The 143,788-nt window shown below is 41.8% G+C and overlaps 7 protein-coding genes across 13 annotated transcripts in view; 4 read left to right on the forward strand and 3 right to left on the reverse strand.

Moving 5' to 3' along the window:
• Positions 1 to 24,469: 24,469 nt before the first annotated feature.
• dmxl2 (Dmx-like 2) lies at positions 24,470 to 64,682 on the forward strand. 6 transcript variants are annotated; one of them, XM_070836248.1, is made up of 54 exons: positions 24,470 to 24,843; positions 31,179 to 31,304; positions 31,573 to 31,644; positions 31,764 to 31,842; positions 32,051 to 32,195; positions 33,119 to 33,185; positions 33,285 to 33,457; positions 34,825 to 35,005; positions 35,132 to 35,312; positions 35,841 to 36,059; positions 36,154 to 36,425; positions 37,515 to 37,784; positions 37,943 to 38,172; positions 38,304 to 38,509; positions 39,136 to 39,257; positions 40,187 to 40,276; positions 40,416 to 40,524; positions 40,637 to 40,756; positions 40,869 to 41,096; positions 41,480 to 41,766; positions 42,309 to 42,481; positions 42,578 to 43,229; positions 43,984 to 44,313; positions 44,399 to 44,518; positions 45,086 to 45,221; positions 46,114 to 46,224; positions 46,419 to 46,588; positions 46,909 to 47,006; positions 47,092 to 47,257; positions 47,743 to 48,007; positions 48,127 to 48,329; positions 48,480 to 48,872; positions 49,538 to 49,720; positions 49,845 to 50,141; positions 50,257 to 50,448; positions 50,582 to 50,658; positions 50,892 to 51,022; positions 51,567 to 51,812; positions 53,968 to 54,158; positions 54,311 to 54,444; positions 54,523 to 54,608; positions 54,777 to 54,978; positions 55,641 to 55,758; positions 57,397 to 57,462; positions 58,101 to 58,187; positions 58,380 to 58,501; positions 59,503 to 59,641; positions 60,862 to 60,922; positions 61,087 to 61,214; positions 61,300 to 61,377; positions 61,505 to 61,596; positions 61,697 to 61,749; positions 61,855 to 62,072; positions 62,735 to 64,682. In XM_070836248.1, exons 1-54 carry the CDS (start codon positions 24,757 to 24,759, stop codon positions 62,942 to 62,944), a joined length of 9,192 nt encoding a protein of 3,063 aa, XP_070692349.1. In that variant the 5' UTR covers positions 24,470 to 24,756; the 3' UTR covers positions 62,945 to 64,682. The 6 variants fall into 6 exon arrangements, with proteins under 6 accessions (XP_070692349.1, XP_070692351.1, XP_070692350.1 ...); XM_070836250.1 differs by having other exon boundaries at positions 42,315 to 42,481; XM_070836249.1 differs by having other exon boundaries at positions 38,307 to 38,509.
• Positions 64,645 to 69,171, reverse strand: gldn (gliomedin). Its single transcript, XM_070836256.1, has 10 exons — positions 68,443 to 69,171; positions 68,121 to 68,172; positions 68,017 to 68,034; positions 67,779 to 67,877; positions 67,173 to 67,265; positions 66,930 to 67,046; positions 66,394 to 66,477; positions 66,171 to 66,296; positions 65,851 to 66,001; positions 64,645 to 65,771 (listed from the first exon to the last, which is right to left on the reverse strand). Exons 1-10 carry the CDS (start codon positions 68,983 to 68,985, stop codon positions 65,306 to 65,308), a joined length of 1,749 nt encoding a protein of 582 aa, XP_070692357.1. The 5' UTR covers positions 68,986 to 69,171; the 3' UTR covers positions 64,645 to 65,305.
• Positions 69,172 to 72,411: 3,240 nt separating this feature from the next.
• Positions 72,412 to 75,220, forward strand: cyp19a1a (cytochrome P450, family 19, subfamily A, polypeptide 1a). The gene is made up of 9 exons (XM_070836257.1): positions 72,412 to 72,607; positions 72,714 to 72,864; positions 72,958 to 73,112; positions 73,235 to 73,399; positions 73,483 to 73,597; positions 73,717 to 73,828; positions 74,032 to 74,194; positions 74,382 to 74,623; positions 74,963 to 75,220. Exons 1-9 carry the CDS (start codon positions 72,412 to 72,414, stop codon positions 75,218 to 75,220), a joined length of 1,557 nt encoding a protein of 518 aa, XP_070692358.1.
• Positions 75,221 to 82,686: 7,466 nt separating this feature from the next.
• On the forward strand, positions 82,687 to 102,236 carry tnfaip8l3 (tumor necrosis factor, alpha-induced protein 8-like 3). Its single transcript, XM_070836259.1, has 2 exons — positions 82,687 to 83,012; positions 101,100 to 102,236. The coding sequence occupies exons 1-2, from the start codon at positions 82,967 to 82,969 to the stop codon at positions 101,660 to 101,662; spliced, it is 609 nt and encodes a 202-aa protein (XP_070692360.1). The 5' UTR covers positions 82,687 to 82,966; the 3' UTR covers positions 101,663 to 102,236.
• A 7,636-nt stretch (positions 102,237 to 109,872) lies between these two features.
• Positions 109,873 to 121,774, forward strand: scg3 (secretogranin III). Of its 2 annotated transcripts, none has more exons than XM_070830295.1 (12): positions 109,873 to 110,001; positions 110,808 to 110,860; positions 111,025 to 111,067; positions 111,252 to 111,479; positions 112,728 to 112,870; positions 113,187 to 113,345; positions 113,436 to 113,670; positions 114,031 to 114,147; positions 116,657 to 116,740; positions 117,305 to 117,415; positions 118,526 to 118,615; positions 120,917 to 121,774. In XM_070830295.1, exons 1-12 carry the CDS (start codon positions 109,899 to 109,901, stop codon positions 121,033 to 121,035), a joined length of 1,485 nt encoding a protein of 494 aa, XP_070686396.1. In that variant the 5' UTR covers positions 109,873 to 109,898; the 3' UTR covers positions 121,036 to 121,774. The 2 variants fall into 2 exon arrangements, with proteins under 2 accessions (XP_070686396.1, XP_070686404.1); XM_070830303.1 differs by having other exon boundaries at positions 111,252 to 111,467.
• Positions 121,775 to 121,905: 131 nt separating this feature from the next.
• On the reverse strand, positions 121,906 to 128,310 carry lysmd2 (LysM, putative peptidoglycan-binding, domain containing 2). Its single transcript, XM_070830904.1, has 3 exons — positions 127,868 to 128,310; positions 125,528 to 125,874; positions 121,906 to 122,675 (listed from the first exon to the last, which is right to left on the reverse strand). Exons 1-3 carry the CDS (start codon positions 128,117 to 128,119, stop codon positions 122,624 to 122,626), a joined length of 651 nt encoding a protein of 216 aa, XP_070687005.1. The 5' UTR covers positions 128,120 to 128,310; the 3' UTR covers positions 121,906 to 122,623.
• Positions 128,311 to 135,369: 7,059 nt separating this feature from the next.
• The window catches only part of tmod2 (tropomodulin 2), a 17,507-nt gene continuing 9,088 nt past the window's right edge, over positions 135,370 to 143,788 (reverse strand). Inside the window, exons 4-10 of the mRNA XM_070832220.1 lie at positions 140,848 to 140,970; positions 140,055 to 140,129; positions 139,837 to 139,967; positions 138,994 to 139,101; positions 138,713 to 138,856; positions 138,111 to 138,255; positions 135,370 to 137,542 (exon numbers count right to left, since the gene is read on the reverse strand). Of these exons, the coding sequence (XP_070688321.1) occupies positions 137,511 to 137,542; positions 138,111 to 138,255; positions 138,713 to 138,856; positions 138,994 to 139,101; positions 139,837 to 139,967; positions 140,055 to 140,129; positions 140,848 to 140,970 (758 nt within the window). The 3' untranslated portion in view covers positions 135,370 to 137,510. The remainder of the gene's footprint in view (positions 137,543 to 138,110; positions 138,256 to 138,712; positions 138,857 to 138,993; positions 139,102 to 139,836; positions 139,968 to 140,054; positions 140,130 to 140,847; positions 140,971 to 143,788) is intronic.

Raw genomic sequence — 143,788 nt, forward strand, 5'->3', positions numbered from 1 at the left:
TGTGCAACAAGGTTAACGGGAGAGAGAAGGTCAAACACAGTCTGCACATTCCCACATATTTCTGACAAGAGCAGCCAAAAAATGAAATCAACTGTATGTGTGTACTATGGGCCTTTGGGAAGAAAAGGGGGACCACTGACAGAGTTTCAATTTCCATGTTACACCTCTGCAGAGCACCACAATATCGTGTCCCTATTCACTGAAGGTGATTAAACAATTAGATGTAGTTTAGATTAAGTAGTTAATGTTAAATAAATTGCCTTTGAACTGTATTGCTTAATGACAGTATTCTTATTAGTGCTTCTATTCTTCAGTGCTGCAATTCACATTGTGCCAGTGCCTAAAGCTAGACCTTGATGACCATCAGGGTGTGATGGCTCCCCTCTCAGGAGCACGTTGTTAAGGAAAGCTGTCAAAATAAAATTTTAATTCACTCTCTAAGGGCGCCATTGATCGTTTCCATGTCATAACAGGTACACTAGTAAAATTATAGGTCAGCACCATTTTATTTTTCTCTCAGTGTCTCTGCAGCTCCCTCTTTCCACAGTGAGTCATGATGGTGTTTCCTAATGAAGTTTGGCTGTTTGGAAACCTCCCATTTACACTGCAAATTATAGTGAGCTAAAATTAAACCTCTGCCTTGTCAGCCCCATTTTCAAAACATTCAGGCTGATAAATAATTGAGTTTGCTGCTTACGCCATGGCATCTGTTATTTATGATATAAACCCAAGGCTTTATTAGTGTTCTACTGACCACATGTGTACACTTTGCCTGCACCCTCATTGCCATGTAATCATGCTTTACAATGTAAACATGCGAACAAAACACTTGTGTGTGCATTTAAGTGGGACAGACGGAGAAAAATGTAGAAACCTCTCATACTATGTTTGTATGCTCAAAAAGGGGCTGATCTCAGTAGTTTGTATGGTTATACAGTATGTGAATATTTCAGCTGGATGACTCCTATTTTCCAGATGGGCAGCTGTGTAGAGACAGAAGCAAAGAATGAAAGAGTGTAATTTGCAACTTTCCCTCATACCTCCTCGCACAGTGCATATGGATGGAAAACACCTTTTAGCTGTTTGGCTATGCACTTGGCCTGTCAGCACACAGCTGGGAGTAAATCTCAGCAGAGCAGAGAATGATCTGGGCAACAGAGAGAAGAGCCAGTAACGGTTACTGTCGAAGATAACAGGGAATAAAACCGTCGAACAAAACAGAGAAGCCAAACTGTGCCACAGTTTCAAAACAAGTTTCTCTCTCATTACTTGCTATTAAAAGGGATTTATCAAAGATAGTAAAACTCTTGTTGCTGTGAATGCTACAGCTTTTTCGGGTGTAGCTGTGATGAAATAAGTGAAATCTGGCAAAAACTGCAACCATACTGTGATATTTTACATTTAAATATTTTGAAGTAAGTTTGCTAAGTGCAAATACAAGATAAAATAACTTGCAATACTTATCTTTTCCAAAGTGCATCCACCACGTCATGAAAAATAAAATGAGGTCCTGTAGATATTTCATTCTGTATTCCCTCTGTCTAATTTTAGTTTTGCTGATTAAATAATTCTTTCTGCTCTCTGTAAAACTCCTCACACACTCCTTTAGCTCTCCAACTTCTGATTACATCAGATTTTATACTTCTGCAGTGTCGTGCCATTTTTATTAGTGAGGAGGGAAAGGGGTCAGGGGGCAATAGAAAATGTGTTGCAGGAACTAATTGGAGTGCGTGTGCGTGTGTGTGCATGTTGGGAGCCTTCACAGTCAGAAGGTTAGTAAGGAAAATAATTGAGGTGATGAGAGAGGTGAAGGCAGGCTTGGTTTTATTCTGTGTTTTGTCACTAGGCAGATGGTAAATGGTAATCAATGATGTGACCGTTGACCTGGAGAGATTAAAGCACAGTGACCTTTTCCAGTTTATGATTTAATCTACTGGATAACTGGGTGAATTAGACCTAATGTTTTTGAAATGTGTGCAAGTGGAAAGTTAACTTTTTGAAATAAATATCACATCCTTTTACATTTCAATAAACTTCCAGATTTTAAAGCCAAACTAAAAACAATGAACTCTACACATTCATTAACACAGGCTAAGCATTTTAGAGTGAAATTATTTATCAGATCCAATGTCTACTGTGACACCCAATACCATGCTGTAATGGAAATGACAAACTACCACGACTGCTAATAATAATAATAATAATAGTAATAATAAAGAAAATGTTGTTATCCATTTAATTGGCACTCTAATGCCATCTCACATGGAGAGTTAATTTTCCAGTCTATTAATGCTGCCGTAAGATAAGCTTCTAACTATAATAGCAATGGCTGTGGTAAATGAATAGATTACACAAGTAGAGCAAATTATAACCTTAGGAAATTGCTGTATTAAAATGTCTGGACAACATCTGCCAATTCTATTAATGGTTTCCAAACTATTTCACCTCTGCTCTCGACATGCCTCTCTTTACATAGCGTTTTCCATCTAGGTTTGGTTCCCGGTGTTTGACTAAAAGGGTGGAATTGGGGCCTTGTGACCCTGGCCTGCTCTGTTTCTGCAGCTAAGACATCAACTGCCACAGAAATGAAGTTTCCTAACCCATCTAAGAATAGCCCGCAGTCATCATTTATCCAGCAGGCTGCACATCACATCTAAACCCTGGTGTATTTAACCATGTCTAATGCACAAAGTTGTAAATTCTCTACAAGCCACTCTACTCTGGTCCCAGCAGTAGTCTTTACATAGCCAGATGGTTTAGATTACGGAGAAAAACAGAGTAAAACACTTTTGGCCACATTTGGCTGATACTCCTTACTTCCAAGGTGAGTGTGTAAAACACTCATGTACATTTGTATGTAGGTTGTTGTGATGGTCGCGTTCAGATAGGAGACAAAGAGGAACAAGAGCACAGAAAAAAAAGATAGAGAAGAATAAGTAAGGAATTTGATCTCAGAGTGACCCATTCCATTCGGGTTGATGACTCCAACTTCTGTTTGTTATGAGTCCTTCGGTAGCTCTTAAATCCAGTGGGGGATGTACACTGTCTCCCAAAGGCAGTGCACACAAAGACAGAGGGTGGTAATTGGAGTAACCGCAGCCATGGATTTGTGTCTCCTTTCATTACCAGTTATTTTTCCTCCATTTTTTTTCTCAGCCACCCTCACATGATCATGATATGGACAGTGCCAGTTGGGTGGATCAGCGGCTGCTGGCTCTACTGTGTCAGGGTAGGGCCCATACTTCTTGAGGGGGAGACCCTCAGCTGGGCTTTGAACCTCTATCTTGGTCCATCAGTTGAACAGTGCCCTAGCTTCAGCTGGCCATAGAGATCCTCCTTTGGGATGCAGCCCTGTGGAATCCTGATGAGCTGGCCAAGCTATCTGAGTCAGTAATAAAAGATGGCGGAATCCATGCTCCTGCTGCTGGTGTGATTTAGAAACCTCGAAATGTGATACACAATCCTGTCAGGTCACTTTCAAGATGTGCTGGAGGCATTTTATGTGAAAGATGAATCTTCAATCCTTAATTGTTGAATCGATGGGTCTCTCTGAATTAAAGAGCATGGTCTTGACCTGCTCTATACGAAAAGTGTCTTGAGATAATGGTTATGAATTGGTGCAATACAAGTAAAAATTGATTGATTGATTGATTGTGTTTGAGTTGGCTGCGGTCTCCCATCCATACAGAAGTGTGGACTGCCTGATAAACTGCAATGTTTGTATTGAGATGCAAACTGTTCACTCTCCGAGACATCCAAAGTCGTGGAGGAATACAAGACCTGTTGGATTCTGTTCTGGATGTATTGATCGATGTTGCAATCACCAGAGAGGAAACTACCAAGGCATTTGAAGTGCGGTACAGGAGCAAGAGGATATTCTGAGATATGGAAGTTGAGAAGCTCTGTTGGGGGATCAGACAACCATTAGCAGAGAACTTTTGGGGATGTTAACTGGCAGCCTCATTCGACTGTATGCCCTCACAGCAGATGTAGCACAGCAGGTGGCTTGCAGTCCTGCTGGAGTGCATACCACGAGAGTATGGTTGTAAGTGTAATGTAGTTCGAGTATGCGCAGACATCTGAGCTTTTTGGTAGCTTGGAACCTTCTGATGAGCATCATATCCAAATGGAGATCAACGGTCACCACACTCTCTGCATCTATGTCCTTGAGCAGGAGAGTTGTCAAGCAAAGGGGAAACAAAACAGCTCAACTGAGGCTGACATGTTGATGCCCATTCATAATATGGATTAGACAGTGCTTTCTTTCAGTCGCAATGGCAATTAGCTACAGGTGGTGACAACAGATTGTGTCTATCAGTGCATAAAACAGGAAATATGCTGCAATTTAGTCAAGAATAGCAGTTTTTATTTTTCTTCTTTGATGTTTGCATCATTATAGGACCTATATTTCAAAGATTATCCAAGTCTGTGTCCGAGTGAATGAAGAAGGGAAAAAGTCTAAAGCGGTCAAAACTCCAGAAACACTACTATACAAAAAAAATAATTAATTGAGCAACCCCTTTTGGCTTATGGCCTTCAATGTCATTGATGGAGGGCACAAGCTGAAACACAGAGTTCTTCTCTGTGATTGGCAAACTATGCCATACAATCTTGCCAGTCTCTAATGCTTTATGAGCATGTAATTACTGAGGCCCTTCAAGGACATCCATCCAGGAGAGGAAACGCACATTAAAGCAAATGTGGTCAAAATGCTGTGAATACTAAAATACATACAACACAAGAGTGAAATACCGAACTACTTTAGACAAGGGAAAAGCATATTATGAACAATACAATCCATGTCACTTACATAAGAAACTGTCTTGGGAACAGAAAACATGATAATTAACCTCAAATGAATGCTTGGCTAATGAGGCAAGAGGGATGAACGTGCTGTCGTGACTTTTCTACCAACTGCAGAGTGTAGCCCTTGTGGTCATTGTGGTCATGCGAGTTTGCCTCACCACTCATCAGTAGCTGTGTCCTAAATAAATAAATAAAAATCCTTTTAAGTATATTTTCAAAAGAATTCATAAAACCTGGGGGCCTAATGTGCTTAAACTTTAAACAGAAAACTTCATGTATAATTTACAAGTTGTGTGTGGGTGTAAATAAAGCGAAAAACATTTGATATGGGGCATTGCAGCATACAAAATGTATTGATGATTTTGATTACTTTTGACAAATGCAAACATATGAAACAGCTTGAACAATGCAAATGAGTTGACATTTGCATAAACTGCTGCCTTTTTTTGCCAAAAGGCCAAGGAGCCCAAGTAGTATTTGGTCATGGGGATAAACGGGTCATACTTAAAAGAACATAAACTGCCAAATATTGTGTGGTAGAAAAACAGAAAACTCAGGTCACACTCAGGTCTTTTGAAAGGAACAAAGAAAAAGAAGCATTTTGAAAGTGGCATGACAAGGCTGTCATGTTACACTATCCCATTTAGCCATTCAGTCGTCAAATCCAAACTGTCCTGTCTTACATCACAACGTACCCACACAGTTCTTCTGTTGTAATCACAGCTTTAACAATGAATTCTTTTCCCTTCTCTCACCCACAGACACTAAATCAAAGACAATGTCATGGCAGGAAACAATACAGAAAGCAGCCATACCACCAAATTTGTTATGTCTTAAAAAGAAGTGTGAAGGGAAGCTCTGTGGTGGAAACCCTCATTAGAGGCCTGAGGATGTTGAGCCAGTGGTTTAGAGGCACCTCTTTGACCCTTATCTCATCTTTGCCGTCTCTTCAACACACAGAACAGAAATTTGCTTCTCTCACCTGGAGCTTTCAACCTTGATGTGCCAAACAGATTCACTCCCCTTTATTTGGAAAAGAGCTACTAGCAGTGCTTTACGATGCAAATTTCACCATATCCTTTAATGTGGAACCTTGCTAACATGCCTGTCATGTCATGCTTTCCAGCGGGGTGGCTTTAAATGCTGCACTCTCAAAGCCATGGTCAGGATCAACGGTGTTAATATTCCATGAGTGGAGAAACTCCGAGTCAAGCTGGGTGCTCCCACAGCAACCCATCCTCACTCAGGTGGACTCATGATAGAGAATTATTTAGATGTGAATAGAAAGGACTGTCACTGAGCGTGTAAGAGAGGGAGGAGAAACGGAGATAGTACCTCTGCTCTTTCTTCTCATTTTGTTGCCAAGCTGTGGTCAGATATTGCGTCACATCTTTTATCTGTAGCGCAATCAGTTTATGCAAAGCTCAGCGAGTGTCAAATTAACAACATTTAGCTTTTGGCCTGTCGTTTGCAAACTCGTGTGTTGCACAATTGAGTTTATTCCCAGTGACTTAAAGTAGCCTGCTTTATCGACAATCAGCTTGCTTTTTTTTAAATTATTATTCATGATGAGAGAAACGTCTTGTGTTGGTGGATGGTGGCAATTTTGTTAAAGCACTGTTCATCAGAATGAAACATAACGTGATGATAATGCTTGCAAGAACACACTGATGTCCTCTGACGTCCTCTACGTTCTCCCATCTCACCCAGAACACAAATATATCTCCTTATCACACACAATTAGTGCACAATCCCAGCATAAGCACAGGAATATAAACTCTCACACACACACACACACAAACAGGCTCGCATACGCAAACACACAGATACACACACACCAAACACTGTTCCAACATCAAATCAATAAGCCCATCTGATGGTGATTAACAGCACAAAGAAAGCACATCTTTTCTGCCTGGTTGGCTATTTTTGTTCTGGATATGTTTCTTTCTAGTCCACACTGATTTTCATGAAAAGTCATTTCTGCATGCCAAATGTTGTTAGGATCACAGATGTATGAGTATCATATTAAGGATGTCACCTCAGGAGAAATGTGAGCTGTCCAGCATATTGAATTGAGAATTTGTTTTCAGCTTTCAAGTCTCATCTGTTTTACGGTTTACAGAGATGTATTTGAATATGATTCAGAGCGATTTGCATTTTAGATGCCTTTCCATGCTGACAGATAATCTTTTTTTCCCACCACAGAAATCTCTGTTAACCTATGCTGTAACATCACAATGTTATTTCTTTATTTATTTTAATATCAAAGTCAGTTCACAAGTATGCACAGAATGTGGAAAATGCATTGCGTGTATGACATGACTAATGAAAGTAAACACAAAATCTGTGTGTGAAGCCGATGGATGCTGGCAATATTCAATTTGGAGTCATATTTGAGTTATTAATGTCATTTTGTAACATCTAGTGAGATTTGGACCCTTATTTTGGCTTCCATCTCCTTCTTATGGTATCCAGATATACTCCTTGCCCATCTCTGAAGGTCTAACTATTGTAAATTTTATGAATAGTCAAAAAGTTAAATCTTAAGTTTTAAGCTGGCACCGAAGTCACAATGTTTCTGACGATTTCTTGAGTGAGATACATAACTCTGTGGCCATTATACCTAAAACCAGCCTCACAATATATGGAATGTAAAGGAAACACAATCCACACTGCAACTGTGGTAAGTTCAGGGTATTTTGCACTCACTTTGTAGAATGCAACATGATGAGATGGGAAACAAATCTCTAATATCCCATCATTTTTGGCTTCAATAGTTTGGCTTCTCGAGCCATTCTGAGAGACAACACAAGAGAATGGTTAAAGAATGTTTTTCATATCTACACTGAACCAAATGGTTCTTTGCAATCTGAAGAAGTTAACAGTATTGCAGCCGAACTCAATGAACATTTTGAGTTCTTTGGAGTTCTGTGCAGCATTTAGCCAGCAATGAAAACAGTACTTGAATACTTTATTCAAGTAAAAGTACTGTTACTTTAAATAAATGTACTTGTTCACTCAGATAAAAGAATTGGCCTGTTATACTATACTACATTTTTAAAAGGGGTAGGACAAGTATGATGATGATGATGATGATGTTAAAAGGACAGAACTATTCATTTTAAGAACACAATTAGGCTCCACAATAAAGTGCATTATGTCAACATATACACCATCCCCGCCTATGAACACTCAGTCTATGGGCGTGAACAGCACCACAGAGCTCATATTCCCAAAGCAACAATAAATTCCCTGCATGTACAGCCTGTGCATGCAAATGACTAAAGATATACTACTCAGTGTAGTCTTACTATCATTAATTAAATTGAAAAACCTCAGACAATTTAACAAAAATGATTTGAAGCAGCTATGGAGACTGTGCACAAAGGAATATTAAGCCACATAATTTACATAATCTGTCACTGAAACAGCAGGATGAAGGCAGCCAACACCAGAGATGCACAGACAATGTTAACTGACAGCAGCAGCAGCAGCAGCAACAACACACACACACACACACACACACACACACACACACACACACACACACACACACACACAGTAAGACAGCCTGCAGCATTGCTTTTGCACACCAGGTAGCAGGCGCGAACACACATGCCATGCTGTAGTAGTTGATTTTGTCATCTGGACACAGAGTTAACGTGACATCCATCAAGGAGTTTGTTGTACTCACCTGTCTGAACGTCTCGTTTGCGAAGTCTTCCCTCAATCTGCTCTTGATTCATCTCATGTGCTTGTTTATCCTCGAAGTGAATACAACCAGTCCACTCCGCTCCCTCTGCGCTCGTCAAAGTTTTCCACAACTTTTTGTCACCGTGACACTGTGGCACGGACAGAAACAGCTGTAAGGCCCCTAACTAAGTTAGAGGATCCTCGGTGCACCTGCAGGTCTTCTGCATTAACACTGTCGCTTTCGTAGACCCAGCATCCACCTGTTGGTCACCCAACACCGTGATTTCTGTCACTTGACGTGCATCAGTGATTAATTAAGCGAGATGCAACGTTTTTTCTCACCTGTGGTGGGTTTAATGCATATCTTAGCTATAACCTATAATGACTTGAGCCTTCATTTTTTAAAATTATTATTTTATTCGTATTACTTTTTCCTAATATTTAAAATTTTATTCCATTGTTGTGCAGCCCAGTTTTCCACTGCTATTCAAAAAAAATTTATAAATAAGATACACACACTTTATCTTTATTGTTGTGCTTTGTGGGCTTCTCACAGACTGAGTAGTTGTATATTTGCGGCTGGAGTGGTAAAAATCCAGTATAACCAAGGTTTTTTTTTTTTTAAGGAGTATACCAGGATGGTGCCATAATGCTAATTAACATAGATTTAGATGGGAGCCAGAAACACAATACCCTCAAGTTGTTTATTGTCAGATTCTGCATTTAAGGCTGAGGACAGGATTTCACCCATAGTCTTACCAACCTTGAAGCGTAGCTTTACACCAAGCTGAAAAGCAATGTTTCACTGCTCACTTAGGGCAAACCCAGCATCGGTGATGAGTGTGTTTAAGCGTGGTCAGAAGTGTGCTCTTCTGTAATGGGAGATTTTAAGAGGATGTTAAGTTACTGTTTTAGCACACCAAACAAAGTCTCTATGTGAAGTCGCTGTTACTAACTTTGCATTTTGTGTCACGCAGTCAAAGTGCTTTCTTGTTAATAGTAAAAGCCCTAAAAGTCATTCTAAAATACTGAAGAAAAAGCCAAATCATTCACTTTGAAGATGTCAGAAGAAAGACACCATCAGGATACATTTTAAGGATCTGTTTATTTCTCACGTTAATACTAGAGATGGCTTAAACTTCTCTTATTTGTGGTTGAGAGTGGTGTATTAATTATTGTGATTTTGTTATGATTATGTCCCCAGCTGTCTATAACCTTAACCTAAACATACTAATCTCATGCCTAAATCCAACCAGTTCTGGTTCAAAATGGCCAATCACAGTCCACTTAATGGGTGTGTAAGTAGTTACTTGGTCAGCCATACTGCTAGCCATAAACCAGTGATATAGCAGGGCTGTGTTTGTCTGATTTGGCCTGAAAATGTATGAAATTAATGACGCTTTAGGTCTCATGGTGCAAAATGAGAAACTACTCTGCAGTACAGCCAAACTCTCACCCGTGCTAAAGATGCTGCCTCGCTATTTCTGTTAAGGTTTTCCCTCAAAGTATAATTTAAATCTATGATTACTTCTTTGGTCGAACTCAATTATTCCACTCAGAAAGAGATATAGAAATCCTCTGCAAAAGTTTTTCAATAAAAGTTTTACAATGAAAGATGAGTCCAATAAAAGCAATAACACTAGCACATCCTCATTAAAAAGTGCTTTGTCATATTTCAACTCCAAAGGCAACGTTGGACCAGAGGACTTTTATTAACCCATTAGCATGCTAATTACACCAGACGAATAACAGCACATGGAGAGATGGGTGTTCAACCCCACCAGGTCGTTTTAGTTGCAAGGAACGTGTTTCGAATAGTTGAGACATATTTTCATGGCCCATTTCTCATTTAGACAAATTGTGGGAAACATGTCCTGCTCGCTGCTGAAAAATGATATTGTCAGCGTAATGAGGGAGCTGCATTAAGCAATCCTGGCTTTGCTGTTTGCAAACAGGCATCATTCATGATCAATATCCTCAACTATGAAAGCTGATCCTCCAAGCTTTTCTCAGAAGCTCAATTGATTTTTATTTTGTCTTTTGTCTGAGGTTTACGAGTATAGTTGAGTGCCATACACTCTCCTTAAAATGTTTCTTTGTGTTTATAGCTCCAGCTTTGAAATACATACTTGGCTGTTTTGTTTGATTTGATCCGCAATAACCTCAAATAGCTAAAGGCTGTTTTTTCCCCTGTTGCATATTAGAAAGGTTTTGAATATATTGCTTCTTGAGAGGTTCTTATGAGGAGGCAAACAAGCAGAGGAAAGAGCAATAAGGATGGTGTAGGGAAGAAGCTGGTCCTGCTCACACCATCATCCAGGTGATGGGTTATCCTATAAAACGAAATGAAAGACATGACTTTTGATCATGTCCAGGAACGCACAAGGCCATATAGAATTGTATGTGTGTGTGTGTGTGTGTGTGTGTGTGTCTGTGTGTGTTCATATAAGCTAGAGACAGCAAGACAAAGAGTGGGAGTTTAATGGAGTGTCCCAGGGCGAGGCTCCGTTGTTCCCCCTCATCAAGCACGCTGGCAGTGCTTTAGCCCCATAATGGCTACCGTGTGCCCTGAGCTACTACACGCTCCACAGTTTCCTCTTACTCATTGCTCATTCTTATAGGCCAGGTGCAACCACATTCCATACTGGGGATAGGAGGTTGAGAGGATGCACTGCATTAAGAGATGGGGGGCAAGTGGTGCCGTGATCGGGAAGAAGAGAGATGCAGGGTCCAAAAGGGAAGGAAGGAGGAGGAGGGAGAGATGGAGGAAGGGTGATTAGTGAGGGTGAAGGGCTATGGGGGTGGGGGGGTGGAGGGGGGGGTTATGAGGTGATTATGGAAGGAAACACATATCAGCACAGTCTAATCACATAAACAAATGACTCCCAGTCTCTGAGAGGGCGATGTCTGCTCTTATTAACATGCCCATCTGGAAGTCACACACATCGTCAAACACATATGCAGAAACTCCAGCTCTTTCATGTGCGCACACATACACTCAAGAACGTCTCTGACAGCAGCCATTTAGGGGAGAGGAGTGATGTTTGGCCAAGTGGAGAATAGTCTGGGGCAGCTGAATCCCTCCCTCATATATCACTGGCAGAAATCATTACAGACAATCATAACAGTGTCATTCAATGCACACAAGGAGGACTTGAAAACAAAGCTGAAGGGGCTGCCGACCGCTTCTCTCACACTGTTTGTCTGCCTCTGTACGTTTCTGTTTGTGGTCGCTGTTAATCTCTCCATATTTGGTTGATTTACAAAACTATTTTCCTATGAGTTCAAGAGGAAATCACACAAAGATTAAATGCTTAAAACACTGAATTCTGTTATTATCTCTATTGATGACATAAATGGTTTTAGAGAACTCTCAGGTATAAGAATTATTAGGCAACTCTAAAATGGCACTTCCACTTAGGTTCAGCTGAGCTTTTTTTCTTGGTCTTTACTGCCCCCTAGTGATCATAAAGAGACACCTTCTGATTACAATGATTGTAGTAGGAAAGGTTAACCCAGAATTAGATATTGTTGATATGAATGGCCATTTAAAACAGTCACACAAAGACAATGTCATCCTGTGTTATTTAGGAATATGGAGTACTTCCCTCAAGTTTTTTTTCTACCCAAAACATTCATTTTAAAATGAAAAATAAGTTAGGCAAAATGCATAGCTGGCATAATACAAAGATCTGTAGAGAAGGGAAGAACCGTTTCTTAACATTTAAATGTGACATATCTGAGTCAGCTGAACGGCAGGATCTGCGACAGTCTGCTTGCTGAGTGCCCTCATTTCATATCACCCACCGTCAGGGGAAATTATCTGACTAAGCCTGGTGTTTTCAGCTTATCAGTCCCACCAATCCCAAAGTGTCATGCAAAATGAATAAGGTGATAATGAAGGATGACTGACACAGAAGTTTTGTTTTTTTTAACTAGAGTTGACAGTGACGTTTAACACTGTTAACCTTTAGCCCACTTTCCTTTCTTTATCTTACTGATTAGCTGTAAAAATGTATTGTTTTACTGCAGGAAAATCAAATTTTCTTTGCTTTATAAAGTACAGTCCAACAAATTACCCTCCAAAAATACTCTCATTGACACACAAGTCCATCTCTTTCAACATATTCATTTGCATATGCATTTACGCATACCAGTAAATGTAGATGAGACTGCGTACATTTTTGATAGCATCTCTTTTTTGTTTTGCTCTCGTCAGCCGGTTATGGCTGCGTGCGTCTACATGAAGACATGCCTTCTTCAGACTAAGCATTAAAATGTTGGAAAAGATGTTTGCTGATATGGATTTTTTTGGAATTGTCCACCGGCAAGAAAGGCGTTCGTAGCTTGTAACTCTACAGTGACGATTTAGAACTGAATTAATTAGAAAATGACTTTAGATTGAGTCTCATCTCACTACAGCTTTCTCTTCTCCCTGTCAACGCCTAATGGATCTTGTTTGAACAGGTACAGAATAGTCTTTGCCATTTCTCCACCTCATAGACCTTTATTTGGTCCTCTCTCTCCACAGGTTCCATTGTCTCCTCAGCTCAGATAAGAAGTCTATTATGAGCTTCCTTTAAAATGTACAAGGGCTGCGGTATGACCATCATCAAACTCAAGGTCTTTTTTAAAGTGCTATGGCTTAACACACTCTCTTTCTCTCTGTTACGCTCACACATACACCTATCAGTCTGAGAGTGATGTGATCTTTTAGTTGCTTCACTCTTTAGAAACATCTTATCAGCCCTGATGGTTCAGATTAATGATCAGCCAGAGTACAAAGACACCACAGACAGAAACATTTACAACAGTCCTCTTTTAAATCAGGCACAATTCAAAATCACCATTTACTTTTGCAGTCCTTTTCTCATATATCTAATCTCCATTAGACAAAAGCACACTTTCAAACCTTAATACAATTTCTAACTCTAAAGTAGTTTCTGTTAAATACTGTTGCTCAAACAATGCCGACTATTGTATAACAATGAAGCAGGTATTAAATTGATTAAATATGTGCCATATTCTTTTCTACTGAGGTTGGATGTTTGGCAGTTAGTGCTAGTTATCACTCAGCCAATTCTGACAAAAACAATAACTCTGAAATTTCTTCTTCTTTATAGAAATATTACAAGTGTAACTGTAAGTAAGTGTATTTGGTACTTTTCTTGATCCTGCATACTAAGCCAATGAGCAAACACTCTTCTGTGTGGTGCTGCTCTCCCACTCTTACTATCTTGTCTTTTCTTTTTTTATTAGCCACATTGGTCCGATTGGTCATGATATAATCCTGATAATCTCACTGTATGTTGTTGAGCCAACAGAGCCGTATGTAAGCTGGGGGGAGGGAGGGGCTGAACTGCCCAGCAGCAGCAGTGGCACCGTGTGGTACAATAATTTCCTCTTGCTCTATAGGCCACTACATTCCTGGAGTTCACCCGTCTGGCCTTTGCCAGACACACGAGTGAATGAAAACTACATATGTGCATGCAGGAAAATACACACAAGCAGATGTACGCAGACTCACACATACAGTCAGCTCACTTATCTACACACACGGACAGTTCTGCACTTTATGCACACCTTAGGCACTTTTCAGCAAGAGTAAATTTCCCAAGCAAGCACACATGCAAGTACTGACATATTTCAGCCTCTACTCTACTACACCTGGTATGAATTATTGCCAGGATCCCAGGACCAAGGTAAGGAAATAACTCCTTTGTGTAGTTTATTCATACATCATAACAACGCAGAGTAGGCCTTGACCAGCTACGCCTGTGTTCTATTTACATGTTCAGATTAGTGCTGGGAAGGTCCCTTAGGTGAGCTGTCACTAGTCAACAGTGCCCTCTCCTGTCAAATATGTCTTATTACACTATCACTAAACCGTTTTCAGTTCAAGTTAGAGCAACAAGACAAAACTTCTTCAATAAATGTCACCTAAATTTACCCCACATACCATTTCATTAAAGGTGGAATGTCAGATAAATGTAATATTTATGGTGGCAGTCAAAAACAGACTGTAAAATGCATGGGCTCTCATTACAAAAACTCATTGCTGATAGAGCACCTGACACCTTCAAGGATGGTGGAATGATGATTTAGCAAACCAGGGTGACTCCTAATCACCACACCCAAACCTCTGTGCCATAAATAAGAAGTCTACCCTGATTAAACAAAAATCCTTACTAAAACGCCAAGGTAGTCTGACTTTTTAATTCTAGATCCAGAGCCCTGACATAGAATTCCAGTCCAAATAGTTTAATTAAATGTGATTTACTCTTACATGAAATAAGGAAATGGCAGCAAAACATAATTTCATGGAACAGATTTGAGGAATGTTTGAAATGCAAGGTCAGTTCAGGAAACATGCAAAATCATCAGCTATACATTCAATAAACTACAGATGGCAAAATGTCCTTATCACTTGTTGGCAACAGTGTAGCCTGAGACATTAGACTGGTTTGGTCTACAGGGGTTAACAGAGATGATGCTGTTTTGTTGAAATCACATGAACCTCTCTCAGAAAAAGTCACATTTGTTGCTAAAGAACAGTTTAACAGATCATTTTATGTTTCTTTTATTAGATAGTTATTAAGGGAGAGTGATGGGAAATATCAAGAGAATACTTGGATATTGCATCTGATAAGTAGCTTACATCTCATGGACATCACAAGGTGCCTCATGTCAAACATTTTTATTGACTCTCAGAATAAAACCAAGGTCGGCTTTACAGTATACATGGTAAAGAAGGAAGTAGTTCAAAGTGAAGCAGATGATCACACTGTTGTCCTCTGGTGGTTGAAAGGTTCAAAGTACTGTGAGTCAGTCAAACCAAAAGAGATCTGCTGTGTTCAAATACAGTAGTCAGAATCTGTTATTTATCACAATAAGGTTATTTGCTCACATTTGCTGGAGGATGTTTTCATGAACTTCAGTGCACACAGAGAAATGTGTACGCATAGTGCTAGTTCAAATGCAGCAGCTCCTGTGTCAGAGTGCATGCTGACAGGTAGTCAATCTTTTCTACAGAGGCTTGAGACTGACTCAAGCCTTTGACCGTGCTGTGCACACTGTGCAACATGACCTAGCACCTACTGAAGGTTTTACCCAAACTATGATATTGAGACAGTAATATGACTTGTATTCTTCATTAGAGATGTGATATGAGAGAGATGTGAGCTGGGATAACATAGTAAGAAACTGCTGAAGCCCTGTGATGCATATATGAATAACAAATATGTGAACCTCTTTCTATGCAAATGTTTGACATCGTAGAGAAATACATTTCCATGTACGTTTTCCTATTTGTGTGCACCAGTGAATACCAAAGTCAAGTCATGTGAGGTGCTTGCATGTATATATAAAACTAGTGCATAACATAAACAAAATGATCGTACTGCGGTCACACTCTCTACATGCCCTCTCTTCTCCCTTTCAGGAGCTCATCACTGTGTATCACAATGATTCACTAACCTGTTGCAACTCAGCTTGGATTATAAGATTTGGAAGGGTAGGATAGGATAGGATAGGATAGGATAGCACTTTATTAATCCCTTGGGAGGGTTCCCTCAGGAAATTGAGGTTCCAGCAGCAGCACAGCACCGACAGTACAGTAAAAAGAACACAGTTACAATAAATATCCAATAATAATTAATATATTAATATATACACAAGGGTAGTGTTTTGCACAAGATGAATTTCACACACCGGGGAAAAAAACTATTGCACCTGTCTAGCACCTCCCCTCACCCCTCACCCTCCCACCGAGGGCAGAGTTGTACAGATTAATGGCTCGGGGGACAAAGGAGTCTTTCAGTCTATTGCTTCTGGGGAGGAGCAGTCTGTTAATGATCAGGCTTCTCTGTGCGCTGATGACAGTGTGCAGAGGGTGACTGACATCATCCATGATGGTCAGTAGTTTGTCCAACGATCTCCTCTCTGCAACTGTCACCAGAGAGTCCAGCTTCATGCCGACCACAGAGCCAGCTCGCCTGATCAGTTTATCCAGCCTGTTGGTGTCCTTCTTTGATGCCCTGCCACCCCAGCACACCACAGCATAAAAGAGAACACTGGCAACCACAGTCTGGTAGAACATCCACAGGAGTTCCCTGCAGATGTTAAATGATCTCAGCCTCCTCAGAAAGTACAACTTACTCTGGCCCCTCTTGGTGGTCTGTGTTGCATGACCAGTCCAGCTTGTTGTCCAGCCACACCCCGAGGTACTTATAGTTGCCTACAATGTCGACCTCGTCGCCCGTGATTGACACTGGACATGGACGTGGTCTGGACTTCCCAAAGTCTATGACTAGCTCTTTAGTCTTTGAGGTGTTGAGCTGTAGGTGGTTTTTGTCACTCCAGGCAACAAAGTCTTTTACCAGACTCCTATACTCATCCTCTCTTTCATCCCTAATACACCCCATGATGGCTGTGTCATCGGCAAACTTCTGGATGTGACACAGTTCCAAGCTGTAGCAGAAGTCTGAGGTGTATAGGGTGAAGAGAAGGGGGGCCAGCACCGTCCCCTGAGGTGCTCCCGTGCTGCTGACCACAGTGTCAGATGTGATGCCCTTCATCCTGACGTACTGCGGCCTATCAGTAAGGTAGTCCGAGATCCAGGACACCAGGCAGGGGTCCACGTGCATCCCCAACAGTTTGTCCTGTAGCATAAGGGGCTGGATGGTATTGAATGCACTAGAGAAGTCCAGAAAAAGGATCCTCACTGAGCCACTTTCCTTATCCAGGAGGGAGTGGGTGCGATGTAGGAGATAGAGGATGGTATCATCTACACCAACAGCTGCCTGGTAGGCAAACTGTAGGGGATCCTGGGCATGCTGCACTTGGGGCCTGAGGAGGTTAAGGATGAGTCGCTCCAGTGTCTTCATCAGCTGTGATGTGAGTGCCACCGGTCTATAGTCGTTTTTTGGAACTGGAACGATACAGGATGTTTTCCATAAGGAGGGTACTTTCCCTAGCTGAAGGCTAAGGTTGAAGACCTGCTGGAGTGGCTCACCCAGTTCAGCAGCACAGATCTTAAGCAGCCAGGGGGACACCTTGTCTGGGCCTGCTGCTTTCCTGGGGCGAAGCTTCCTCAGTTCTCCCCTTACCTGGTCTGAAGTTATACAGGGAAGAGGCTGTGGGGAGGGGAGAGAGGAGAAGAAGAGGGGAGAGGAGGATAGGATGACAGGGATGACAGCATTGTTGTTGGGGGAGGGGTGCATTGAGGGTCTGTATGTGTGTGTGTGTGTGTGTGTGTGTGTGTGTGTATGTGTGTATGTGCATGTCTGTGTGTGTCTGTGTGTGTGAGTGTTTGTGTGCCAAGCCCTTGATCTTCTCTTCACACTTTAGAGCCACCTCAGAAATCTGCTCACACCCACCATCTGGTCCTCAATCATATACTGTACTCTGCATCGCAGAACTCATACTTGTGTCAGACAAATTATACACTAGAGTATATCACTCATTATGCACAGGTACTTGGAAAAATGACGCATGCACACACACACTGTGAACACAGGCACCTGCCAAAAATAGAACAGCAAGAGGTGCAAATATGAATGAGACAGAGAAACACAATGAAGCTCAATAATGTGGGGATGAAAAAAAAGGTAATTCTATTACATCACAAAAGGGCCAGTGGAAACTTTGCGACACAAATGTTCTCACATGTGCAGAAACCCCCCCACACACACAATTAAATTTCATTATTGAGCACAGGGACAGACCTGAATATGATTCTAAACCCCTGAACAAAAAAGGAAATAATTCGCATGTGTACACATCAGCAGTGGCGGTGAATAATCCCTGAAACAAACACAGGTGTGAGAGATTCATCAGTTAGCCCAAGGCTGGTCGGACAGGAAGGCACGAGAGACAGATGGATGAGTTAAACCACAGTAAGTGAAGCTGACCTTCCTCAGAGCAGGAAGAGGAGGGAAAAGCGACATTAGTGTCGAGAGAGAGAGAGAAGGAAAAAGAGAAGCGGTGTCAAAGACAGAGACGACGCTCTGGAATAGCTGTCATCAATCTTCAGTATCTCTGCAGACAGAAATCTCAGAGAGTCTGAGCAGGATTGCAGTGTGTGCGGGACAGAGATGGAGGAGGAGCAGGAGAGGGAAAGCAAGAACAGATGAGACTTACTGTAAAATAGTGAAGCAAGTGTACCAAAAATCAAATGCTACTGTAATCTGAAGGGGAAAAAAATAACTGGGGCCAAAGAGATGTGGAGCAGTGATTACACTCAACCACTGCAAGAAAATACATACTGATAAAAGAACAAATGAACCTGTTATGAGAATCACAGATTGTGAGCAGTATTTTTACCTCTGGGAAAGAAAAGATATTGGTGTCCATCCATCCAGAGGCCCTGGTTGCCATATAGTGAGAGCAGTAAGCAGTAAGTAAGCAACACTTCTGAGATAATTTACAGGTTTTCTGTGTGTTTTACTCTATAAACCTCAGCCGCATAACCCAGTTCAATTAGCACCATAGACAAACCTAAAATATTTTTGTTAATGATGCTATTTGTGTCCTCTGCTTTGTGAAATTTGTATTTCTACCTTCTCAAAAATAGAACCTTGATGTTTTTTTTGCATTTCTCTTTTATTTGACAGTGTGGAGATCAACAGGAAACATGGGGAGAGAGAGAGGGTTATGACATGCAACAGCGATTATTTGTAATTTGCAACGACAGAGGAGTGGAAACAACAATAGCGAACATGTTGGCCTCTTTTAGTCCTAGAAAGCAGTCACAGGATGCTTTGGATCTAGCTGAAGAGATGGGACATTCTTGCTCTGTAATATGTTCTCGACCCAGCGGTGCTTTAAATGTGGAAAATAAGCGAGTTTAAACCCAGTTCTGCCCTCAGTGGGTAAGCAATGAAGGGTGGCAAGTGCCTGAGTAATGTGTGTCATATAACATGCTTCTAGTTCTAACAGCAGCATTCAGTAGAAGGAGAAAATGCAAAGGCAGCTAAATGGTATAAATATGACATTGTAGTCTAGTAAAGTAGAAAAAAAAGAATATAAATTGGCAATTTTCAGCTATAACAACAAAATTTGATGTCTTTTTATTGGTTTCTAAACCATTTGAAATTCAGGAAAGAGATTCTCCTCATCATGGGGGGCTTGGGTTGTTTGTCACAGTGCATATTACAGCCAAACTAGTGGACGCCGTGTAATCATGTTGATATCAAACAATTGGCGTGATGTAGTCACTCATTTCTATCTGGCCACTCAGTGTAGGATACACAAAACATTGAGGTGAGGAGACGTTTTGTATTTTTTATGGGTCAGAGTACTTTTTCGTGTTACTGCTGTTTTATGTATTAAACGTTTGTAGGCAATTAGGCGTATCATAATCAAACATTTCTCAAAAAGAGGGAGGTAATAGCTTTTGTCTACAGGGTGGGCCTTGACCTTTGTCTCTTTTTGTCTACTTTCCACTTGCTACCTAAAGACATGGTCCATAGGTCAGGTGACCTGTGACACCTATTAGATGTTATATTCATAGTGAGCTTGTTATGAAACTATGGCTTTAATAAGGGCGAGAATTTTTTTCAACACTATAAATCCCTTCATTTTACTTAACATTACAGAAAATAATTCAAACAAATAATCATGATTCATATCTGAGGTTTGAGCAATTTGACAAATACAATGAGCATTGTAGAAATGGTGATTCTGTTCATTTTAAAATCAATTTGGTGTCTTTAGCTTAAAGAACTTAAAATGTTCTAATGTTTTTTTTTAATATCAACCTACTGCAGGATTCCTGAGTAAGGTTTGGGGACCAACGTCCGTTACTCATGTGACTCAACATGTTCACACCTAAGTGTGCTGTTACTGACCTATTGCAGTGACGCTGCTGCTTTCATATTCTTTACACCCACGCAAAAAGCTAACAGGGTTAAAAAATGACCAGAAAGGATTCTGCCTCATCAGGAGTAGACCTTGCCCCAGACCACAGCTTTCAGTCTGCATAACACACACTTCTGTACAAAGTGGTTAAATGCCATCACAGGCTTTACACGTCTGACATTACAGTTTAAGGGCAATATCTGCTGTTTTACTGATGCTGTTGTGAAATGTTTTACTTCTCTGCACTCTTATTCAAGCATGAAGAACTTTGTTCATTCAACAGTTTGGCTGAAAAAGATGACAAGAAAGAATTTTGTTATTCGACTGCTTATGGTGTGGAAAACTAGTCAGTTCACCCCTGTGCTTTCTTTTCCTTGTTCCTTTGCCATCATTATAAAATTTGAATAACTTATTAGTAATTGGGAAAGTCCAGATAATAGATCTATATTAAGACATGCCACTCTGTTAGTGACAGCTGCTTCCAGGCCTATGCTTCACATGTTTTGTTGGTGCCTTTTTGTGCATTTATATCATGGATTGTGCCTTTATTCAATAATTTTATTTATTTACGCAGTCAGTTCATCTGTCAAGGTTGTCATCTTTTGTATCACTCGTCACAGTTCAACACAATCAGCTTAGTGAAATGTTAGTGGGAGGAAGACAGAGCTAGAGACAGAGACTGCATGCAGCATGATATGAGGCTGGAGGCATGTACTACACATCTGTTCATGAATAGGGTAGATGGATGAACACTTGAGTGGCCTGTTTAAAGCCTGCTTCCAAATCCCTCCCTTGTTCTGTCTCACTTACGGCCCTTGATGGCTCCTCGCAAGTGGAAGAATGAGAGTCGTGGCCAATCATACAAAAGTCTTGTTTGATGTAATGCAGCATTGCTTTCCCATTAGCATGGCACATTTCGTTTCCGTTCTCAGCAGATCATAAGGACATAATAGAACAAATACAATAATAGAAATAGAACAACTAGTGGAATCATAGTCTGAAATGTGTAAAAGATAAAGTGTAGTCATGCATGCATTTTGCTTGTGCATCACATTGCCATACGGTCATGCTTGTGGTTCTTGAGCTTTGATTTCTGATTGTGTTCTTGTTATTCTAACTCATAGCAGCCACCAGTGTTTTTGTAAAGGCTAAGAGTTAATTGTGTGAGACAGTAACAGCACTCAAAGCTATGCTGAATATTCTCTTCCTCCCTACTCTAACATTTCAGAGCAACAAAACTATAGACATCCTGTATTGCTTTCCTTCCCATTAGCATTATTTGCAAACATCACATAATTTCTAACAGAACTCAGTTCAAAACTACCACATTCTTACAAAACCAGTAAATTATTATTTTGGTTATTCTCTGCTCATCTGCTGATTAAGGTCTGTTTTGAAACAATGATAAAGCAAAATGCACATGCCAGTAATCACAAATTGTCAAAAACACAGCATGATTGGTGCTTCTTGTAGTTGGAAAATCAGACAAAAAGGTTCTCTGAAAAAAATCAAGATTTGTTTTTAATCAGTCTTACTGACATTTACCGCAAAAGCACAAGACACCATTGTGCTCAGGCTGTACAGATATGCTGCTTTGCCAGAACACTAAGACTTTCACACTGTAAATATTTAATACGTAATACTTCATGACAGTTACATTTAAACAGTATGCAATGATTTAATTATTTAAGATTTTGATGAAGCTCCATAACATTTTTGTCCCGAGGAGCAGAATGTCTTCCACCTCAAGGCCAAGACCGGAGCTCCCTCCAGCTAGCAGCCATCCATGAAATGAGAAAATCTATAATGCATTTAATTCTCTTCTCTGTAGATCAAGCCTCTGTCTCCCAACAGCATTGCATCAGCCTTCTGCTATATCCGTACATACAGTAGCTATTACTCACAGTGGCCATCATCGCTGTCTCTCTCACATTAACTGTACACATGCTTGGATTTCCTGATTTTCCTGCTCTCAATGCATCCTTCTCTTCACAGGTTAGCTATCTTTATGTATGTCTTTGTTGGCTCTGTCCTCTCTGCAGTGATCAGAGCACCCTTGATCAATTGCGCAATATCTCTGGTGCTTAAGAGATGAATCTCCTGTTTCTTAATATTCTAAATTGGCTGCCCTCATCATGTCAAGAGTAATCCCTGTGGACATGCACACATGAATAAATCGCTGCAAATCTGCATGAACCTGCCCATCTATTTTAGCATAGGTTGATGAAATGGGGTGAGGTGCAGAAACCGGCTTAAAAACATTTGCAATATATTTGTCAAATTGTTTTTTTTTTTGCAGTCAGAGAGAGGTGCTTCAAGGTAAAGCCACACGCCCTCACAGCAGTCTGCCCTTTAAAATCATCCAAAGGAGCTGAAAGAGGCAGATTTTCCAGCAAGATTTCACTGACTTTCATTTTCTGGATGGTTATCAGGGTTACATAATGCTACATTGTCATCCAGGGATTTTGCTGCTGATTTATAATGGCTTCCAAAGGGGTGGTTGTACAGTATAAACATTACACTCCCTGGTCTTCAAGGTATTCTCTGATTGTAATTACTAAAACATTATCTTGAGCCAGCTGAAGCCTGTCCATGTATAATATATTAATTTCCCCCCTTCAGTCAGGACTGATGATACTTTCCTACACTGGACCTATTACTAACCAGCAATTGTTTCCAGTCTATGTTTACAGAACAGCTGTAAAATCTGACACTTGCTGTTCAAAAAATGATAGTCACCAAATGCTAAATGGGCACATTACAGCATTACATGTGCTACAGGATGTAACATGTGTAACACTGTGCCCCGCCATTGTTGTTGACACTGTTTATGTGTATGTGTCACATTGTCTTTGGGCTCCTGCCTTGTTCTTGTCCTGTGTGTCATGGTGGCTGGCAGGCAGACCCTGCCTGATGATGTCAGTGTGGCTTAAATAGCCAGGCCAATTCTACGACGGCTGGTTGTGTTTCACTATCATAGATCCCTGTCAGTCTTCTCATCATGTATGTGGAGACAATGAAGGAGAGAGTGTGTCAAAGGATATGTAAAAGGGGGTGCAAAAAGGGAAGGGGATAAACAGTATAATTCTGATTTGCTCCATTAAATCTCATCAGTGAGATGAATGAGAGCAGATAAGGAGATGAGGGACAGAGGCAGCTGCAGCGAACCTCAGCTGAGTCCAGCTCACTCGCTCTCTGTTCTCTGTAAAATGTCAAACAGCGGTGGACAACATTGTCACAGCATTTCATATCTTATGCTGTAGCTGTGCCAGCAGCTGTTGCCTATTACATTAGGGCTGCTTCTGAGGATTATTTTCACAATTGATTCATCTGCAGTTTACTTTCTTGATTTGTAAATCATTTGGTCAACAGAACACCATAAATAAGCAAAATATGTGTCACCTTCAAATTAATCGTCAATCTTCAATTCATCTCAAATATATTCAAGATAAGGGAAAAGCAGATAATTCTTGTTGATAAATGGAATTTTGCCTGATAAAATAAATAACTGATTATTTGATTATCAAGAGGTAGTGGACAATTTTCTGCCAATGACTAATTAGCTAATCAAGTCACTGTTTCTGCTCTACATACCTTGAAACCCACTGATGATGATGTAATAATTTCAAATATTTGTAAAAACAGATCTTTTGGCCTATATGTAATTTTTTTTTTTTATCCCTACAATTTTTTTTAATTTGCTAACCTATTTTCAGTCCCTGATAAAACTACTAGTGGGTTTTGGTTTCAGCCCAGACCTACATTTATGATCAATGAACTCAAATCGCTGACTGAGGGGTGCTACAGCTCTACAAACTGGCGCGCCGTAAACATAGAAAAGCATTTCTAGAGAAGCTCTACAGCCCCCCAGAAAGAAACACGTTTAATCCTGACAAGAAGTTTCTTTAAGTCACTTTAAAGAATTGATGCCACAACATAAAACAGCTGTCATTTCTATTCAGGAATGAACCCAGTGAGGCATTAAGTGAAATCTATGAGTTCGCATGTCCCAGTCTAGATATTTGCTATCTATGGCCATTCAGTCGTGCCTTGACAACGTCGTGAACGCGCATGTCAGGTTCGCTGCAGAGATCGAGCCGCCTCGGCTCTCACGATTAATCGCAGGGATGGTGGTGTTGACAGCGAGAGGAGACGGACGGCCAGTTTTACGTGTTTAAATAGATGACAGGGCCGGGTGAGAGCACATTTCCACGGCTCCAACACCACTTCCCCACCGCAGGCCGACCGTGTGCGGAGGAAGGCGATACTGCCAGGCCGAGGACGGTGTTAACGCTACTGATGGAATTCCCAGTCGTTGCTAGATGGAGAAACCGAAAGGGTGGACTCGTTATTAATAATTAAAAAAACCCTATCTGCTGCTAAAATATAAGGAAAATGCATCTGCATCAGGTGCTGACGGGAGCTGTAAACCCTGGAGATTGCTGCTATTCGGTGGGAAGCGTGAATGACATTCCGTTCACGGTGAGGTTTTATTTTGGTATTTGTTTGCTCAGGATGACACCCAGTGGGGCTAACGACTGGCTAGCTAGCTGGATAGTTAGCTAGCTAGCATTACATTGGCTGTGAACGGGCTGGGGAGCGAGCTAAAGCGCTGGCTAGCCGGGTTGTGTGCTAGCTAACGCTAGCCAAACTGCCGCACCGAGAGATTCACAAACAGTGAGCCGAGACTACTCGGGGCATCCTTATCACAAACCCCTCTACGATTTACCCTGACAGTCACTCAGACATTTACAAGGTAACATCCTCAAGTAGATGCCCACCAGTGGTGTCTGAAGCTGTTCTTTTGGGTTTTATTACACACCGCTAGCCACTCAAATGACCTTTAGCTGCATCTCGTAACGTTAGAATTACTGCAAGGGAATCCCTTTGCGCAGCCATAACATTATTGGCAAATATTTGCAAGGGGGACATGCTACGACTACATTTTGCAGCGCACAGCACAGGTGACCACGCACGGGGGCTCTATAGAAATTGCGCACCGCTACAGGGTGATAAAGATGTGTTTAGTCTGGTTGCAGAACTAGCTAAGCTCGCTACCATTTGGCGTTAAATCCTCCTCACGGATCATTAGCCCGCTGTCATCCTAGCATCAGCTGCGCCAGTCATGACGTAGAGAGCCATATATGGATACATGAGCTAGAGGGCTGAATGGAAGCGCTGTACTGGCGAAAATAACAAAAACGTGGTGCCATCTGTGCACTCCTTAAGTTCAGTGAAATAGAAGACACTCACATTTATAACACGGATGAGCTTTTCAGCTCATATGGGGAGGCTTGACATCAGGCATTTAGACTGAACAAACATTATACCATCATACAAATCCTGTGTTTGTTATTTATCGACCTCTCTGGGCTCAACATATTCTTTGTCTGTTTGAGGTCTGGCAACTTCCCAACATTTTTCTTTTGCGCCTCATGTCGACAGGACTGAGATGTCCAGTCCTTTTAGTGCAGGGAGACATGGGAAGAACCTGTGAGATCACAGCCTCTTTTTGTGATGATGGACAGGAAAGCGTGCACAATGGATCTCAACAAATGCTGTGACTCTTTCACTTAAAATGAATGGCTTGACGTTTAGGTGAACTAGTAAATCCAACTAGAAATATGCTATTTGACATAACATTCTAAAAATCAGAAGGAATAGATTGATCCAAGATGGAAGTAATATTACATTGCAGATGACTACAGAGCCATGTCAATCGCCAGGACCAGATTCATGTAGTCCTTATGAGCATAATTCATATCAAATGGGACGAGTTTAGCTAAATTGTGCCAGTGCCGGCTCACAGTAAATTCTTGAGCAGCTATGTTGCGTGCTATCATTCCTTCATGCTGACAACACTGTGAGCCTGTCTAATGCCTGCCAAATCTGGGCTTGGTCTGTTCCTGCTGCCTATTAGTGAAGTGGTGCTTTGTTGTTGTTTTATTTTTATGTATTTTTTGGAAACACAGACACTCTCTCTTCCCTCCGCTCTGTTTCTGTTAGACCTTTAAGATATAGTGCGCTACTTTATTGTCCTGTCGGAGTTGTGCCCTGTTCCCCGTACACTGACCCCAGATCAAGGCTGTTTGAATGTAAGCAGGCAGGCATTGTATCCGGGGTCATATCTGCTCAACAGCGTAGGGCAGAGCCGGTTCTGCGGGCCAAAGCCTTGCTTGTTGCCACGGGGCCCCAGTTTCTGTGCCCGGTGTTTTCTCTCTGTGTCTGAGAGGGTATTTGAAGAACACTAGACATCATGTCCAATGCAGTTAAACTCACACTGACCCCTAGGGCTCCTAGGCCAGACCCTGACACAAACACACACACAGACACACACGCACACAAATATATCTAACCTACAGTCTGCAGTCATGAGAGCACTAGTTCAAATGAGCAAGCATGAGGCTAGACTGTCATTGGATGCGGAATCATTCCATCTCCATGCTATTTGTTTCTGTGCTCCTGCACAATAATATATAAAGACATATATTTACATGGAGTTTAAATGATGGACAGTGAAACACAGGTGCCCAGTCGTTGCCAGTCCAGTCGGCCAATGGATGGCACATGGTTTTGTGTTGAGAATTCACTGTGAGAAGAGCAAGAACTATGAGTAGGGATGTAAAGGAGCCAGATGGCAAGAAGTAAGAGAGATCTGTTCATTATTTATGCAAAATAACGAGGTGCTCTGTTTCACAACTAAAGCATAATGTTGGGTGAGTTATTTTTTAGTAATACAGTAATTGCCATTACGTTAATTACTATTTAAAATTTTTGATTTAGATAGTTCAAGTCTGTTGTCAGTTGAATGACAAATATAAAAGAACAACTGTTCTTCAGGCATTTAGCGTGATCACATTGTGAAAATTAAATACCGAAGACTAGATGGTGGTGTCCTCTTCAGAGGCTGTAAAAATCATTGCTAGAAAGACTATTTTTGCGTGTATTACTGCTTTCTGAGCTGTGGTTGTAAACGTACAGGCAACCAGCCTAGTGGGTTTAATAAGCAGAGCTGCAGATGTTAGATCCACTAAAAATAGAATGCATGTGTAAACTACAAAGCTCAGAGAGAGGGCACGTGCTCCCACCATGGCTGCACATTCCTCTAAATTGTGCTATTTTAGCAACAGAAAATATGTATTATGCATCTGGAACTTGATCTACATCAGAATACAGACACCCTCACATAATATAAGACAGTGAAGCTGATTAACTGAAAGTAGACATGATTTTCTGAGATTACTTAAATCCTGTCTGGGAATTTTCAACTTTCTGTGTGTTGTGCAAGTGTGGAATTTTTTTTTTTGGAAGTTTTTCAGACTCATGAGCCATCAACCCTAAAAATTTAAAAACTTTACACTTATTGGTTGCATGCTACCAAATTTTGTTAGACTACTACAAGTAGATATTTCATGTGATTTCTAAATTTGACTGCACTTACACATTGCATTCAATGAGTTTTTGCAGTGCATTTCAAATGGACTGTGCACACAAGATTTTGCATCAAATCAGAAATAACCTTTGCCAGTTTCATCTATTATGTATCGAAGTTTAAAACCACCTATAACAAACCAAGGAATAAGGCAAAAAAAAGTAGCATCTGTGTCTTAAAGTTCAAGAATTATAAGGCAAAAAGTAACATACTTTTAACATATGTCGATCTACTGTACACCCAAGTATCTGGTTGTTTGTCTATGTAGTAAGCAGGATATAAAAAAACAAATGAAAATAAAACTGACAGAACATTCATGCTTTTGAATATGTACAGATGAGGTTTTAGACTCCAGCTCAAAACCAGCTAGCTTGCTTAAACATGAAAATAATACACGAGGCAGCAGCTGGGCTGTGGAACATGCTCACATGATTGGGTTTGGCATGAGGAAAGAGAAAGAGTGGCATTAGATGGAAAGGCAGAAGTAATCTCTCACTCTCTTCCTCTTATCTACTTTCAATATCACAACACGCAACTGCATTCGTTCTTTTCCTCTAAAATACATTCACCCTGAAAAGTAGCCAAGTCCCTGATTCCTGGTTTTTGCCATCATTCAAGCAGCATTAAAGATGCTCTGAACTAGCAAGATATAAATTGATTTCTGAAGCTCTCATCAATAATATAAATATGCCACGTCAATAGACCAGAAATAGAGTGAGGTTTTTTTAAGCATGATACAGGGGTTTTCCAGAGTTGGGCTGAAAAAGAACCAGCCCAGATTAAGATTCAGTAAGAGATGTTTTTGATATATGGGACAGAACACACATCAGTACAAATCCTTTTTCTCACACATCGAATGTCTGGCTAACTTGAAAATGCAAATCGAGAGATGTGTAAACCAGCCAAGCAAAAGGTCACATGACTCCCATAGACAGTAGGTGAATAAATGTAGTTCATCTTCTACTAAACAATACAGTTACATTGCAATTGTTTCTGTGCTCACATTGAACCAGACTGCTTTGTCAGGGTTAACTTGTTACAGAGGTAATATTCATCCAAAGGCGGCAACACGCGAGGTGTAAGCAGCTTACATGACTGACAGGGAGCAAACCCTGCTGCTTCAGGGTGGCACTCATTAATTCAGCAGATTTATAAGCTACAGATACTTGGGCGCTTAGTAGATCCACGTACACTCATAGACGGAGTCAGCGCTGTCTGCTGCTGACTCAAATAAATATCTTGACAGCTGGCTAAACAATCAAACCCTGACACCACCTGTGTAGTCACCAGCAATGCAAAAATCAGGAAATATTATAAAGAATACAGTCCATCTGATTTTTATCATATAGTGACAAAGCTCAGGCAGACCTTGATGTCTTGATTTCATTTATTTGTATGGCAGCTTTTGACTGAAATACATTCTTAGTTGACTAATAGTCATAAGATTTTTAATCTCTTAGTTGACTTACTTTAAAAATCTGTCAGACCATCAATATTATTGCCCCTCAGTAGATGAATGCAGTCATGCAGACAGGCCTCTTGAAATAATGCTTATTAAACACCAAAGTGTCTCATTTATCAACATAATTGCGGTACTAGAGATGGAAGATGTGCAGATTTAGTAATGACTGTTGAATATCTCATTCCTGACTATAAAAAAAAAAAAAGGCCCACAAAACAAACAAAAAATCAAGTGATCTATAAACTTAGTGGTTGGAGACAGAAAGGACACTTTTAGTCCTGTTTGTTTATGCTACTGAAGCTTCCACCTGTACGTGTTATGTTGTGTCAGTGTTTACAATAATGCCATGTATCAGTTTAATGCTGCCACTAATGAGTCATCCTGCTTTGTATTGCCGTCCCATAGTACTTATTTGGCTTGTATGTGTGTTTGAGCGTTTGGATTTGTGGATGGTGATGGGCACTCCAGCCCAAACTAAAAGAGCAAAGCAATATAATGATAACAGGTCATCCTGTCTGAGGCACATACACTCACGCTTACCAGCCTGGCTCAAGGTCCCACCAAGTCCAGTTTCCTACACACATTCTTTTATATGTATGTGTATATATGTGTGTGTGTGTGTGTGTGTGAGAATGAGAGCGAGAGGTGCAGAGCAGTCCTAGACAGTGCGTGACGGTGACCGCTTTTAATTCCAGCTGTAATGTGCAGGAGCAAATGCCGCAGTAACAGTAAAGCAGAGACTGCGCCTCTTCTTCTTTTACTACCTGTCTCTCGTATGTCACGTGTAAAGTACAATCTTATGACAAGTCTTCACCATAACTTCATCCCTGGCTGTCAGTTTATATAATGCTCTCTGTAATGCCGTCCTGTTGTGTGACCCAGTGGTTCCCAGCCTCTCCTCCTGTTCTCCTGAATAATGAAAGACACAAGCCGTCATCCTGACTGTACTGTTGCTTTGAGGCCAGCTAGCTTGTCTCGCAGGTGCTGCTGCCATTGCTGCCATTCTACACACAGCTCCTAACCGCCAGCAACCACCGCTGTATCAGTTTACCTTACTGCCCATACTCCAAATCCTGGCACAGGTCCGCCCATTAAATGTGGGCACTTAGCATGTGCTGTGTACATGTACTTATTACACAAAGGTGTTTTGTTTTTTTTTATCATGCGGTCGATCTGTGAAACAGCATCTTATGTTCATTTTACTGTCATGTGGTTCCTGTTCTCATTTCACCACCACAACCTGCCCGTCCTGTGGTGGTTTAAGGTAAATTGCTGAAGATGAAAAGATTAGTCCATTAATTGAATAGTCAAACAGAAAATTAATTGGCAACTATTTTGAAAATTGACGCACTAGATCATTTACTTTTCAAGCAGAAATGCCCAAAATAAATTCTGTTTCCAGATCTTTAAATGTGATTTGCTTAATTGATAAGCTTTGGGTTTTAAATTGTTGATCAAACCAACATGACATTTGGAGATGCCACCTTGAGGTCTGGGAAATTGAGATAGACATTTTATAGACCATACAAATAATTGATTAATTAAGAAAATAATCATCAGATTAATCAATGATGAGAATAGTCAGTAGTCGCTGCTCTAGTAACTGCTACGCCTTGCTAATCCTGCTGTGATATCTCAACTTGCTAATGCAATATTCATATTAGTGCCATTGATAGTCTGCTTTTCATCATTAATATGACATTGTATTACAGTCAGAAACATGAGACAGAGCTTAAAAGCAGTAAACTACGTGAAATAGTAAGTTTATTAATGAAAGTAACTTAGTGTTTTCCATACATTCTTTAAAGCATTAATGCATTTTGCAGTGATATTTTCCATTTTAATTTTCAATGGATTGGTGTCATTTATTTATTGTGGCTCGATCTGATTTGCTTCCTCTTAATGTGCCCATTTGTTTTTCAGGCCTATGGCTCAGGCTGTGATGTGGTGATCTTGGCGAGTGACTTTGAGTGTGTGCAGATTATCCCGGGAGCTCAGAATGGAAACATACAGGTGGGCTGTGTGGAGTGCTCCCACCAGCTTGGCAGGGTAAGTGTCGCCTTCACACTCAGACACACTCCCACACGCAGTTTTCGTATTTGCTTGCAGCCAGAAGACATTATCAGTTATGCTGAGCACATAGAAGTACATTTAGCCCTGTGTTTGCTGCTATCTTGTACTGCCCATGCTTTCTTCTCTTTGCTGTCCTGCTCTTCTGCACCGCTCCCCTCCTACCCCTCTCCTGTGGGAATGGCTGTGCAGAAGCACTGATGGGCTGAGTAATGTTGTGATGATGAACACAGGTCTTTATTTTTAGATCGCTGCATCCTACGGAAACACAGTCTGCATCTTTGAACCTCTTTCTACCAACCCAAACAAACGCCACAAGGTGAGCATGTAATGTCAGTAGTTTTCGACACAGAGGTTTAAATCAGTATCTAGTGAGTTAAATCACCCTTGTGTGCCAATAACATTGCATGGTGTGTGTCGCTCTCCTACCACTAACAGCAGCTTAACTATCAGTGGCAAAAGACAGGACAGTTCTTCCTCGATGCCATCACCTACAACCTGGCCTGGGACCCACAAGGTACCCCCATGCTTTCTGTGTTTAACTGATTCACTGACTGTCTGACTAAATTAATCCACACTATGGACAGACTCCTCTTACAGCCCCCTGCAGTTTGTCTGGAACAACATGTGTGTTATGTAAGAGTCCCAGTGTGCATGTGTCTTTGTGCGCTGTAGTAGTCAACGTGGGACGAGAGGTGTGTTACACAGTGCCTTTGTGTCCTCAGGGAACCGTATCCTAGCAGCAACTGAGCGGCTCCAGCTGTGGGCTCCTCCACTGACAGATGCCCTGATAGAGGAGGAGGATGGGCAGATGTCTGATGACAAGCCTCACCCTGTCCTCAATGACTGGAACTGTGTCTGGCAGTGCAAGTACGATTTTGCTTTTGTACATACTGTAAGAGCATTTGACATGATTGACGTGGAAATAATCCTGCTGCTTCAAGGTTACGCACATAATATTCTATGATTGTATGGTATAGAGGCAAACACCATCATATAGAGAAACAGTTGCTTTTAGTGCTGTCTATTGGTAAAGCAATTTCAAAAATATCATGACAGCTTGCTTTGCGAGTGTCAAGCAGACCTCTGTGTCTTCATTTTCTTTATGTCCTCCTCTCTCAGCTCTTGTTCCATTGTTTTATAAATGTTTATTTAGGAGCAAAGAGTAGTCTTTAGCAAATTTTGTCACTAAATTAATTACTTTGCTCATCGTTAGAAATACCAAAGTTTAGTTTCAGTTTTTTGATTGAAACTGAGAGGGGATTTTTTTTTTATTCAGAGCTTTGAGGAAACAGTCGAAGAATATTACATGCGTCAATTTTGGGGTGGGTTTCCGCATTGAAAGTAAAACAGTAGCAAAATATTTCTGTCTTTGTCAGCTGACCTGTTAATCCCTGCCTTGTGCATACAACATATTAACTTGAAGTGGTCCTCTTGATGGTTGTGGAATGGCATCATTTTTACTAATAAAATCTTATAGGCAGTTACTGATTATCCAAACTCATCTGCAAACAGCATCACATGAAAGGTCTGTATGCACTCTTGTAAGCCGCTCTTGAGTTTGTGGCCCGTGCTTTAAGCTGTGTAAACAGAAATGGACATATGATACCACATTAGTAATTATCATGTGATGACACATATGCATGCTCAGAAAATCTACCAGAACAGGGAAGTGCAAGCTCTGAACAATGAGAGCTGACAAGCAAACCACACCTTGTCTTTTTCCCCTGGAGAGTTTGCCACAGAGAAGTGAATATAGCTGATATTATTGTTTATGCTTGTGTCGCCCTCAGGACTGCTGCATCTGTTCACATTGCCAAGTGGTCTCCTGATGGGGAGTACTTTGCAACAGTTGGGAAGGTATATCATTGCAAAATAGTAAATTGATGAAAATGTTTGTATTTATAAGCTCAGTGGAGATGATATCATGTGTGTTCACGCGTGTCTTTGCATACGCAGGATGACTGTTTACTTAAGGTGTGGTATCCCACCACGGGCTGGCGTTCTGCAGTGGTGGTCCAGGACCTCTTCGACAAAAAGTCCCCTCCTGTTCACTTCTCCTTTGTTTACCTGGCACATCCTCGCTCAGTCATGGGTGTGTCCTGGAGGAAGACCAGCAAGTACATGCCTAAGTAAGATTGCACACGGTCAGAGTGCCCAGTAACATTTATTTGGACTCATTCTAATCACGTGTTTGCTGTCTTCTTAAGTATGACATAATTCTTGGGCTCAAAAAAGAGACTTTGGCCTTTTAAGCTATGTGTTGAATAACAGAGGTAAATTTGAAGTGCTCAAAGTTGCAATTTGTACAGTATTCCTAGCATTCACACACTTACTGTAGTGCCGTACTTGTATGGCAAGCTTACAGTGTTTCCTGCTGATGCAACAGTGAAGCAGCTACATTTTTCTAGGACTGCAAGTTTTTATGTGATTCAGTTATGGTTCCTGCTCTCAGTAAACAGTCAGTACTCTGTACTCTGGAATGTGAGATCAAGTACACATCATTTGTGTATTAGCCTTATCACCGTACAATGACCCTCACTCTTTTATACATTTTCTCTGAACACCAGCCAATACTGATGTTGTTGACTTTAAAACAACTTCCCTTAGAACTCTAACACTCTACCAGGTGAGGCTGTCATTGAGTTCCTCTTGCTGACCATCACCACAAGTTATTTCTTCTCGGCTAGATTGCTGTAACTCATTCTATTCAGGGTTAAGTTTAAAAAAAAAACCATCTCATATCCTCAGCTAGTAAACAACACAGTTTGGCTTTTAACAAATATAATTAGACAAAATCATATTAGCCCTGTTTTAGCCTGTCGTCACTGAGTACCAGTCATTTTTAGTGTTGATTTTAAGATTTTACTCATCAACTTTCATGGTTCAGCTCTGAGATACTTGAGAGATGCTCGAGTATCTAAGGCTTGCAGAATGAGTGACATCTTTTTTAGTTACTTCTTAAAATGTGTCATTGCAAAAAAGCCTTTTATTAATGCTGCCACCACTCAGTTTTATTCCTAACAGGTCTTTTTTTTTCTTCTTGTTATCGTTGTTGTTCCAATCTTAACTAGTTTGTTGTAGGTGAAATTATCTTATCAGCAAGTTAATAATGTTGAATCTGGGGATGGGGTAGCCACTGAGAGGGAGTTCTATGTTTTGCGGTTTCACTGAGTGAATCAGTGAATTCATCAATTTGATGCAGTCTCTTCTCATATTTCACTTTTGCCTTTTTCTTCCTCGAGCAAAAGTTCATAGGCTGAGCAACGGAAGGTTTACAATGTCAGTTGCAATTCTCTATCAGACATATTCCCAATTTGTATTCAGAGCATCCAACAAGACCGTCTAACAGTTTGTCTGTTTTGTTTGTGGATCTATAATGTTTTATTGGTTTAATTAACCAGGTTAATTTCTCTCATGCAAAGAGATGTAAAATTCCATGCCATAATTCCATAATTACTCATTATGCAAGACAGTTACATTTCCCTGTTGTTTCTAGGGGTTCGGTGTGCAATGTGTTGCTGACATCCTGCGAGGATGGTGTGTGTAGGTTGTGGTCGGAGACCCTGCTGCCAGAAGACAGCCTGCTTGGAGGACAGATCTCTGAGAACACACACTCTTTCAGTTCCAGCCTGCCAGGCCTGGCAGGCAATAAGGACAAGATCCAGCATGCTTTGGAGGTACACTTACTTACTTAGTGAGATCTCACCAGAGATCATTTTTCATAGAAAATATAACATTTGAGATAAAGGCGCAACATAAACCTGTTTTATTCGTTGTTTTATTCCTGTGTTTCACTCTCTCAGTCAATCCACCACCTGAAGCATTTGCGCCGGGGGCGACGACGGTCCTCTGCTCTGGTGGCGCACAGTGAGCTGCTGCCCTCTCAGCTTGGCACACAGGATGCACACACTCATCGCCACATCGCTCATCATGCCAATGCCCTGTGTCACTTCCATATCTCAGCCAGTATTAACCCCAACACAGGTAGGGTGTTTTTGTCTAAACTGGCTCAGAAGCATTTCCGTGTCTTCATCATATCACAGAGCCATATAGAGTTACACTATTGACTATCTGAGCATGTTCTATAATGTTACGTGTTGAATGACTTGTCCTGTAATGTTGACATTCAAAAAACACAATATATTGATGTTGCAAAAGGTGTTGAACTCAGGGGCATCCGGTGGTGCCAGAGATGGTATATGTTGATGATTTTAAGATTCACTTGATCGTTTTTAGTCTTACAATGTAATTTTAATTTTGTTATAAAACATAATTAATTAATGAAATGGCTTAATCGCAAAGCGTAGTAGACGGCTATCCAAAACAGAATTTCTTTTGCATATGATGCACGTTGTGCGTGATAGAGCAGAAATGGCTTCTGTGAGTGGAAATAAATGAATCACATCAGTGAGCAATGAATTTAGTGCAGCTGTCTAAGCTTGAGTAATATTTTATTTACCCTTTTTGTCACTGCTATCATCCATATTTCCTACCTCCCTTTTCCTCTGTCAGATATCCCATCAGTGCTGGCTGAGTCTGCAGTGTTCAACCCAGATGATGGCAGTGGTGGTGGAGGCTTCATGGTTCACTGGCTCAACAATAAGGACCTCAGCTTCACTTCCTCCATGGACCTTTTTATGCTGCAGCTCCGTAAGTTCTCTGAACATCAGCTGGACCAGACAACTGAGGATCCCCTGGACCCCGAAGGATCCCCAATGAAATTTGACTTTGGTATGTCCCACAACTAGGCCAAAACACATTCCTTAAAACACATTAGCTTAAAGCACATCATGTTGTAAAAGCACACTGTTTTATGGATTTCTAGACTTGGACGAGATGTCTGACAAAGCCTCCTCAGAGCACGGTGAAGAGGGTGAGCCAGGGGAGCAGGGAAGCACCAAGGCGTCCTCCCCGGGGTCCAGCTCCAGCATGCCTTTGCCCTCCATGCTGCTGGAGAGGAAGATGGAGACTCTAACCACAGAGTGGAACAAGAGCCCCGACATGCTGTTCACCATCCACCCTGCTGATGGATCTTTTCTGGTTTGGCATGTGAAGTACTTGGATGAATTCAATCAGGGCATCTTCAGACAGGTTCAGGTAAGCAGAAAATCAAGAATTTCTGCTTTAAATTCAGTAATAAATTACTCGCTCACTTGCACACTCATACACACACAGTGTAGCTCAAGTTAAACTTTGTCTAAAATGTAAGGTGACTCAGCACTCCCCCAGCCTTATGCAAGACTCAATAATATTCATTTTTCCTCCGAAGGAAAGACACTGCACTCCTCTGTGCCTGTGGGCTATTACAATTTGGTCGTGTCATGGTTCATAATCCTATTTTCTACAAATGCTATGATCTTTCCTGAATATTTATTTCATATTTGGGAAGTTACTGTGTATTATTAACATTTAGCTTTAGAAATCATATCTTGTCCGATAGTTTTCATTTACTGTATTATAATAATCCAGTTCTCGTATTCAAGTAGGTATGTCCCAATCAGGTTTTGTTGGCCCTGATACTGAGTCTTATCCAATACTTTATTTATACTATTAAGTTAACTGGGAGAATGCAACTCCTGCAATTGATGTGACGTGATCAGCTAGAGAGCTTGAGGGTTATTGGGACTACAGAAACACTCAGTCCACTCTGGGTTGTAAGTGCTGTTATAGTTACAATTGTCGGCTAAGTACAGACACTGGCTGCAGAGAGCACTACAACCAGACAACAGACAAATTACATTTTTGCCTGTCATCTAGTTGTTCACATTAACATTAATTGGTATCAGCTCAAAATGCAATGCCACTGAATGTTGTGTTCATGTTGTGCAAGAAGAGAGAGACATCACAGATTTGTCGTTGCACATTCACACACTCTAATTTTCACTTGGATATGCAGTGTGATGTTTGCACAGTCGAGCCCAGCTGCCTTTAAGTATAGCAGTGCTGCAACACAAGCAGGCTGAAGAGGATAAAACACAGCAGAATATAGTTAAGAAAGGATCATAATTTGATCAGCTTTTATAGATAGATAGATAGAGCGTAAGCCAAATACAACTTTGTTGCTTCTTATGAACCAGAGAGCTGACGTCAAATTGGTATAAATTGCTAATTTGGTCTCTGAAAAGTTTTCATTTGTGTTCACTGTGTTCATAATGGTAATTATCTCCCTCTTAAATCTCCCACCAGGTGTCCTTCTCCTCCCGTATTCCGGTGGCATTTCCCACAGGTGATGCCAACTCACTGAGTAAAAACATCCTAATGTACGCCTGCACTTTGAATGAGGGTGAGAGTGTCGGAGCAGGGGAGCAGGGGAGGATGGTCCAACGTGTCTCCCACTCTGCATCCGCCTCAGCCAGCCTGGGTTCACCGGCCCTGGCCGCCCCCCCTAACCCTCGCCCTGGCATCAGTCCAGCTGTCATGATGGTCTCCAAGCATGTTGATGGATCGCTCAACCAGGTAAAATATTCACAAAGTTGAGAGCTTGGGATGCACAAAAATGGCCACTGCTGAACAATATGTCCCCAAAAAAGCCATAATTTCATGCCATTTCCAAATGAATGAATTGTACTCAGTTTTTACAGCCCTCACAAATTTTTTTTTCCCTCTGTCTGCAGTGGGCAGTGACATTTGCTGAGCGTTCTGCCTTTTCCAACGTATTGACCGTATCTCATAAGTTTCGGTACTGCGGCCACCGCTTCCATCTGAACGACCAATCCTGCCACACAGTGCTGCCACTACTGCTGACGTCCTCTCACCATAACGCTCTGCTGACCCCCCCCTCAGCCCCTGGCAGCCTGGAAGGGGAGCAGCCCCCTACCTTTCCCCTGCCAAAGGGACTTCCCAGGTAAAGAACAGGGAGAAGGCAGAGAAAGAGAATTGAGCAGTAAATAAGGAGATGAGAAGAAAGAATTGGCAAGGAGCCTGCTGTCCTCTGCATGAAACATGAGTTCTAATGACATGTTGCGTTTCTATTAGCAGGAAGCAGCTTCGTAATGCAGCTACAAGGACCTTCCATGACCCGAACGCCATCTACAGTGAACTGATCTTGTGGAGGGTGGACCACATTGGACCCCTGTCCTGCACCGGAGGGGTCTCTGAACTGGCCCGTATCAACTCTCTGCACACCTCTGCCTTCAGCAACGTTGCTTGGCTACCCACGCTTGTGCCCAGCTCTGTACTTGGTAAGCACACTGTGCACTTTTAATATGGATATAAACTGCAGTGAACAGTGCAGACAGATTCTTGTCCCTAAAGAATTATCAAGAACTTAACTGTAAAAATTGAAGTTTCACTGTTGAATCAATCAGCTTTTCCTCGTAGGATATTATGGTATTTGGTTGGTTTGGTTATCTGTGCTGAATGGATGCACAGTATGTAGGGGAAATCAGGCTACTACAGTGCATGCCTGCAATGCCATGCTGTAGTCAAGCTAGGCTAGATCATATTTGCGGTAAAAAGTTAATTATTTCCATATTAAATCTATTTTCAGGCCTCATTATTGCCCAACAGGATACAAACATATTTTCATGGCTGTGTCTTAAAAGCAACATTATGTCTTTTCCATTTCAGATCCAACCTAGATCTAGTTTCTTTTGAAATTGTCTAATTAACTAACTAATTAATATAGTCACATCGCTCAATTTATGAGTATCCTTCAACTTTGCATAAAAACTATAAAATATTTAGTATATTACTATATAATATATAGTATATTTTTTGGATCAACATTAACTGTAGATGAAATACTAATTCATACATTCTTTGGCATTGTAGGTCTTTCCTATGAGGTTTGTGTTTTGTCTCTCAGGAACTTACTGTAACAGTGCCAGCGCCTGCTTCGTGGCATCAGATGGTAAAAACCTGCGTCTCTATCAAGCCGTGGTGGATGCCAGAAAATTACTGGATGAGCTGTCAGATCCTGAAACCTCTGTGAGTGGACACACACACACGCACACACACACAGACACTCGTCACTGCACAAGGAAGAAATTATGTAATTACCTCCACCAAGGGGCTCATATTTTCAGTGCTGTTTGTCGGTTTTCAACAGGATTATGGAAAAGCCACAGACCTGATTATCATGAAACTTGGTGAAAGGTTGCAGTCTGGCTCAAGCGGGAACCCATTAAATTTTGGAGCAGATCTGGATCCAACTCATGAATAAACAATAGTATTGACGAAATTGCAAAACTGGTGTCCATGGCAAAGGAAATGATGTGTTGTGACTAAATATACAACAAAACATTGGCTTTGAAATAGTTTTGGAAATGAATGCTGATATACATAGTGGTTGTGCCAGCAGATTTGCACGTCATAGAAAACTGGACCATTGGCCTTGACGGAGGTCTGTGGTCTCAGAGCGCCATTGTAGTTGCTCACTGGGATGGGATAATCTCTGTTAGAGTGTTATGTGTCTGGGTCTTTGTGTCTCACACTGTGGGTCTAGAAACTTTTTGTCACAAAGAGTACAAAGTAGGTCCATGAGCCACTGTATCAGGGGCCAATGAGTGTACATGAGCCATGAAACATCACAAATCTGATATAACCACATTATTCACAGTTATTAAATTCTTGTTATGGACTAGAATTTCAGCATCCTTGAGCTTTTTAATAATTCCCTTTCAACGTTGCCTTTATTTATAAATCTTACCAAAATGCAAAACAACAATACGCCATCTACATCAGACATACAGATCTCTCATTCAATGGCAGTGTGGCTTTGTTCTCTTTGCTTCACAACAGGCACCGGCCTACATTATTTCGTTCCTGCAATGCAATATTTTGGCACTACATTGATGGTTTCAAATGCAGTTCACTAAATGGATAGTTTATCATTTTTCATGTGTGTCTCTGTTTAGAAACTGGTGGGCGAAGTGTTCAACATTGTAAGCCAGCAGTCCACTGCCAGACCTGGATGTATCATAGAGTTGGACGTCATTACAAACCAGGTTAGCAGCTGCTCTGTGTTTTTCACACCCACCTCAGGTCAGCGGTGAAAAGAAATCTATTGCTTAAAATCCTGAAACCTTACGATCAGTAGACATAGTAACCTCATTGATTCTATGTGCGATTTCCATTTTTACCCAGTGTGGCGCCAACACCCAGCTGCTGCATGTCTTCCAAGAGGATTTCATTCTAGGTTACAAGCCTCAGAAAGAGCAAGAAGCATACACACCGGCCTTTCCATCTGGTGAAGGTATAGCACTCTGTTAAATTAAAACTCTGTGCAGGTTTGTTCCTAATACTTTTTCAAATGTTTTAATTTTAATTGTCATTAAAAGAAGATAATCTGATTTTACTATACACAGATTACCAACCTGCCCCATTCTCTGAGAAGTTCTTCCTGGTCGTGATAGAAAAGGATCTCAACAGAAACTCTGTCCTGCAGATGTGGCATCTGCATCTCAAGTCTGTGCAGGCCTGTGTTGGTAAGTGTGGGGTGCACGCAGCTGAGCACTTCTTGGCATAATTGAGCATTTTTTGTGCATTGTTTGTATGTAAGCACATCAAGCTATGACATTCTTGCTTGTCTGTGTCCAGATGAGCCAAGCCCAGATTATAGCTTCCAGAGCCAGCTCATGGTTCCCAATCAAGGTATGAATGCGGATTCGTCTCCGGAAACCTCTCCTATCAGACCCCTGCCTCGGTCAGCCTCTACAGCCAACTTGCAATCAGCCAGCAAACTCATCCTCAGCTCCAAGCTGGTGTACAGCAAGAGGCTCGACTTACCCCACGGGGTGGAGGTTACCAGGGCCACGCCTTCTGCAGGTTAGGATACGAGAGTTGTCACAGATATGACTCACACCATCTTGCTGATTAAATTAAATTTAAAGAAATTAAAAGGAGTGTGTAAAACAAATTTTTATCCAAGGATGACTCTCAAATAGGTTTATATTTATTTTAGGGTATCCTGTCAATTAATTTAGAAATAAAATAAGAAATGCAAATTGTGCTTTCATTTCTTTGGTTTCCATCTTAAAGTCTGATCAGGCAGATTCCAAGAAATACCTGGAAAATCTGTTTGCTACGTGTTAAGTAGAAAGCAAGAAGTCAGGTTAAAAAAAACAAAACAGAAAAAAACATGTTTACATGCTTTGCAGAGACCTGTTTGAAATTTTCTCAGTCCTCACACTGCCTCCTCTTTCTGCCAGGTCACCTAAGCTCCTCCTCTATCTACCCTGTGTGCCTGGCTCCGTATCTGATCGTCACAACCTGCTCTGACTCTCGAGTGCGGTTCTGGCACTGTGCTGTGGAGTGTGATGACGGGTATAGCGAGGATGACCAGGACAATCGGGTGTACCGCTGGGAGCCCTGGGCCCTGATGAATGAGGAGGAAGACAACAACAGTGCTGTGTGCGTGTCAGGACGACCTGTAGCTGTGTCCTGCTCCTACATCGGCAGGCTGGCTGTGGCCTTTAAAAAGCCACGACAAGGACAGGTGGGAAATTAGAGTTTGTCTTTGCAATGATGTTTTCAGTGTGTTGCCCTAAACACCTATTGCAGTAAGGGAATCACCTCGAGATGGAAACTTGCAATAAAAATGTAAATACAGTGAACAGCAATAATTTGGCTGCAGAGCCTGCATCCTCCAAAAATAGATAACAATATATCTGCACATATTTATGTAAAGTGGAGAATGGTGAGGGGGGAATTAAATTAGAAAAGCAAATGCAAACAGTCAGTGTCCATTAGTGAAAAAGGAAGTGATAAGACCTGACTATCTAAGGATCTAATACCATGTGCTGTTGCTGCTCTATATTCGAAGTACATGGAACTAGAAGTCACTGAACTGTAACTGAGAAGAGGTCTATGAACAGCAGTTTGACCTATGAGTCAGGATTTTGAGTGATAGGATGGAGGTCTGTGCTGCACCGATAAGTTGTCTTGAATGGTTGACTAATTCCCAGTGGCTACAGTATCTTTGCACTTGATATATTCTAGGAAATCAGACATTTAAGAAAGCACCCATCTTGTCCCCAGCTGCAGGGCTCTGCAAAGGACTTCTCCATGCATGTGTCCATCTATGAGTGTGAGTCTACTGGAGGCTCGGAGTGGGTTTTAGAGCAAACTCTCCACCTGGATGACTTTACCAGACCCTCCTCAACCCTGGATCCACGAGTCAGTGTGGACTCCAACCTCTTTGTCTACAGCAGGTCAGGAGGGCATCGCATGTGTGTTTGTATCATATTGTGCCAGCCACTGTATGTTTACCAGTGTTGGGTGTCTCCTAATCATTTTCTCCATGCTAGGTCTGACCTGTATATGACCAGAGACCATAGCTCCCCCAACATTAAGCATTATGTCCACCTCGACTGGCTGTCAAAGGAGGATGGATCTCACATCCTCACTGTGGGAGTTGGATCCAACATTCTCATGTACGGCCGTATCTCTGGCATGGTCAACGAGCAAACTAGCAGCAAGGAGGGAGTGGCTGTCATCACCCTTCCTCTAGGGGGCAGTATCAAACAGGGCATCCGTTCACGCTGGATCCTGCTTCGGTCTGTGGACCTCCTGTCCTCTGTGGATGGCACACCGTCTCTACCTGTCTCCCTGTCCTGGGTGAGGGACGGCATCCTGGTGGTGGGCATGGACTGTGAAATGCACGTGTATGCCCAGTGGCATCAGGACAAGAAGCCAGGTGAGGGAGACGAGGGCAGCTTGTCATTGGCAGATATTGCCGGAGGTCAAACCGCAGGTTCCTCTTCGGTCTTTGAAGGGAGACCCAGGTCTAAGAGCGTTTTTGAAGGGAGTGCTGCAGTGGATGAGGCCCTTCGTGCCCCAGCAGGACTTCAGGAAGGAGGACTGTTTGAGGCAGCACACTCCCTGTCCCCCACACTACCCCAGTACCATCCCACCCAGCTGCTGGAACTCATGGACCTGGGCAAGGTTCGCCGTGCCAAGGTTAGTCTGTTTCTGCCTCATTCAGTGTCTGAGTATCCATGTCTGTACCTGATCCCATTCCCACACTAACACAATATCAACATGAAAAATAATGCAGGGCAAGTACTCTTGTTACATAGTAACAAGAACATCTCAGCTGAAAATACGCTGAGTCTCCAAAGCATTCTCAGGTGCTCCCAGCCATGCATTTTGCAAAGGAGCGCCCGGTGTTTCCAGCTGGGAAAAAAACGCTTTGCTGGACACGGTGTTCTGTTTGTCGATCTCTTCCGCTCCATTCAGTACCACGGACTTTGCCGCAGGCTTCAGGTGTCACTGCGTAACCTGGCCCCCCTCTTTCTCTCACTGTCTCTCTCCGTCTCTCTCTTTGTCTCTCTTTCTGTCTCTCTCTCTTAAATTAGATTTTTAAAGGCCATTCAAAATAAGCAAAAAGCGATTTGTGGAAGCATTTTATTTGAATGTTTCAACTCTTTTGGTTAGTGTGGAAAAAAACGTAGGTCAGTCTCACCAAAAAGAAAGATAAAACATAATTGGAAGATCAGTCGCGACTTGACAAATCAGAATAAACCATGAAAATGATTGGTCGGGGCACTCCTTGTTTAAATCTTTATAATCTAGAGTACTGTGAGGATCACCTTCTCTGGATTAGGGTAACCAGAAAGACAAATGGCCACAGGCAATGTCTAATCAATGAGCAGGAACATGTGGTGTTTATCTAATCCACATTGTTGGAACTCACTGCTGTTCTATTCATCAGGCCATCCTCGCTCACCTGGTGAAGTGTATTGCCGGGGAAGTTGCTGTGGTGAGGGATGTGGAGGCAGGTGAGGGCGGAGCCAGGAGACATCTGTCCCGGACCATCAGTGTGACTGGAAGCACAGCAAAAGACACCATTGTGGCTGGCCGTGATGGGGGCAGAGACTACACAGAGATCAACTCCATCCCTCCCTTGCCCCTCTATGCCCTCATGTTGGCTGACCTCGACACCTCATTCAAAGGAGCGGAAGAAACAGCTAAGGGAACTAAGGTAGCCGATGGCGAAGGAGCCCACAAGTCCACAGAGGACCAGTATTCTGACCTCTTCCAGGTAGGTAGCGTTCAGACAGCTCTGATTCTGCTGTGTAAGGTGTGGCCCAATGATACATTTAACTCCTTTCCTCCTGTTTCAACAGGTGCCAACAGTCACCACGGATGACTTTGTGAACTTTGCCACCGACAAACCAGAGAAGAAGTCTCGAGTTATTAACCTCTCTCAATATGGACCTACCTACTTTGGACCAGAGCATGCTCAGGTATTGCTGTACATAAAATTTGAATATTTGGAATAGGATAACTTTTTTTTTTATTGCAATGTTAATGTAGGCTGTTTGTGATACAACTCAAAAATAAATGTGTTCATCCCTCAGTTGTATTGGGTGTAAGTGGTTAAAAAAGAGTTAATAGCTTGGTAATAACATGCAATTATGTATGGTACTATAGTAATAACAGTACAATAATAACTGTCACATCTTGTTAACAATAATGACAATATTGTGGTAATCCTGCGGTTTCATTTCTGGCGGTAGAAATGAGAAGGAGACATAAATGTAATAACATGGTAATAATACACCAATCTGCACTGAATATTCCAATGTTATTCTCTCAATGAGGATGTTTGTTGCGCAGTTTTTGCAAATTCAAAGTTATAATACAGTAATTTTAAGGATGGGTAATAATTATATACAAAATTCACAGTGATGGTATATTCATTGTATATTCCGCCACCACATCAGTACAACATCATCGTTGCATAACGTCCAATCTGTTGTTCTGAGTCTCTTTTTGCTCTCCTCTGTCTCTGTCCTCCTTTGTGTGTCCAGGTATTGTCCAGTCATCTCATGCACTCGAGCCTTCCGGGGCTGACGAGACTAGAGCAGATGTTCTTGGTGGCCTTGGCTGATACTGTGGCAACCACCAGTGCTGAGGTCACCAGCTCCACTGATCAACAGTACACAGGTCAGTATATATGTTTATACGTGTGTTTAGGTTACAGTCATATTGATGATACAGTGATATGCATGGTAGATTATATAACAGAATAAATGCAGAATACACAAACATACTTATTATGTTTAAGTTACCTCTGGTGCTTGATTTGCCTCACAGCTCTCTGTGTTATACACTCTTCCAACCAGCAAAATGTTCTACTTGTCAGTATTTCATTTTGTGACCTAACAGAACATTATGGTTCGCTAACCTCTTCTTGCATCCTTTTTTCAGTTTCAAGTTCCTTCACAGACTGACCAGCTCCAGGGTTTTTACTCTGTGACTCACACCACCTTATTTTGTATTATGTACTTCGTATGTAGGGTACATGGTTCATACATAACTGCATACATTTTAATGTTGGCGTGTCGACCCACCCCATTGTCCAGTCCATTAAATAGTACCTTTAGTAAGAGATAATATTGTATTAAAGTTGACTAAAGGTTATGGACATAAAAGCTAAGCATAATTTTTCTTGATTGTGTGTTCCTTTATACAGTTAATCTCCAGCCATCAAATCTTATTAACATAAACAATAGTGCTTATACTGTTCCTCTTTAACTGTATATAAACAAACACTCTTTCTTCTGTTATCTTTTTCTTTTTGGTCTAATTTTCCATCATATTTATTTAGTCTTTTGAGAGGAAGATGTTAACAGGTTGTTCCAGGGCTAAGTAAGCACAGAGAGGGTAAGAAGGTTCAGGGACAAGAGAGACAGTCGCTGACAGGATCTCTTGAACTCAAGTGATACTGGAGTTTTGAAGGGCTTTGCTTGTTGGCTGCTATTTTAATGGAGCGGTTGGTGGAATAACAGTGTAAAAGCTCACAACAACCCTGGTGTGTGTGTGTGTGTGCGTGCAGGTGCTGAAGCTCTGGATGAGTGTGGACTGAGGTACCTGCTGGCCATGCGTCTTCATACCTGTCTGCTCACCTCTTTGCCCCCCCTCTACCGCATGCAGCTGCTACACCAGGGTAAAACACTCTACTCATTATACTACTGCTGCTGTGACACATATATAAAACATTCCTTTGTATGGCAATAAGACCCTCTTATTGTCATTTAGTGGTTAGGAGATGTGGATTTCTAGCGCATTCAATCTTGAGAATGAGCTTCAGACATCTTGTTGCTCTCTCCTTCACTCTCCCTCTGCCTATATCTGTTGCAGGCCTATCAACATGCCACTTTGCATGGGCCTTCCACTCAGAGGCTGAAGAAGAGCTGCTGAACATGATCCCAGCCATGCAGAGAGGTGACCCACAATGGTCTGAGCTCAGAGCTGTTGGAGTGGGCTGGTGGATACGTAACATTAACACACTGCGTAAAATGGTGGAGAAGGTACCAGGACAAATTCAAACTAATTAATACAAGTTTCACGAGATTCGGCCACTTATTTTAATAAGTAGCACCTTCTGATGCAAGTGCAATATAATTAGACCAGAAATAAATAAATAATGAATAAATATTTTAGACCAGCACTGTGTGTAAATTCATTGACAAAGAACAAGATTTCCTGACAATTTAATCCTTTAAAACAGTCTTTAGATTAATACCAGTGTTGTAAAATTTAGATTAATACAAACAGACACATTATCTTTCCTGATAATGTGTCAGAGAGGTGATTCCATTTCATAACTGTTATGTTTGTGTTTAATCAGATAGGTAAAGCTGCGTTCCAGAGACACAATGACCCTTTAGATGCTGCTCTGTTCTACTTGGCCATGAAGAAGAAAGCGGTCCTGTGGGGGCTCTTCAGGTTTGAATTGAGTTACTCCATAATTTAATTAAGTTTCTGACAAAGCCATAATGGGATACTGAGCTATGTGGTTTTCTCCTCTCAGGTCCCAGCATGATGAAAAGATGACTCAGTTCTTCAAGAATAACTTCAGCGAAGACCGCTGGCGAAAGGCAGCTCTGAAAAATGCTTTCTCCCTGCTGGGAAAGCAGCGCTTTGAACAGTCCGCTGCCTTTTTTCTACTGGCTGGATCACTCAAAGACGCAATAGAGGTGTAAACAACACACAGACTTTCACAGTCAACACCATACAACATACACAGACATACTTAAGCTTATTACTGTTGAGTCTGCTCCAATACTCCATTTCCCTCACAGTGGAAACTTGCCATAGCCTTGTTTTATTGAAATACAATATAGAGAAGAGTGTCTGGATGAGAGTTAAATCACTACATCACTAATAGTGCACATATCTGTTGCTAAGAAAGCTGGATAGTCTGCAGCCTTTGAATCACATGAGAGAAGCCTAAATTACACTGATAAGATGCCTGCATAGTTTTCCTTGGCCAGAGCTTTCCTACCACACAGTCAAAATATACAGATAGCCAACAAAGGAAATAGTAGCGTGATCACTTATTGCCTCAGCTCTAGCTATTGTTTGCAGTGGAAATTACTACCTCAAAATTTCTTAAGTGTCTTATATTTCTTGCTTAAACCAGTTTTAACCCACCCCTCCTCTGCTGCTCCATGTTGTGTAGGTGTTGTTGGAGAAGATGGAGGATCTCCAGTTAGCCATGATAGTAGCAAGGCTTTATGAGGCTGACTTTGAGAATTCATCCACTTGCCAAGGCCTCCTTCATGAGAAGGTCCTGGGCTGTAACAGGGACGGAAGTGGTTACCACTGTTCCAGACTGCACCCTGACCCATTCCTCCGCAGCATAGCCTACTGGATCATGAAAGATTATACCCGAGCCCTGGACACGCTGTTGGAGCGAATCCCCAAAGACGACGATGAGAACCCTGGTCAGTTGGTTGCAGACATTTCAGTCAGTATTTTACAGTAAGATCCACTATAGCCACATTTATCTGCACTGTGTGCCATGTCTAAAGTCTTTCTCTTTTTCCTCATCCTTCTGCGTTAGATGTGATGGTGAAGTCTTGCAACCCTGTGGTGTTTAGTTTCTATAACTACCTGAGAACACACCCTTTGATAATCCGTCGCCACTTTGCAAATCCAGAAGGCACAGCAACAACTGTTGGCCTCACTGCCGAGAAGAGCAGCGCAGATGAAATCAACCTCATAGAGCGCAAACTGTTCTTCACCACTGCCAATGCACACTTCAAGGTGGGCTCATCAGTAATATGACCACTCACTTCAATCCCATTCTTACAGCTGTTTTACTATCTGATAAAATGTTAATTATAAAAAGAAACATTCAAAGGCTGTTTTGCAAGTATTTAGACATAGCTTTAATCATAAATGAATATTCTGTAGGTTGGCTGCCCAGTTCTGGCTCTGGAAGTGCTCTCCAAGATTCCCAAGGTTACCAAGAAATCTGGCTCCTCACCTCTAAGCAAAGCTTCATCCAAGGCCAACTTAAACTCAAGCCAACCTCTGGAAAACGGCACACAGGGAGGTGTGGACTGGAGCTTCCCAGCAGCCCCTGCCCAAGCCTGGGGAGGAAATGATTCTGCAGGTGGGTTGGACTGGAGCCAGCCTGTGGTCAAGGTGGAAGATGACGGGCTGCAGCTGGATTGGGGAGATGACAAGGACGATGAAGAAGATGAGGATGATGATGGTCTGACCATGAAAAAACCAGAGGCTGAGACCAAAGCAGACGGTGGCTCAGAGATTGGCAGCTCAAAACTGCAGAGAGAGAACTCACAGGTAGGAATAATATATCTAGAATCCATAAGAAAATTTTCAAATACTGGAATGATTATAGGACAGGATGTTTTTACATACTCCAATCATCAAAGATTTCTCTATTTTAAATCTACCTTAACATATTGCACAGTTCAATTTCAATTTATAAACTCGAACCTCTCTCCTAAACCAGAACAGCAAACATGCAGACTCACACGCAGTCTTTTTGATGTCATGTGAAGAGAAATCCTGGCATGTAGGGGAATTGTCTGATGCACATCCAAAAGTTTTGAATTCAAATGAAACGGATGGATTTTACTTCTCAGACAAAAGTAGCTGAACTGGCATGACACCTGTCCAACATGTGTTAAAATGTGTCGGGAGATGAAACTTGTTGTTGTCATACATGTGGCAAATGAGGAGGTCTTCACCCTGTAATCCATCGCAGAGTATTTTTCTGAATGCCACTTAATGCAAGATAAAGCCTCACTATGTTAAAAAATAGGTACTTTTGATAAAGTCTGCACACAGAACGGGCTCACTTAAAGCCTGCAAGTGTGCTTGCGATCTTGAATGTGAATTTGGACAAACCTAATCACTCCAGACTTCACAAGAATGATCCCATAAGGTCAGCAGGTCTGCAAAGTACGGGCCTTGTCCTTTAACTCGCTCTCATATGTTTTCAGGGTGAGTCAGAGGTGGACGTGATAGCAGAGCAGCTGAAGTTCCGCGCCTGTCTGAAGATCCTGATGACTGAGCTGCGTACGCTGGCCACAGGCTTTGAGGTCGATGGTGGAAAGCTCCGCTTTCAGCTCTACAGTTGGCTTGAGAAGGAGATAGCAGCCATGCATACAATCTGCAACTACAAGGTATATTTGGATAATATTTGATGCAACTTTATATTCACATGTGCAGTACTAGGTATTGGCAAAAGTGCTTTTTTTTCTTCCTGGTTGGTCATGGTCTTTTACCATAAAGTTTGTTGACACAAAGGTGGAAGGAAAGGAGGAAGATTCAGAGGTGGAGCGTTGGAAAGAGCGCACAGGATCAGTGGACATATCAGACGATGCCTTGGAGCGTTCAGATGCTGGGGCTTATGAGCGCCATCAGATGGAGCGACGTCGCCTTCAGGCCAAGCAGCAGCACTCTGAGAGGCGCAAGGCGTGGCTGAGGAAGAACCAGGCTCTGCTCAGGGTGTTTCTGTCTTACTGTAGTCTTCATGGAGCCAAGGGCGGAGGAGTCACCTCTGTTCGTATGGAGCTTCTGTTCCTCCTGCAGGAGAGCCAGCAGGTGCACATACACACTCACACTCACACACATGTTTTATGTACTTCTACTGAATTCATGCGAAAATGAATCACTTCAGCAATAACAAATCTACATCTTCCTATTTCTCACCGTGTAGGAAACTACAGTCAAGCAGCTGCAGTCTCCTCTGCCTCTGCCTACTACACTGCCTCTGCTGTCAGCTTGCATTGCCCCCACCAAGACGGTCATCGCTAATCCAGTTCTCCACCTCAGCAACCACATTCACGACATCCTCCACACCATCACCTCCATGGAGGCCACACCGCATCCTGACAGCGTGGATGATCGGGTCTGAACTCAAATAAGAATCTTAACTTTGCACAGATCAAGTATACACAGTAGTCTGCAGCCTTTCTCATAGTCATCTGAGGTCATTTATTTTGATGTTGAATAAGTGAAACCTGTCTGTCTTTCAACCTCAGGTGAATGCTCTGCACACACTAGCAGCATCACTGTCCGCTTGCGTCTATCAAGCACTGTGTGACAGCCACAGCTACAGGTAACTGTGCCTCTGCAGTGCTGTGTCACAGGTCCAGCCTGCATAATATTTACATATTTATTTTATTTTATTCTATTACAAAAATGTTTTTTTGGTGTGTGTTGACTTCACTATTCAGTCTCCAAAGTGCATTCTCACTGCTATGTTTTTTTTCTCTAATACAACAGCACTGTGTCATGCACGTTTTATGTGGTTGTGACTCACATGTTCCCTTTCTTTTGTTGGCTTGGCAGCAGCCAGACAGAGGCCAACCAGTTTACAGGGATGGTGTATCAGGGCCTGTTGCTCAGTGAGAGGAAACGACTCCGCACAGAGAGTATTGAAGAACATATAACACCAAACTCTGCTCCCGCACAGTGGCCAGGTAACAATGATCCTGCTTTTCCAACCACTGTCATTTTGGGGCTTTAGATCGAGTTAGGCTATCTACTTGCAAGACGAAATAAGAAAGACAAGTTTGTTATCAGGGACTGGCTCCTTATTAACATCTTCATCACAATATTAAAAAGTTTTAGTGAAAGCAGAGTTAAATAAAGTCATGTTCTAGAATCTTCACAGAATGGATAGAAAGGAGGAATTGTGTATGTGTGTGCATCAAAGACATGAGTGAGAGAGAACATGAAAAGCAGACGGAGAGGAAGAGCAGAGCAAAGCAGGCAGTCTGTGTTTATGCAGAGAGGCAGATGGTGTTCTATAATAGGAGCTTCATGGCCTCTGGGAAGGAAACGGAAAGACTGAGAGTGATCACGCCATCATGCAAATGTTTCATAAATGTGTTCTGTACTGTGCAGACACAGTGTTTTGTTCTGGTGTGGAAGGTTTTTTTTTTTTTTTTTTTTTTTTGTAAATGACAAGTTCATCTATTACACACATAACATGTTGTGTGTATGTGTGTCCTCTCTCTGCAGGTGTGTCGTCCCTGATTTCTCTGTTGACGTCTGCCAGAGAGGAGGACCAGCCGAGGCTCAATGTGCTGCTGTGTGAAGCAGTCGTGGCTGTTTATCTTTCACTGCTCATCCATGGCCTGGGCACCAACAGCTGCAATGAACTCTTCCGTCTGGCGGCACATCCCCTCAACAACCGCGTGTGGGCCGCCGTCTTTGGCGGAGGGGCCAAAGTTATTATTAAGCCAAAGAGGCCTGAGGCCCCACCAGGTAGAATCATTGTTTAGTAGATAATTATTAATGTCTTTATTTTCTTCATCATCGTCATTTTTGTCTATAGTGTTTCACCCTGGTCTTCATAAACTGTCCCTGTCCCCATACTCTTTTCTTGCCGTTGTCCTCCTCTGCTCCATGTTGACTTTCTACATTCTGAAGTATCTCTGATCTGAGGCAGTTGCTTCCATCCCTCAGGACTGTCTACATAGCCGCTATAGACGTACACCTAGCCCTGTCCTGTTGATGCTCCTAAGATGCTACTGCTGCTGCTATGTAGTGTCTTGTGTGAGTGTGCCCTCTGCCCTGTGTCCCAGTGCAAGCTGATTTTGAGGCAGCCAGGCCAGAGGAGCCTCAAGAGACAGGAAGACCTGAGCAGAGCAGCCTCACCCCAAACCCCACTCCAATCCCCACTGAAACCCAGCGCCCCAAACGACCCCCTCCTCCCGTTTCAAGGGGAGAGGGGTTGGGCACTGTGGCACCAGCAACTAAGGCCAGCTGTGAGTAACTGGGCTGGTGGAGTGCAGTGCTGGTTTGCAGGATTGCAGTGCATGGTAACTGTTGAGGTTTGCATTGTTGCAGATGCTTGACTTACCCCTCTCTCTCTCTTGTGCAGCTACTACTGAATGCCCATTACAAACAACAAAGCTCACTAGTGCTATGAAGACATAGTCATCCCTGTTCAGTGTTATGATGATAAGCCAACAGCTGTTTGTGTGTGCGTGTGTGTGTGTGAGCGTGTGTTTACTGCATTGCATGTACATGTTGTAACGTCCCCTATGCTCATCTCATTGTGTCATTCCTGTTGTGCGACTGAAGCAACAGCTGGGCCTAGCAAGGAGTGTTCAGCGGCCAAGGCTGAGCAGCCCCCTGAGACTAAATCTGAATCTGAGACTAAACCAGGTACACCTCGAGAGGTTATTAGAGCAATGACATACTACTGTAGAGCTGGGACTGCATAAGTAGTTCTGTTTTGTCCAGTTTGTAGCATTAAATGTTTAAAAAGGTTGGGAATGGACTGTAGTTATTGTGCCGTATATCAGTAGTTTGTAGTAGAGGTAATAACTACATCATAGAGTTATAGTAGCTCTTGTGTGTCTGCATCAGATTTTTATATTTGTAGACATTTGTGCTGCATAAATCTAAGTCTGTTGACTGAATTTGACACTGTTCATCCATATTCATTAGGCCAAAGTAACCTGCGCTCGCACTGTATTTGTGGGGGAGGAAGATATGGGCTGGCATTTAGACTCTATATCACTCTAGAGATGGCTCTCAGCGAAGCCAAGAGCTTTTTGAAGAGCTGGTTAGGGGGATCTTAAATGCCAGCCGGTTGATAGGAATCACTTTGCCAAATGATAAAACCCTGCCCTTTCCAGCGCTGCTGCAAACTTACATGCATGTCACAAGCACACAGCCATACACAAATGTTTCACATCGACGCCTCCCTATCATGTTTTAACAAACACTCATTTTAAACAAAACAAACACGTTACAGTCACCAATCTCATTGTGTTTGCCTCCCTCAAGTGCTGTGGATACAAGAAAACGCTTAACACATGACTGCTCAACAAATCATTGTTTGATGTGTTTCCTGTGTGTATTTTGTGCCACATGCTACGTCAAAAACATGTACGGATTCAAATATGTGATGGTCTGTGTGGTATCTGTGTGTCTAACTGCACTGTCCACTCTGGTTTGTGTCTTGTCTTGTTTTGTCTGGTGCGATGCCAGAGATAGTCATCCAGGATAATGGTGCAGGTTTGTGCACAACCTAGTGTGTCTTGCCCTGTGCCTCCATCCTAAACGTTTGTACTTGTGCATTTGTGTTTTGTCTTTTCCAAGTTGGATTTCCTTTCGTGTGCTCTGATTAATCAAAGTCATAGAACTCAGAACCACATTTCTATCATATCTACATATTAAAGTTAGCATTCAAAGTTTATAGTTCAGTTTTTTTGTGGATGCTGTATTCTGCGTAGGGTGTGGATGCAGTTCACTTCTCCTGATCTATTTCGTGACCTTTTACCTGAGTCTCAGCTCATCCCCATCATCTGTACAGAACTGCAGCATACTGCAGCCTTCTGCAAATTGACTTTATCAGAGTTCATTGTGTTTGAAAGATACCATCTCTTCGTTCTTGTGCTCCCCCCAGCTGCTCCCCCTCAGCCCCCAGCAGAGGATGTGGACCGATACAGGCGTAGGTTCAACATGAGGATGCTTGTCCCTGGACGCCCTGTGAAGGAGACACCTGCCACCCCACCTCCTGTGCCCACGGAGAGACCTGCATACAGGGAGAAGTTCATTCCCCCAGAGCTGAGCATGTGGGACTACTTTGTGGCCAAAGTAAGGCAGTGAACTCTGCATATGTGGCATCGACTAATGAGATCTGTGATTCATAACCTTTGGGTTATTAAAAAGTTATTCCTATATCCCTCTCTCCATGTCTGTCTTTTTCATTTGCTTTTTCTCGTCCATCATTATTTCCTCCCTCTCAGCCCTTCCTGCCGCTGTCAGAAAGCAACGCTCTGTATGACTCAGACGAAAGCGGCGCAGAGGACGATGAAGACGATGATGATGCCTTCCTTTCTGACACGCAGATAACAGAGCACTCTGACCCCAACTCCTACAGGTAGGGCTCACCCTGTTTCGTTTTATCTGCCACATAATTTGCTTCAGATTTTGACCTCACTGCATGTGTGGTTTGTAGCTGGGCTCTGATCCGCCTGGTCATGGTGAAACTGGCTCATCACAACGTCAAAAACTTCCTCCCTCTCACTGGCCTTGACTTCACAGGTACACACTCACTTCATCAATGTTTCTATAAGTTCCCTAAATCTTATATACAGTCGTATTTATTCTTCATCAACATGGAAATATTTAAGTATAATTTGAGGATAATTTGGATACAGTACATATCTTTATCTGTGTTCATATTCATATGCATTTTTGCTCGTGTCGCAGACCTGCCAGTCACCTCCCCTCTCAGCAATGCTGTGCTGAAGACTTTAGAGAATTGGGAGCAGCTTCTGTTGGAGCGAATGAACAAGTTTGACGGCCCGCCTCCCAACTACATCAACACCTACCCCACTGACCTCAGCGCAGGAGGTGGCCCTGCCATACTCCGACACAAGGCCATGCTGGAGCCAGACAACACGCCCTTCAAGTAAATATCAAATTGTACATCGTATGCAAAAATATAGATCCAGTCCCATGCAACTTCTGAGTTTTATTTTACTCTTTAAATTCAGAATAGATTAGTCCAATTCTAGCATTAATATTTAATGACTGATGTTTTAGTTAAGTGACAGATAACAAATGTATGACCTAATACCACTGCAATACTAACACAAACCAACTTATACTCTGTAAGGACTTTAGTGTAGCTCAGGAGCTCACCAAGGCACAATTGATCAATTACAAAAAAGATCAATCATAGATGATGCACTCAAGAACAGGACCATTGAAATGAAATACATATGGAATTATGTGAATGATACATCTCCAGATCATATAAAACAAGCATGCACATTAAGTGGTTTCATTGCTTACAATTTTACCAACATACTATCGTAAGCACACTACAGAGCACAAAAGTCCTCATGGTTTAAGATGCTGAGATAATGGAGAGGAGGCGAAACCACAATATTAAAATCATTTTGGCCTAATTTCCCCTTTCCAGATCCACAACACAGAGCAAATTTTGTGCAAATTTCAGTCATCCATGCAGTCTGATTCGTATTCCATGGAAAATAAACATGAAATCCTATAGTGGATGCTTTCAAATATGACCAATTTATTTTTCCTTTTTTTTTTTTTCCCTTTCAGGACAAAGAACCATCAGTCCTTTCCAGCCCGACGTCTTTGGCATTTCCTGGTCAAACAGGAAGTCCTTCAGGAGACTTTGATTCGTTACATCTTTACTAAGAAAAGGAAGCAGAGCGAGGTCAGCAGCCCACATGCACACAAACATTTCTGCCTGTTTTTTATTCAGTTCAGTGTTCATCAGTTAAACCCACCGTTGTTTTATTTAACAAGTCATACTCACCAGCATTTTTTTCTGTTCACTTCCCCTGATACAATATTTATATTTGCCCAAATATAAGACTAAGTTCTCTTGGAAATTAAATTTTTAAAACTCTCACTTTTAAAAGTTTCCAAGATTGAGAAACTTTTTTTAAACGTCATCTTTAGAGAGCAGCAGAAGCTGCTCCCAATTCCCACCCAACACAAACCTCAACAGAAAGCCGCCCACCTCTGGGCCCGGTTCTGTTCGAGGTTTTTTCCCGTTAAAGGGGAGTTTTTCCTGCCACTGTTGCCTAATGCCTGATGCTTGTGGGGATTTTTGGATCCTTAATTTTGAATCCTTGGATCGTTGGGTGTCTCACTTACTTAAAGAGTTTGGTTTAGACCTGCTCTTTATGGAAAGCGTCTTGAGATAACATTTGTAATGAATTGGAGCTATAAAAATAAAGATTAATTGATTGATTGATAAAACAAAAATTACCCTTCTGACTGGTTGACTAATATAGTCACTAAAAAGAAAATTACTTAAAGTACCACATGACTCTGATAATGATGGTGATTAATGAGATATGTAAAACCAATCAAGCAAAGGAAAATCAAGTCAGAATGTCATGTTAGACTACAGCAGATGCCTTAAAAATAAATCTGCTTCTATGAACTTGAGGAAAAGTCTCCAAGTGTGTGACAGAGTAATGGTGTTATTTATTGAAATACCTAAACAAGAATGTATTTTTGCTTTTTTTTAATTTCATTTAAATGTAACAGGTGTTTTAAAGGGGGCACATTTTTAAGCCAGGGACATAAAAAATTTAATTCAGTGTAATTTTAATTTCAATGCAGTCCATCTACACATTATCCAAATAGTCTTTAGCACTGCAAGATATTTAAGTTTAAAGGATTATTTATTGAGGTCTTTATTAGAGGCCCTTTAAGCTTTAATTATTTTCCTCAATGAAAATATATATATATTCATTCATGTGCCTGTGGGGCATTTTCAAACCGAGCTCTTACCCATGTATCTGAATCATCACTCCATTTTAATACACGGTGAAGCTTTCACTGAGCATTTATCTCTGCTGTTGATATTTTTGTTATTGTCATTATCATTGCTTTGACTCCTGGGACATCTTTAATCAAGTACAGGACAGTTCACTGCCTTCCGTGATGTCTGGAACTGCTCATCATTATGTAATCACTTTCATGACAGACTGCTGCTCTATCTGCCAGTCCATAATTAGACAGAGGTCCCACATGCTTCGTTTCTTTTTGTTACAACATTAATTTCAGCTTTTGCTAACTGGATTGGCAAACAGATTATTTCAAGTTTAAGTGTAGCAGTCAGATTCATGGGTTATCTGCGACATGACTGTAGGTCCATGCTAGCCCCTTAGTGTGCTCAGACTTACTTACATTTTATCACCAAGTGCGTTTCAAAGATCCCTCAGCCTTTTACATTTGTTTTCATTCCATGTTTTGTTTTTTCTGTTTGTGCATGTGTTTCGTGTTCTGCCGTGTTGGTGTGTTCTGTGTCTATATTGCCTCTGTGTGTGTTGTGTAGTCTGTAGAGAACCATATGGACGGTTTAAGCCCAAACTGCATAGCTGGAGCTAGCAGTCCCTCTAAGGTAGTATCATTTACTGTACCAGCCAAGGCCCTGGCTCTGTCTGTTCGCCTGTCTGTCCGGGAGAGTCACTGCAAAGCCAAGCTTGAAGGAGCAAGTGCATTAAACTTTAATAGTGTGTATTGTGCAGCAATTTGCACACAGTTTAGGTTATGGTTAGAGGTAGCACCAAACTGGGTGAAGCTCTTGATGTCTCCTCCCCAGCTTGGCCTGATAGTGACTGCTCTGGCAATCTTTCTGGCATAAAATCTACTCAAGGCTCTCAGGCTGAGATCTAACGTCTAATCTTTCCCTCTCACTGGGACACCTATGACATCCATTCACATAACCTCACATCCGATCCCTTCCAATAACATGTCTCCCTGTGTTTCTCACTCCTTTCTTCTCTCTAGCTGGACTGATTCTGCTGGACCCAAAAGCAAAAAAAGCTCCCATTAAGAGAGCTGGCATATAAAGTAGACCTACTAACTTGCATGTTCACTATCAGGGCTGTGTGAGGCTTGCTAATCGTGCAGGGTGTTGTCACCAGGGGAATCCCAAATCAACAGGCAAAATTGTCAATATTTAGAGGGAAATTAAGCCCCCTACTGTAGCTTTAGTGCATCTTGGACCTTGATGTGTCTGTTTTTTTGCCTTTCCAGGTGGAGGCAGATCTGGGCTACCCAGGAGGCAAAGCTAAAATCATTCACAAGGAGTCTGATATAATCATGGCCTTTGCCATCAATAAGGTAAGTTGGAATCAGTAATATCCTAATTATTTCCAGGATGATTCTTGGAAAGAACTTTGAAATTTGGTATCAAGTAAAGGGGAATCATAAAAATCCTCTTCAGAAACCTTCATCTGAATTTACAAATGCACATCAGTTCCTGTCTAAGAAATTACAGGAAACTGTTGCTAAGTCCAGCTGCAATCTTTCCAGGCTAACTCCAACGAGATAGTGCTGGCCTCCACTCATGATGTCCAGGAGGTGGACGTGTCTAGCCTGGTGGCTGTCCAGCCCTACACCTGGATAGGGGATGACTTTGATAAGGAGTCCCGCAGGTGAGATTCAGAGAGAGTCATAACATATACACCTCTACATCAACACGTGTTAATGCAAGAAAATTCACATTAATTGTGCACTGAATAACTGATGAAATGCTTCCCAGCAGCAACATCAGACTTAGTAAGCACTTTCACTGGTAGCTAGGGCGCTCATCACTGCTGCATTTTAGTAGTCATCACCTACTCCCAGAAACTATTCGATTAATCACGGGAAGTATATCATCTATTAACTCAGAGAGGCTGCCATCATACTGGAGTCACCCCCCGTATGCCAGTCTGAGCTGGATATACTGTTTGACTCCAGAACCATGTGACCACTTTCCACAGGGATAGTGGGAGTCTTTCCTTCTCTAGATACCTTTTAAATTGTGTTTATTTAATGATTGTATATAAGAGACTCAGCATCTCAGATCAAAACAAATGTGCGCTGCTGCCATGGCACCACAGCTGGTCTCTCGTCAGTTCTGTACACATCATCATATCATTACACAGCGCACGACTGAGTTGACGAACAAGTGAGAGCTGCCACTCAGCTACACTCTCATTCAGGTTTTCCATCAGTGGCTGTGCACCATTATGTTCTGTGAAACCCCCACTGGTAACTAGTGTGTCAATTTTATCCAAAAACCTAAACTCACTAATGAATCATTATCATTAAACATGTCCAGGTCGCGGTTATTTAACTAATGACATCATAATGAAGAAATGTTAAATACTGCTGGGAAGTAAGGAAAAAAAATGTATATAATAATATGTAATTCTGGTCCATATTGTTCTGACTGGTTTTCCATCATACTTTCATTCTTTAACTGTTAAGATGGTAAAACGGGTATTAAATTGCATTCTATGTGGTGATGAAAAGTCTTAAATGTTCCCTTGGCGACCCTGCAGACACCCTGTAAGAAACTGGCCAACTGAGTCTTTGTGCATCATCCATCTTTTTAACATGTCTGCAAAATATTCTCAGTGTTGCCTCATGTTTGTGTTTTGTTTTACAGCTCTGACGACATAGACCACCGTTCATCTCACACCAACATTGCCCAGGCCAGCTCTGTCCCCTTTGCGCCACCACAGATGCCGGTGTCTGCGTCCATGCCATGGCTCGGCAGTGGGCAGACCAGCATGGGGGCCAGTGTGGTACGAGTCTATGCACTACAGACACAACCAAATCAGGCAGTAATGTATATGCAGTTCCTAGTAACAGCCAATAGGGGGAAACTAAGCTCTGTTTTGAAGCCTTCAGATGACAGACTATGTGATTTCTGTCTGTGGTCTTAATATTTCATAGCATTCTTTGCATAAGTAAAGTATTAGATTTCTTAACACCAAATATAAACATGAGACAAACCTCTGACTCAGAGTTAAAAAGGTGATTAACTACTTGGATTTAATTCTGCCGCTTGTGGCCCCAGCGCAGTTTCAGGAGAAGTTTGTGTTTTTAATTCTTATCAATGTCGAGTGAAACTGAGCCACTCCGACTAAACAGCTGGCCTGCTGAGTCTATGGAGGCTGATATAGAGAGGAGGTGTGTTTGCATGGAATAGATGTACTCATATAAACACCGATAGCAGCAGCTCTCACAGACGGCTACCCAAGGTACAGATTTGCGTCACCCTCAACACACAGCCAGGGTTCTCCATGTCCCAGCCATGTTGATAAATGCTGAGAGCGATACACGCAGCGAGACAGGACAGAAGGTTCACGGTTCGCGGATTACAGAAGGGATTTTCTTAAGTCTGCAGTGAGGTCTAGTTGATGGAGACCCCAGCAATCGGATTGATAATCAGTGGATCCTCATCTTCTGATGTGCAGCATTTCATGTCACACCAACAGTGAACACTGCAAACAGGAGTCCACAGAAGAGGAAGGATTCAATTCACCTCTTAAGACAACTTAGTTTTGTGTTAGTGGGCAACAACATAACAAATGAATGTCTATGAACAGTGCATAAATAGGGCTGTGATTGACGAGTCCTAACAGTCCTAACAAAGGTTTAACAGATGTCTTTGCTTGTGAAATGTTTGGCGGATGTAGTTGAAGAGTTTAACTTTGAGTTGAGGTGAAAGCTCCGAAGTTTAACTGAATGTAAAAGTGTAATGCAGTTTATGAATATTCAAATGTTTATGGTCGCATCCTGTAGTCTTGGTTTACACCAATGAGCAGTGATGAAGTGTTCAGTGATCAGAACAGAATAGTTTTTTATTTTATTGTGAAAACAAGACAAAACTTTTTTGATTGTCAATTTAATCGCATCATTAATATGTTTTTTTTTTTTCTCTTTTTCTAAAAACTGTAATTCATCTTCTGGACATCACAGTCTATGAGATAAATTAATTGTTTTTATTGATGTTTTACAGATTATGAAGAGGAATCTAAATAATGTGAAGAGAATGACATCCCATCCCATTTATCAGTATTGTAAGTACTGTACACCAAAGTCCCACCTTAGATCACCTTTCGGTTAATTTCTGCCCATCTCCCGTTCTTCCTTCCTCTGCTTTGTTTACTCTCTCTGTTCTCATCTGTCTTTGTTATTTCTGTGTGTGTGCGTGTGTGCGTGTGTGTGTGTGTGTGTGCATCAGATATGACAGGGGCTCAGGACGGTAGTGTGAGAATGTTTGAATGGAACAGACCTCAGCAGCTCATTTGCTTCAGACAAGCAGGCAACGCTAGAGTCACCCGGCTCTATTTCAACTCCCAGGGCAATAAGGTACACACACACACACACACAGAGCAAAGCCCAAGTTTTGTCTACTTGGTGTGATTGTTCTGATTGCCCTGTAATCTTCGTGTAGTGTGGAGTTGCTGACGGAGAGGGCTTCCTCAGTCTTTGGCAAGTCAACCAGACATCTTCCAACCCCAAACCCTACCTGGTGAGGTCACCTCGCACTTCCTTAATCACCATTCCAGCACACACATGCACGTCCGTAGACAAAAAAGACTAACTATGAATCATTAAAATGAATATGTACTGTTTTCTTATCCTGTCCCTGCTGACAGAGTTGGCAGTGTCACACTAAGACCTGCGGTGATTTTGCCTTCATCACATCCTCCAGCCTCATCGCCACAGCCGGACAGTCTAACGATAACAGGTCAGCATCTGCACTCAGGAACTCCACTGTGAAACCAACACTCATCTTTGTGCGTTGAAATCGACCGACCTATTTTGTTCTCTGCTTACTTTGTCCACAGAAATGTTTGCCTGTGGGATACTCTGATTTCACCTAGCAATACCATGGTCCATGGTAAGAAATCCCAAAAGCCTCAAACGATGCTATTCAAATGTTTTTTCCTCTTATATGACGTTATTTTGTGATCCAATTCCCATTTCCTCCCACCCACCCCTTCAGCGTTCCCCTGCCATGAGAACGGAGCCACTGTGCTGCAGTACGCTTCGAAACAGCAGCTGCTGATCACTGGAGGCAGAAAGGGCTTTGTGTGCGTGTTCGACATCCGCCAGAGGCAGCTGCTCCACACTTTCCAGGCACATGACTCAGCCATCAAGGCCCTTGCACTGGATGCTTACGAAGACTTCTTCGTCACCGGCTCCGCAGAGGGCAACATGAAGGTGACACATGCTCCATCACTCACTCACCGACCCGCCGAAAACGCATTCAGCCTCACATTTATACTTTGATTGTGTACCGAAGATGATTCTAGGAGTCTTATTCTAGGCGTTGACCTACGTAAAAAGTAAAATCTGGAAATCCTCCCTCACATCTAAATGTAATCCAGTAGTTATGTGCTCATTTCTTTAGAGTCACATTTGACTTAAACGTATGTAAGTGATTTATAATCCATGTAGAACTGAACTGACTATAACAGTACATATCACAGTCCTGCGTAGGGCGGCAAGTCTTAATTAGGGCTGAAACAAATGACTATTCTTATTCGCTAAATCTGCCACATATTTTCTTAATAAATCAGCTGGTAAGTAAAATGTAAGGAAATTATGGAAAAAAAAAACCCGTCAGAATTCCCCTAAGCCGAAGCTGATGTCCTAAAATTGCTTGTTTTGTCCAACCAATTTACATCAGTTTACTAAGTGGCTTGCCAACTTTTAGGAAGCATCACAACACTCAAATATAATGTGACACAAATTTTGTAATGAAGGACAGAGATAAGAAATAAGATAATAAATAATAAAGAACAGTAGGCTGGCTTGAAAAGGCAAGAAAAGAAGCTTAACACCTGTTCCATCCTCTCCCCCTCTGCTTTCTCCACGTCCAGGTGTGGAAGTTAGCCGGCCACGGGCTCATGCACTCTTTTAGCACCGAGCATGCCAAGCAGTCCATCTTCCGCAACATTGGCGCCGGCGTCATGCAGGTGGAGACGAGGCCCGGTAACCGCATCTTCACGTGTGGAGCAGACGGCACCCTGAAGATGAGGGTGCTCCCTGACCGCTACAATATCCCCAGCAGCTTGGTCGATGTCCTGTAACGCCTACTTCCACTTCTGAGGGTCCAAAGAGGAAAGAGACAGAAAGAAAAAACACAAAAAGCTTACGTAACACTCGCTAGGCATTAATAGTATAATTGATGGGGAAGAGTTGGTCAAAAGATCACCATGCTTTTGGCATCTTTCAGAGTGTGCTGTGTTCATGGGTTTACTGTTGATGTAAATCATATCCAGAATGAAAAACGGAGCTGCAAATATTTTTTTTTCCCAAAGGCTGAAAGCAAAGTTACAAGCAAAAGGTATCATACTTGATTTTAAAGCTAGATTTATTGTAATTTTATTGAAGAATCTCTACTCTTAGAGTGTGTCCATAGGGAAGCTATGCATGTCCTGTTCTCGTTACGCAGTGCAATCACAGGTCTATTGATAGTGCTCTGTAAAAGTGCTCAAGCAAAAATTTTAAAAGTGTGTAACTGTCGTCATTTTGTGCCCACAGCTGAAATCTCTTAGCATCTACTGTAACCAGCACTGTGGTTTGTTATTAAGTCAGTGGTTTCCAGTGTGAATCGAGTTGTTGGAATCTGCATTTTGTTTCGATGGTTTTGCCCCCCCCTGCCTTTTTGCCCGGCTTTTCTCAGCCCTTATGGAAGAATTGATGGTGCATTGCTCCTATAGTGACAGCCCACCCCCCCACCCCCACCCTCCCCTTTCTCCCTCGGCTGCCCATCACTCACTCTGGCCTCCACCGGTTTGGGCTTGACCCCGGCCCGGTTTGGTCCCCGAGTGTGTGTTCACTCTGCTGTGTCTGCCATCTGTACACCTGCCCGCCCGCCTGCCCTCAAATGCCTGTTTGTGTGGCAGACTCACTGCTAGAACATTCCTGTTTGGAAGATGGTGTGTTTTACTCCTGTGACTGTGATTTCAATGTTTCCATCTGTCTGGTCCAAAACCTGATCGCCCACCCACCCAGAGCAGAAACACAAAGGTTCACTTCTGGTTTTGCACAAGATATTCATGAATTTGCTTCTTTTTTTTTTTTTTAATTGACTTAATTTTATTATTTAAATTATTTATATGTTTGTGTTTGTTTGGTTGAGCATTCCTTTGTAAGACTATTTAACTTATTGCCTTTTATTTTAGGAATGTAAGGGGTTTTACTGTACCTGACTGGGAGATGTGCAACACAGTCTACTGTATGTAAGTGTGTGTTACCTCGCTAGTTGTTTTTACTGTTTCATCCATAAGAAATAGATATTTGCACTCAAATTCTGGAGACACTAAAATTTTATGTCAAATAAATAGGATATTGAAAAAGATACTGTCATATAAAAATGAATGTCTGGCTTTATTTGGCCTAGTAGTAAAACGTTTGAAATAGTTTTAATATATAAATGATATAAATATATATATATATATATATTATATATATATGAAATACCACAACAGCTTGTACAAACATGAAAGCATTTCTTTATTTTTTGGTTTGTATCATACCAGCTGGATTAGTTGTAACTTTTGTTAAGTGTATGTATGGTATTTATTAAAGAGATTTGTGTTTCTCTCCCTCTTTCTGCCCACTATGTGTACTGTATGTATCTTAAGTGTTTTACCAATGGTCCTACTGGTGTCTGGTGTGTATGTGTGTGTGCATGTAATAATGAAAAAGAAGCCAATATCATGGGTAGACGCTTACTAGGGCACTTGAACCTGCAGGTCTGTGAGAGAACAGGTCATGGTCAGAGTTTTACCTTTGTAAAGTGAATAAATTCTTTTTATTTCATCAGGGCGATTTGGAGATGTTTTTTTTTTTTTTTTTTTCTTTTCTGTCAAGAGGAATGAGCTTCCAGGGACCATGCTGCTTCATTACCAAAGCAAGTGGACTGTCTAGATGTACAGAATATCAGTAAGGACACAAAAAAAACACATACATTTGTATAAAAATACATAAAAAGATAATTGTCATGCAAATACACCAAATAATGTAACAACTTACAACACAGACAGCCACAAAAGTTGAGTTATAAGTTCAATTTGTATAAATTCTGAACTGCTTGATACAAAATGATAAAATGTTTCCACACCGTTAGTGATTCCTAAATCTCACATGTACATTGCAAATAGACATAAATACAGCAGTATTTATTTTTGACAATATCACAATAATTATTGACCAAAAACTGATTTCTTTACGTGAAACTGATTTTGAACAACGTTCATCTGACAGAAACGCTCTACAGGATGATAAAGTTGAAATTGTGACAGGTGCCTCTCTCTTTAAAAACCTAAATATGGCCTATTTCCAAAGAAGGAGTGAATAGTTGGTGGTCAGCAGGCATTTTGTTCTCACTATGTAACAGTCATGTCTGCATGCTGTCTGTCATGCTCAGATGTCGGGTGTGTTTTTCACTCGTCAGAGATGAAGTGGACCACGTAGAGCCTGACGTAGCCTTGGTCCCACACATACAGATGTCTGTCCTTTGGGCTGTAGGAGAGCATTGCGAGCACCCCACCCGGAGACCTCAGGTCAAAGGTCACATTGACTGGCTTTCCCTTCAGCAGGTCGAAAGCAAAGGTAACCCTGGTGTCCTTGGTGTCGGTGACATACAGGACGCCACAGGCGATGAAGGCGTTGCCGGCCTTAGTGCGAGGGTAGGAGGTATTGATGTAGGACGTGACGGAGAAGGTCTTCTCGTCCAGCTGTGCCACCATGATGCTCTCGTCTACGCTGGAGGCAAAGATCAGCCACAAGCCGTTCTCGTCCGCTGCCAGTTTGAAGTAGGTCTTAGAGTTGTGGAGCAGGTATGCCAGGTTGTGGTGCAAAGCATTGTCTATAGTGAGAGTGTGAAGCTTCTTGCTGTGAAAGTCAAATCTGCAAACAAACAAGCAGCAAGTTGGTAACAGAAGGGAAAGGAACAGATGGAAACAACAGCAACGCGTCTGACTCTTACCTGGCTATGCTGGAAGAAGCAGCGATATGATAATAGAAGGAGCCATTGTGAACAGTGTGGCCGCAGCCTTGGTAGAACTTTTTAACATCCACAACGTCGCTGCTGCTGTTCTGGAAGGAGGCGATGCTTTTATACTCCTTCACCAAACGGCCTGGGGGAGAACAAGCAAAATGTTCACTGTTAACTGCTAAAATATATGTATGTAGGTCTTTTTAGAAACCTCACAACGTGTAGTGCTTGGACACACAAAGGATTTATCAGGGTTTGAAATCAATATTTCTTTTATATCTATATTTTCTATCAGTCCTCTCCCAACCTACCAGAAAAGTGCTCTGCCACCCATACTCGCTCATCATTCAACCGAGCGGTGTCTTTCATCCACGTGCCAAACGTGCTCTCCATCTTTGTCACATTTCGGGGGTTGATCAGTGACTTAATCAGGCACTCTGAGGGGACAACAAGACAGCAAGCTTAGATGCTTACATCTCGCACACTTCACACAGCACATGTTGTACATGTAGACACATTTCTCTGAAAACACACCGTTCTTCATAGCAGGCTTCTCGTGTAGCCGCCCAGCTTCCTTTACAGAGGAGGTGGCATCATTTGGAACGGCGTGTAGCGGCCCTGTTAGGTACAGTTTAATGTCAGGTTATTTACAGTGTTCACACACGGTTGATACTTGATGAAACCATCTCTCCACCAGGTCCATGTAGTAGTTGTTGTGGAGTTTTCGATCATACCACATGATCTTCCTCAGTCGATGGCGTCGACCAGTTTTTATGGAATTGTACCCAGATGTTTTAATTTCATTTGAAAATCTAGCTTTCTGAGCACTTAAAGGGACTTATCATCCATGCCTGAAAGTAGTCAAAAATATGGAATTTTGAACGATTCCTTGACAACTGGGTGAACTCCATCTGGTGAGGAAGATCATGTGTTGAAACCGAAAGCTCCACAAGAGTTACCACATAGACGTTGTGGTGAGATCGTTTTTTGCCAACTACCAAGGTCAATAATGAGCTTTAAGTTTCAACTTCAGAGTACATGTTTGTTGAAGGTCAACAAAACCGTCTTACCCAGGGTCTGAGCAGCCTGAAGGTTGGCTCTGTGGTGCCTCGTTCTGGGAGGCCCCTGAGGGCCAGGAGGTCCAGGAGGCCCCATCAGCCCAGGAGGTCCTGGAGGACCAGGAGGACCTGTACAAACAAGAGAGGACATGTAAACCCCTATTTTTTCCCCATATCTTGCCATTTTTAAATAATTTTATTTGCATTCAACATGATTTTAATGTACAGTTGGTTTGAGTGTGAGGCTCTACGTACCCTCAATAATGACATCATTGGATGGTTGTCCCTTTTCTCCAGGCTCTCCTCGCTCTCCTTGTTCACCCCGATCTCCTTTGTCACCTGGCGGCCCTGTGGAGGACATTATGCAAAATAACTCCACGATTGCATTCATGAACTCAATGCACTTTGTCCTATTGTTAAAACCGTGAGTTATTCCATTGATTTGCCGCAGTGACTCATGCCATTCACTGTGGAAGAGAACAGAGTGAAGTGGGAGAATATTTCCGGTTCATTTAGCCGAAGCCCAAAACCACAGAGATGAATAATATTAGCTGAGAATGTGAGAGAAAGGCAGCTTTTCCAGCCTCTTCAGTCATTCATGAATTACAAGTAGAAAGTTGAATCCACTGAAGTCAGCTGTCATCATGGTCCATGGATGGATCAAAACTGAGAGTGCTGGTAGGAGTTTAAGTAACTGTGTGTTCTTCTTGGTATTTTGGTATTTTCAGCCTAAGGCTATACTCAACCTTTTGACTGCTACATTGTAACAGTGGTTCCTCACTAAAATGGCCAGCATTGCTAGCGGCATTAATAAAAATGGATGGAGAGTAAAAACAGAATAAAGCCTTACAATTTCCTTACCTTTTTTTCCTCTTTTCCCTTCAGCCCCAGGCAGGCCATTCAGTCCTGGGATGCCATCAGTCCCATTGTGGCCGGGCATGCCGTCTACACCAGGCAAACCTACAGTGACAAAAAAAAAATCTTCACCATGGGCTGAATGGAGAATATATTCAGCACAGTCATGGGTCACTAAACCACAAAGGAGGCACGCAGTGTGGCTAGATTTTAAATTTGGATCCAGAACGAAGGGTTCACTTACCAGGCGGTCCTGGGGGTCCTGCAACAGAAAGTTTGAGGATGTTTTAGAATATAAAGTGATATTTTGGACATGGCTGGGTAGTTTAATGTATGAGTGAGACATACCGGCTATGCAGACACCCTTGGTGCTGTTGCAAATGTCGATCAATAGTTTGATCTGCAGAGAAATGATTAGAATATTGTTGAAATATTGCAAAGCCCCTTCTCCGTCCGTCTCTACGTGATAATGCTTGAAAGGCCCATATTATTTGAGTCTGTGTCTCTAATATACAATTGAATTTTTAATTGGCTATTGCTCATTTTAACCAGTTGGTGATCAGGCATTAGTTGGCAATGAAAAAATTATGCCAAATACTATAGACTATGTGCAGTATTTGTTAATGCCTCCACTGCTTCTTTCTCTCCACCAGCAGGTTTCTCATCTCACCGGGACCATGGAGTAAGTCATCATCACCATCATGTCATCCTGCACATGAGCCTTGTGGTAACTCTGGCTGTGTCGGTGCTTGTGCTTCATCTCATGCCTCATCTTCTTCTCTGTTTCCTCTCCCACCTCCTGGCTGACCTCCTGCTGATGGACCTCCTGTCCGCCCTCCTGGTGAAGCTCCTGCTGCAGTTCCTTCTCCAGCTCTTCACTTCTCTTATTCCTGGAGTACTGGTATTGGTACTGGTATTGCGGCTGTTCCCCCGAACTCGCCCGCATCCCCGCCGCTCCTCGTGGCACCTCCTGGAGGAACTCCACCACTGAGCTCTGCTCTACCTCTGTAAGCCTTGACTCTGTCTGCTCCAGCCACGCGCGTTGCTGATTCTGCTGGACTAAGAGCACCAGAAGGCCCACAGAGTTCAGCAATGCCACGACACACGTTCCATACAGCACTATCCGCTGAGGGACAGTCATGCTGGGGGTCGGGATCCACATGGTTACCACTTCACTTCCTCTTTTCTGAGGGTCACTCACCTGCCTCAGCATTCACAGGGGAATACAAATTCCAGTAGAGCAGTGAATATAAAAGTCAAACAGGACGGAGAAAGTCCAAGCTAAAGCCAAACTAATCCAACAGGAAGGAAGCCCTTTGCTGAAATTGAAGGTCCTGTCCAGATTATTTTAAAGCTCCAAATAGAGTCCAGTCAGCTTCAGTGTCTGTGCTCCACTCGGGTGGTCTATCTGAAGGCAGACTGGTAAATACAGTGCTTGTTGTGCTGTTCGCCAAGTGGAGAAGGGGCTATGTATGTATGTGTGTGTGTCTGTGTGTGTGTGTGCGTGCGCACACGCATTATAAACCAGTAATGTAGGAGTGGGCATTACACAATCTTCTGGGCTTGTCTGGGAAGAAACCCCCGCCTGTTCAGTCACCTGATTTATATTCAGCACAACCCATTCTACTGAACTGCCGTGGGCAGACTCACACACACACACACACACACACACACACATAGACAGGGATACGCACATGTGTATGATTTTCGCATGAAAGCACTCACATACAGAAAAAATGCAAGAATGCGCTGCACCAGACACACTGACGGGACATTGATGTTTACATACGTGTACACATTATTATCATCATTACAACAGAACCAACAGAATCAGAAATTTCTCCCCCAGTGCTGGTCTTTGTCACATCCTCGCAGCTATCCTCCACCAACTGCATCGATGACCCATTTCTGTTGTTTTGATTTGGGCTAGAAAAGTGACATTTCACCATAAGAATGACAGTTCAGCAGGAAATAAAATCAGCTCCTAGGATCTGAAGCGCTCCTCACTGTGAGTGGAGACCGGGGAGTTAGCATTGCTTCTTTTGAAGTATTCATGTAGGCGGCCCATTTTCTGTGATTACCTGAGTAATTACTTGGGTAACAATTCAGTAAATCGGCCTGTGCTGGATTACTTGACCTACTGTACATCTGTTCATGCACTCGCAGCCATGCTATGTCCCATATAACACACACACACGTTACACATGTCATGCAACATTAATATAAAATGCAGGTTCTGACTGTGGCTGTAGTGTGTGGGCTCCTGCCTGAGGCTGTAGGTCACTGACAGCCAGTTGTTGGGCAGCTTGAGTTGCTCCAGCAGATGTGTAGCTGTGTACACATACGCACAGACTTAAGAGCACTGAGGTTGTTCCTTTGTTGTCTCTCATTCACTCTGCTCTGGATCCATTAACATGAACCATGTTGTGTAAATATGTCAACATGCCCACAAAATCCTCTCCACCTCTGGTCTCTCATTGACCTTCTCTGGTTCCGGTTCCTCCTTCCTGAGGTGCAGCTGCTAGGAAAGCAGCCTTATCTCTCTTCTCACCGCAGGGCTGAGAGGCCCATGTCCGTCTTTCAGCTCCAGACCGAGAACAGCTAGATGACCTGACACGTCTTCCTACGAACGTGATTCTCCAACCAACCTACTCTCTCTTTCCGAGATCCTTTTTTCCCCCTGTACACTGTTATCTAAGTTTGACAATTCAGCGAAGCCATCAAGAATAAAAGGACCAGGACCGATTAAATCATTAATTACATTAAATCACTAAAATGGCACAATAAAGAAAATCAATCAAGCCAGAATCAATCAATAAATCAATCAATCAATAAAGTGGCATTTGAAATTTGTAATAAACACCATTAGTTGATAAGACACAATGAGATGTTATTGAGGAAAGTCTCAGTAGGTTATGTAAGTAAAGTTTATTATGTAAGTGTGATGATGGAACAAAGAGTAAAGTGACACGTAACTCAGAGTGTTCTTTGAGAGGAGCGAGTTCATCGCCTGTCGTCATCTCATCTCTCTCCATCGCAAGTCAACTGTTTCTGTTTTACTCCGTTGAACTTGCCCCTATAAACTAAAAAGATATTAGCAGGGTAATAATGTAAAAGTGAGAGAAGTTGATAAATTCTGTTCAGACATCATGCATGTCCTGACATTTACCTACTTTTCTCCAGCTTTCGATTACTCTTCTATTTTCATTTCTGAACAACAACTCCCTATACATGTGGTGCGAACAAAGATGTGGTTGACCACAGCCCAGAGCCCAGACACAAGGTTACATTAACCTCTGTTTTCGGGAGAAACGAGGGGGGCCGTCTCTGCTTAATCACGCAGAACAATCTAGGTCTAAGCCATCATACAGGGCATCGCTATCAAGGCAGGGCCTCAGCACACAGTCGGCCATTTGATAAATGCACATTCTTGGACTCGAATGTGGGCGGTAAGTGAATTCACAGAGTCCTTTATACAGAATGAGCAAATGGAACGAAAGCAGAGACGAAACAAAACAGCATTGGCTTTGTCACAAATTGCAAAAGAAAATAAAACTATGAAAAATAAAATAGAAAGGAGACACAGTTCACAGAGTTCAATGCAAGTAACATGCAATAAGGGGTTGGCTAAAAAAAAAAAACATGGTTAATATAAGACTAGAAAAGATATGATATAAAGAAGAAACTAGTTCGGGAAACAAAATTACAATGAATACATTATACATACATTTTTTCATGCATAAAACAGTTTCAGTTCTAACAGTTTGGTCTAAAAGATGTAATACAACACATGTAGTGTTCATGTAGTGTATATTAATTTATGTATTCCTTAATTCTTCTTGGCCTGGAAATTTAATTTAAAAAAAAAGGTATCTGCCTGTAAAATTCCTATTATGTATCACATCCCTCAATCTCCCCCCAAAAACTCAGATGAAATAACTTCCTTGCCTCCATTAGCTACAGCGATGACTGAGTGAGACAAAAGAGCCGCTACAGAACTTACTTTGTGGTGATGCTTATCTCAGAACAGTCTGTGTATATGATTTTGTTGTTGCAGTTAATCTAATGATAATGCCTCACAGCTCTGCTTCTCCATCTGCTGGTGTGCTGGAGGAAGCTGGAAGAAATCCCAAATACTGTAAACTCAAAATAATCCCTCCAGATGATTATTCAAAGGCACTTTGAAGACATTGTATCGAGAGCCCTGAAGACAGCTGTGATAATAATAATAACAATAATAGCACAGATTCGCCCTTATTCTCACATGCCAGGTGCTCTCATGTAGGATTTCCAATCCAGATTCTTTTGATGTTCAAAGGAGGAGCAAAACTTGCTTCTTATCACCAAAATGTCAAATACAACCCGTGATAGAAGCTCGCTCCAACACTGGATTGCTCCACAGCATGTACCCGCTGAACTTAGTCCTGTACGCTCAAGGGCGCAGGCACGATTCCAGCCCTTCAAGGTTACAAGTGTATTGTTTACCATTTTCCTCCCCTGTTGTGGCTTTTGCATTACCCTGACCTGGCTTGTAACCAGCTCAGACCACATATAAAGAGGAAGCCCCGATCGCTGAGGCAGCTTTCATCACTTGGACTGGTCGCTGGGTTTGTGCAGGTTGTCTTATATCTGCCTTCTTATGGATCTCATCTCTGCTTGTGAACGCGCGATGACTCCCGTAGGTTTTGACACCATAGTGGAAGACCTGGTCTCCATGCCCCCGAACGCCACTGCAGTGGGATCACCGGGCATCTCCGTGGCAACCAGGACTCTGTTACTGCTGGTGTGTCTGCTGCTGGTCGCCTGGAGCCACACAGACAAGAAATCTGTCCCAGGTAGGTTCAACAGTCACACACACCATGTTACTATTTTAACCTCATCATTTAACCTGAATGCAGCATAAGCAGCTTGAAACACATTGATTGTTATTCACCACAACAGGTCCTTCTTTCTGTCTGGGTCTGGGGCCACTTCTGTCATATGTGAGATTCATCTGGACCGGTATAGGCACAGCGAGCAACTACTACAACAAGAAGTATGGAGACATTGTCAGAGTCTGGATTGACGGAGAGGAAACTCTCATACTCAGCAGGTTGGTTATCTCTTTTAATGATGATGAATGAAGTTACCAAATAATTAATCCAAGTGTAAATTGATAATCTGTTTTTTTTATTTTTACCATAAGGGCATCAGCGGTCCACCATGTAATGAAGAATGGAAATTATACTTCACGTTTTGGGAGCAAGGAGGGACTCAGCTGCATTGGCATGAATGAGAGAGGCATCATATTTAACAACAATGTGACTCTGTGGAAAAAGATACGCACCTATTTCACAAAAGGTAATATTTGTGAAATACAACCAGCCTTGCAGACTGGAAGAGATTGTTCCGGTTATTTAGTGATTGCAAATACAAGCATATTAGAGTATCCTGAGTGCCAAAAGTTTGCTTTTCTGTGCCAGCCCTGACAGGTCCAGGCTTACAGCAGACAGTGGAGGTTTGCGTCTCCTCCACACAGACTCACCTGGACGAGCTGCACAGTTTGGATCACGTGGACGTCCTCAGTTTGCTGCGCTGCACTGTGGTCGACATCTCCAATAAACTCTTCCTCGGTGTACCTGTGAATGGTAAGAAGGCATGCGTACATCTCTTACTTAATTCATGTTATCGTGCCAGTTGTAAATCGAGGAATCTTGTTGTATGCGTACAGAGAAAGAGCTGCTGCTGAAGATTCAGAAGTATTTTGACACATGGCAGAATGTGTTAATCAAACCTGACATTTACTTCAAGTTTGGAAAGATTCAACAGAGGCACAAGACAGCAGCGTGAGTCACTCCCACTATCATTCATATTATCCTGCTTCTTCATACATAAGCCCACCTTTAGGTTTTTTGTCTGTTTTTATAATCAGTCAATTTCATGTTCTATATCTGTTATGTTACAGCCAGGAGCTGCAAGATGCCATAGAGAGCCTTGTAGAACAGAAAAGGAGAGATATGGAACAGGCAGATAAACTGGACAACATCAACTTTACCGCAGAGCTCATATTCGCACAGGTCAGTCTGAGAATTGAATCGCTGCTCTTCTTGCAAATACTGAGATTTCTTCCATTTCAAAGAAAGTCTGTCACCCTTTCATTCTCCAAGCCCTGTCAGCACTTCCTACAACTCATATATCAGAAAACCACTAATGGTGAAGCCAGTCAGCTTACTCACATTTGTATATGTGTGTGTGTTTGTGTGTGTGTCTGTCCTTTTAGAACCATGGCGAACTGTCTGCGGAAAACGTGAGGCAGTGTGTGTTGGAAATGGTGATTGCAGCACCAGACACTCTGTCCGTCAGCCTCTTCTTCATGCTGCTGCTCCTCAAACAGAATCCAGATGTGGAGCTGCAGCTGCTGCAGGAGATAGACACTGTTGTAGGCAAGTATCTTACATTGATAAAATACAGTAGAAATAGGGTGCTGTCTACAAATGCTAGATTTAAATAGCTAGACATGCAGATATCACGTGATCTGCTGCACATCAAAGATGCATTTCAACAAATACAGGTGTTTCTATTATTTTGTCCACCCCATCATGAAATCACATCGCCATTATCTCGCTGTAGGTGAGAGACCGCTTCAGAACAGGGACCCTCAGAAGTTGCAGGTGCTAGAGAGCTTCATCAACGAATGCTTGCGCTTCCACCCTGTGGTGGACTTCATCATGCGACGCGCCCTGTCTGATGACATCATAGATGGCTACAGGGTACCAAAGGGCACAAATATCATTCTGAACACCGGCCACATGCACCGGACAGAGTTTTTCCTCAAACCCACTGAATTCAGTCTGGAAAACTTTGAAAAAAATGTAAGTACATTTTTTTTTTGTGTGCCAATTTTAGGTTCTATCTGCAACTTTGAGACTCAAAAGTATAAAATAAACTAACTTAAAACGACCCTCTTAAAGAGCCTGAAAGCCAATTTTCTCATTCAGCTTCTTACTGAGAGCGATGTGGTCCTATGTGACCAGACAGTGTTCGGACAAAGTTAGAATACTTGACATGAGAGATTTCTGCATTTCTTTTTTCATCCTTGCTTTTCCTACTAGTTTGAAGTGGGCGTGGCTTGGCTGAAAAAAAGTGATGTCACATGATAGTGATGTACCTCTGCCATCCGTCCTCTGACCCACCCCTCTGTCCTCCTCCAGGCTCCTCGCCGTTACTTCCAGCCGTTTGGCTCTGGCCCTCGCGCCTGCGTTGGCAAGCACATCGCCATGGTGATGATGAAATCCATCCTGGTTACGCTGCTCTCCAGGTACTCTGTTTGCCCCCATGAGGGGTTGACCCTGGACTGCCTCCCACAGACCAACAACCTCTCCCAGCAGCCTGTAGAGCATCAGCAGGAGGCCGATCATCTCAGCATGAGGTTCCTACCCAGACAGAGAGGCAGCTGGGAAACACTCTGAGACCTTCATTATTTTCTTCATTTATGCAGAATATATAAATGTACTATATGATCTCCATTTATATCTAATAACTGTACAAAGCTTTAACATTTCTATTGTATCAAAATATATAAAATGTATCAAATTAGTATTTCTAATTAAACTATTACACATTATGTGAAATGTAAGTTTGGACATGCTGATATTAAAGAAAATGTAAATTATCAAGCCAGCATTCTGTGTTGTTGTCTTCTTTTTGGGAGCTTTTTCTGAATGTGACCTCATAAATATAGATTGGAAAATATACGGAGCATTTTCCAAGGAAGAATCCCTCTCTACAGGCTCTACGAGTACATTGTTATTTTCAGAGCTGTTTAGATTGTCTACTCTTTTCTTGTTTCTCTTTTTTTGTTGTTGAGCATTTTGTGCACGAAAGGTATGACATCAATAAAATGTATTTTTACAATTAATTGTATAAAAAGAGTATTTATAAAATGAAGTACATTCAGAGTAAAAAGTCAAGAGATAAACAGAAGTCACAGATAAAGCAGAAGTAATAATATAATCATACTAGATCAGGAGAGATCACTAGATCACTCCCCTTTTCTTCTCTTTTTGTGTTTGCTAGTATTGGTCAGGAGAGGGCACTGCGACACATAACACAATGCTGTGTAACCTCAGCACAGCCAAATATAGCAAACAATCTGTTCATTATGTTCAATTGCTCTGCCTCTGGGCAAACGTGGCAATACATTTCACACACAGATGTTTCAATTTGCATCACTGCCTCCCTCTAAACACCAGGACCACTTGTAGGACTATGCTGAAAGAACACTGGAGCTGTACTAACACAGACGTGTTTGTCTGACTGTGTGTTTGAAAGATACGGAAAGAGAAACAGAGATGGAGGTATTGAGGAGGAAATAAAAAGTAAATACACATGCAGATTAGGTTTTCGGCGGTGCGGGGCAGTTCCTCCAGAGATGTCCACCGTCAGCTGTCCTCAGTGATGCAGGAAGAGAGAAGTCTCTAAAATAAGAGTCTTCATTTCAGTTTCACTGACACACAACCTCCTGGGAGCTGCTTGCACTGATTACAGAGATGAAGGAAGTATCTCACACACACACACACACACACACACACACACACACACAGTGCTTGGTAGGTCAATCAATATCTGCAACAGACCATTTCACCACCTCAGCAACAACTTTACCGACAGTAAGTATGAACTGTGTGTGCGTGCGTGAGTGTGTGTGTGTGTGTGTGTGCACACACTGTATTAAAGCCTCTACTGAGGCTCGGTCATATTTGTGCTTCTTCTCTGTAATATTCTAAATGTAAATTATCTTGTGTATGTGCATGTAAATAGCACTGTGCATTTTTTGTTTGTTTGTGTGTGTGTGTGTGTGTGTGTGTGTGTGTGTATCACAGGCTGTTCCTTGCAGGTGTCCTGGGATACAGGGAATGAATCACTGCATTCTCATTAACCTCAGTCTCATTCCCGTCCTTCATCAGGATGGAGATGATCTACGTACGCCGCATAGCTCTAATTGCGCTTTTGTTAAATGTATCTTGCAAATTTTCCAGGATAACAATAAACTTCACAATTATCTCCATCATCTCTGTAGAGCTAGTAGAGAATAAAGTCATTACATATGGATGTAAATGGAAGAATACCAGGAACTATCAGCTGAATATCCAATTAATATGCTGCTGTCCCTCTCATATGTTGCCTGACGCTCTTCTGTCAATTTGTATTTCCACAACCCAGAAATCCTTAAGGCAACACTTTATTTGTCAGTCTATTTCTGCTGATCACTTTCCTGTAGGAGGTGACTGAAGGATGAACAGCCAATGATAAGACCAAACAGGTGGATCAAAACATGTGGTGATATTAGTTTTAAATTAAGAGAAAAAAAATATGTACTATCTGTATCAGTTTAAGTTTTAAGTGACACCGCCGACAACATTTGTCATATTTGTTCGCACTTTCTACAGTGAACAGTAGCTTGAGGGTGAAAAGATGCTTTAATTATCACTTCCTCACATGAGGGCCTAATGCTGTCATTTTCAATCACCATCAGTCATCTATCTATCTATCTATCTATCTATCTATCTATCTATCTATCTATCTATCTATCTATCTATCTATCTATCTATCTATCTATCTATCTATCTATCTATCTATCTATCTATCTATCTATCTATCTATCCGGGGATGGAAAGAGTACTTGTAAAATGACTTGAATGTCATGGCGCTCCATCCAGTAGTTGGAGATATTTTGAAATATTTCATTCTGCGGTGGGTCGATCGATCAACAGGCTAACACTTACTAACACTGAAACGTTTTCTGTGTGAATTGACAGTAAATAATCGTAAATGTTTTTCCTGTCAAAATTCATGCAGTTTCAGCGGTTTTGCATAAAGAGTACATGCTAATGTGACTTCTCTGGCTCCAAACTGCGGGATATCAGACATCTGCTAAATAGATCTGTGGAAACTTTCACTTCAAGTCTACTACTACTGTGTGTGTGTGTGTGCGTGTGTGTGTGTGTGGATCTCTTTCAGGGACACACACCAGACTTAAAACCAGCTGAGTGGGGACGGCTTGTGCAACTCAGGACAAAAGCCATGTCCTGAATTGGTATAACGCAGAGGTTAAGGGGTCAGAGGTTAGGTTTAGGCAAATACTGGTTGTATTTAGGGTTAGGGTAAGTCTCCAGGAAATGAATGTACATCTATGCATATCCTAAAAAGTGACTGAAGTAAACTTGTGTGTGTGTCACTTAGGGTTAGAGCCCTAACCCTAACCCTGGGAAATATTTTTAAAGGGGAAGTGAGTAATAACTGTGGTGTCAAACTGTATGAGCCTGTCTGCTTTTGGCAGAAGGATCATCTGTGTGTCTGTCACAGTGATTACAGTTTTATCATGCCAGTGTCTTTTAAAGTGAGAGTGTGCGCAAACACTTTTTACTATTTTGGGATAGGGCACCTCAACGAAAACACACATATTACATTTCTACAACACTGAACTGCAATTTACTTGGACCTAGACGGGAAACTGTTTTCTAAGGTAGCATAACAGCTTGCCTTGCAGAATTTGATGCACTTCTTTGAAATATTCAGTCTGCTCTTTCTCTTAAGGAAGTCCATGGTTCTTCATTTGTGGTTTTTGTTAGTCACATGATGTATATTTTCCTTCTCGTTCCATTTATTTCTATTGCTGCATGACAGATTTGTAGAGGCAGGATGCCAGACGGCTTTTAAAATAACTCAGACGCAACAGCCTCGCAGGCTGCAAGTCGCAGCACAAACTTTAGACTGTCCTGTGTGCTCTGATTGACAATCTGATTGATTACACGCTGCTTACTACCCACACACATACACACATTACGTCGTGTTAAAATTCTCAAATGCCCGCGGCCATATCATCTCTCTGTTTCAGTCCCCTGCTGGATTATTGCTTCATTAAAAAAAGAGCCTTAGTTGCCATGGAAACATCTACCAGAAAGGGTCAACTGGCAATGTACACATCTCTCTACATTGTCAGTACATTGTCAGTGTGAATTGTATCTCCAACAGTTGGCAGTGAAAATGTTTCCCATGATGCAGGGAGGCATTTGCCTGTTTCTCAGCCTCCCAGATGTGTACATATGAACTGCATATTTCAGTGTTTCTGATAACCACAAGAAAACAGCCCGACTCCCTTTGGAACAGGAGTGAATCTCTCTCATCAGGCCGGTCTGTCTGAAGAAGCCCAGACTGGAGGGCTCTGTGCCAGTAAAGGCACACGATCACAGGCAAACTCTCACTTCACGGCCTTTTCATGCAGACCGCTTCGCAAAGTCAGCTCATTTGTTTCTCATTGAACATCAGAGGAGAGTGGTGGTACTGATCAGAGGAAGCTTTGCTGCCTCTTCTTCTTCTTCTTCTTCTTCTTCTTCAACTTTAGTCCCCCCGTTTCTGCCCGCTCCCAAAATAAGTCAGCCTGGAGGTTTAATTTATGGCTGCAAGGTCTGGTTCAACAGCTAGTCTACTACTGTTGTTTTTCTTTATTTTATCTCCATCCATTTGTTTGTTAGCACAAATTTGGAGGTGAGTCGAAAAAGTTATGGAATTCAAAACATTTCCAAAATGTCTATGACAACACCAGCTCACTAAAGAGGGTCATTATCAGTTGTGGAAAGTAACTAAGTACATTTACTCAAGTACTTAAGTAAAATTTAAAAGACACTCAGTATTCACATTTTATTCTACTTCTATACTTAGTACAGCTTAACTTGACTTCTACTTGACTATCACTTATACTTTATAGTAGTAGTAGTATTATTTTTGTCACGCACATCTATAAGTCACCAGGAATGCAGTCACAGTTTTGAAACAGCATTTGTCATAAAAGACCATTACTTCCTAATTACATTACATTGCAACTATAGAACTTTGTCTCTGCAAATAAAATCTGCCTGAAAAAAAGTTTCACTTCCCACAACACTCACAGTACAACCATACCACCATACTTGTTACTACTTTATACTACTTCACACTCCTGCTCTACTACTTTTCACTGGGAAATATCGTACTTTTACTCCACTAAACCTAAATTATTGTAATATTTAACATTGGATCAGTTTATTAACTGACTAGTACAGATTAAACTACTAAAGCTCTGGTTTGCTACTGGTTGCCTGTAGGCGTGACTGCAGGTTTGAATGGTCTGTATATCTGTGTCCTGTGACAGACCTTTAAGCATGTACCTGTCAGCCCAATGTACTTAGAAATGACTAATTAATCCATCAGTAAAACTAATCCCACAACATAGCTCATTATAACGGTCTAAACTGGACCACTCTGCATAATAACTTTTGAAGTATTTTTCTGATAATACTTTTAAGTACGTAAGGATACGAATTCTTACCTCACCAGTGGTCATTATCTCCTATTAACGTAGTGTGGTGGGTTGGTCCTATCACGCGGAGACACAGTAGATTTGACAGTAGCTTGTAGTTGGACAAGCAGAACTTACAAACTTATTGGCCTCATATTACCGGGGACACATTTATGGAGATGCTGATGATGGTGATTATCTCAGAAACTGAATTACTGACATCAAAAGCCCAAGAGTTCATACACACAGGCCAGAGGGAGTAAAGTGCGCACAAGAATAATACTCTACTTTAAATTTCATATTTGGGTTCTCATAACTGTCAAAGTGCCTTCCAAGCAAGCCAAGATACTCACCTTTATGCTTTTTTGTCTCACTGATTGTTTCTATTGATGCTCATACAGCCTACACACACTCTGTCCGTATCATGTCAGGTTGAAATACACATCCTTATCGCCAGGATCACAGTAGCTTGGCTTGTTGTGGTTACTGGCAAATCTTTTCTGTCAATGCAATATTGCAGAGGAGAGTACACATGCACACACACGCAAAAGCACAGTCTCGAAGATAAGTGAGCCTTGGGCAGTGGGCAGGCAGGCTAATGCCATCTGGTGCTCGGTGTTCACGCTGAGCAACAGTCAGCTCCACACCTGGGAGATGGTATCGCCTGCAACTGTTGTCGGACCACCAACTGGACGCCCACCTGCCCCCACACTTCTGAATCTGGGCTTTATGTCGTCTCCCAGATTGCAGACGAAAAGTAATTCAAGGTGATTAAAAGAGAAACCTGCATTTATACGTCACTAGTTTGTTATGTTCAATGTCTTGGAGCTATTTTGTGATTACTACTCATTTAGTGACAGTGCTTCCCATAATGTGTCTATTTGTTTCTTGCCTTCAGCTGTGGGAAAGAGAACAATAGGAAGATGTTTTTGTAGTGAAAGTCACAACCTTAGCTCAACACAACGCCTTGCTGCTTTACGTGGGTGGAGAACGTGATATATCTTCTTCTACAATAAACTTCTCTCTGCATATTTGTCGAATGTGTTAACTGGCGACCCAACAAAGAATCTGTTGTTGTTTGATTATGATGCCAAAACCTGACAGTGATTGCTAAAAACGTAATGCAGCTGTTCTGGAAATACTTGCATAGTATGTGCTATGCCAGTTATCCATGGGAAAAAAAAACCCACTTGGGAGCAATGGAACAAGTTGAAAACATTACATTGACACATGATCATCTTATAAAGTTTCTGAAAAGTTTTCTGGCTACTTGATGAACGAAATTATTCCGATATTATCCAATGTTTTAGTCTCCACCAACCCCTGGAGGAGATATGTGGCACTTTAGCTGCTAACTGCTCCATTGTGTTCACCAGCTAGTTTTGGTTTGCTGCACAATGGGTGTATGAGAGCTTTTTCTCATAAAACAACTGCCTGCTGCTGGAAACAATGTTGATGTGAACAGCGAGAGGGAACTGAAACAGTAAAGCTGCGTGCTGTAAAACCAAAACAGAAATAATAACCTTGAAAAAGCGAGATAATTGTGAGAACGAGAACAAGAACTGTAAGAAGAAATATAAACTTCACACCATTGTCAACTCTATTCCTGTCTTTCTCTTTCATCCTTAAGACGTAAATCTGCACGGAGACAGCTCAATCATCCCTTACAGTGACATATAATTCTTCAAATTATATAATTATTGAATGCTAATGCATGCAGAGAGTGCTCTAAAACTCTCTTTAGAGGGGCTCTCAAGGAAGCATTGACATTCTAAAATGACAAATAAAAGCACTGTGAAAGGAATGCGATGAACTTGATAATATTTTGCTTTAAAAAGGCTCCTGTTTATCGGCCCACTGTGAAATATCACACACTGGAGCATCTTTGAACATTTATCAAAAACAAGGAACGCTTCTCTGCAACAAATGGAAACAAATAAGTTACTGTCAGAGAGAGTTTAGATGTGTAGTATGCTTCAAGCTATCAGTGATGGAAAGAGAACTGTTCAACTGGTCATGATAGTTAGGGTGGGCTTTTCCTTTAAATGTGAATCATCATTGAAAACAACACTCAAACTACTTTACTGTCGCATTTAAATGACCTAAAACACTTCAGATCCCTTCAATGATTACTGCATATTGTAAAACAGTAACCTGGCTTGACTTCTTGCGACTGCAGATAGTAAGGCACTGATTTTATAACAGCCAGTAACAAAGGGTCATGGGATTTTTACTGCTGGAGATGAATTACAAGTTGCCATGAATGAGTCTCTCCCATTGCTCTGCTAAAACACAGGCAGCACTCTTGCCCAGAGACAGAGAGAGGGAGGGAGAGAGGAAGAGAGAGAGAGGAAGAGACGGCACTTACAGCATACAGAAAGAGGTAGAGAAAGAGTTTAAGAGGAGAGAGCGTGAAGAGGCTGAGTGTGACAGCACCGAATGAGAGGAGGAGGAGGGACCGAGTGGCAGGGACAAGGGAGGGAGAAGCCGAGAGGGGGACGGGCCGAGAGTGAGTGAGGGGAGGGAGCATCAGAACCAGGGAAAGTAGATGAGAGAGAGAGAGAGAGAGAGAGAGAGAGGGAAACTGAGGGAGTCAGGAGAAGAGAGGAGAGCAGAAGAAAAAGAGAGCAAATAAAAAAAGGAGGACAGCTCAGCAAATCAGCCCAGTAGCATTCCTCTCACAGCTGCAGTGATCCAGGCTGGGAGGGGAAGTTTAGCTCACCAGAAGAGAAAGAAAATACAAGAAATTGCATATTTTGTTGGTTTTTTTTGTTTTCCTCTGGGTGAAGAAATCAGAGGACTCCCTGGAGAGGAAAGAGAACAAGAAGAAAGTGGAATCAGAGAGCTTCTGCAGCCTCAGTGTGCCCTGCAGGGGAAGATGGATTCAGACTCCGGAGAGCAGAGTGACGGAGACCTCTCTCCAGGTAAGCCTTATCAAGCCTCAAGACCATTCCTGCAAGTACCAAATCAGTTTTCTGTAGCGTTGTGGTAAATCAAACGGGATATTTATCCTCAACGGTAGTGTATTAGTTTATCTAGAGGATCGGTTAGTTCTTTCCAGCATTTTCATCAAGTACTGGACCCTCAATGTAGCCTGCACACCACGACTGTACCTCAGTCAACTCCATTTCTTTCACAATGCAGATTTCAAGTATGACACAATTTTAAGAGAACTTTAAGAGTCTGACAATTTATTTAGTGCCTACAGCTCACTCTTGAGATGTATGACAGGCAAGCCGCTGTGAGCTCTGATGCATGCACACACTGACGCTGGTCAGCGGCAGAGCCTTGTTGAGTGTGTGGATGAAAGCCGGCTCCGTCACCACCAGGAACAGGCAAGCTCCGACACGTGCAGCCAGTTTGTTCATCAACACATCCAGTTACAGAGAGAGCACAGCCTCCCCGAACGCTGGTCTACTTCTACTTCTACTACTTCTTCTTCTTCTTCTTCTCACACTTACTGGAAGTTGTGTGTTTTTGTTTCATAAATAAATTCAGCTGAAGACGTTTCACGGCGTTAGGAAAAAAGATTTATAGGACCAAACATTAAAAACGCAGGTATACACAAACACTCCTTTAAGTTTAGTGCCTCTAACTGAATATTTCCCAGCATTCCGTGCCTGTTGGCATTTTGCTTTTGAACGGGAGATGAAACAGCCCTCCGGAGATAAGTTTGAGTTCAAAGATCATGAATCAACTGTGTCTCCAGGAGGTTTTCATAACACGGCGCATCATACTGGATCAGTCAAATATATGCTGTATACGCTGTATGTTATCTATATATGAAACTTTCCCTCTTTGCTTTTTTACATTCAGATTGATGCTTTAATGACTTTTTGTGCTATTAGAAAACTATTCGCGCCCTAAAATTGATTTTCCATTAGGCACATGTATTGACTATCCCTGGATACAATCAGCAGATCCGCTATAGGTGTCAAATGATGGACATGTAATTTTCCAGAGCATTACTCTGGATCACGTAGTGATCGTGTAATAATGTGGACGATGGTGTGCCTATTTTCCTGTTTATTTGATGGAGGGGAGCTTTGTATGTTAATGATGTTCTGTTGAACTCTGACCATCTGTCTGTCCATCTGGCCCAGTGTCTGTCTGTCTTTTGGTCCATTTGCAAAGGGAGAGGAGCCTTAATATGAGAGCCAGAGCATTTTAGTCTGTATCATTGGCTGATTTCTGACAGTTCAAGGATAAAACATCAACCCAGACCCTCTTATGAAGCTAGGATCGGTGCGGCGTGGCCAAGCCGATCTGTGGAGACGGAGGCTTTATCCATTTCACTTTCATGTGAAGTGATACACCGTTTTGCAGAGGCTGGGCCAGAAGTAAATCACAAGAACACATTTCATTTTTCAACAGATGCTGTGTCTTTGTAATGAAAGATCATAAATTGATTGTACAATTTTCTTTTTGGCCAAAAAACAATGTTACACGTGTAGAAAATTGAAGGTGATGCGAGTTCAAAAGCAGAATGACATTATTGCCAGTTGAGAGAAAGCGAGAGTCTGAGTCACTCAAAATGCATCATGCTTAGTGGCCGTGCTGCAGTTTTTACTCTTCAGCCTGTTGTCAGTGAGAAAAAAACTGGTATGGCTCACTTTATAAGGTCAGCTGTTCCAACGCAACCTGAGAAAAAGTATTTTGAAAACAGTCATATTTTGAAAGCGTTGCTGTACACAAACATGACCCTTATTCCTGAATAAGTGAGTGATGAGGGATGTGCGATTGATCTATGCTTTTAATATGTATTCTGGCACAAAACCTCAACAGTGTAAATATTGAGGTATTTTGTTTCAGGTGGCTGTGACCCTTCGGGCTTCTCCTCTGCCCTTGAGATGTTAATGGTTATTGTAAGAGTGTTGGAGTTCTTAAATTCACCCTCAGATATACCTCTTATAAGCAATTAGTGGTGTTTGGTACGTTCCCAGGATATCACATGCAGTTATAACAACTTTCCCTCAACCAATCTTGGATTTTTATTCTTCAGTTCTACACTTCCCACAGTGCACTCTGAAAAACCCCAGAGGACGTGCCTGACCTTGGTCCAATCAGCTGCAGGTTATGTCTCAGAAGGTCATGTTTTCAACTTGTTCTGCGTTCAAAAGGTGATGAGAACATTGTTGCTAGGTGACTGAAAGATAGATAGATCGATAGATAGATAGATCGATAGATTGATAGATTGATAGATGTTTAAGGGGAGACTAGTGTGTTTTTTTTATGACAGGCCATCTTGTGAGAATCAGGATCTGGACTCTAGAGTGAGACAGAGTCATTAGATAGGGCAAAAATACCAGCCACAATACACAGGGGCTCAGCTGTAACTACTCTGAAAGACATACCCTTTAGGCCTTACACACAAAACACTCACGCGCCCACACACACACACAAAGGCTCACATTTTTTCCCATAATCATCCAGTCATGCAATGAGCACGCCACTGACCATACCAATACCCACAAAGTGACTCATCCAGCAGTCCCGTCCTTCCTTCCTGTGGTGGAGCAGAGATGACCACACCTAATCATGAATCAGATCGAAGCTGTCTGTCAACACACCTGTTCTGCTGGGGGAGCCCACATCGCACAGTGGGAGCGCAGCAGAAATTAGACAGTTGCACTTCCAGACACTCCTGCATTCTGGTTTGAGTTATTGTTTAGTTGTTTTATTTGTCTGACATTATGTTGTTGAATAATCAGCCCACGGTCTAGTTTTGGCTGATTCATCATGGCGATGCGACTCACTATAACACCATAACCCAATCTACCATCTGCAGAGCTATTTCCAGTCATTGGTGTTTACTTCAAATTTTCTATGGAAGCAGCACTTGTCGAGAAAGAGAAGCAGTTTGGCTGTTGTAATGACAGCTGTGAGATTCCAAAGGGCATGAGGGCTGTTGCTGTGGTTCTATTATAAACACAAAAACTGCAGATGTTGTTTGATGACACAACTGAAATTTAATCTTCGGTCAGGTGATCTGCAAGCATTCGCACATTCACACACTAACAAACTCTTCAGCTCCATTGCCCTTCGTAATTGCCACTAATCCACACTTCCACAAACACTTCAAAGATCTTTGGAAAAGATCCCTGCTGCATTAGACCAAGCCAGGAGCACCCAGCAATCAGAGGAGAGCTTCTGCCTCATGATTGCCATGTTGGCAGACTGGCCACATGCTTTACACATGAGAGACAGACAGAGTGGGCCAGCCCTGCATACACTGTAACACTGGAATCCACAGACGTATGCACACGTGCACACACACACAACACACACACACACACACACACACACACACACACACACACACACACACACACACACACACAGAGCCTGAAAAAATACCCGCACTCCTCCTGCTCATTCCCTTCGTCTTGTGCTCCGGCAACACATGCATCCCTGGTTTTTTTTTTCTTCCTCCGCCTTTAATCTGGCCCACAGATGGAGAGTGCTCACTGCACCCCAGACCTCCACACACACACACACACACACACACACACACACACACACACACACACACTCGACACCAGGAGCTGGTTCTGGAAAATTGTAACATGAACTGAGAAAAAAAAAAAGAAAACAGGAGTGAGGCTGTAAGTGGAAAAGACGACTCAGGAGAAAGTGCTTTTTCCTCTAGCTGCAGCGAAAGACAAATCCTAAAACTCCCAGGTCCCTGACCGGTGTGTGAGTGTGTGATTTTCCCTTGTATGCCCATGCATGCGCTGACAAAATAATACTGTGGCATTTCATAGTGTTTGTGGGACATTTGGGGAGAGGATTGTTTCCCCACGGCTGAGCCATTACTGAAACATGAAATTAGACCACAGAGGCATTTTGACAAGGCCTCATAGACACACACTCAGGAGGAGGAGAGGGCTGTGGTTTCACTGGAAGGCCAGTCGGAGCAAAGCAAACAGTCACTAGTGGCGCCTTGTGTGAGAGGCGAGCTGTTTGAGGGAGGACAGTGTGTGTTAAGGAAATGCTGAAATGGCTTCAGTGCTGCATTGAGCCTGCACAGGTATCTAGGTCTGGGAATCCTGTACATAGGAGCTGTGGTGTGTGTGTGTGTGTGTGTGTGTGTGTGTGTGTGTGTGTGTGTGTGTGAGTGTGTGTGTGTGTGTGTGTGTGTGTGTGTGTGCGTGTGTGTGTGTGTGTGTGTGTGTGTGTGTGTGTGTGTGCGTGTGCGTTTTGCGTCCAGTGTCTGGTTTCAGCGTAGACTTTACGGTTCACAAATGTTTTTATCATTAGTGCCAATAAAAAGTCTGATGTATTTGTGGAAGCCACTGCAGTCTGAGTTTGTCTTGCCTACCTTCTCCTAATATAGCTTGACCATACAGATCATATCAAGTTAAAGGGAGACTTTATCTCTCCCGCTTGCTTATAATGGCAGCGAAACAAGCAACGGAAAACGAGGCAGAGTGGGAGGCACAACTGAACTGAACTAACTGTTCTGATTATAGCATTATCAGTTTGTGGTAGGAAAAAGTAGAATACCCACGTATTGTAGCTGTATGTCACATTAAGCTGCATTTAGTGTACCTTTAAAACTATTTGCCTCTGGGAGGTAGAACAGGCAGAAGTACCAAATGTGGTAATCGCATTTGTGGGTTTAGACATTTCATGGGTAATTGTGGCAACAGAGGGAAACTAAAATTCCACACACTGTTATTGTCAAAGGGTAGAGTTGAATTAACTCATGGAAGGATTAGGTTTGGGCAGCTAGTGGAGAGGGTTAAGTCAAAAGAAGGAATGCACTAAACGTCAGAAACAAATCTACAAATGTGTGTGTGTGTGTTTATGTGAGTGTGTGTGAACCACAGTTATTTCCTGGTCATTAGTTAGCGGTGGGTTGGCAGCCGAGGGAGCAGCAGCACTTTGGCTTTACACTAAAGCGTGTCATGCACAGTGAGGACCTTCAAGGCCAAAGCTCAAAGTCTAACCAGTTTAATCACTTAAATCAAAGCAAGAGCAACCTTTTAATTGAGGTAGCATTGACAGCAAAAAGCCCTCCCTACTGACCTGGCTAAACTTTGGTACGACAACATTTTTTAACTTCATGGTCTGTCTTCATTGAGGGAGTATTTCATCTGTCTCCTTGAAAAGATGTAACATTTACAACCTTGTAGAATTTGAACACCTTCTCATTTGAAAATAAAATGCTCTCATTTTACCAAGATTTAAATGTTCAGTGTGCAGGATTTAGGAGGATCTCTCAGCAAAAATTAAAAATAACATTCATAATCATGTTTTTAGTACTGTATAATCACCTGAAACCAAGAGTCGTTGTGTCTTCGTTAGCTTAGAATCTGCCTTTTTGTATCTTCGTAGAGAGCGGGTCCTCTTAATCGGAGTCCACCATGTTGCCATGTTTCTCCAATAGCCCAGAAAAGACAAACTAGGGCTTTTCGCATTTTTACGCTGCAGTGGTGGCTTTAATTCGGTGGCTCGAATGCACTGATGGGGAGACAAAGAAGAAGAAGAAGAAGAAGAGGAATGCCATTTTGTTTTGTGCTAAATGGAGAACCATATTTATTATTTGGCACAAGAAAAAACAAAGGAGCGTGAATCCTTTGGCCACCGTAACTTCTCCACACACTTGAAAAGGGAGGGACAATCTGCAGTCTTAACACTAGATGCCACTAATTCTTATACACTGGTACATTAAGTCCTAACTAAATCTCTGCTTTCTAGAAAACACACATGTGTCCGTCCAGCACCCTCTGCCCTACCACTATTACAGCTGTTTGTGGGCTAACTGCAGCAGCTTGATTCGACCATGGACCCCTGATTATGTGGTGCTGGTGATGTTTAATTTACTATGTTTTTGGGCTAAATTTCTCTAAAAAGCCACTTAAAACAGAATTTTTAAATAAATAGCAATATCACATAGCTTTTGTGACTGAACTGCGTGCAGTATTTATGAGTAAAGTTATTTGGGCTGGGTTTGGTCTGAGTTCATTTACTCAAGTACTGTGTTTAATATATGCGTACTTAACTTGGGTATTTACATTTTAAGCTACTTTACACTTCCCTCCACTACATTTCACCTGGAAATGTGGTATACTTTATACCCCACTACATTTAACTGACAGCTGCTTTTCAGATTCAGACTTCAAACACAGAAAACGTGAATTTCAACAGTGATATACTAATATAGGGTTGAACTACCAAATAGTAATGTAAATATAAAATATGGTTGTTAAAACCATAGCTACACCAGCCTCAACATTACAGTAATCACAGTAATCTTATAGTCATGATAGTTGGATAATATAGTATATGATACAGTATCATTACAGCGTCAGGGGCCATTCTGCTGCCTAATGAGTACTTTTCAACTTTTGATACCTTAAATAGTTTTTGTTGCCAAAGTAAAATTAGATTTTACATGCACAGTAACATGTTTTAGTTTTTCATGATAGCGACCCTCTGTGAGAAAACCCACAGCATTATGGAGGCTGGTGGTAAAGAGGGTAGCCAGAGCAGGGGGCAGGGCGTCATGTCTATATAAGGACAATGACAAACTGAGCTTCTTGTGATTCGAAGCTTCCCAGTGCCTCACTTTTACGTAAACTCAGTTAAAGTGGGTGAACTAGTAAACAAACCTGGAGGCCAGAGTTATGGGGAAAGCTGGCAAGGCCTGGATGATTGTGCATGCAAGTATTTGTATGTGTGTGTGTGTGTGTGTGTGAGTGTTGGTCTTGTGCGTGCACATGTGTGTCTCTTTGTAAACGATGCCACTGCATGCTGAGACTTGGCCGAGGTCTATGAGAGGAGCGACTCACCCAGGGCCGGAAAACACTTACTTCCTTGCCACTCACGCTCGGCTCAGTGTAGATCTGGTGAGAAATGGACAGAGAGGAAGAGATAGACAAAAAGAGACGAGAGCTGGATGAATGTAAGACAAAGACTCGCGCCACAGCTAGCTCTTAATGCAGCTGCAGATGATGTAATAGGGAACGGGGGTGAGAAGACGTTTTGGATGTTGCGTCTGACACAAACGGACTTTGACAGGAACTAAAAAAATCAAAACATGGACATATGATTTCTCTTCACTTCCTTTAACACCCCTACTTCCTCCATGCCTATTTCCATCACTCCTCCGCAAACAAAGTGACACATCTGCACACATTCAGAATGATTGCGGCTGTATATTTACATTTCATTTCTGTGCTAAGTATTTAAGAGTATTTTTCAAGGACATATATTCTCTTTCCCCGTTGCTACTTTCTCCCACTCACTTACATTAATCTTGACTGAATGGTGTGAAATGAAAATGTACATATTGCCAGCTCTGCCCTCCCTCTTCCTACCGTCTTGGTTCCTCTTCTGTAAATCGCCTAGTTTCTTTATTTCAGATGGAAAATGTTAAGGGAACTGTCTGTCTGGGTCTGATGCCAGATAAACTAAGGAAAGCCCCAACTTTTATCCTCCCCTGTTTTTTATTAGGCCCCAGTCCCACAGTCTATCATTATAGTCCACATACAAACACACACGCCCACACGTTTGAACCAACCATTCTATAAATAAAGGTGCCACCGTTTTAGGAATCATATATTTCCGTGGTGGTTATCGAAATGTTTTTTAAATTTGCATTTCCCAGAGATCACATCAATCAAACAGCATGTTTTTACATGCTTTTTACATGATGCATCCAGTTTCCAGCACACTGCTGTTGTTGATGACAAAACTGACAGCAGACAGAAGCAAATCTGTTATTTATTCATGCAGAAATGTTCAGTATTTTTGCCCACCTTGACCTTGTGGCAGAGTAGTTTTCCAGAGAAGCTCCCAGAGGAGGGAAGCAGAGAGGGGAGACAGCCTGCAGCAAGTTCCCATGCCCGCTTAACCATCTAACTGTGGCCTGGCTCTTTACTAGCTAAACAATAGGAACCGTCAGCAAACCACAGCTGGTGAAGACATTAGCTCTACAGCAGTGGAGAGGTCAAATGGCGTGGATGTCACAGGGCCTTGCAGTCCACACTGTGCCTTAGCAGAATGTCCTAGATACCACTTCTCAGTCTCCGCGGACCTTCTCCCTGCTCTTCATAACAAGGAGTGACTGTGATGAAAGCGAATGGCGGTGCCAAAGGTGGAGGTCAAATCGCTGATATCTTGCTCTCTCTCTCTCGCTGCCTCACCCTCTTTATCCCATCCCATTCCTTGTGACAGGCGATCAAGCCAGCGGCACATTAATCAATCAGACATCTCCTGCCACTGCCTCATTTCGCCTCATCCCTCTGGTTCAGCTCTTCAGAGACATGGCCATTAAAACTAAGAGACAGAGAGAGACAAAGAAAGAGATGAGGGATGGAGCATTAAATAAGGCCGTGCGGCAGCCAAAAGCAATCTGTTCTTGTGTCCCTCCTGACTCAGAGAGGCTCCTAAGTGCTTTTCCCTGGACTGTTAGTCACAATAGAGACTCACACATAGACACACATAGGCCACACACACACATAGACCGTTCCCAGGATAAACACACTTGTAGTTTCAAGCACTGTCTAGACCTGTATATCATATCTCTCCATAACAGTTAGATTAAGATAAATCAATTTAATGTTAATGTGAAACACTTCTAACAGGTTTGTTATTATGCATTGGTCAGTAATGCTGAGTCAAACCTTGTTTTGCTGCCCTTCGCCAAGAATCCTGACCAATGGTTAGAGAATATGCTACAAAGTAGTCGCCTAATTATCATAGTTCATGTTCATTTGTTTGTAATGTTTCAGGTTTTTTTTTTCCAGAAGCTCTTCAACGATCCAACAAGCACTTTCTTTGTCTTAAGTTAGTCACCCCCTACAGATTTCCACTAAATAGTTTTATGGCGCAGTCAAACCAGCTGACCAAAGACTGTGCATATGGAAAAAAATCTTTATGTGTAGTCTTTACGCCTGACCTCAATATATAGAACATTATGGGCTTGTTTTTTGTTTTTTTAGGACGCAACAAAAAGCCTGATCATAATTTTTGCATTTTTCACTAACAATCCGCTAATCACATATATGCAACTATTGTATAACGTTAAATAATGTCCGCTGAAAATATACAATAAAATGTCGACATGAACTATCAACACGTGTAGAACCAGCTCTTCTGATTCAATAATGAATTGTTAAGGCAGATATCAATGTGTGTGTGAGTGTGTGCAATGTGTGCTTAAAGAAAAACAGGTTTCATACAAAAGTTTTGTTATTCAATAATTGTCACTAACAGGTCAGTGCTTATATAGTGGAAAGTACATGAAGGCATTACTGTTTCTAACCTACTTCAAACATATGTTTAGCTGTGATACAGGGCTAGCTGCAGCCATTTGGTATTCATCAATAGGAAAAATCATCATAAAATTCACACAGAAAGTGCTAATAAAAAGTGACTCATAGCCATAATCTGACCATTTGTTGCATTTTTAACAGCAAAATGAATGAAGCACTTAATATTATTATTTTGACTAACATCCATTTGTTTTGTTTCTTTGTTGTTTTGGCACTTTAATTTTTTCCCTTCATTTCTTTCATTACTTTCTTCAGGGCCTCACACCATCCACATCCCCAATTTGCGTAATAAAAACCGGGTTAAAGCAGAGACAGGTAACACCTGCACAAACCATTAGCAGCACAAAAAAAACCAACAACATGACATCCATTTATCTCGTCAAATGTTTTACACAAAGTTAGCAGCATGCCTTGGGGACCTGTGAGGAGAATAAATCTGCACTTCCTGCCCTTACACTTCTGGTAAAGTACGAGTTAACTTTAATCTGTACATTTCAGTTCCAGCCACACACAGAGACACGCAGATGATCCATATCTACGAGAGAGAATGAACTTTAAACTCTGTAACCCCACTTCACATAAATGAGAGTCATTAAGGTATTAAAAAAAGAGTTATTTATTAACCCTAAAGGTCTACATGCCTCTCTACATCCTGAGCAGCTGTTAATAGCACTGTGAATGACCTCTTTCAGCAACAGAGTGCCCTTTGGAAGCTGGCTCACAGTCAGATTTTATACATCATGAATAATGCACATCAGTGCACTAACCACCGTGTCTCACCCTCTTCAGTCAGTAGAAACCATATCTTTCTCTGTGTTTATCAACCCCTGTTACTTTCATCTAGATACAAACACACGCATGCATTACAACAGAGAGTGAGCAGAGGTGGTATGTTTGAGTCATCTTCTGATTAGAGCTGTGGGAGTCAAAAATATGCCAATATGGAGCTTTTGCAGGCCAAGAGTAAGAGGAGAGACATGAAATAACAAAAAAAGCCTCAATTTATTCCGCCGCCTGGTTACTTCTGCAGCTCCTTCCTTGTGTATGTAGGCCTGCATCGTGATGTGTCTTTACACACTGTTTACTATATGTCTGTGTGCATTGCGTGAGTGCGTGGATCTGTGGAAGTGAATCTCCAAAGTAAAAGTGACAAACGCAAAGCCTCCAACCCAGAGAGTGACAGTGGAAAATAAACACCTCTCCCCTCCTGCTCCACTAGTCAAGCTCTGGTAGCAGCTGGCACAACACACCATCCTCTGCTCCCCACTCCAGTCCACTGGCCTCTCAGGCTTGCTTAACACCAACCCTGCAGGCTATTAAAAACCCCTTTACTGTTGCTGAATGACCCGCTCTATTGTTTTCCTCAAGCCTTGTAAATGCAGCCAGAGAGAGTCTGCAAAGACTCCTTATTAGAACCTAAAAGCGGATGAAAAGGCCAAGGCAAAAGAAGTGGAAGTCAAGCTGTCACCCCTGTTTACTCCTCCTGCACAAAGAGCATTTTCCCTGACATTTTCTTAGTATTGATGCATTGTTAATGCTGTGTTTGTACTCTTTGAAATGGCAGCACTGATAGGTGACAGACTTTATTACTGAGGACTTGTTGCCACAGTATAAACAGACAAGATGGTGGACTTGAAAGTGTGTCTTGCATATGAGATATGAATGCATGCAGCTACTGCAGAAGTCCAATTTTACAGCACACAGGAGGCACAAAGGGATCAGCACTGCACTGCTGTTCCCCTTATAAAAAGGAAAATATCTGAAAAGTTAACAGTCTGGAAAATGATTGTCCGTTTTAGCATTTACAGGGTGTAAAGAATGGCCTGGCAACCACTCATTTCAAAGAGGCACATATTGGATGATTGAATGTTCAGTTATGAAATACATTACTGCCTACGAATGGAAAATAGGTTGCACGTGGACAGTAAATGTACAGCAGCGAATTTGGGGATGATTATAACTGGGCCACAAGGAAGCTTTACAGCACTAAATAGCTTTTTTTTTTTGCTGCTCACCAAAACCACTACTAACCTCAGCAACATTCCCTGCTTGGCTTTTTGAACTGATAATGTTTAGAGGAAGGAGCGACAGGTGCAGTCGTGAGTAAGACAAATAGGTATTTTTTCTCTTCTTTCTTCCTTTGTCTCTTTTTGGCTGTCATACATTCATCCTATGTGACCTTTGCAGGATGATTGGGCAGGAGCACCTGCGTCTGTGGTGCGCATATGTATCTATGTCTATCTGGAAAAATAAATAGGTTCAGCACCTGTGCAGAGTGTGACCTGCTCATGTCCAATACTAAAAATGACCCTGTTGTCACTGGCAACCCCAAACTGAGAAGCACTAATCAAGCTTTGGGTTTCATGTGTATGTCTTGCCCAATGTCAGAACCCAGGAATTGGTTCCAGCCACATGACCTGTAAGGATAAATGATATAGACAATGGATGGATGTAATTTTGCATTTTTAGACATTGCATCTTTAGATACTTGAATTTTAATAATAATCTCCTAGTGGCTAGACACAGAGCAGTTGAGTTATTACTTTCAATATCTTTTATACTTATTGTAAATAAGCAGTATTTTGTCTAAATTGTGGTTGAAATTAATGACCGACTGTATTCTATTCATTTTGAATTTGTTTTTTCTGCTGTCGAGACATGAAGGCCAATAGCCAGCGAAAGATACACTCACACAGATTCACACACACTCACACAGTTGCCTCAGTCAGACGTGTGTGTTCTGCAGTGTTCCGGCAGATAAGCCCACAAGTGCCTCCAGCGTTGACTCAGTAAAGGCCAATCGGCTCGTCAGTGTTAGCTGCTGGTCCCGCTAATGGCTCATTCCTCTGGTTACTCTGGAACGAGACCAACACAAGCCTCGGGACCCCGTCTCACAGCCCAGCTGCCTGGCACGCTGCAGAAAATGTCCAGATTAGCAAGACGGTTCATCCAGTGCTGAGATTTATCGCTTTACTCAAATAACAAATCTGCCATAGAAATCTTGGATTAGTTTTCGAGATAATGAACTGTAGTGATGTGCCCGTCACTGCCATGGCACACTGAGGTTTTACCAGATGGTATTTCAAATCACTGATTGGCATCTCAACTGTCTCAAAGACCAATAAAATTCTAAGATCAATATAGAGTATTGCATTAGTAAAAACAGAACGCTGAATACACACTTGCATTAGCTGACCAGCTGGTTTATTCATGCTGCACCATCACTACTACTTCCAATCATATTCGTGCAGGTTGCTGCATGGGCATTATAACCGGACAGTCTATTGTCTCATGCCAAAATATTAGCCTGTGCTGCTCCCTCCACCACCCCCCATGTCTCTGGTAATATTTAACTAAGATTTAATTTTTCATGACGCTAACATATAATGGGTGTCAGTGTGTGAACAAAATGGACACAACTAAACTGATGTTCACATTCAACAAGTGGAAAGGCCTTAAGCTGGTTCTGTACACTGAAGGACTGATGAGAGTCAGCAGGTAGAGATGAGAGTGAACAACTAAACAGGTAGATGTGGTCCGATGGCACTTTGGTGGACAAGCGGAGGATGGGATGTTGTGAAGACCAGAAACACAGCCAAGAAGATAGACTCAAACGCTCGACATGAGGCAAACAGATGGTAAAAAGGTGCAGTTCTCTGTTGTACAAGGACAACAAAGACAAGGCACCAACAAACAGACACGATCAAAAATACTTACAACAAATACCACCTGGCTTGACTCAAAAACTCTCAACAAGATGCAAATACTGATTTGGATCGCTGGAACACAAGGCATAAGATGATCTGGCACAGGACAGGGGAAGACGCAGACAATATATACACCAAGGAAGTAAGCACAGGTGGAAACAATCAGGGCGGGGCAGATAATCACAGGAGCAGGAAACACACAAGGGCAGGACGTCAAGGGGCCTGAAACGAGCGGGAGAAGTTGAACCCCACAATAAAACAGGACATACATGCACACACATGAACAAACTTTGACAAACTTGATGAGACCTAACACAGGTTGGGAAAGTTCCTCAGAAATGCGCGGGCCAGGATGAAATGACAAGAGGCTAGAGGCAGGGACGGAGGAGCAGACTGAGCAAAATAGAAACTGAAGGAGCCGTCATGACAACGTGTTAATTAGTGAGCTTTAGTGGTGCTGGCAGGCATGTTTTGTTGTTTTGTCTTCAGCTACGCTAAGCTGAATGCTCATCCAGTAATAATTTACTGGAAATGTATCTTATCTTATCTGTCTTATTATTTTTTTGTTTTTCATCCATTTTCAGAGGCAGTGGGGTTAGCACACAGCTGCTGCAATACACCACATAATAGCCAGGCACATGAAAAAGCTGTTTTTCTGCATTAATGTGAATACACCATAACTCTTCACCAGAAAGTGGATAAACATATTTACCAAAATGTCAAACTCTTACTTCAAGGGGGTATTAGTTTTCTAGCAGAATCCTTGTTGCCGCTCAATTTCTTCTGATCGTTCAGTCAGTGTCTCTGACTGAAATGAAAATAAATCAGTCCAGATGGCTATTTTTTGCAGGGTACCACCTTTAGCAGAGCAGGTTTGGCTGGTCTCCATGTTCCACACTGGATGTATGTTCTGATGCAGCGCAGCAGAAACTGTTGACTCAGCGCTCTAAAAACATCAGGCGGAACAAAGAGAGACTGTCTAGTCAACAGCCACGGCCAGAGAGCAGCAAGCACCTTACTAATCCTGATGTTAAAAGTAAACTTCACCAACTCCCAAAACACACTTATGTAACCACTTTGATGGACAGTCGGCTCCCACAGCTGGCTCGACATCGGCAGAGAACTCTCGTTCAGTAACGTGGTCCCGCACTTTATACAGAATACCCACTTCATTTTGTGAAGAGTTTACATCGGAGGACAAGTGATGGAGAGAAAATAATGAGCAGGCAGGAGAGAAAGTGTGAAAGCAGGAGAGAGTTGAGTAGCAGGAAAAACAGTCTTCTGGACGTCTCTCCAGCGACAGCTTGGGCTCTTCTCTAACTCATTCTGACACTCTGGTTCATGCATGTCACTCATCCCAGCCTCTGGGTGACAGGCTGTATGTGATTGTGTGAGAGAGCTCGGACTACTCAGTGTCTCCATGTGCACTCTTCATAATCATCTACCCTCACTTACTGTATGTGCTAAAATCTCTAGCCAGACTCTGAATCACCCACCTCCTTCCCCAGCACTCTGACTCACACCTTAAACAGCCTCATGTCCATTCTTCACAGTAATTTTTTTTCCACGCACTCCTTCATTTTTGCTTACATTCTTTGTCACTCTGGGATGTGCAAACAAACTCGAGACAGGGGTCAAGGCAAATGAGTCGATAGCCACCTGCTGGTCCTCAGAAACAGGCTCCAGGCTGTGTGGTAGGGGGTGGCGGAAGAATAATTAGTCTACTTTTAACTTTGGACTAAAAACAGAAACATCAAATCTGTTTCTTCTCTTTTCCGTTAAGAGTTAAACTTTTCTGTGATGATTGCAGATGTTGGCTATTTCATTGCATAGAAGAGAAGTTCGTTTAGGAAGCAACTGGTCACACATACTAGTAGGATCCAAATCCAAATAGCGTGCACAACCATTGGCCTGACAAGGCCGGCTTTATGGAGCAAGCTGTCACCTTTATCAGTGTGCCAGGGTTTCAGAAATCTATCCAGTTGGGTTTCTGAATATCAGACGCTCAGTGGAACAAAGAGCTGCTTCAGAGAAACAGGAAATAACAGTGACAAAGAGAGCCTGTTGATGAGAGGCACAGATCTGCCTAATGAAAACCACAGTTAAATGTCTGGGTGTTGCTATTCAAATTTAATGGAAATGGATAGCATAGTACCGTGGTGAAACTTATCTATTCATCAAATAGTTTACATTTGGTATCTTTAACAGTCAGTCCTCACAGACTGACTGTTGAAAGTCTAGGATTTGTATATTGGAGGCTACTCTTAGTCAGTGCACAGAACAACTTATATGATGTCCAATAATGTATTTGTTTTTAATGTGCACATACTTTTTGATTACTTTCTGCCACACGGAAAATTGTCACCTAACTTTGCAATTCCTCTTAAATCTAGAGAGAGTTCTGTCTCGTCGGCCGTGTTTCCATCTGCAGCAGGCAGCTGTTTCCAGGGAAAAAAAGCTTTGATAATCCCACTGTTCATTACCTGCCCAGCACTAAAAGGTAGACAGACAAACGTAACAACTAGCTGTAGGTCAAAGTGAAGAAACTGAAGCATTTAGCAGCTAAAGGAGTTGGTAGAGACCAAAACAGAGCAAGAGGAAGAGTGAATATTGGACTGATGTAAGATCAACATAATAACGACACGTCTCACACTCTTAAGTGAAGTTGTTATTCTACTATTCATTCTTTTCACCAATGTCTGTTTAATACGGTGGGTGTTAATTTAACTCAAATAAACACTGGGAAGGTTGATTTTAACACTTTTGAAGTTTACAACAACTGTCTCTCTGCAGGTTTGACATTGTCATACTCACCCACTCCACTCCAACATACAACAGGCCTCACCCCCACTCTCATGAAGTTGCACAAAGGAACATCAGTAGATCAAATCCAATGTATTGGGAAATGACTGTAGACAAAGACATTTGCCTGATTAGTTGTAAATGTCATAGTGGGCTAATTATATGTACATGAAATGTCATTTAGCTTCAGACCAACAAATGAAATGTCACCTCTGCACGGTCACATGAAATGCCACGGATAGGATTTCTCCCAATTGTTGTGCAGCATTCAACCTCTTGTGTGTGTGTGTGTGTGTGTGTGTGTGTGTGTGTATGTGTGTGTTTGAAGAACACATTAACGCACACACAGATAGGGTGACGGTGTGAATTTAACACGGTCACATAGCTGTCTGTTTAGATAAAATTATAATGACAACAAAGCAGGTGTTCCTCTTTGAATATGGGCTCATCTGTTATTCTGTGCTCCACTGGGCAATAACACCCCCATACACCCCCACCCCCCCTCTCCTCTCTCTCTCTCTCTCTCTCCGGACGTACATGTGGAGGAAGACGAGGCGGATAACGTGCCCAGGGAACAGGAGGAAAAAGTGATCCCTCTTTCCTGGGCTTTAATCATAATAGGAGCTATCTGGTGTGTAATTTGTAACTGGGTGGCACCTAAATAAAACCCCTTTCTGTCCTCCCACTCCTCACATTCACGCAGACGTATGTTAAGCTGCTGGCATCACTGTATGAGGACACAGGCAGCCTTTGATGTTCTCTTGTAAGATAAATTGCGACTGCAATGGGACATGACATAAAATTGTGATCAATTTGGACTTTTAGAGAGACAGTGTGCAAAGAGGTTCTTATCGGTGTACAGCTGTTTGATGTTATCCAGAGCAGATTCCTCCCATAGTCAGCCAACCACACCAGTGGCAGCTCCAGGAAGGACGCCGCCCTGCCTTGAATGTGGCCGGTCACCTCAGCTTTCGCTTGTTCAGACTGGGTTCTGTATTGAGTTACTTTTGCAACTTTATTTTTCAAATCTATATTCCCCCTCAAAGTACAGTGTAGTTTCTTTGTCAAAGAAAACTTTTAATCAGCGGCATTTCTGTAAATCCAAGTTTGGATTTAGCCCTTGTTCATGCCAAAACAACTGAATCATCCACGAGCAGTTTGCATCAGTGCTGTCCCTTCATATTTGCTGAGAATATTGCTGTCAGACTTTTTCTAGCACACAGAGTTCATTATGCAACAACAAAGTATTGTCAGTGAAAACAGGAGAAAGGAAGGACCCAGATTTTTATCACAATGGGTCGACAGAGTTGCAAAAGTCTGTTCGTCCAGATGGAAGTCAGCAGTTATATGTAAACATACAGTACTGACATCTGAGGGCGGTGGTTAAAGATCATAATAACAACAGGAAGGATGATCAAAAGATGAAACATGAGAGATGTACTGTAGAAGTGCTGAATCTTTTTCCAATATTCAGTGTACTGTGTTTTTGAAGGGAAAAAAACTGCATTTGTGTATTTAATTTCACTTAAAGGCACAGTACACTATCTGTTAATCTGTTGATTTATCTAATGTCCTTTGAAAAGTACCAGAGTTACAAATTTGCTTTCAATCAAAGATGATTCCCTTTTTGTTTTAAAGTGTTTTTCCCAATCAGTGCATTATACACAAAACCTGGATCCACTCGTACAAATGGACAAAATCTGTCGAGGTGGAGCAGGGCAAAGTTCTCGGTGTTCACAACCTGCCCAGCGACAAATGACAGACAAAGTTATCGACTAGCTGGTGAACATAGTGGAGCATTTCGTAGCTGAAGAGCCACAAATTTCCCTCAGAAGTTGGTGGAGACCAAAACAAAGCTGAAAGGAGTGTGAAAATTGACTTACATTAATCAGGTGGACATGACTGACTCCAAATGAATGCTAATGTTGTTCCGTGTCTGCTTGATGTGTGAAGAGGCGACTGTTTGCAAACACATTTGTTATATCATCTTCACAAGGTGATAATATGTCTGTGTTGTGTTTCGGCTTGTTCTGCTGCTCCCAAGTAGTCAAACCTATTAATAGGTCCACTGTTTCGATGTATCAGTGCATGACAAGCTGCTGCTTCAGCAGGATCATGATTCTACACGATTTTTGGTCTTTAGAAAAACTAGAGAGAAGATTTCTGACCTTCATGACTAAGCCCAAACCACCTGTTTTTCTCTTTTCTCTCCTCACAGGACAGGAGAGCTTTAACTCACGCTCCCTGGCACTGCAGGCCCAAAAGAAGATTTTGAGCAAAATGGCGACCATGGTGGTCGCCAACATGCTGACCGATGACACCAGCAGCGAGATCTTGGATGAGCTGTACAAGACGAGCCGGGAGTTCACCAAAAGCAAGAAGGAGGCCCACAAGATTATCAAGGACGTCATTAAGATCGCCCTGAAGATCGGCATCTTGTACCGCAACCACCAATTCAGCCCAGACGAGCTGGACACAGTGGAGCGCTTCAAGAAGAAGATGAACCAGGCGGCCATGACGGCAGTGTCGTTCTACGAGGTGGAGTACACCTTTGACAGGAATATTCTGTCAGAGCTCTTGCTGGAGTGCAGGGACCTGCTTCACGCCCTGGTCGAGCAGCACCTGACCGCGCGCTCTCATGCACGCATCGATCACGTTTTCAACCATTTTGCCCACGGCGATTTCCTGGCCGAGCTGTACGGGGACGGAGAGGAGTACAGACTCTCTCTGAGGAAGATCTGCAATGGCATCAACAAACTGCTGGACGAAGGAACGCTTTAACCACCTGACCTCTTTCACCTCTAGCTTTTTCTCCTCTTGCTCCTTCTCTCGCTGGTCTATCCTGCCTCCTTCTATTTCCTTCCCACTTGCTCACCTCTGACCGCTCACATGCTCTACCTTCTTTTTGCTCTCGTCTTCCTTTTTCTTCTTCATCCATTCCCATGAAGCTAGTTGTAACATCCTGCTGCTGTGGTTCGATGAGGGAAATTTTTAGACTGTCTTTCCACTCAGTGGATCATTGCTGCACACTGGGACAGCCTGTATCACATTGTATGCATTATAGCGTTCCAAGTCATTCCCTTCATGTGCAAAAGTGTACTGTACCAATGGCCAAAAAGCATAAATTAGGTATATTTGGATAATCAGTGGTAGTAATATGTCTCTTTTTGTGTGTGCGTGTGTGTGTGTGTGTGTTTGTGTGTGTGTGTGCATACATGTGTTTGTATGGAATTTGCTTGAATAGCGTGTTTGTATATAAGACCAACTATGACATGGTGTGTCTATTATGTATCTGTGTCAATCTTCTCTACAAGGGTGTAACACTTGTCTTTTATTAAAGATTTCTTGTAAACATTATTTTGTAGTTCTTTTGACCACAATACCTCCAAGTGAACTCACAACATTTGAGAAAAGACGGGTTTCTTCCTCTCGTTGGCAGCTATGATGATAATTTTTTCTTATGACTCATTTCTTAGACAAAGTGAAGCAAAACAATGATTTGCTAAGCAGTTACTTTAAGAATAATGCCTTGACTTTGCTAAAAAAAACCATTTTGTTTTCTATTTTTTAAGAGCAAACAGCCATCATGATAGAAAATGCTTGGATGGATCGGATCTGGAAAATGAGCAACAAATGGTGCATTAAGCTACTACTTTCCCATCCATTTGACCCACATGCACGCCGGTCATAAATTTCCCAACCCTCATTTTGAAATGAGCAGGAAAATCAGTGATTTGTCATTTCTGGTTCATTAGATGCCCTCTGGTCTATTCTGCTCTCCAGTCCAGGAAAATATATTACTGGTGGCTTGGTGTGACTCCAGCTGAATTACTTTGGCAGCCAGTTGAGAAGAAGTCCAGTTTTATGTGTCTGTCTCCGAACATTGAACAGGCAGACCACCCACCCATTGAGCCTCCACACATGTAATCAAGTTAGTTAAGTAGTTAGTGTTTATTTAGATGTAACCGGATATTTAGAGAACGAGGGCGTCCATGACATTAACCATACACTTCATTTATCTCTATTACCCTTTGTTCTTTTTCTCTTTAGCTGATTACAGCTTCTTGAATCAGATGGTGCGGACGTGAGAGAGAGATAAAGCACATGAAACATATAATTCATAATAAGGTTTGGTTAAAGAATTGCTAAGGAAAACATATTCTTTTTTTGCGATCTAATCTCCAAAAAGTCTTTAGTAGTTTCTGAGGGGGGATGAGGGGTAATGCTATCCTCCTTGTTGGCAAAATGACCAAAAGACATTCCCCATATTAGGTGGTGTTTTAGACGCATCCACCTTGTGAATCATGTAGTAGTAAGCAGTCAACCACACATGTAGTTCTGGTCAGGTAGGAATTTCCATCATTATTTTTGGTCAGCACAATATATACCATCAACCAAAATTTCTCTCTCAGCCAACTTCTGTGCTTATAAGGCCCTGTTATCAAATGCAGTACTCTGAAAGGGACAGTTCAGCACTTCCCTGCCATCTTGCTTAGATGAGAAGATCAATTCAACTCTCATGGCTGAACTGTAAAAATGAAGTGAGAGCCAGCAGCTGGCTGGCTTAGCATAAAGACTCAAAACATTGGGAAGCAGTTAGCCTTGCTCTGTCCAAAGGTCAAAATATGTCCTGACCAGCACCTGGTAAACCCACCAATTAGCACATCATATGTTGTATAGGTCTTCTGGCTGTAGCTTCACATTTACAGTAATGACAGATATACGATTGGTTTCATACTTTTCATCTAACTTTTGATAAAGAAAACAAATACCTACATATCAAATTATTCCTTTAACCCTAATGTAAGTCGAATTACAGTTCACCACAGTAGTATTACATCGAAATTGGGGACTCACAAGAGACAAATAAAAAAAACTGGTCAAAATTGATATAATACGTGCTGACCTTTGGGTTCGGGTACTACAATTCCCATAATGCAACCAACAGCATATTTTCTTTATACCCACATTGCCTGATATTAACCCACATTCAAACTCCATGCCCCAAGTGTGTGACAAAGCCTCAAAGCCCATGCAAAAATAACCAATGAGATCATTTGGGGTCATTTTCTCAGACTCAACAAAGTTCCTCCAGAACCACAGATGACATTATACAGCTGTTATCATAGGCTGAGTCGTACTCAGTACAATTACCTATAATTGAAAAAAATATATTGTTAAAAAAATAAAAGATCAGTGCAATATTTCTGTTGAGATGGGCAAAAATCAAAACAAATGTGTCTATAAGGTGTCGTTAACTGTCAGTAACACTGGGAGGTCATGTTTGATCCCCACTGCAGGATTTGTGACCTTTCAAAATGTCCTTGAGGAATACAGAGAATTACTGGCTCACTCACTATAACTGCCTGAAGGTGGTAACATTTAAACGAACAGCTACTAAATGGGAAAAAGGAGGAAATTATAAAACTGGATTTGGCAGTGTGACAGATGTGCAGTGGTATTTTACCAACAATTAAGTTTCATTAAACCAATTTTCATGCAAATAAACATGATACACTTTTTGTACGTTTGTAGCCTCGTCCTTTTTTCTGGTTCTGTGTAAGGTCTCCATCTGCTCTTTGTTCTCCACTGTGCGTTTAATTAAGAGGAAAGCATGGACCTCTGGTGGTGAAGATAAATACTTCACCGAGAGCGATGCTATCAAGCTTACAACTGTAAGTGATAAAAACCAGTAGGACTAATTAGACACAAGATGCCCACATCAAGCTTTATCAAAAGTATTCCACTGTGTTACAATGTGCCATAACTGCTCTTTAAATGGAACAGAGAAGCCACTTCAGATGGGGCCTATTTACACAGGCCTGGTGACCACAGATAGCAATCTGAATCAAAGAATGGCTGGACGTGTCCACACAAAGGGTTGTTTGTCCAAAATAACCACAGGGTTTCTTGGAAAAAAAACAAATAAAGTGTCCACTGTATAGTGTTTGAAAAGGCTGTAAATAGATGAAATATCAAAAGCCTCCATGGTTTCCTCTGAAATGAATCCTTAGGTCACCAGTCCAGTCTTTTAAGTCCTACAAACAGTTTGCCCTTGGCTCTGATATAAAGAGAAAATTCACGTTCATCCATCTCTGCTTTGCTCGCTGGAGACATCCTCTGTTTAGACGTTTCCAGAAGAGAATCAGAGGCCATTTACAAATGACACAAAAGGACAAACAAACACCATGTCAACAGTACACTCCTCCACCTCTCCCTCACAAACACACACTTCTTGTGCACACACAGCAAGCGACGATGATTCGCAAATTACAGTTGCTTGTCAGGTGCATTTCACAAATGTTGAGAAACTTCAATCGTCAACCTTCTAGAAATGTTAATAAATGTTTTATATCCTATGCTCAAATCAGAGAGAGAGTTTATTGTACTTTATATAATGCTGGGTAGGCTAGCTTGTGAGTTTCCCACGAGGATCAGTAAAGTACATATTAAATATATGTTCATATGTTCATTTAAGATGGAGCAGTGCATTGTCACTTCAGTCTGATGAGGAGCAGTGGTCCTTGAAACGTCACTTGGATGTAATAAATAAATGGATACTGCAGCCCTAGAAGCTGGTAGCTCATCTTTATGCTAGCAGCATCTGTCTTGCTCTATAAATCTGAATAAACACACTGGCTCCACCATCCCAGGTGCAAATAGCATTGTTGTCTTCTGAAACCCACGTTCAATTAGCACCTGCCATAAACTGTCTTAACTCTTCACCTGTCTATAATTTATTACCAAATGAGTGTCCATAATTAGCTCATGTGGGGATTCTTGAATCCTTAATTTTGAATTCCTGAATCGTTGGGTCTCTTAATTAAACAGTTTGGTCTTGACCTGCTCTTTATGGAAAACATCTTGAGATAACATTGTTATGAATTGGCGCTATATAAATAAAGATTGATTGATTGAATTAATGAATCTTTTTTATACTCAACTTAAATAAGTTGAATTATGAACATAAGACTAAAAAACAAGCATTTGAAGACCAAATCGAGTGACTGAAGTGACTAAAATGAGACTAATAAATGTTCAGGTTAAATGACTTAAACATCAGAAAAACACAATTCACATTGTTGTTCAGTTCAAGTCAGCTTGCTGTTTTTCCATGGTATCTTTTGATTCCTCACAGTGATTTCTGATTAAGGAATCTACTTCTGTATGGCAAAATTTAGCAAACTCCATAAACTTAACAAAGACAAAGTTATTTGACAGAATTCAACCATTACATCTCACATACGAGCCTCTGACTGTACTTCACTTACCGAGTTTTGCAACATAGAACAAGCAATAGTAGATGTTTTATTCATGTTGATAGTGAGGCTACGGCAATAAACTTTAATTCTTCTCAGCAAAATACATTATAAACAAGTTTATTGGGACAGTTTAGAAAAGAGTGAACTGGTGAAGCATTTAGAGGGTATGTGAATAAGCCAAAGGGCACAATTAGAGCGAAACCAGTTGTTTACATGATGGTTTTGTTTGTATCAGAGGTCAGGAAGTCCTTGTGAATATCATTTCTCTCAGGAGTTGGAGTTGACAGATAAACTCTTCTCTCCATGGAGTGAATTTGGGGTTTTTTTGATCACATGTTGGCATTTTGTCATGTGAACAAATAACAGAAGCGTGAGTGTAATGACAGCTCTCACACACAAGATGTCAGTAGTGTTTTGAACATGACGAGAAACTGAGCTTACAGTACACAGACATATTAAAGATCAGGAAGAAAATTCAAATATAAGGGATTTGGTATCAAAAATAGTTCAATAAAGCGATGTAAAGCTGAAGAAAGTGAGCACTGCTGCGCATCCTCTGAATCTTCCTTGCACTGATCCCTTCGGTGATCATCAACGCTTCGGATGATTACATGATATTCCTCGGAGGTGTCCTCATTAGGTCGAGTATCTGATAGGCCTGCTCTTGGCAATGCTCCTGTTCTTAAACTGCTGAGGCAGGCAGAGAGCAGGAAGTACAGTCATCCCACAGAAGGTGGCAAACATCCCATCCTGCACTGCACAGGGCGCAGTGATGGGGCAAAATTAACTCTGCAATCTTAAAGCACCTGCACTGTGCTGGCAAAATGACACATTTTTACAGTATCTACATTATACTTAATATCTGAATATAATCCAGAGACCAGGATTATGTTTATATGTTTATGTTTATGTTATGATTATGTTTAACATTATGAAAATGTTCCTCCAGTGTTGTTACTGTGCAATATGTGTGCTGCTTGATAAATGCTGGATATATTGTGCATTGTTTCCTCGTCTGAAGAGAGACAGAAGAAAGCAGAAGCTGACTGGGTGCACATTAAAGGGAGAAAAGCCCTGGAGCAGTCGAACGCTGCAAAATGTACAGATATGCTCTGGGCCAACAAACAAGGTCAACTAAACAGACTTTACTCAGGCAATGCTCACTCAACATAAACAGAATAAGACTGAACAGAATAAAGTGACCTAACAAGGCCACAAATAACAAACTGAGCACAAAGGGGAACCTATCTAAGAATAACAATAAGACTGGAATAATAGGCTACCAATCTTTATTTGTATAGCACCTTTCTTAACAAGGTTACAAGTGTTTGTACAAGAAAATCTGATAAAATACAGATAGCAGGAAGATAAGAACATAAGTGTACCAAGCTGCTGCCTAAATGATTAGCTTATGTGGCTGTTAAACTAAAACAGAGCAGGACAATCAGTCTATCCATACAAATGTTTTAGAAATAAACAAATAACTAGAAGTCCTAATCCCCCCCATGATGTAGATGTATCTTTTGCTAAAATCTGGCAACATGTGCGTACAGCAGCAGCAACTTCAGCAAACTGTGTGTGCTAAAACAAAAATGTATGTACTGCCAAAACAAATTACGTGTATGGCATATGAAACAAAAGCTATGTGTCAGCATTTATCTGTTTGCTGATGAATGGATAAGGTGAATGTAAAGTGCATTAGTCAAATAAACTATCACGTGCAACCTGCTTAGAAAACAGCTGTGTGCCATTATAGGCATCAACAACTGCAGAGCAACACAAACACTCCAAACGTATCCAAAACTATATTTATGACTATATATTCTTGTAGCCTTAACTATAGGAAGCCTGACTGAATGACTCTTGAATTAGACAATTGGCTGTTTTTAAGTATTTTGCATGTGTTTTGAAGCATTTTCTATGTGTTAAATAAAACTAAATGAAATGTTACTGGTATTAACAGGGTCCTAATAATCTAAATCCTGCTTTGATAAAATGGAGCTAAAGGTAAAAGGAGCAACTGTGATTTTCAAACGGTGACAAGCCAACATGTCTGCTGTGGGAAAATGACTGTAAAGGACATCATGACTCGCGGTATAGCATGGCATCATCATATTGTATTTAACACTATATGTAAGATGAACTGTAGCAGATAGAAGACGAACACAGTGGCACACAGCCAGCCAGGATTTAGAACTAAATCTTTGCAGGGCAAAAGCTAAAAAAAAAAGTTCCTCCTACATGCTGTGTGGGGACGATAAACAGTGAGAACTAATGATAAACAGCATTCAATCATACGCTACGTTCACTCTGCTGCCAAAGAGAAAAGAAAGAGTTCATCTCAGTCAACTGATGTCATAATGACAACAAATGTGAGGTGTGAAGTGAAATGACTCCTCTGGGAGAAGATTTGTCCAATCACTGACCAGGATGCATTTTAATCTCAGATTAACAGTGATTTGCCACATCATCCACATCATATGTCTGGATGCTACTTATTCCAAACTGGTCGTGTCCCCACAATCTCTGTTGGGAACACCCACACACCCACACTCACCCTTTGAGATACAGAAAATCTGTTGTAGATCATAAGCTTTTTTTCATCATAACATCTGGTTTGACCTCATATCTTTTCTAACACGAGATTTTATAGAAACTCTATCTGTTGTTATAGTGGCTGCATTATCTTAAAACCTTTCATCTAACAAATTATTCCTCTGCAAAAGAACAAGGAAATATCACCACTTCATCTTGTCAGGACCCCCAATTAGGGAACTAAACAGGCCCACTGGAAACCTAAAACCTAATAACATCTGAATCATTCATAAGAGGAGCAAACCCGCATCTAATTAGCAATACCCTGAGCTTGTGAAAGCAAAGTGGTCATAAAAGTGGCCCCATATATCCTCCCCTTTGTGCGTGTGTCTAATTGTTTGCCGTTTTAATAGCGGTTGCTATTGACTGGGCAGAGAAGATCTACAACCGTGACGCAGGTTGTCGGTGACGCACAAAATGGGCGGATTTTCTGCTCAAACGCTGTGAAAAGTGTCCAACTCAGGGTTTCGTTTGCACACTTAGCGATGTTGTGGGTCAACGATTAGGCAAATGATGAAAACGTGAATAAATGGTGCTTACTTCCAGCGCAGGATTTGGTTGGAAATGTTCCCTTCACTGGTTCAATTCTACTCATTTCAAGAAAACTCTGAACTATTTGGCACAATGTGTGAAGTCATATAAAGGCTTTAATGTGTTGTTTCTCTTTTTGAACAACTAAATAACGATTCAGGACTCAACACCAGCTAAAATGTGTTGGTATTATGGACACTTCTTGCAGTGTGCATCCTTCCTCCTCCCTCTCCTCCTCCTCCTCCTCCTCCTCTGTGGAAACACAGGGGGCAGGTCCCTTCGTAGTGGGCTCTATTACAGCCTTGGCAGGTGATGCTGTATCTCACACGGGGCTTGTGGAGCCTCCCCTGCTTATCTGGTTATAATTATAGAGAGGTGACCTGGTTTCAGCACCGCGGCTCGTCAACAGCTCCGGTGCACAGCGGAGATTTGTCCGGCCCCTCCCCGCTCAGAGCGTCTCACAGAGCGGGCACCCAGGGCGCAGCATCCGCGCCACTTTCAGCACCAGCGGCCGGCCGGAGCGGAGCTGTCCACACGTTCAGCACTCTTCTTCCAGGGGGGAGGGAACCAGACCGCAGGCACCGAGAGCCAGGATACACCTTGCTCCCGGACACTCGGCGTATTTCAGGATGGCGTCCAAAAGCCTGGCTCTTCTTGTCCTTTTCCAGCTCCTTGTCCTGAATGTAGTGATCCAGACATCTGCCTTCCCCACAACTACAGCATCAACGGATGGTGAGTTGTCCATCTCCTCCGACCGTGTGATCAGCATGTATTGTCGTATACTCGTTGTGCAAAACATTCTTGCAAGAACACTGCATAGATTGTGCAGAAATCTATTTCTAAAGGAAGCAGTGATTGTAAGGGAGAATCAAAGAATATACTACAAAGTGCAATGGGGTCATGAAACTCTGTACGGACCTCACACATGGTAGCCTGTCTGATATTTTAAAACAGGAAACCACAAGGTTGTGTTAAACTCATCACTGATGATCTAACTGTGGAAAGTATTCAAACATATAAGCATATATGCACCATCCGTGCTAAATTTGACATCTTGTACAGCCCTTATATGAGCAGTTATAAGGGGATATTAGTGGAATAAAAACCTGTTGACAAAACAATATACAGCATAAAAGCAGAGTCTTCAAAGTTCAGCTCCAGCTCAGCAGTAACTGGCGGGTTTTTTAACGACGCCAGGTCGCCTGTTATGGCCGCTTGTGGTCTATTTTCGCCGCAGTTTAATCTTTTGTTTGATAATCCGATTATGCTCTTCCTCTGCGGTGGTGAGTTGGAAGACCAGAAACGACCACATAAGCTAAGTCTGAAAGCTGAAAATGTATTAAAAATGATCAGAAAAATAAAGAAATTCAATGAATGAGGGTTTTTAAAAAAAAAAAAGTACACTTTTTAACAGGAGCACATCATCTTATCATAGATTTGTGGTGCAATTTATTGTTGGAACCTACAAAACTTAATCATAAAGTCTTCTATGTTTGATCCACCGGTTTAGGAATTATGCATTTTTTTTTCTGTTGTAGGTAAAACTGTGTACAACAGGCAGTTAACAGAAGAAAGACCACTACAAGAGCAGGTAAGCCTGTTTTTTTCCATTTCCCATTGATAGTTTTCCAATATCCGGCCAAATGGGCTTTATAACCTCTTGTCAAACAACCTAGTTATTAGCCCTGCAAGCATTATTAATTCGAGTTTACATCCTGAGGGGAAATTTTTGTTTAATCTTTGTCATTTCCTCAGATTGCAGAGGCGGACAGTGTGAAGGCTGCAGTACAGTCAGCCGGTAAGAGGAAACTTTATTGCCAATCAATTAAAGACTTTATTTCCGGCTGCCCAGTGGTTCATGTTGCAGCACTTCCAGTAAAACAAGCTTCATCTGTGCTGAGAAATAACTATTAGAGCCTCTGTAATGTGAGAAGAGTTCATTTTGGCCCCAGTCTGATAATTTTGTCTCTGCTGCCTTTCAGAGAGCAGCCGTCCCGCTGCCTCCAAGGGCACAGAGTCAGAGCAGGATCTTGATGACTTAACCGTGCTGAAGTCTCTGGCTGATGGCCAGAAATCAAAGGAGACCTCAGAGGTGTCACTTAAGAAGGAGGACCAGTACGTTCCAGATGAATCAGACTCGACCAAGAGCCGGCGTCTGGCTGAGGACTACGACTCCACCAAGAACGGGATGGACTACGGCAAGTACCAGGGTACGCACACCTGTCACCGTCCACCTTGATCCAACGGGCCGGGTTGAAGTCCTTTTTCCTGCGTGCCCTTTGCCCCCATCGTCACAGGGCAGGGCACGAGTCACGTGCTTCTGTCTGTCACTGTCAGGCCACCAGGCAGACATTTTAAGAAAGAGCAGGCAGTAGAGAGAACATGTGCGCATGATGGGGATAAGCAGAGACAGATAGAAGGAGTCGAAGACGGGACACGTGCATGCAAGAGGGAAAGATTATCCTCTGCCTCTCAGACACTGCAGTTGTCAAAGCTCATGTTAGGCTACTGTACCAGCTTCCTCTTCTATCTCTTCACAGGAGACTTTTTAATACATGGCTTGCATTTTTTTTGCATAGGCCTCATCTCTATCTCATAAGAGGAATGTCAAACATTTGTGACTTTCAATCTATTAGGAACAAATACAATACTTCAAAATCCAATTATTTACTGACAACTACATTGACTTTATTCTCAACAGACCTCATCGGGTCAGCACGCATTTCACTGTATATGCATGTAATTTGATATCCAGCCCAATCATCGGCATAAAGCACAGTCTCTGAGGTGTGGTGACTCAGACACAAAGCGCTGAGTGCTACACTTCATTGATTCAATGCGGTCGGCACGGCAATGACAAGCAGCTCGTCAGGTTACGCTACATCTAAATTTGGCAAGCGCAGCCCAGATTTCATTTCTGATTTCCTAGAGTGAGACAGAAATAGGCCCACCGTTTGAAGGTAAAGTCACATCACTGATGATTCAACCCGCCAGTACAGGAAAAAATATTCTGGCACTGCTTATTTTTATTGTGCGTGGACCTTGGGAAGCAGCAGGGACTGTTATGTAAAAGTCAAGCTGCAACAATCGCACATTTTCCACTCAGTAATACAGATATAGACATGTTGAATATGACAATTGATTACTGCCAAAATCTTTTACACGTATCGAGAGAGTGACTTCATTTCTAGGTGCAGGTTTTAACAGTTTATGCTACAACTGAAAGGCAGAGAAGAAGAAGAAAAGACGGACTGAGTAAAGCAGAGAGGACAGAGGAGGGAAAACAAGCATCATTAGATTTCCTACAAATTTTGCATCGTTTCTTCGTTAGAAATTTAAAAAAACATTCAAGGATATTATCAGTATGACCTAAGAATTAAAGCAGAGACAACTGCACACAGCTATTAATCATGGTTAGAGAGTTACAAATGACCACATATGTGTCGTCCCCCCCTCAGATGAAACAGAAAGCTTCCGTCAGGTTGACGGCACTCCGCTGACGGCAGAAGACATCGTCCAGAAGATCGCGAACAAGATCTACGAGGAGGACGACCGAGGGGTGTTCGACAGGATCGTCTCCAAACTGCTCAAACTGGGGCTGGTAGGTTGTGAGCTCGTACTCTCATATGCTGTTGGATTAGACACAGTGTGTAGTGTTACATTTTTGAAGAGATGTGTGAATTGTCATTTGTTCCCTGCTATCAGGTGTGAATTGCATTTTTTGACAGTCAATAAGTCATTTTCCGGGGCCCAAATTGCTCCCTGAGATGGATCTCTCCGTGACAGTGATCAATGTGTAAAACACGAGCTGTTTCTAGTTAGTACATGTTGCTCTGTTCTGGCTGCTGTTCACGCAGCATGTTTGTTCTTACACACAATAGTTCTCAGTCTGTCTCTTTCTCTTGGTCCTTCTGTAGATCACAGACAGTCAGGCAGATACTCTAGAGTACCAGGTGGCCGAGGCTCTCCAGGATCTCATCACCAAGAACGCCAAGAACAACGAGATTGAGGACACTGAGAGCGACGATCTAGAAACCAGGGGAGAGCAGGACGACCGCGGTTCAGACGCAAACACGGTAAAACCCACAAAGAAGTGGAGGTGATAGTAAGGATAACTTTGATATCATTAAAGATGACAGCAACAACAAATATTTGGGCATTTTTAGGACACATGGGAGCCACCCAGGCGCAGCTACAACGAAGACGAGGAGGACGAGGAAGATGATGGTGATGAGACTGAGGACGAGGTGGACAGGGACGCAGAAGAAGATGGGGGCGACAGAGGCGACAACACCTGGGACAAAGATACTGAGGAGGGCAACGAGGTGAGCCCTGAAGACGGACTCCAGGACCTGCAGTACTTCCCGAACTTCTACCGTCTGCTCAGGAGCCTCGACTCAGGTAAAAGTACAAACACACCCCACGGATGCATTGGCAATTTAGATCATCACTTCCCAGCATCCTTCATCCAAAGATAGAGGTTCGTCAAATCGAGAACGGGACCAGGGAGGTGTTGTTGTCATGGTGATATTGCTGTCAGGGATGAGTCAGTGCTCGTTTTGTCCACCATTGTTTTTTCCACATCCTCCGAGGAACACACACACAAACACAGCGCATACTAATTATTTATGATCCCATCATCATGACCCCTATAGTCAAACAGCATGTGGTAACATTAACACCATAGTAACCAATTAACATTAACAAAACGCTGATGCTGGATGCTGATTTTTGAATTTGTCGTCTGCTTTGCTGTCGCAGATCAAGACACTCAGGAGAGAGAGACATTAATCACCATCATGAAGACGCTGATTGACTTTGTGAAGATGATGGTGAAGTACGGTACCATCACGCCGGAGGAGGGAGTGTCCTATCTGGGTAAGACGTAGGACGATAAAAGCACTGTTTATCTGTAGTGCAGCACAATAAGTGCCAGAACGTGAGACATCGAGTAGTATAATAGGTACCACAGTCCTTGCAGATCTCTCTGCATTTGTGGCAAATGATGTGTACAAGAGAGCAATGATTGACAAAGTAATCTTGATTGAAGCCTGATTTATTGGCTTTTTTTGCACCTTTAAGTCTTGAAATGTGTGAAAGGTCAAAGAAAAAGTCTCATAAAAGTCAATGTTATGATTGGCTTTGATTCTTAGTGGTCCATGTTATTTTGTGTGATTTTGCATACATTTCCCACATTATATATTAATACATATATTAATAACATTGTGATACTGTCAATCATTGCATTAGCTGACCAGTGTACATGCATTTCTCTGTCTCTGTGTGCTATATAGTGCTTTTTCCTTGCGTTCTATGTGTGTTCAGCCGAGCTAATGTTCCCGAATGTGCTGTGGAGTGTGAAGCCTGCACAGACAGATTAGTGTCAGGGGCACCCTATATAACCAGGCTGGTTTTTATGGCTGGCCATCACATCAGCAGCCAGTGGAAAGGTCAGCCACCTGTAAGGGACAGCTGTCATCTCACTGTGTGAGCCTCAGGAAACCTCAGACCCAACATCTCTCTGTTCAGACAACATTTAGTCACAGCCTGAACAAAATAGAAGTAGAAATAAAAGCATGGGAAAGGATTTCGTTGTGCTTTAAAATCAGCTCAGCAGATGTGGTCTCATTTAGGGCCACGAGATCATTGTCAGTGTTGATCAATGTGTCCCTCATTTTCCACTCATTTGGAAATGCCTTTCACTAGTTTTCAGCACGCAAAGTAATTAAAACAGACACCTCACATATAAAAAGCTTAAATTAAGGACTGTTTTGAATGTTTGCTTGATAAATAACTTAAATGATTAATTGAAAACTACTGATCAATTAATTTCTTGACAACACCAGTTTTGATAGAAATCAGAAATATAATTTGGAGCTAGTTAAAGTAAGTTTACAATGTGTATGTCCCACTATAAGAGCTGCGATCCTATGTAGATCCTATGTTAGTCCTAGAAGGACTAATCAATACTCCCTCAGATGACCTCCAACAGCAGCTGGACTTTGTTGTCTCTTACAGTGGAGCAAATGACCACTGCTGACACGATACACCAGAACAAAACAGGCATGAAACATTACACAGGATGCGGGTTTCCTAGGCAACCAGTATGGCTTTATGTAGTATGCGTTGTGAGGAGATAAGAGGATGGAATTCCACCATCGCCTAGCAACATGTTAATGACCTCTTCCCCACTTCCACCTCCCAACATGCTGTGATGCTCGGATGAGTCACCCAGGTAGAAAACTGAATACACACAGCTGTCGATCAGTGCAAATCTGCCTGAGGGTGAAATGGGCCTCAAGATGGTCAGAGAAAGAGAGAGGAAGAGGAAGAGAGCGGGGGATGAAGAGAGGTTGCGTGTGTGTGTGTGTGTGTGTGTGTGTGTGTCTGTTTGTGTGTGGGCAGAGGGAGAGGATGACATAATGGGCCCTCCACTGTGCCACAGGTGGGAGGGGGACGGCTTGAATACATAGAGAGCAAGAAACGAAAGTGAGACTCTTGGATAATAAGAAATGAAAAGAGGCTGGAGAGAGCAGTGTAAGACAACTATAGCTCCTCCTGTGAGGCACCAATAAGTGAAGTATATAAGTAAAACACAGTTGTAATGATAAATAAAATATGTCCTCATAGGAGAAATTTCTCACAAATACTGGACGTTAATAAACGTGTGTCCTTATAGCTGTGTACAACCACATTATAGTGTGTTACAAATGTATTAAGTGTTTGAATAGTGCCTCTAAATGCTAAACACGGGGAACTTAAAGTAAAGTGTCAGCAGAACTTGATATAGAGGATGAAATTTCAGCTGATCTCTCCAGAACATCTGCTTCCCCTGTTTTATAGTATAATATTTACCACTTTGTTAATCCAGAGAGGATCAGTTGTCACTACAGTCTCTTTGAACCATATGATGTGTTCGTGTGGGCCCTGGCTGATGCGGTGTCTTTTATATTCTCTAATCTTGTTGTGGAAGTGTAATCCAGCAGAATATTTGTGGCAACACCCCCTGTGGACATATTAATGAACACCCAAAATAAATATGGTTGTTTTTGTTAAACGTTGGCTTTAGATTTTGAAGTGTGGACAAATGATCCCTTTAGAGGCTGTTCTTACACGGTATCATTTTTTTCTCTAATATTCGGTCTACAGCATAAATAAATTATTGAAATTAACCGTGTACTCATCATGATCGTCATACTCTTGAATCTCCTTTTCAGTAATTAGATGAAACCCATTTCTAATGATAATCAACCTCTAAGTCACACAGGAACGGCGTGGGACTTTCAAACGGTTAAGAGGTTTTCATTCACCGTCTGTGGAGTGAACTGACAACATAATGCTGATCAAATCAAAAAGTAAATGTTTGGTCTGTTTCACCCACCTGCAGAGAACCTGGATGCTATGATAGCCATGCAGACCAAGAACAAGCTGGGCAAGTCTCTGGTGCCTCCTGACTTCACTGGACCCAACGGTAATCAGCCAAATAAATTATCTCCAAACATGTCAAAGATCAATAAAATCACATCATTTTGTTAACGAGGCAGACAAAGTATTTTAAAACTTTTTAAGTTATATAAACTAACCTAGAAAGATGTCGCACAAAACAGGACAAAAATATGTGATTTCTAAGCAGTTATAGATTTTGGGGGGGTTACATTTATCTTCAAAGGCATAATTTGGCATTTACCTTAGCATAATGACTGAAAACAGGCAGAAACAGGTAGCATGGTTTTGTTAGAAGAAGATAAAACCCGCTTAACAACAGGCTGACCAAAAACACATAATATCTTGTTTGTTTAGTCCCTTACAAATATCTTCATGTAAAGTATTCAGTTTCAGTATTTCACGTGGGATTATGTGCCAGACTATTTCTTGGGTGGGAGCAGCTGTCAGGCAGGAAGTCAGTGCTCCTGGCCAAGTAATAGTCCAGTATAACATATTAAGAAAGCAAATAAGTGTAATTCCCTAATTGTTAAACTGCTACCAAGCAACAGTAACAATTCTTAATGTTCCATGTACTCTTTCTTTGCTGTAGGAAAAAACTTGGATGAGGATGACAACACCAAGGCGGAGGCCGCCAAGATGCAGAAAGAGTACGAGAACCTGAAAGATTCAACCAAGGAGGAGCAGCCGTCAGCTGAGACCAGTCAGTCCACTAAACCATCCCGATGACTAGAGGACACATAGCTTTTTGTTTAGTGATTTGATAATTTGCCAAAAACAATAATTTTATACAATTTTAACGTTTTGGACCTTTGAAAAATGAAAAAGCTGTGTGCCTTGTAAATTGCATGACTGATTGTTTTGTTTTATGTCAAATTTTTCAAATAAATGCAGAATTCTCCAAATACAGTAAATTCCCACCACATCACTTCAATGACGCAGAACGTCTCCATTGCTCCTCCTCAGTGGCAGGTCTTCAAAGTTAGTTTGAGCATAATGGCCAAGACCATTTCAGAACTTTTGTTTTCTGTCAACAGAGCTGACAGGAAATAAACAACACCATGTAGTCGTGGCCAATCAGAGTTAAGTCCCTGCTTGTCCCTGAAGTAGGCCAGTCCAATAACACTCACGGGAACGACTGTCACAGCTGCCATTTTTCTCTGTCCCCGCACACCGTGCTGTCCAAGCTCATCAGTCTAATCCACACAGACACGCACAAAAAAAAGAAAAACAAAATGAAACGTGGAGCAGGATTACAACGACAACATTTTCATCAGGAAATTAAATAAATCCTGAGTAACGTCAACTAAACTCTGTGTTATGTGTGTCAGGCAGCAGTGAGTAACATTATATCATTTTTATGGAAAAATTAGGGGCATGCATAATCCAACATTAATCTGTGGTTAAACAATAATCCGATCTTTATTGGTGGTTAATATCAATTTAAAGCTGTGGATACCACATACATACTGTAGCTGCCATCCCTCCACACTCAGTGGGTCTTTTTTTTTTTTTATCCAGAAAAAATGGGTCTCATTGTGCTCCTAGTTTGATATGAAAGTACAATCCTAGCAGACGGCGTGTTCCCATTGCTACTGAAGTTTAAAAGATAAAACACAAGTCTTGCTTTAGGAAAATGATGTGGTGTAAATGATTTATAAGTATAGAAAGCACTGTCTTACTCTTCGGTGGGAAGGAGTGCTAATGTACTACAGAAGTAGTCAAGGGAAATTCGATCATTTCATATGCTCTAATGCATTAAAGAGGATAGTTTTCATGTCCCTTCTTCTCCGTTTTCTCCTTCTCATACCAGATCAGCCTGGAAAGTCGGAGACTTATCTGGAGGCCATCAGGAAGAACATTGAGTGGCTGAAGAAACACAACAAAGAAGAAGGCAAAGATGGTGAGACACGCTCCCTTACGTGAAGATTGATGAGAGAAAACAGCTACAAAGCAAAGGCTTTTGTACTCGTTGAAAGCCCCCTGTTTCTACGCTACCATTTCCTTTTTAATCTAGTCAGTCTAAACTGCTCTCGCTCCTCCAATCAGTGCTGAGTTTCAAGAGCCAGAACAAGAAAACATCCTCATTTGCAAACCCTCGTCTCCTCACTAAACTGTAGAGGGTCAAAGACAGGTCTGAGGCGACACACTGAAGAACAGCAAATTTGAAGCATCTTTTGTTGGCCCTAATTTGCAATTAAAATGAGTGTGGGATAGATGGTTCACTCCAGATCTCATGAATATGGATAATTCTTGATGAGTTTGTCCTAATTACTCGTGATACAGTGTTCTCGTTCAGAGACAAAGGTCTATTCATTTATTCCCTCCTACCTGTTCCTCAACATTTATGTGTGTTCTGGTGCATAATTAGCACTTCTATAACAAAAAAGCAATGAAAAGACCATCCCATCTTTGTTATCAATGTCTGCTCATGTCTCTAAAAGTACAGTGTTTGTGAGTGTTATACTGTAACTGTCAGCATAGCATGTGACCCAGAAAATGTAAAACTGGTCTAGTCTCGTACACAACAGTGCATTCGTTTAACAGGAGAAGCCTGCCGTTGCTGCTGTCCACAGTGTAAAATCAATGCTCACTGGTGCTTAATTAAGCAGCGGAGAGAAATGTTAATGAGTTCTCACTATCCAGGGCATCCGTCCACTGACGATCATCTCAGCAGGACATCTCAGACAATAATCAAAAGTTCAAGCTCAGTGAGATTTAGATTTACTGCTAACGTTTAGTGGCCTGATCTAAGCTGAGCTGATCAATAAGTGATTCAGCCAGCGGCGAGTCAGGAAAACAGCTAAAATAGAGGAATAAAAACAAAGTCTGACCTAGTTTCTTAGCACAGAAGAAAGGCAGATTAAAAAAAAGCTGACATTGAGCTCGTAGTGCCGCAGGGGCCGGAGTAGAGGGACTGAAGCAGCGGGGAAGTTTTGTTCGGTGCTCATCTCCGACCTGGCTCTATGTAAGACACTTCATTAGCATTCTAGTGCGTGGAGTGGTTGTCTGGGACAACAGGGGCCTCCCCGCCTGCCTGTCAGCGATCTGGGCAGAGGAGACAGACAGATAACGGTGTCAAAACAGATACGCTCAGACTGAACGCACACACACACTGACGCACACACACACACACACAATGTGCTCCTAAAATTTTCCCGTGGTGGGAAATGATGCAACATCAGGACCTACTTTACTAGGACACTTTGTACCACATTAAACTGCCTATTCACACTATATTTTCCTCTCTCTTCTGAGAAAATACAGCTGGTAGAGAACAAAAGCCTTTTCAACCAAAAAGATGTGTCATAGAAACAGAGTGGGCGACAGGCCATTTATTGTGTTTACTCTACCAGAAACACCCATTAGGACAATCTCAGCCGACTCTTTGTGTGTGTGTAAATGTGTGCATACGTGTGTGTGTGTGTGTGTGTGTATACACCTACACATTACACAGATTAGCCAGAGGAGCAGATGGACATACAGTGACATCCTGGTTTTGGCTGTTGGCTCCTCACAGCCAAGATTGAGACACTGCTGCTGTCTCTAATCACATTCTGTTAATCCCTCGCACACGTCCTGCTTGTCATCAGCAAAGCAAATGTGACTTAAAGCGACGCAATGCAATAAATTGCTCATGCTAGAAAAATCGTTGGGAAGGTGCAGAGGTTGTTGCGTGACTTCTCGGCTGACCTCTATCCTTCTGTTCCCCCTTTATTCAGAGTCAGTCAGAGCAGGGAGGAGTGGTGCGGCAGCTGTGTGCCTGCTCTCTGAAACTCATTTGTTACCATGATGGATAATGCAGTTTAGAGTTTGGTTGTGCTCATCTCTAAATATAGCCACATCCTGCTGCGGCCTTATGGTGCTTTGTTAAGTGACAATGACTTGTCAAGAGGAGGGTGAATACAAATGGCGTTCCAAAAAAGGGTAAGTGTGTTTTTTAAAGGTGTGAGGGAAGTGCAACTTGGCAATTCTGTGATCTTTGGCCTTCTTATCTCATCCATGTATCTTCTTAACCCGAGACAAACATGCTGACTCTGACCTTAATCCTGCTTGATAATGAAGTACCGTGCCAGATTATGGGTTGTTTGGGTGTGCTGTCTTGCGAAGACACCGCTTCAGGAGGTTTAATGTCTGATCTATCCTGCCAACCACCTTGAACCTCAGATTAAAAACCCATCATTTTCTGTGTCTATCTCCCCAGATTATGATCTGTCCAAGCTGAAGGACTTCATGGACCAGCAGGTCGACTCCTACATTGCGAAGGGCATCATCGCCAAGGATGAAGGCGACACCATCAAGAGGATCTACAGCAGCCTCTAACGCCGTCATCCACCCTCCCGCCCACCTCCGCCTAAAACACAGGACTTAGTCTGACACTAAGCTCTCCAACAAAACTCTGACTACTCGCAGTTATTTCCCATGGCATGGTAAAATATATACTGTGTATTCAAAACTACCTGCTTAGGGGAACTTCCCAGACATTCCCAAAATGTACTAAGAGAAGGAACTTAATAATAACATCAACAAAACAGTAAAAGGTCCTACAGCTACCTAACTGATCATACCTGCACGCCAAGATCACAGAGTAATAATCATTAGAATATTATTGAGAGAGAAATGGGAAAAAAAAAGTATTTAATGTAACCCACTCACATGTCCAACTAAAATGCTAGCATTTACACCAACCTGACTCCTGTGGGAAATGAATGTTCTGAGAGTTTGATGCTATAGTTTTGTCATCAACTTTCCATTTTTTGAAACAAAATACGCATATATCAAATTGTACTTATTCTGTGTAACCTGTCTTAGCCTATTATATTTCTTTTTCCCTGTGTACGTGTAAGATCTTTATGTATTCCTGCTTTTTATTTGACCAAAAATATATTTGTTGTGCATCATGTCAGTGCCCTCCGTACTCCTGCTCTGCTGTAATTCTCCTGGGGCCCACTAGGGGGCCGCGTCTGTCTCATCAAATCTCTCTGCATGTCTCTGTGAGGTCGACATTTCCATCTCTGTAGAGACAGAAGACAAGTATTTTTAAATGTATATATTTGTGATTTTTTCCTAAAGTTTAAAAGCAATTAAAACATTGCCTTTTCTTTATCTGTGTACTTAACTGTGATGATGGAAAAAAAAACTCACAAGAACCTGCACCGTCATGACAACACTTGAGGTCTTCGCGTCTGGTTTAAATACTTATTTATTCTCATATTCCCAAATAAAACCAACAGAAATTTAAAGCACAATTAAACAGCTGTAACAGACAGTTCTCCACACATATAAATAATGCATTCACACCTCAAAAATAGAGCAGTCCCTTCTGTTCCCAAAGAAAAGCTTCTATGAGGCAAATGGAACATGTTCAAAGGCTTGAGTCCATCCACCTCTTCCGGTTGGGGTGAGCTCATACGGGGTAAACACCGACGAGGAAGGCCTGAATATACTTTCCAATGATACTATTCTAGGAGGGGATTTGGAACATCAGAGGCGGTTAGCAAGTCCAACAAGCTAATCCTTCTCGAATTGCTTAGCACTGTGTGTGTGTGTGTGTGAGTGAGTGTGTGCGTAATGTGAATTTATGCAGCAGGTGGGTTCTGTACAGCAGCTTCAGAAGCGTTTGATGAGTGGACGGGCTCATGTGCCGGGATGCTATTTGTGTCAGATGCCACCCTGCACTGTTAAGTCTCCCAGTAAAACTGTACAAAACAATAACAATCATATACATCATCATAATTTGCATATCAATAAATAAAAAGGCAAACATGACTCTTCTGTTCAACGTGGTTTGGTAAAAGCAAAAAAGTAGAGAGAGGAAAACAAAACGCAATGAGGTCATGGTAGTATTTGCGTGTGTGAGCATGTGTGTGTGTGTGTGTCTGAGACGGCTTCAGGTAAACAGGCTGGTCCTTTATATCTCTTGGTATGACGTTGTAGGGGCTGAGTAGTCCTCTTCATTGCTCCTGCGAATGAGAAAAAATTACTTTTTTGGGAAATTTTCCACAATGGAAACACATTTTAATCAGGCTGCACACACACACACACACACACACACACACACACACAAATGCACACATACACACTTTCTTGAACTCCTCTCCTCTGTTTCTTGTCTAGATGAGTGTGCTTTGTGTGAATAATGGATGAGGCAAACCAAACAGCCGCATTGTTCTCCGTTACACAGCTGAAGGCTCGTCTGGAAGGAGAAGTGCCTCTCGGTGCAACACACCGACGTCCTGAGCTTAATCATAAAGTTTAACCTTCTCGTGGTAGCTGGCCAGTCTCTTAGAAAAGCTACTTCAGAAATGCACGGCGTCACAAATTCTTTCGTTGAGAAGAAATCGTGTTTTCTTTTTCGAGCTGTTGTACATGTGTCCAAACTACTCAGAAGGCTGAGAGAACAGTCTCGCTGCCAGGGATTACTATTAAGTAGAAGAATATGGAAGGATCAAAATCATTAGAGGATGAAAAGGAAGGCTTCACACCGTAACATTGCTTGAAAAATTGGAGGGATGAGAGAGAACATTAAAGGCAGGAGGCTAAAAGAATACTGCTATGGAGCTATTGATTTTCTTTCATTTTCTTCTAGACAAGAAAACATCCTGAGGGATGACGGGAGGGTCGATCTTTGAAACTAACAAGAACTTGCTATCAAACACTGAGTACTGTTTTTTCTAGTGGAGTGTGAACTTGTCTAACTCCCCTTTACTCTGCTTTTTCTATCACCTTTAAGCAAATAATGCATTCTGCCTTGTCTTTTAGTTAGTCTTTCTCTCAACAGGATATCTCGACCTATATCCACCAAACTATTTCTATATTCACTCGAAATTTGGTGGACAGCAGGGTCTTGGTCAAGGAACCATGTGCATTTGGAAGAAATAGATTTACACATTTAACAACTTAACATTTTAATTCTTAAATTTTCTCAACTTTAATGTACGTATCATCTTGTTCTGATTCCTGCAACAGTTATTAGGTGTCTTTATGTATCTTTTTATCTTTTATCTTTATTGTTATCCTTTATAATAATTTTGTAACTCCATAGTCAAACAAAAACATATAAGTTACAGAAAGGATGTCTTTGGACTTAAAAGCAAGTCACAAGGTTGAACAGTATTGTTTGAGTTTGTGGAATAATGTAGCCACATTTTCAGGCTAATAAAAAGAAAATGTAAATCCATAGAATAGTATCACAGTTACTGATATCAAACCAAGAGATATATATATAAAGATATATGGTCTTCTGAGGGAAATGTACCAATCAGTCTAGTATTCCCTGCAGGTTAGCTTAAGATGTTTGTGGTTTGTTTAATTTCAACCAGGCATGTCGTCTGTGTTTGCTCTGGGACTGTGTGGAAACAAACGGAGTGAGCCTCTGTTTGCCTAAACACACTACGGCTCCACGGATCAGCTTCTGATGTGGCTGGAGCCAGAGACGGGGCTTCAACTCGCAGGCTTTGCCTCGGCTGGTATGTAAACATTTAAACAGAAATTGAAATCTTTGTCTTCCTCATTTGCTCAAGGCTCGTGCCTTTGGCGAAACAAAACGCTGGTCTAGAGTTCCTTGCACAGCATGACAAAATTAATCGGAAATGTCATGCAGCCAGTGGACATAAAATTATCTTAATACACTGACAGGTAGCATCTACAGTGTTTAGTGGTAATTGAAACATGGACCAAGTAATGAATTATCATACAGTTTATCATATATACAAATAGTTTCCTTTAGACTTTTATCTTGCACTTCCATGTAAAAAAAATCTAGATCATAATATAACAAATGCCTGAAAGTAACAGGATGTAGGAAAACATGTGTGGTTGAATCATAGGGATATAATATAATATTAATGTGATGAGACCTTTGTTATTCTTTTGGGAGAAATCGGAGATTGTAAAGTTCCATACAATGGTTTCAGACCACCTGTGATAATAGAAATCAGATATAAGGGACAGCTGATGCCAGCACAGCTGTCAAAACGGTTAGATTAGGTTACCGTGTTGAGGCCAACAGGAAGGAAATGAACGTAACAGGGAAGGCCTGCGTCCATTCTGAAGACATAACGGTATGAGCAAAACACTTGATACTTGAATAGGCTGCTGCAGTGTGACTCAGTGCTCACTAACCTGATCGCACCAACAACACCTGTTTCTCTATGAATGGGTGTATGCCGGGCATTAATCACTACTTCACTACTGGGCAGACATGACAGCATTCTGTGTCCTTCAGGAAGACTTTCTCAGGCCTGATTCAGCGAGGCACATCTTTTAAATACCTGACCGCAGCATAGCACGCCATCTGACAAGAACAGCAGACTGGAAAAACCCTGATTCCTATCTTCGATCCTGTTGTGAGACCATTTTGGCCTCCCGGCATTTTCTCTCTGTTCCTGCTGATAGAGACTTCTTACAATCACTTACACCGCTCAGGGAAGAGAGCGTGGGCCCCATTTCCTACAACCATTTAGAGGGCAAAAATTACCTTCGGTCCCCTCGTGTGTCTATGAGCTGTAAACAGTAACAACACAGTGACAAAGCACCAAAGCTTTTCTCAAGTCAAACACCTACAGGCGCTAGACCTCTACACTTACCAACACTGTGCTTGCACAGTTTGTCAGGCAGAAAAAATGACTCAGCATTTATATTAATTTGTGACCAATACCAAACCAAGAACCAGAGGCACCATTTGCTGCCGGCAGGTATCTCTCATTAGTAAGTCAGCCATCACCCCCAGAACGGGCTGAAACAGTGCACACCAAACAACCTGCACACTCAGAAAAGAAGCACCGGTTCAGTTGGGTGTTGATTAACACCTCACCTTTCTTCCTCTTCTTTCAGCCTGCGCGCTGCCTGCTTTGACTGTTTAATTTGCAAGTCCAATCTGTGTAAGAAGTCTTTGGCTGACAGCTCCTCTGGCTGGGCCTCGGGAGGTTTGGAGTCCGCAGGGGGTGGGGAAGGGGGCGGCGAGGGTCCCTCAATATCCTGCGTCACAAAGCAGGGCGTGTCTGCCTCCTGGCATGCTGCTTCACCGTCCCCATCAGGAGACTCCAGAGACAGTCCATTAAATATGTAGCGCTTCTCCGACACCACGGGGATGTTGAGGCTGTTCTTTAGAAAAATGCAGTCATTGCTGAACAGCTTATTGGCTCGCTTGATTTGCTCCATCTGACATATCAGGGTGACAGAGAAAATGAAAAATGATAATGATGATGTTAAAATAGTATCATTTCTGTGACCTACAACCTTCCTTGTCTTGAGTCTTTGCACTTAAACTTAGACCTGAGGACAAACTTCATCTTATAACATCGTATATAAATATATGGTGTCACTGATACGAATATATGCAGCTGCTGTTATTTTTTTATTCTTTCAAGTAAATCAAAAAGTTTGATATTATATAAGCATTCTTAACTGGAGACAAATGGTCTTAAAGGATAACAACAGTATTTTTAAACCTGGGCCCTGTTTTTACATAGTTTGGGTTCCAAATGAATAGCAACTTTTGGAACTGGTCAAATAGATCACCTCAGCATGAACAAGCTACAATGGCAACCATGTAATCCTTTGGGGCAACCGAGCCAGTCTAACTACGTCCACTAAAAGTGATTGTTTTTGCCAAGATTCTATTGAGATTATCATAATTATTATCATTATGTGCATGAGAACATTATGGAAAAGATCCCTTCAAAATAGACATGTAAGATTTTGTTTAACCAGAAACAGCGGTTATATTGATCGGTTCAAAGCCACCAGACTCCCTTGACAAAAACATTAATTTTGCAGAACACATGAGTTTGCAGGTCTACCACTGCCTCTTGCAGTTAGTTTATTTGTGTTAGAGTTAGTTTAGGCTAGCAACTCCCATGCTCTGCAGGGTAAAATTACCGTTTTTGTCAATGGAGTCTGGCTGCTTTAAACTGATTGATGGGCAAGGTTGTCCCAAAGGATTACGATACAGCCATTGTAGCCTGTTCTCAGCTGCTGGCGTTTGTACCTCCCAATCATTTCGAACCCAAGTAAAGAAAAACACAGCCCAGGTTTAGAAATGCTGGACTCATCCTTTAACAGCATTCAAAGCATGAAACTCACAGAATCCACACTTTGAAATTGGCATTAGAGATTAGTTTTGTCTCAAGATATTTTAGCGTGCTCAATTGAATTAATGGGGAAAGCTATACAATTCTGCCCTTAAATGGAGATCTAGCTTCATATCAAACATAAACTGTATTTATATTTTTTTTAAATGTGTAAAGACACTACATTTTCATTAGATGTTGTTTTGACTGCGTTTAGTGGCTGTCCTGAGGGGGAAATCTCCATCATATCAGCAGTGGATGACTCATGGTAGGCAAATATGCAACAATACTTTACAAAGTACAATAAAGTAGAATGTAGAATATTTTAGAAAACAAAACTGATCCATAGAAAGTACCTGTAGGATTGGGTGGATTAATTTGTTAGGGGTCCCTGAAGATTTTTGTTGCTGGACCCCTAAGAATGAGGTAATAAAGCAGGACCTGTTTTAGTAGATATTGGGGAAAACCAATGTGCATTAAATCAAATTTAACCAACCACTAAGACACAGTGAACCTTGAGTTTTGGGGGGTTAACTTAGGCCCTGTGGCGGTTATCACATGCAAACCTGCAAACCCTCTCACTTTCAATCAGCTGTCAGATGTTGTGTTCAGGGGCCTGACTAAAAGAAACACTGTCTGCCCTCCTATTGCACTTTCAGACCTGTCATCACCCTTCAGCTCATAGGCGGTGGCACATGTTGTGAATATGAGAGAAAATCAGGAAGTATGCCCCTATAGGGGGAAGTGAAATACAGAAATAGTAACATGCAGCAGCATCTCTAAAGAGCCCTGGATGTTGGAACAGCAATACAACACTGCATGATCAAAGGGCTTTCATGTGATATCTATTCCTAAGTTTATTTTGCTCCATGCATTGACTTTAAAGGGGTCAGATCCTGACAGATGAATGAATTCAGAGGTAAATATGATGATAGAGAGAGCATGTGTGATGTTGTGATTGGCTCCTCTCATCTGTCAGTGGTCAACTGCATTAACACTGATTTCATTCTCCATCAGATCCTCTCGTCAAGGTGAACATATAAGCACAGACTAGCACCGCAGTGGCTGTGTGGGAACCTTACCGTAACACCGTATTTAAGAGCAATCCCTTGCAGGGTATCGCTGTCTGTAACCCGATGCTCTATGTATTTCTCCCCCAGAGAGGCCGTGACACTGGCTGTGCTCCCGTACGAGCGGATCTTGGTCCGGGCCAGGCTCTGGGACAGTTCGCTCTCTGATTCGGAACCGGACCTGGACCGAGGGAAGATAGGCTGACCAAATCGTCCTCCTCCTCCTCCATCCCGCATCGGCAGGACGGGTGAAAACTCCGCCATCTTCTCTTGAATAAATAAACAGCGCGGTAGCCTCTGTTTGTTTTACCGGTCCGCTCCACTCGCCGCTACGAGGTAAATCGCTAATTCATGCGGCGGGGAGATTCCCATCCCCGGTCTTATACAGCAGGTCGACCCGGGGGATAAGCGACATGTTTCGGGGACCACCACTTTACGGCTCGCTGTGGTCATAGACCCGCTACGTCGACGTAAAAACGTCCCGAACGTCAGAACGTCCCACCGGAACACGATAATGCCACTTCCGGTTATACTCTTCAAAATAAATCATGGTGTCACAGACTGATAGGATGTAGTAATTACAAACCATACAGCCTGTGTTACAAACATTGGTAGTAACAAATGTGCCACATACCAAATATATATATCATATACCAAATATATACAAAGCACACGTTTTTGGAATAAACTGGAGTAAATTCAAACCCTGCCTCAAATGAAGATGCCAAGCAGACCTGTGTCCAATTCAAGCAAAATGCATTTTCTTAAAACTGAAACTACCAAAACTGCAATCTCTTCTGTAGCACTTTATTATGAGGGTACAAATCATATACTTAAGTGATTCTTAAATAATGCATTACTGCATTAGGGTGATTTAATGCATGAATTAATGTAGGATCTATTATGAATTCCTAGAAAAAGATGCACTGAAACTAAAAAGATTTTGGTTGTGGTTGTGTCTCTGTCTTTCTCTACAGTGCAAAGGCACCAATATGTAAATGTTTTCATCTGGCTGAGCAAGTGCAGTGTCCAGAAAGCTTTTATAAGCTATGCTTTTACATAAGTGGAATTCAGCTGATTTGGTCACAAATCAATTAATGTATGAAGGAACTTTGAATAACTTAATTGATTGCTTAATTGATGATCTTTAAGTGCAAACTAATCACATAAAGTCATAGTAACTTTATTATTTGGACACGGTGTGCACAGAAATTAATGGTACATCATCCTGCGTAAATTCATGTATTAAACCATCATGAGTCATGCATTAGTAAGCATAACATTTGTACCCTTATTATAAAGTCTTATCATATAATCTAATCTGCCATTCCCGAGTTGCCACACATGCATCACACTGTGAAGATGTGACAGTTCATGTGCAGCAAGTATTTGTTTGATTTGTTTCTTATCACTGCATGCAGCATCAAATAGAATGGAAAAAAGACAGCTACATCATTAGCTAATCATAAGGCCTCATCCTGTAAAGGGGCCCTGAGTTAAAATCTAGGCACAGTTTTAAGGGGGTTTGTTTCAGTATATATTGCACATGGTTTATCTCAGTAAATACCACTCCATGATAAGGTTACAAAGTCCCAAATTATTTATCACTGGCTAATACAAAGCTGATGCAGGAGTTTGGACTATGCAGCTGTAAAACAGCAGTAAAACAATCCCTGATTAGATTGCTGCAATGACAGGTCTTTAGATCTGAGATTGAGCTTGTCATTAGTTATCTTCCCTTTCTTTTGCGACTCATAATGAAGAAGGACTGAAAAGATCCTTTCACACTGGGTGGAAACATTTAGCAGCTCTCTGTGACCACTAACCACTGCATGTGGCATCCGGAGCCGGTGCTGTTAAATGCAGGAAAACTTTGGATGGCGCCTGTTAGAGGAACCTGGTTAACAGTCTCATGATCAACCGTGTTTTTGACTATCACCACATGGTGAATGCTATAAAAAAAATATAAGGGATTTTCCCAAGCTGGGATATCAGTGTCATAAAGTCAAATGACTGTTTATACACTGAACACAATTTTTCCTTATTCGCTGCAATCATATTGACATCAGTCACACAAACAAGACATTGTGCTTTATTTTTAGGATGGAAAAGAAGAATGAAATTGAGGCGATACAGTGAGTAAAAAGACTCAGTCATGGAAAATCAAGCAGAAAAAAAATAAATTTAGATTTCCTTCCACTCCATCGACAGAGTATTCAACAAGGGTTTGGATTCAACTCCTTTGAAGACCTCTGTTTCAGTGTAAATTTATGTCATTTAAAGTCCATATTCACAAGTATGTTTTGTCCCATATGATTGGATTTTGAATTCTATAAGTATATTCTGACATGTACAAGAATATGTGGTTGCAGTATGTTTTTCCATTCTGGCCTCTACGGTTGGCTGTACTAATTTCAATCTTGTTTGTCTGGTTCCATCTTGAATGTCCGGTTTTCAATACAGTGATGATTTCCTTTATGACACTGCCGATAGCATGAGTATTGACCCTGATGACAGCAAACATGATTTACTTTTTCTACATTATGACATGCAATAAAACCCCTATTATCTAATCTTTTTTTAGTCTTTTTTTTTTTATTATCTAACCTTTTTTTAGTATTATCAGATATCAATCTGCAGTCTGTGAGAGAGCCCAAACAAGATAAATCCCAGTTAAATAACCAAGTTACGTGATGGCCGATACATGAACCCGGACCCCCTTATCATCTATTCATTACTGAATGCTAGCTGGTGGAAATTTTCACCACCTCCTGTCCCTGTCATCTGTGTACTCAGTAAGGTTCATGATTATTCAGAACCCAGAATGGTACTAAGCTCCCTGAGGTTGTTTTTTCCTTTTTGAATAGCCGTGTTAGGATGTTAGAGCCATGTGATCATTTACTCAAAGAAACACAGTGTTGGTGGAAATATTATTATCATACGGAGAAATGTCCTTTTAAAGTGTTGGTGAATGGTAGTGATGAGTAATTTAACAGGAGCACAAAGACCGCAGGTGCTACTTTGGGATGCGCAGGATGCACCACCATGAACCCGAACTCGCTGAGGCACAAATGCTGGGAAGCAACAAGTGGATTCATGATATCTGAATGATTGATTTAATCAGTTGGTCTCTCTTGGCTATAGATGATGATGCGGTAACTTCACTGTCTGGCATTTTCTAATTGAAGTCAGGTCATTAAACTTATATAATGACCTGAGCGCAAAGAGAGACCAGGAGGAGGGAGCTCAATTCATTAATTATACATGATGTTCTCAATGTGAGATGACACTTTTTAGATTGAACTGCAAGTCAGTTTATTATTCATGTTGTATTTGCTCCACATCTTTGGTCTTGACTTAGTCAATGCATATTTGTAAAGGCCTGCTCATGTTAAGAGGAGGAAAAGCAAGGATAAAGGCATTAAAAGTCTAAAATTATCACATTTTCCACCCCAAGATGTCAGTATCTTTTAAATCTATTGATACTCGGGAGACAAACAACAGCAGGAGATTGCACCAGTAGACCGACCTACACTAAGAATCGGATTAATTCACTTGCATCGCCCCACCTTCTCTTTCTCTTCTAGGCAAAAGCAAACAAAGGAAACAAAGGCAAGATGAAAAAAGGGAGGAGAAGCAACAACATTGTGAGTCATCTGTCACAATGTTACCATGACAACAATCGCTCGAGCCGCCCCCTGATCTAATTGCACCTCCAGGTTTTGGGAAGGAAGATATTGTCAGTGCAGTATCACTCTTGCCATCAGTTCATCATCTTTAAGTGGGACTTCAGCACTTTGCTGGACTTTATAGGTTTCATGGTTTTGTGAGGACTGATGCTTTCAGTCTATAACTGTTGGTGGGAAATAAACTAGGCTGACCCAGTGAGTCACATGGGAATATATTTGTGCTAAATATAATATACAACTGCCCAATTGCTAAATCATGAAGTGTTACACTGCTGTCTGTGGATTACAATTAAATGGAATTTATGCATCTAAACGTGGATGGTAAAGGACATCTATCAGCACCCTGTCATAGAAAACATGATCAAGATGAGAGATCCACAGGATCTCTTCCAAAAACATCCATAGTCTTTTATTTTCTGACCCCTACTGGACATTTCACGGTGTTGCACCTGTGCCAAGTTCCTAATATTTTCAACCACCAGATGGTACCATTTAATTACCAGTCAATTCTGCAACTCTTTGAAACACATGGGTAAAGTGAAGTGTGCCTGTCTTTGATCATGATTAAGAAAACTTGTACATGTATTTGTCATCCAGCACTAATATATCTACATGATAGATTTAGAGGTTTTCCAAAGTTTTTTATATGTGTGAGTTTTCTTTTATGTCCACACTGTATTTGATGAAGGGAGCTGGTTGGTTTGGTTTGATTTGGTTATATTCAAACTATTTAACAACTAGAACCATGGTGTAAGTAATCGGAGCATAGTTCTTTGTCCTCAGCATACTGAGCAACAGAATGCCACTCCTTTATATAACGGAAAGTAACAGCGTAGACGTCTAAGCAGTTCTGTAAAATGCAAACCTTTTATTACATTCAAGCCGACTTAGAGGCCGACCATCATTTTATAGCACAGCTAATAATTATTTTTCCACTCAGGGAACAGGGATTGCATTGGCAGTTTCACTTGGCAGAATGTGTTTGACATTATGAGGCTGAGAGAACGTACTATTTTTAACCCAAAAGGAAGGAAAATTAGTACTACAGTGCTTCTTTGGCTGCCTTGTAATAGAGATGGCTGTAATTCATGTTGAAACTGGCATTCACGACATGATGCACCTTTTATTCATTAGAGCTTTTCACGGCTCATCACTCATTTTCACTGAACTCAAATTTGAAAGAAGTAACAATATCTCCACCAGCACTTCTTATATAAACACCGATCTATCCTCTTTGGGTCCAAGGATACAGTTAGCCACACAGTTGCTCAGGTTCAGGCCTGGAAGGATTAGATCAAACACACACTCACAGATGTTACTCACTTCTTCTCAAGGTTCACTGTTGTCAGTCGGCATGATTGCATAACCCAGTCAGGTATGAGGTTGTGTTTAGAGGACGCCATCATTGCTCTTTCGGTCCTGATAACATGTGTCAGCTCACACCTTGAGGAGCTTGGACAGATGACAGGAGCACACTGAGTTCAGCTGAATGCTGCTGAGGATACTTATTCCTTCTTTGCTTAAAATCAACTTAAAAGTTCAGTTTGTTACCTGCTTTTCCCTAAAATAAACATATTACCTGTGGTCATAGTACATCATTCGCTGAAAGATACCTTTTGTTTGGCTCTTTGTGGACACAGTAAAGTACAAGTGTCCTTCCCATTTTCTCATCTCCTTTGTAATCTGTGAGCCTTTGTTTACCACGATACAAAGGGGCTGCTTTCAGCTTTGTTCGGCACTGGCAGGGATGATTCATCGCAGCTCTTACTCTGATGGAAAATCAACCGCAAGACAGCAGGTGAACATACCGGTTTAAGAACAAAGCCCATGTGTAAGAGCCGGGGGGGTAAATACATTGAAAATAAAATAAAAATAAAGCACTGATATGAAGCCATGGTGACTTTAAGTGTTCTCAGATAAGTGTGTCAGCACAAACATTTCTGGAGGATGAGAAGACACAAGTTCATGTCTGTAAATGTGCAACATCTGCTGCCTTTTTACATCACTCTAGTTCATGTGGAGGCAAGTCGACTCCGGTGTTGGAGTCGGTCCAGTGATGTTTAATCCTTGTCAGCGTCTCTCTGCCTGGGCTCCACCTAATCCAACCTCCTGACCAAAAGCATCATTATTATCAGGGCTAATTAGACTCTCCATGCCAAAGCGCTGAGGAGAATGTCATCCATTTCATATTCAGTTACAGTTGGATTTGTGTCTTTTTTCATTATGAGCGAGCGCCTTTGCTTTACCTGGCTCTGATGTTTGATGTTGTGCACTACTACTCTATCTTTTGTAATAACCGGGGTTAATCAGCATGCAAGCTGGGTTTTAGATAACCCATGAATATCTGCTTTAAGGGTTCATCTTCATGGATTGCCAGAGACCCTTCTTTTAAAGAAAGACGTGGACAAGAAGCTGTTAACAAGCAGTTATAGTCTATTTTCTCCTCATGCGGAGGAGCAGTGCTTATTAATAGTCCTGGTCTGACAGAACGGTTGTACTGTACTTACATAAGCACAGAACTGTATATTTTACTGTCAGTTTCTGATTCTAGGTTTGGAGTTTTTCCTTTGAAATGATGCCCTCTTATATGATTAACAGACATGACCTGCTGTTCTCGTTTTCTCTATTCTCACAGAGTGGAAACACTTGAGTCATTCACACAAACACGCCCCTCCCTGGCCGGCCACAGTTCACTGCCAGCAGTGCAGAGTTTTCTCTGACGGCAGCTCACTGCAGCACTCTGGCACAGGAAACCCAGAGAGCGATGGAGTCATATGCATTACATCATCTCTCAGGCATGTGCAAACAATCTGAAAACTGGATCTGATTAAAGAGTGCATGTACATGTATGTACACCACCTAGAGTACCTCCCACAGCAAAAGGCCTGCCTATCGGTCTTTAAAAATGCTGTTTGACCTTGAGAGGACCACAACCAGCTTTGCATCCGCCCTTCAGTGGTTACACACAGTAAGGCAGTGTTTTTACTCAATGCTAGCAGCATGACTCCAGGAGGGTCAATGTCAGATTTACAGGGAAGATTGTAGTGGGAAAAGAAAGTGCACTACCATCAATGAACTGTTGACCATTAACAATGCAGCAAAGGTGTCCTCTTGGATGCCCCAGTGGTCAATAAAATACGACAAACTGTGCTCTACAGGCTCCAATATGCAAGAAAATGGGATAAAGTACCTTCCAGTGTATAAAATCTGATGCAGTGTCAATGCATATAAGCTGCTCTATAGTGCTAGAAAAGGGTTTGGAATAATTTCACCATAAATCACCTTTTGCACACTGGTGCCACACCATCTGCAGCTGATGTCCTTTCTATCCTTTTTCACCCCTTGCCCTCAGACAGCTGTTTTAAGTATTAGCAAGTTTTCAATAATCAAGATAACAACATTATCATTTCTTTTCTGAGCGTTGTGAAGTCATTGAAAACCCACTTATGATCTGCACTTCACTGCCAGAGTCTGGAGGTTCATTACCACGGGCTGACTGAGTAATGACCTGCTGTCTTTGTAAATCAGACTCTGAAAACAGACTGAAGCCACACAGTGAACCTGGTACAGCAATGTCAGACAGATTTCTGAAATCACAAGATGTTTTAAAATATAGTTTAAACAAAGACATCTTAGCACAAGGTCCACTCGCTTAACATTTTGAGGAGCTTTAACCACATTTGGTGGTCGTAATCAGAGTGCAGTTTTCTCCTTTATCAACAAGGGAGCATTTCTATGACAACTGACAAAAGAGGAAACTGGGTCAATAATCAGTCATATTAATACATTTTAAAGATAAATGCAAACAATAGCACATAGACGGGGTATGTAAAAACATTTATTGTTGAGGATGTCTTATATTCAGCAGTGCGTTTTACCAGTTTTGTGGCTCTATTACTACATATTCCTTATGTTGAGTGTACACCCGGGTCCTTATTTAAGGTACAAAAAAAAAAATATCAGCAATGAAGTGTGTAGAAAGTGTGTGTCTGTGTGTGCATGTGTGTGTCTGCACTTTGAATTTGAGATGGCATTTTTACAATTAATATACAGTACATATTATGAATCACAGAATACTCTTAACAAGCCCAAGCAAAGAAGCAGTTTTCCACTTTAGCCGACTATCCACCAGCAAAGCACGGAAGTGTAAAAACAAAAAGGTCCAAGATGAAATACTAGCAGATACAACTGTGGCAGAAGAGCAAAGATATAAAACCCAAAGTACTGAACTCAGTCATACAACTGTTGTCCAAGGAATGTGAGGCTGTTAACATGAAAGTATTTTTTGGTCGATAGAAACATGATGTTCACATGTGATGACTTCATGCCAGCATATTGTTCCTTTTACACATAAACAGTATATACAAGTTTCAAGTAACTCCTGAATTAGTCCTGTTACACTCATCTCGAGCAGGTTAGTGTACCTGTGGAAGTTCAGTTTGAGGCACACAATGAATGACATGCTACTGCTGAGATGCTGCTGAGAGCCAAGTGAAAGTGTTTGAGTGACAGAGTAAGGAAAGTGAAATTTACAATCTGTACAATGTACTTTCTATCTGGGAGACGCAGTTCATAGAAACGTTTCACAAGTAGTCACGACCTGAGAGGTTTCGCACAAACTGTTTGCCAACTGCTCCTCACATCTCACTCAACTACTTGCTGAACATTTTGCTATAAACGGCCCACAAAATGGTGGAAACCCCCCCCCAAAAAAATGCAATGGTGCGACCTAAAAAAAAATGTCTAAATCACTGTTAACTCACAGACTCCTTTCCCAGATCTGTACTGTGAGGAAGTGACAGTAGCTGATAGAGCCAAAACCTGAACCGATAACCATTAAGTTCAACGCTGACGCTTGAAGCACTGCATGTTAGTCTTTGGCATGGTTAAGCATCGGAGAAACCCAGTGTGCTGAGCTGACATTTACAATATCATTTGTAAGAGCAGGTGGGGACTGACTGGGGTTAATATCCTGTTCCTTTTACGGTACAATCCCACTTTTGCTTGATCCAAAACATTAAAACATCATTAGAACTTCTATTAAGGGATATAAGTGATCAGAATGAACAAACATCAGAATTTGAATCGTATGAAAACAAGATCTTAAGTTAGAATAAAACAGTTAAGTAATATAAAACATTATGCATTGATACTTATGGTATTAATTTCATATAAAGGTTGAGCCAGCATCTGTTCTGACTACAGCATGAGGCCAGCACAAATGTAACCGTTACACACTCCAGCCAGACAGTAAAGCCGGCTTTACAAGGCAACTCCTATGAACAACACCTGCAGATGGACAGCGATGTGATCAGTAACATTAGAACCACAAGTCAGCTGGTTACTACACCGTTACTTATGTTACCCTTAACTTTATAACTTGTGTTAACTTACAGTCAGACAGATTCTGCAGACTAGTAGTCATGGCTAGGCTATTTCTTTGCTTCATGTCACTTTCTGCTGAAACTGAATACAGGAATTCCACTGGAAGCTCTACAGCAAACTATCACAGTAGAGAATATAGGGGTTTCTCAATGTTAGTTGTCGTAAAAAGCTGTTACTGTTTTTTTCTGTTACTTGGTATTGTTCATGTTTATTTCACATGATAATAGCGTAGTAGAAAAGGAAAACGTCGAGTAAAAAGTCTGGACAGATAATATAAAGGCTCAAAAAAAAAAAAAAAAAAGAGGAGCAATTGAAATGAAATGACTAAAAACTAATCAGATTTACACCTTCAATAACAACATAATAATAAACATAAGTATGAACACGTGTATGGGAGAGGGCGATTCCAGTTATTTCCCTTCTTCTCGGATGTATGTTTGGGTTGAGCGTGCCTTGCCCCACAGTTTGGCACAAGACTTAAGTTTCCACACAGTGAGATGAGACCAGGGCATTGGCTGAAATTATTCCACGTGGTGAGATGAAACAACAGGATTGGCTGGGAGACGGGATGGGCTCCGTCCCTACAGGTCCCCTTCCACTCGCTTCTTGCGGACTAGAGAGGAAAAGCAGAATGAGAAAGAGACAAAAGAGAAATTTCCCCCCAAATCAACCGATTGACACAGTAAAGATTATAAGAATGGACAACTGCAAACATGCTACACAATCTTCATCCTCCGCAGGCCTGTTAGTTTATCATGAAAACACTATCATGAGCTTTGTGGTCAAAGTTTAGATCCATTTCAACAGCGTGTGTAGGCGTGTAGAGAAAACAAGAAGTGAGATGTCATCACTCTTAGGGCTGTATGATCACACTGTGTCAGTCTCCATTCTGTTAATGCAGTGAATGCTCCATTCAGGCACCGACACACGTATAGCCACACACACATGCATCACACCTGTGCTACCGCGACTCTGACAGGACGGCGAGCTAAAAGAGAGGAGAGGTCGTCACTGCGGACTGACATCTTGCGGTAAAAGCACGCTGGCGTTGGAACTGTCATGACTCACTCCCTCAAAAAGAGAGAGATACCTGGTGGAAGGTAATGTGATGGGCAACAACTCACCCAGCTAAAGAGATCTCAAATTGTGTGTGTGTGTATGTGTGAGTGCGTGTGTCGTACCCAGGTCGTTGTTCTTGGTGATAGCTGCAGCAGCTCTGGAGCGAGGTCCTTGCTTGGTGAAGTGGTAGCCAAACTTCACTATGCTGTTGTTCTCTTCCAGCATTTTAGCTATCTCCATTTCTATGGTGGTACCCAGCTGCTGCCTCTGAAACACACACGCACGCACACAGATATATACAAAGGTCACAATCTGGATATCAGAGTCAGGACTTTACTTTGGTGTGCAGCAGAAAAACCCTGTAACACTCGGACCGTGACCACAGATGTGTGGTTTGATTACTTTTCTACTGCTAGAAACTCTCAACTGGTCTTCAAGGTTTTATTTAGACAGCGGTTTGTCTTGGTTGGCATTTTGTTGAACCTCACGCTGCATTAAACAAACAATTTGTACAACTTTAGGCTGCGTGAAACCACTATATTTACTTTTGCAGTCAAAAGTTCCCTGATCACCTACAGTGACCATGAATTATTACAATAACAGTGGAAAAGCAGAACTACAAACAAAAACTCCTTGTAATCTTTCATTTCACTGGAATATGTGAACTTTCTAATGATTTTTTATGAAATATGAAGCCTCTGATTTGTCACAAACCATCTGGTACCTGGTTGTCTATCTTGATCTCTGTGAGTGTGTCATTGTCTCGCAACGCATCAACCAAAGCCTGCACCCCTGCCCCTGTGATGAAGTTGGACTCCAGGTTCAAACTTCGCAGCGTCTTGTTCTCCCGCAGTGTGTCGCTGAACGCCTGGGAGGAGGAAGAGGAAGGAGGAAGGAGGAAGGAGGAAGGAGGAAGGAGGAAGGAGGAAATAAAGCGAAAGTGTAAATGGGGAGTTGCTGGTGTGAACAAAGCCATCAAAAAGCCCACGAGCTCCTTCCTCTCACCACAGCAATTGGGTCGTTACTCCGTGTTGCTGCCAGGCTGAACTTCTTCACGTGTGAATTCTTCTCCATGGCTTTGGCGAAGTCCTTCAGCGTGGGAATTGGAATGTTCTGAAAAACCAACACACACACAAGGAAGAGGAAGATTCAGGCACTTTCAAGGTTTCTAAGCCAAACATTTCTAGATTCTCAGAGCCTTTATCATCACATCTATACTATTAATATGCAAGTGTGAAAAAAAGTTGTACCCGCAGCAATTAATTTATGCGTCACTTTGTCTGTTTTACCAGCTGTTCATAATAATTTGTATTGTATGTTTTAATCATGATTATTTGATGCTTGCTAATTTCAAGAGTAAGAGATCATGTATCTAGCTATCATATACAGGTCAATCTCCTTTCTGCAGATTGTGGAACTCCACATTCCTTTCAGTGGCTCCTCCCCGAAGCCATTTTTACAAATATTTTCACTGAAACTACAGCCTGGCAAGCTGCTTAAGTGATAAGGAAATCCACCTGTTCTCAAGGAGCTGATTAGGAGGTACAATAATTAGCTAGCTACCTTAATGTGCATGCACAAGGTCAAGTTTGAAGGACATGTGGGAATCCTGAGAGCAGGTGGTCGTCCTCATGACGTCAGGCTTAAACCAGACAGAGAGTGGAAAAACAGCCCCTTCTTCCCCTTCTTGGAAATCAAGTATTTTTCAAGGAGTATATTCAAATTTAAGCATATTCCTGACCTTTAAAACATACCGGTTAAAATTAAGCATTTTCCAAACTTTCGAGACATTGAGCAGACCCTGGAGACAAGTATATACACACACTAGCAGCTTGTGTTTCTGTGTACCTTAATGTTGTTGAGGTTGACCTCTGTTAAGGAGCTGTCATTGCTTTTTATCCTCTGCAGGGTGTCTTCTACATTGGTGGGATTGGGAGGCTCATCAAACACTGGGTTCATCTTCTCCCCTTTGATCACGTCTAGAAACGACACACAGGCAGAGGTCAAGACGTTGATCCTTTTAGGGCCGTTGAACTTAGGGAGTTAAATTTAACTATTGCACTTACTGTTGTAACCCTCTTTACTTCCAGTCCCATCAAACGTCTGACTACTGGTAACCAGCGTGTGAACACCCAGGATCGCTGCAAATAGAGGCAAAGCATAGAGTCAGTAGCTGTGGTGAGAAATCAGCGTTTACGCATTAAAAAAATGTACCAGACTTCGTACAGCTTCTTAAGAGTAAAATTAAGCACTTTCAAGGTACCTACACCAAAACCTTCCAGATTCTCAAAGCCTTTATCATCACAATCAGTTACTATAAAAGCATCTAATGACTTCCTTAACACTCACAGCATGTATATTCTCACACAACAAACGAATAAATATGATAATGGGATTGTTTCAATTCAAATATTAAAAAGACTTTTGGTTTACATGAGTGAGTGTGTAGATGAAACACCCACTTGTGCTTTTTCAAGGAGTGCATTTGAATTCAAGGATATGCATAACTTTGAAAACTAAAATTAAAGCACTTTCAAAACTTCGTAACAAACGCTGACACCAGTAAGTGAATGAAAGGTGACCAAATCTAGGCGATAGCAGACAAGTGGTGTTGTTTTGTTCACTGAGCCTTGTTATCCGCCCCATCATCACACACAGTAAAGGACGGAGCCTTGGGGAAAGATGGTCGGAGTGAAAGGAGCCTGTGTTTTACTGTCCCAGCTGAGACTTGGCTCAGGCAGACTGGAAGTTTCTCACACTGTGTGTACGGCACACAATGAAAACCCTCATTCAGAATCACGTTTTTAAAGCCTTTTCACGGTGACTTCTTAGCTTTCTCGAAGGTTCATTCGTTCTTACCTGCTAGATCACACAGTTCTGTGTCTGTGGCGCTGGACAGGGCTTCCTCTAATTCCGGATCGAGGGTTGTGACTTCCTCCTGGCATGCTTCTATTGGTTTCTGCTTAGGAACAAACACTTTACCTATGGAGAGAGAAGGAAAGGACGGTGAGGAAAGGAGAAAAGAAATTTCATTCTTATTCTAAACTCAAAGGAGATGATTCAGCCCTCATAAACAAGCCAATAAATAACATCAATGCAGACAGAGAAAATAGGTACATGCAGGCAAGGTGAAGGTTTTACAAGATGTTACACAATCTCCCAATTCTATAAAAAAGTCCAACTGTTAACTGTTGGTTAATGTGACTTGTTGTTCTCCTACAGCCATTCCTATCTTGCCATGTGCCACAGTCATAAGACTGCATGACTGCCAAATGCAGTGCAAGTGTGTGTATGTGTCTACAAGCAAATGGACACATTCCCAGATGAAGGAACTGTACAATTAAAACACACAAAATGTTTGGAATTAACACCTAGACTTCACAGGGCTTGTATCTCGAGTCACTGACCATTTTGCTTTTTTTCTTTGACATCAGAAAGCACACTTCACTAAATTAAATTCTTATTTAAGCTAGATTATAATAACCGTGACGGATCTGACAATGAGGTGACGCCTGAACAACAGAAATGTGCTGTTTAAATACGTCTGGGCCTCCTGCTGTTTTATACATTTCCCAACCATCAGTGGTTCAGACTAGCTGAACTCAGTCCAGCCATGACTGTCTAACTAACAACGACGGTATTGCCATGACAACCGATCTGAGGGAAGGAACGGAAAGAACGAAGGAAGTCACGGAACAATAACTGGAGTCTAATCTAAACTGCACTGCTGGGGCAACAAACACTTGCGCTGGATGGAGAGACCATCCAGTGGGCGCCATTCGTTGCCTTTCTTTATGCCTGGCTACTAAAACAAAAACTCCCCAAGAGTAGGCCCTCCCGTTTTCCCTCCCTCTAGGTCAGTCAAGCCTGTCAGCGTGTTCAGACTGGTCCCTAATGGGGGGTTCTGGCACTTCCTGAAAGCCAGTAAACAGTAAATACAGCCATTAGGCAGCGTCCTGTGCCAGTCCCTCTGGAGCGACATTTAGCTCCGCAGAAGCAAAAAAAAGAAGAAGACGGGGCCAAGAGACTGACAGCCCCAAAGCCCTGCCGTCTGTACGATCCGTTGATGGAGGATATATCACGGACTAAATGAGGACAACACATTGGGGCACAGCATTGTACAAATACTGAGGGAAAATAGACAAGCCAATAATGCAGAGTCTGTCTGTAGCACAAATATCATGTGGAAAATGCTGGATTGGAAAGACTTTGACTTGACATGAGCATATTTTAATTCCATGTGTCATTCATTATATCATTCATTTCATTTCATTTGTCTGTTGCAAAAAATAGGCACATAATAGATCATCCTGGTGCTATGCATGCTGATAGCAGTACACTACAGTCTGTATGTTTTAAGACAGGATGGAACTTGACAATTCAAGTAATGCGTCTTACTTTTATAAGTTTGGAAATCATATCTGTGGGGTTATGATAACATTTTGCAAGACAAAGTAATTGCTGAGGTCTGGGAACACAGTGACATTGTAATAACAAAGTCAGATGAAGCAGGAAATATGAAAAATAGACAAGCGGTTTAAACAGATTACCTGAACCACAATATTGAAGGCAAAACAGAAATTCACGGTCACTACTAACCTCTCATTGCATGGAAAACTGTACAACTACAGCAAGAAACATAGGTCAGCTGAACCCTGAAATAGGTCTCCAATGTTCCTAATAAATTTGTCTAATCTGTGGGTTTGTTCACATTGACTTGTTGAGGACTAGAGGCCCGAAATGCCGAAAACATTATTTGAAGTATGATGAATCGGCCAGAATAATCCTGTAAACTGAACTATTATTACATCTTGAGCAGTAAATCTGCGTGCTACACATGGCTGCTGAAGGGCAAATGCTTGAGCTGTGAAGGCAATCCATGAGAAAAACTGACTGCTGGATGTGCGCGGCGCAGAGCTGCTGTGTGCTTTCATTCGTGCAACAGTCTCAATCTCGACTGTAATCTCAACAAACATGACATTTATCAGGCTTCAGCGGAAGCACGTCTTCAATGCTCTAATTAGCGTAACAAGTTGTAAATCAGACAGTCGCTCAGACACATAAAGACTGAGTCAACAGTGTCCGGGTTAAACCTCAACTGACCCCCACTGAGCACACCACTAATAATGCGCACCACCAAATATACATTGAAACTACACTACACTCTTCCTTTTCCACATCATAATAACAACAATAAGAAGAAGAAGAAGAAGAAGAAGAAGAAGAAGAAGAAGAAGAAGAAGAAGAATCAACCTCAACCACTATGTAGCCAGAACTGCTATAAATTGAATTATAGAATATAGTAAGAAGTATATAGTACATAATATAAATGAAGGACTAATATAATAACATTTAAGTGGTAAAAGTCTGTAGTGGCTGCCATGGCACTTAAGCTGACTGTTTTTCTCTGTGACTACTTGTGTTATTGAGTCGAGACACACACACACTCATGACCACATTATTTATCAGCAGGGGGTGAGTATAACGAGGGGAAGAGAATCAGCTACATTCCACAACACCACCACAGCGATCTGAGTTTTCCATGCGGTCATAGGGCACGCACACACTCATGTACACACACTCATGCACACACACACACACACACATTCACTCACAGAGGGAGTATAATTTCTAACAGGCCAGGGTTGGGTCACGGGGAAGATGTCAGTTCCATATTTCCTCAGCAGTGAGGAACTAGCATTCAAATCTCTGAGGAACAAAAGGCATTCCTCTGGAGAAGAATTTCTACCCGGCAATGCTTCTGCTCTTCTCACTTTCTTGTCATATTGTCACATTAGGA

The sequence above is a fragment of the Pempheris klunzingeri genome, chromosome 1 (genome assembly GCF_042242105.1).
Source record: "Pempheris klunzingeri isolate RE-2024b chromosome 1, fPemKlu1.hap1, whole genome shotgun sequence".
Lineage (NCBI taxonomy): Eukaryota > Metazoa > Chordata > Actinopteri > Acropomatiformes > Pempheridae > Pempheris > Pempheris klunzingeri.

Excerpts from the sequence above, each read along its gene's own strand:
- dmxl2 (XM_070836248.1), top strand. The coding sequence starts at position 24,757 with ATGCATCTGCATCAGGTGCTGACGGGAGCTGTAAACCCTGGAGATTGC. Across the intron at positions 41,767-42,308 it reads AAAAGCCACGACAAGGACAG|CTGCAGGGCTCTGCAAAGGA; the intron begins GTGGGAAATTAG and ends TCTTGTCCCCAG. Across the intron at positions 61,378-61,504 it reads CCAACCCCAAACCCTACCTG|AGTTGGCAGTGTCACACTAA; the intron begins GTGAGGTCACCT and ends CCCTGCTGACAG.
- gldn (XM_070836256.1), bottom strand. The coding sequence starts at position 68,985 with ATGCTGAGGCAGGTGAGTGACCCTCAGAAAAGAGGAAGTGAAGTGGTA. Across the intron at positions 66,002-66,170 it reads GGTGGCAGAGCACTTTTCTG|GCCGTTTGGTGAAGGAGTAT; the intron begins GTAGGTTGGGAG and ends GTTCTCCCCCAG. Across the intron at positions 65,772-65,850 it reads GCTTCTTCCAGCATAGCCAG|ATTTGACTTTCACAGCAAGA; the intron begins GTAAGAGTCAGA and ends GTTTGTTTGCAG.
- cyp19a1a (XM_070836257.1), top strand. The coding sequence starts at position 72,412 with ATGGATCTCATCTCTGCTTGTGAACGCGCGATGACTCCCGTAGGTTTT. Across the intron at positions 73,113-73,234 it reads ACGCACCTATTTCACAAAAG|CCCTGACAGGTCCAGGCTTA; the intron begins GTAATATTTGTG and ends TTTCTGTGCCAG. Across the intron at positions 73,400-73,482 it reads CCTCGGTGTACCTGTGAATG|AGAAAGAGCTGCTGCTGAAG; the intron begins GTAAGAAGGCAT and ends GTATGCGTACAG.
- tnfaip8l3 (XM_070836259.1), top strand. The coding sequence starts at position 82,967 with ATGGATTCAGACTCCGGAGAGCAGAGTGACGGAGACCTCTCTCCAG. Across the intron at positions 83,013-101,099 it reads TGACGGAGACCTCTCTCCAG|GACAGGAGAGCTTTAACTCA; the intron begins GTAAGCCTTATC and ends CTCTCCTCACAG.
- scg3 (XM_070830295.1), top strand. The coding sequence starts at position 109,899 with ATGGCGTCCAAAAGCCTGGCTCTTCTTGTCCTTTTCCAGCTCCTTGTC. Across the intron at positions 110,002-110,807 it reads AACTACAGCATCAACGGATG|GTAAAACTGTGTACAACAGG; the intron begins GTGAGTTGTCCA and ends TTTCTGTTGTAG. Across the intron at positions 113,671-114,030 it reads GCTCAGGAGCCTCGACTCAG|ATCAAGACACTCAGGAGAGA; the intron begins GTAAAAGTACAA and ends TTGCTGTCGCAG.
- lysmd2 (XM_070830904.1), bottom strand. The coding sequence starts at position 128,119 with ATGGCGGAGTTTTCACCCGTCCTGCCGATGCGGGATGGAGGAGGAGGA. Across the intron at positions 125,875-127,867 it reads CTCTTAAATACGGTGTTACG|ATGGAGCAAATCAAGCGAGC; the intron begins GTAAGGTTCCCA and ends CTGATATGTCAG. Across the intron at positions 122,676-125,527 it reads CTGAAAGAAGAGGAAGAAAG|GAGCAATGAAGAGGACTACT; the intron begins GTGAGGTGTTAA and ends TCTCATTCGCAG.